Source organism: Mauremys reevesii, linkage group 1, assembly GCF_016161935.1.
Source record: "Mauremys reevesii isolate NIE-2019 linkage group 1, ASM1616193v1, whole genome shotgun sequence".
Classification (NCBI taxonomy): domain Eukaryota; kingdom Metazoa; phylum Chordata; order Testudines; family Geoemydidae; genus Mauremys; species Mauremys reevesii.
The window spans coordinates 21,784,213-21,899,589 of NC_052623.1; the positions used below are offsets into that span (position 1 = coordinate 21,784,213).

Here is a 115,377-nt window from a genome sequence, read left to right on the forward strand (position 1 = left end):
GAGGAAGTACATGTTGACTTCAGAGAATCAGAGCAACTTCCACTTAACCGAACATTTCTTTCTTCCCATTAATTTGTATTCTCTTTAAGACAGTCTGCATAGATTACCTCTTACAGAGCTCTGCGTCTGGTGTAAGGTAAAGGATTCAGTTGCTGAACAGGTTGAAGGAATCACCATTATGATGAATACCAAAATTTAATGACTGAAAAACAAACCATGAGGGAAAAAGCCAAATATGCATCTTTATTGATTCACAAAATCAACTGCCATCAACTCCCTCACACCAGCAGTTACAATATAAGAGACATTTTTCCTGGCAAGGTTCAGCTGATTAGGATCTACTTTCCAACCTCAATGTGTACGTGCTTTTAATTCAGGGCAGGAGACTCTCTCTTTACAATAGCCATTTCTTAAAAGCAAATGTGTCACAGTGATGGTAACACCGAGCAGTTCTATCATACTCAATCTTCAAAGCACTGTACAGACATGTAATTAAGCCTCACAGCACTCCTGACTCCCAGTCTTGTGCTTGGGTCACACCCCCTTATTAACATCTTGCATTAAAAAATATCAGCTCTCAACAATGCTTATTCATTATAGTCCTAACTTTTGTTCCTCCCATGAGGATTTTAACCCTTTAGTTAAGTAAGATTCATTAATGCACCGGAAGTGCTTTGAAGATTTAAAGTGCTATATAAATAATACTAAGAAATGGTAGGGTCTAAAATCTCCCAAGAAAAGTCTCGCGCCCGAACTCCCTCCATTAAATTTACCACAGCATTATTTGGTACAAAAATTCTCTCCATCTTTCCCCAATATCATCACAAGCAGTCATATGCAGACACATTATACATACAAACACTCCAGTGCAGACTGATCCATGTGAGTCAGCCAAGGAGCTACAAAAGACAGGAGTGAGGAAACCTCGGGAAAGGAATAACGTCTTTGATATTGTCCACTCCCAAGATGCACTGCAGGTAGCGCTCAAACCCCATTCCGAAGCCTCCATGAGGGGCCGATCCAAACTGCCGGAGATCTAGATACCTGCAATTTTAATAGTTACATTCACAACATGGTTATGCTCAGATAATGAAAGCGGTTCTTTCCATTTTGAGTTTTTCCTTCATCTTAATTACTTTGCTTGACCCAGACTCTTGCAACATCAAAAGTATCTGTAGTTAGAGATGGAAGACCTCTAATTAGCTCATTTAGTCCTTCCCCTGCTGATGCTGAATTTTGCCCTGCAGGGATTCTATAATTTTCCGTCAAGTCCAGTTTTAAATGTGCTAAGTGATGGGGTTTTCAAAATGTGCCCTGGCACACTATTCCGTTGCCTAATAGGGCTTGGCATTAAAGGTATGTCTTCACCGTAGAGTTAACTCGGGCACTTCCTCAGGTGTTGCCCCTCGTTCCCCTCCTCTCCCATCCACACACATAACCCTCTCACATCTGGGGTTGGTGGCGTTTTAAACCCAGGCTAGCTGGCCCAGCACGGGGTACAGGTTAGAGTTTTCACTCAGGCTATTAAAACACCCACTTTGCAGTGAGGATGCAGGCTAAAGCACCGAAGTGCTGGCAGATGTCCAATGCCTTCCCACAATTCCCCACTATGTGCCCGGAAGGACAGACAGGTTCTTCCACAATTCACTAGGAAAGAATCATCCAGCGGCTCAGCGTACTACAGCACAACAACCCTGGAACATATCCCCAGAAGCCGCAGCAACACACACGCACACACACACACTAGAGCAGCTTGGGTTTGGGTACGGCTTTGCAATGTGGCTGCTCACACCTGCACTAGGCTAACCTACGCATTCAAACCTGGGTGATAACCTAGAGCCCATTAAAGTTAACGGAAAGCTCCCATTGCCTTCAATGGGCTTTGGATCAGACACGTAACCCATTTCTGATGACTGCTACAGGAGTAGCTCTTGACCCATCAGCGCATCATCAGTGGTGGAGTTGAGACATTTTCAATACTGCACTGGCAAGAGAAAAAGCAGCTTGTGGCAGATGCATGGAAAATTGCCTTTATGCTGGAAAATGCTCCTTGAGGAGCTCTTTATTCAACAAGCTGCACACCGCACATTTTCCACCACGAAATAGCCACGGACTAGCCCAGCATGCTGCCTCTTGCAGTGGCTCACACATGACGCTTAAGAGGCAAGCGAACCCCTCCCCCTGCACCTGGATGATTGCGCAATGTAATTCCATGAAGGGAAACATTTTTCCATGACCCCAGCTGGCAATCAGTTTATGCCCTGCAGCTGGAGAGTTGATAGCCCGTGTAACCTTTGAATCTTGTTAAACTATGTACTGCAATAACATCCCAGGGTGGTGAATTCCAGGAGTTCATTATATACCAAGTTAAAAAAGCATTTCCTTTCATCCATTTCAAACATGTGTCCTTTTATCTCTGTCACGTGCCCTGTTGCTATATTACAGGGCAAGGCAAAAAGGAGCACCCTCTTCGCTACCATTCACGGTAGGATGTATTTCTACCTTTTCTGTCTCCTTTCCAAACAACATAATCCACCCCTTTTAATCCCCTCATTACACTGAAATCTCCTTGCCCTCTGCTGGTTAAAGAAGCGAGCCTGAAAGAACAGAGGTGTCTGGGCACCCCATGCACCTAAACATTCAAGGTGGAGAAATGTTTTGTAAAACTGAAAGAAGTTCTAGTGACATTACAACAATCCCCAAGAAATCTTGCTTTGTTGACTGATCCAACCCTCCCATGAGGGACGAGAGCAGAAAGAAAAAGATTTTGCTCACATCTGGGGAGAAACTGATTTTCTTCCCATTGGAAAAGGCCTTGGATCATTGGGTTGATCAATGCTGACCTCAAACAACCTCAGTTTTGCATCTCAAAGTTCTTCTCAGTTTCCTATGCTGTTCAGGACCAGACAGGGTGAAATACATATCCAGGAGACCAGACTAGATAATCAGAGTGGTGGCCCACTTTTGGCCTTATGTATCTGTAATTGAATATTTCAGTTAATATCCAGGCTCTATTGCTATGTATTGATGGTAGGTATAATGTCTGCTTCTGTTCCACACAGGACATGCTGTGTTGGAGAGGCAGTCGGGTCAAAACTTAAGCTCTGTGAACCGAAGACAAAGGCTTGAATCTGCACTCCCTGGAGTCAATGGAAAAAACTCTCCTTGATTTCAGTAGGTCAGTTCTGACACTGACTTGCGTGCAATTATGGGCAGGTAATTTCCCCTCTCTGGGCACCCCCATCCATGAAACAGGGAAGACACGATTTCTCCACCTCAGAAGGGGATTGAGAGTTTAACATTTGCATTGTGGCTCAAAGAGAAGATGCGGCCTATCAATGCTGCTATTATCCATTGGTTGGAAATGCTAGAACAGATGAAGCTCACCCGCTGCCAGTGAGCACTGCTGTATCTCAGGTCACCTTTGCTGCCCCACTCTCCACTGTATAATAAAGAAGAGTGAGGAGGCAGTGGGTCACAAAGAGAGAAAGCAGCTAAAATGCCATGGCCCTAGGTAGTTTTTACTTCTAATGGCATTACGTTCTTTCCTCCTTCTGTTGCCACAGAGGGTCACCTCTACCCTACTCAGCATATCGACAGAAAGATCATACTTGCCACTGAAGCTCAGAGGAGAATATTACATGGAGGGGCCCAGCTTGGCTAGCCCTCCTCCAATCAAAAAGGGAATGAATTCTAATGGGACAGAACAACCTCCACCTCCAAAGAGCAGATCACATGTACCCATCTACTCTATCACTATCCCACTGAGCGAATGCTGGGAAATTCAGATCCCTAGGCAGAGATGCCAAAAGGACAAGCGTGAAGCTACTTTCAACATTTAAGTCCACGATGAAAGTCAGAATGAGGAAGTGAGTCCAACATCTAGAGAACATCTGGGCTGCTATGTGCAGTGTGGGTGGGCATGGTACAAGAACTAGCAGCTCGGGGACAATGTGTCCCTATTATTATGGTAGCATTGTGCTAGGTGCTGTACAAATACATAGTGAGAGAGAGTCCTTGCCCCAACAAGTTTACAATCTAAACAGGCAAAACTGACAAGGGTGAGAGGGGAAACAAAGACACGACAGAGCCAGAAAACTCAGATCTCCTGATTCCCCCTGGAGTCGAGTGTCCTAGAAACTGGACCACTCTGTCCTCTGATGCTTATACCCAAATCTGATAACCAGTAGCATTAAAATGAGGCGACTGCGTTCCTTGCTCGTTACAGTTTGACAGAAAGGACAGCGGAAAGAAATCTCAACTAACTGCACAAACTAACGCTGAACGACCCTCTCCAATATCAGTCAAAGGAAAACCTACAACACACACGCAATGTATCCAACTGAAAGAGATCAAGATGGGTTCAGGAATTTTACTGTATTTTCTTATCAAAGCCCACTCATCAGCTGAATAAACGATGGGACTGGGAACACTGTCTGTTTCAGATCACTGATTCTCTCCTTCCACCCTCCTCTCCCAGTGGTACAATGGGTGCATTAGAGGCTAGCCACTCCTTAAATAACACACTGAGGAGTGGTCAGATTATGATTTCCGAGGTCCCACAATGATCAGTGAGAGGAAGAGGCAAACAAAGATACTCTGTTCTATGCAGGATCTCAGAAAAGAAGCATTTTAAAGCATTTCCTGTGCAAACGTTAGTCAATATTTTATTTTAAAAATCATATAGACATTTCAATTACCCTCCAAGGAGCTATTGTGTCGAATTTGGAGACTAAATTCAAATCATTAAAATGTAAAAAGAGCAAGTTCTGTCCTGCTGTAATTGTAAGTCTCAGTGCAACTGCAACCCAGGGATTTGCCACTGATCCCGCCGTAATACTGATGGATAATTAGGAGCGGATACAACGAAGCAGATCAGCTCACTAACTACCCGCTCGTTGGGCGGATGCTAGAGATCAGGGTTTAGGAGCACTTTTGTGCACTCCTATCCAGGCATTTCCAGTGCACCAGGCCCTGCGGAATCCAGGTACCAAACCAGAAGCTACCCCTCTGCTGAGCCGTGAGTGTTACGACAGTGTTAACTGCTCCCTATGCTGTGTCCGGAGGGCACATCTTGCCTGATGGGAGATACGGTTGGTGGGAGGGTGGATTGTGGGCACAGAATAGAAAGTGCCTCCAGAACATGATGAAAACCCCATGCACCCACACAGACAGGCTGTTGACAATGACTCTTTGTGCTTCCCCCATGAAAGTTAAAAAGATATGGCACAGCCTTCCTGCTAATGGTGGTAGCCTCCCTGCCATTACAAAAATAGCCTGCCACAATCTCCCCGCATGGATCTTCATAGAGCTAGTGTTTCAAATCCAGCCAACCAGCAGGACCCTATTCATGCCCAATCAGGTCGAATGCTGCAGGGCTTAAGCTGACCTCCTATAGGGAATAGTAAGAAGTTACCCTCCACTCTCCAGGCGCACTACAGCTTTGTGCAATTAAACTAGGTGCCACATTCCTAGGAAGCATCCGGCACTTCTGAGAGCAGGAGATCAGCCTAACTGGATCAATCATCTGATGTGCTATGACAACTCTTGTATCCCTATGATTTGCCTCAATCACCATTCTCAGCTCCACGGGTGCAACAAGGAAGCAGAGACTGGCTGCAGCTGTTGGACTTGAGCACCCTCCACGTCCTGAGCCCGTGGCAGCTTTCTGACAACATGTGCCGTGCAGATGAGCTGCTCTCTGCCTCCATTCTGACCTACGGACGTGGAGGATTCTCCCTCACTCGCCATCTTTAAGTCATGAGCGGATGTCTCCAAAAGATGTATCCCACACGGGCCCTGGAGGGGCTAATGAGGGCCTGAGAGGCCAATTAACAATACCAGGTTGCACCTGGACGAGGAGCCAGGCTTAACGGATCATGAGCCCAGCTGGTTAGTATAGAGAGAGATGGTCTGTAGCAGAAAGGGGCTGACGCTCAGCAGTGGCGGTCATTTTTCCAGACTCAGTCTCAGGCCTTATGGCAATAAGAAAGGGTCTCTCTGAATGCAGAAGTGATTTAATCAATCGAATTATATTTCTAATGACAGAGTTCAGACTGATGGGGAAACATGCAGCCTTAGCCTGAATCCCAGTGCATATTGGGGTGAAGAGGGACTGAAATGGTGGGACAAAGCAGCTGAACGCACTGTAAGAAAAAGGAAGGATGGACATAGAAATACCGTGAGTAAACGGGAATGCTAAAGCCTAGTGCAGAAAAATTTCAACAAATGGCGGCAAAATCTTTGGATCAATGAGAAAAGAGGTGGAAGATATTTTGAACTGTGCCCTGGAGTTGAGGATAAAGACATATTTCAGGGCCTGGATAGGAAGAATGAAGTGATTTTGATTAGAGTACTGACAGGTCACTGTGATTTAAACAAAAATCTTTTGAAAAAATAAACCCAGAGATGGACTATGTGCATGCTGTAGGGTAGAAGAAAGAAACTGATCACCATTTCTGGGTATGTCAGGGCTTTGATAAAGAAAAGGGAAAAGCTTGTTGAAGAATTTAAATGGCTTAAGGCAGGCGTGGGCAAACATTTTGGCCCGAGGGCCACATCTGGGTGGGGAAATAGTATGCAGGGCCATGAATGTAGGGCTGGAGCAGGAGGTTGGGGTGCAGGAGGAGTGCGGGGTGCGACGGAGCTCAGGGTTGGGGATGCAGGGTGTGGGAGGGGGCTCAGGGCAAGGGATTGGGGTGCAGGAGGGGGTGCGGTGTGCAGGAAGGGGCTCAGGGCCGGGGGTTGGGGTACAGGAGGGGTACGGTGTGCAGGAAGGGACTCGGGCAGGGGGTTGGGGTGCAGGAGGAGTGTGGGGTGCGACGGAGCTCAGGGTTGGGGGTGCGGAGTGTGGGAGGGGGCTCAGGGCAAGGGGTTGGGGTGCAGGAGGGGGTGGGGTGTGCAGGAAGGGGCTCAGGGCAAGGGGTTGGGGTGCAGGAGGGGTGTGGGGTGCGACGGGGCTCAGGGTTGGGGGTGTGGAGTGCGGGAGGGGGCTCAGGGCAGGGGGTGGAGGGTGCAGGAGGGGTTCAGGGTACAGGCTCTGGCCCAGCGCTGCTTACCTTGAGCGGCTCTGGGGTGGCAGCGGCACGTAGTGGGGCTAAGGCAGGCTCCCTGCCTGCCCTGCCCCCGTGCCGCTCCCGGAAGTGGCCAGCATGTCTGGCAATGGCCCCTGGGGGTGTAGTGGGGCAGGTGGCTCCACCGTGTGCTACCTTCGCCTGTGGGTACCACCCCGAAATCTCCCATTGGCCGCAGTTCCTCATTCCTGGCCAATGGGGGCTGCGGGGGGCGGTGCCTGCAAGCGAGGGCAGTGCACAGAGCCCTCTGCCCCCCACCGCAGGGACATGGTGCTGGTTGCTTCCAGGCGTGTCGCAGAGCCAGGGCAGGCAGGGCGCCTGCCTTAGCCCTACTGCGCCACGGGGCTGGCAATCCCATGGGCCGGACTGAAAGCCCTGACGAGCCCGAACTGGCCCGCAGGCTATAGTTTGCCCTCCCCGGCTTTAGATAACAGAAGTCAGATTATGTTACTTGGAGAAATATCACGAAAATGGGGTCCCTAACAGAAAGGCACCTGATGGACACAGGGCAGAGTGAAAGGATATAAATGGCTGAGTATTTAGCAATTATAGTTGGTGGCTACAGACTATTCAGTTAAGTCTGCTTCACCATGGAGAGAGAGAGAGAGTATGTCTACAGTCACTCTCTGGCAATAGAGGCAGTGAGGAGTAAGCCCTGGGAGTCTAGCTAGATGAGGGGAACGCTGGGAAGGAAAGCTGGATTGCAGGGGAAGGGAGCACCCCTGGGCAGCAGGCCCGAAGAGAAGGGCAGGTCTGGGTAAGAACATTGGAAGAGGGGGCAAGGCTAGGAAAGCTGGCAATGGAAGAAGGCCCAGACTAAGGGAAAGGATCAATAGAGGGGCCTGCAGGAAGGAGCTAGAACTCTGAGACTGTTTCTGAAGGGAGAGAGCAGCTGGGGAGAAAGACTTTTTAAAGCAGGCCTGGGAGAAGACAGGCTCCAGGGCAGAAGTCCTGAGTGGCAGTGGTTTGGGAGGAGCTGGGCCTCCAGAGAAAGCAGCTCTCTATGACAGAGTGAGGATGAACTCTGCAAAGCACGGGGGGGGGGGGGGGGGGCGCGAAGAGTTTACTGACGATTGATTTGGGGAAGGATAGAAAGTTTTTGTCCCTTTGAATTGGGACATAATTACCCCAGAAGGGATGGACTAAATCATGATCCAGCTGAAGGGCGGAAGGATGGTGAAAGAGATGACTGCACCACTGGAGCGACCATCAGGAGGCAGCACTCAGTGAACAGAACCACTATGCTATGCCTGGCCACTAGGAGGGGCTCTTGCGGTGAGTGAACTCCTCCATGATACGCCATAGTTCCAACAGAACTTACGGACTTGACATCGAAATTACTGGGTGAAATTCTATGTCTGGTGCTAAGCAGCAAGTCAGACTAGCTCATCATAATGGTCCTTCTGGCCTACAAATCCATGAAAGATGGGAAGAAGTTTCATTTGCCCTGCCTACACATTGCTGATGTAGAGGCTTATGGTACCTTGTGCTGTGCTATTCCCAAGAAGTTTCAGGATGCAGGAGGGAATCCTGCATTCATTACAGCCTCTTAATCCAAGTTATCAGTTTAAAAAGCATTCTCCTCCCTAATGGCTATTCTAGCTACTCAAGCACTTTCTGATAAACTCTCCTACGTTTGGAACACTTTGCAACATCACTCCTCTACCAGATGATTAACAGATACATCCTAAGCATTATTATGATAATACAAATAATTCATAATTTTTCAAAAGGGACACAGAGTCTGGACAGTCACTTTAATAGGAGAAAACTCAGGGAGTCTATTTTTCCCTTATTAAATTTAAGGACTGTTCTATTCTATTTCTTTAGGGGGGGCGATTGTAACTACTTCAACTACTCTGTTGGGAAGGTGTTTTGGCTTCATTTACTGCCAATTGCAAGTGGAGTTGTTCATGCTGCCACTAAAGATCAAAAATTGCTTGTGGTTTTTGTGCCCCATTTCTCTCATGCAACAGCACGTGGGATTTTTCAGTAACTTTCTGGGTTTTGCATACAGTTTAAGGATTTAATATTAAAAATTGTTGATGAGCAGCAAGTTAATCCATTTTGTGCAATAATGAAAGGAATGAAAGATGCAACTCCGGGTGCAACTAAACAAGTGGGAGGATAAACTTTAAGTAGCGTAGTTAAACTGTGTTTAGATGAGATGTCCCCTTCATTGTGACTGGCTGCAGCTCACTGAGGGCCCCAATGAAAAGGCTTCTTCCGTAATAGTAGTAAGAGAACAGATACTGTTTGTAGACCAAGCTATATATAGTCTTACCATTGGTAGGCATCTGCGAGTCCTAATCTGTGGAATAAACAAACTCTTGTCAGTAAATCGGCAGAGCAGATCTGTATCAGCTGTGTGATCTGTTAACAGTTTAGTGTATGGAAATACACAGAGTAAGAAAAGGGAGGATATTACTAATTAATACAAAAAGGGGAAGAGAGGAAAGAAGCATAATCAATAGCAGAGGTTTCTGAAATACAAAGTAGTACTTTTTGAGTGGTGTTGAACAGATTTTCAAGGCTCTTCTTAAATGGATGGTACCAATTCTAATGCAGTAAGACCCCAATGCTGCAAAGACTTGCGCACACACTTAACTTTACACATATGAATCGTCCTGTTGACGTCAACTGGGATACTCATGTGAATGAAGTTAAGCATGCGTGCAAGTCTTTGCAGGATTGGGGCCATAGTTTCTTTACACAGTTGTATTATAAAATCCAACTCTCTCTTAGTTACAATAGCTCTTCGGGGCTAAACATGAGTTAAGACCAATGAAAATTCCTTTACTAAGCAGATCAGGCCAGCAGATCTGACCCTGAATACTCAAAAGGAAGAGATCCCAGAGTAAGAAGATACCATTTTTATATAGTTGCTCTTCAGAGCAGAGCTGGACTTTAAGCCCATTGAAGACATACATTTCATTGATTTATACACCTCTGTTGTATGGGCTCTTACTCCTCGGCTTTCCAAATTAAACAGCTCTGGTTTTACTCTCTCCTGAAATGGAAGACCCCACCCAGACCCTGTACAGAATGCCAGTGCCCTTCTTAGGTTCGTTATGCTGAACTGGGCTTCACTGTACTTCATTAACTAGACATGTTATAGCTAAATAGGTGACTGCTCTAAGTATTAAATGCATTTGCCAAGTGTAATTAATGTTACACTGGGATTTCATCGCCCTCCAAAAATGCCTCCTGTATGTACGTGTCTGTCCCAAAGGGGCAGGGCTGAGGTCTGCAAAGGGTCCACTGAAACGTAGAGAGGATCCGAGTTTAACCCCGTGAAGAGGATTTCCCCCCTGCAGAATCACAGGACTGCAGCCTCAATGGCAGCTTTGATAATTATAATTGGAGACAGTGCTGCTTCAGGCTGACTTCAAAGCACCTTGAAATCACACAGACTGCTACAGGCCAGGGGAGTGGGGTGAGATGGAGTCAAAGAGCAGAAATCTGTGATAAACTAACATGGGTTTCACTTCCCAATTAGCTTATCAACGTCTCTCAGCGCACAACACCACTTTCTGAAATGACAGCACTGAGGCTGCATCTACACTAGCAAAGCTTATAGCTGTAATTCACTGCAGTGTGGTTCCTTAGGGTTAGACAACACTATGACAAAGAGACCCACGCCCTGTCTACACTACAGCTTCCAGCTTAGCTACCACTGGTGGTGAATTACCATGTTGGTGAGTGGGGACAAAGCCTAAGGAGGGAGTCCAGGTGCCAGACACAATTACTACAGCTGTCGATTAATCGCAGTTAACTCATGAGATTAACTCAAAAAGAGTAATTACGATTAATCACAGTTTTAATTGCACCATTAAACAATAGAATACCAATTGAAATTTATTAAATATTTTGGATGTTTTTCTACATTTTCATATATATTGTATTCTGTGTTGTAATTGAAATGAAAGTGTATATTATTTTTTATTACAAATATTTGCACTGTAAAAATGATAAACAAAAGAAATAGAACTGTATTTTTCAATTCACCTCACAAGTACTGACTGCAGTGCAATTTCTTTGTTGTCAAAGTGCAATTTACAAATATAGATTTTTTCTTATGTAACTGCACTCAAAAACAAAACAATGTAAAACTTCAGAGCCTACAAGTCCACTCAGTCCCACTTCTTGTTTAGTCAATCGCTAAGACAAACAAATTTGTTTACATTTACAAGAGATAAAGAAGTCCCACTTCTTATTTATAATGTCACCAGAAAGTGAGAACAGGAATTTGCATGGCACTTTTGTAGCAAGCATTGCAAGGTATTCATGTGCCAGATATGCTAAACATTCGTATGCCCCTTCATGCTTCGGCCACCATTCCAGAGGATGTGCTTGCATGCTGATGATGCTTGTTAAAAAAATAATGCTTTAATTAAATATGTGACTGAATTCCTTGCGGGAGAATTGTATGTCCCCTGCTCTGTTTTACCTGCATTCTGCCATATATTTCATGTTATAGCAGTCTCAGATGATGACCAAGTACATGTGGTTCATTTTAAGAACACTTTCACTGCAGATTTCACAGAATGCAAAGAAGGTACCAATGTGAGATTTCTAAAGATAGCTACAGCACTCAACTCAAGGTTTAAGAATCTGAAGTGCCTTCCAAAATCTTAGAGGGATGAGGTGTGAAGCATGCTTTCAGAAGTCTTAAAAGACAACAGTCCGATGCGGAAACCACAGAACCCAAACCACCAAAAAAGAAAAATCAATCTTCTGCTGGTGGCATCTCACTCAGATAATGAAAATGAACATGCGTCGGTCCACACTGCTTTGGATTGTTATCAAGCAGAACCCATCATCAGCATGAACACATGTCCCCTGGAATGGTGGCTGAAGCATGAAGGGACATATGAATCTTAGCGCATCTGGCACGTAAATATCTTGTGACACCAGCTACAACAGTGCCATGAGAATGCCTGTTCTCACTTTCAGGTGACATTGTAAACAAGAAGCGGGCAGCATTCTCTCCTGCAAATGTAAATAAACTTGTTTGTCTGACCGATTGGCTGAACAAGAAGTAAGACTGAGTGGACTTGCAGGCTCTAAAATTTTACATTGTTTTATTTTTAAATGCAGGTTGTTGTTTTTTTACCTAATTCTACATTTGTAAGTTCAACTTTCATGATAAAGAGATTGCACTACAGTACTTGTATTAGGTGAATTGAAAAATGCTATATCTTTTGGGTTTTTTTTTTACAGTGCAAATACTTGTAATCAAAACTAAATATAAAGTGAGCACTGTACACTTTGTATTCTGTGTTGTAATTTAAATCAATATATTTCAAAATGTAGAAAACATCCAAAATATTGAAATAAATGGTATTCAATTATTGTTTAACAGCGCGATTAATATTTTTAATCGCTTGACAGCCCTAACAATTACCAATAGCTTCCTTGGAGCCCATGTGATAGGCAAGGTCCTCTCTGAGTAGCATGCAACATTTTTCTGTGGTGAGATGATACAAAGAGGCACTTGGTATATTTACCCCAGAAGCAAGTCATCATTTGGGGATACAACCATATTTTGCTTAGTAGATAAATAGTTGATTAACAGATTCTTCAAAGCCAATAAACATAACGGATCATCTACTGTCTGTACATCTACTCCTTCCCCCACCAAACTCCAGTGGCCTCTGACACACTCCCTTGCCAGACTGTTCCTCCGCTACTGCTAGTAATCAGCCATAGGGTTTCTCCATACCTCTCTAAGCGTGATTGCAGAAAATGCAGTCGCTCCTCTCTCAGGCTGCCGCCACATAACTCCCCTATTCCTGGTACCAGAAGATCAACGGCTGCAACCTTAGGGGAAAGAGAACCATAAACTGAGTCATGCCATTTAACTGTGCAGTCCGACAGTAATCCCAGGGCAGCTGGGAGGATAAATTCATTCCTGTTTGTGAGGTGCTCCGGTACTATGGAGATGGACCCTATGCAAGTACATAGATAGTGATCTAACTCACTGGCAGCTGGACATCATAGTGACTAGCACAAGGTAACAGATGCTATAGTTTATATGGTGTACAACAGATCAGGATCTAAGGTATGTCTACACTGGAGCTCTGGTGTAATTTCCAGATCAAGACGACAAAGCCGCACTAATTCTGATCAAGTTAGCATGCTAAAAAATAAAAGGGTAGCTATGGCGGTGCAAGCAGCTAGCCACCCTGAGTATGATCCTGTCTGAAACCATGTAGTCGGGGTGGCTACACTTCTATGGGTGCTAATTTGATTAAAGCCAGAGTAGGTATGTCTCCTCGAGCTGGAAGTTACACCTTCCACAGAAGACATATTCTGGCTGGTCACTGGAAGAAGGGATTGAACCCAGAACCTCTGGATAGAAAAGCAGGAGCCTCTACTGCCTGAGTTAAAAAACCCAGCTCTGTTAGCCAAAGACAGTAGCAGACTCATGAACTCCTGTGCTCCAGTTACTAGAGGGGGACAAAGAAGCACACTGAGGAAACATGGGCTTCTGCAGGGGTCCTCACAGACCCTTTCCCAAATGTTGCTCCCTCTTGCCAGGTGGGGAGGGCTCTCCCATCCAGTCACTACAACTGCGACTCAAGCTTCCGCTGTTGAGTCTAGGATACCACTTATGTAAATATATACACACTCCAGAAGAGCTTCTCCAGCCGTGATTGTTTATAGCAGCAGCAAATGTTTCATTGTGTTACCTTGGACTTGCGGAATGCATTTTGCAGAGGGGCAGGGTCACTAAATGCAGCAGCCATCTGCCAGCGAGGGTAAAAAATACCAGACTGATACCAAAATCAAATCAAAGTAGGCCCCTTTCATTCTGACACAAAAGTGTCTGCACCGAAATAACAACCCATGTGAAATGAAACCAATTCAGTTATTTTGGTGTAAGTTTGTGTGTGGCCACGCCCCAAGGGGTACAAAGAACCCAAGAGCAAGCTGTTGGGAGGCAGGCAAATGCAGATATGCCTGGACTGTTGAAGGCACAGAGGAATTCCTCCAGACACAGTGCCTGGAGCCACACAGCACAGGGACCCGATGCTGAAAGCAGACTCCTTTTGGGTACATATCTCCTGTCCCCATCTTCTGGTAGGAGGATAAAATACCCACAGGATGGGCTGGGAAGGCAGGAGAACAATGCCATGGAATACTGTGGGCACTGGTTGTCATTAAAGAGGCTTCTCTTAAAAAAACTTGTTACCTTATTTTATGTTTGAACTTCCCTTAAAAAGAAACTGACTACAGCAAACCTAACTGGCTGCCTTCCAAAGACCTAGGCCTTCCATTCTTCTCTTGACCGACTGGATTCTCTCCTGTTTTGGATCTCTCTCTAAAGGAAGGAAAGGGTCTGGACTGAGTCTTAACTGTTGCAGTTGATTGATGTATCTTATCCCCTGTTTCTGACTGGAGACCAGAACGATGATACCATTGCTAGGTAGGATGAGGGAGGACAGGGCGCGTGACCAAAAAGTATGGAGATGCACACACACGGACTTACTGTGTGTTGAGGTCCATCTTCATTGTCCCGCATGTAGAAAGGTTTGAGATCATACGGGTAGTTAACCACAAACACAGGAACCTCGCCGCAGTGCTTCACCAGGTATTTCTCATGTTCAGTTTGGAGATCGTTGCCCCACTGTAAAGACAACAACATGGAGAGCAAGGGAAGTTGGACCCTGCAGCAGTGCAGTGCGTGTACTTTAGAAGACACAGTAAGACCCCACACAGTGGAGATGCACCATTTTCAAAGGCTGGATACTAGGAAGGGCTCTGCCTTTCACAGGGTCTCTAGAATGTCGAAAGATCTAGTAGGCAAACTGCACTAACATAAGTTCCACAGATTTTTAAGGCCAGATAGGATCAAGTTGATCATCCTGTCTGACCTCCTGCATAACATGGGCCACAGAATCCCACCCAGGAATCCCTGGATCTCTCCCAGTAACTTGTGCTTGAACTAGAGCAGATTGTTATGTTGTTTAACTGAACAGACAACCTGGACAAAGGATCCCCCCGCCTCCAACAAACCTGGTCAATTTTTAGCAACCAGCTAAAGTGAATTTATCCAAGCACTGTTTGTACCCCTCCTGTTCCCTGTCTCTTCCCTCCCTTCCCAGACGCACCCCGGTGCATGCCACACCACCTCTGCAGCATCTCGCTTAGGAAAACCCAATGTCCCCTGGAAGAGACCATCAGGTGTACCCGCACCCATTGCAGCAGGAGCGTGAGCCATGCATGATTTGTTGGGGGGAACTGCTCGTCTGACTGACAGCTGTATCCGGAGAGAGGATTTACAACTCTGTATTAAACTCTGAACCTATTTTTGTAAGAATAATTTATCTGTTGATCTTGGGCTATCTGCTCTGAAGGTGGGCCCAGCCAGACTTATCCTCAAAGCAGTGGACTAAGGACTGTTAAGACTAATGACTATGTATGTGGGATTAGAAGTGGTCAAGTGAGGACTCTGCCTACTGTGGCATCTGTTAGAAACAGGGATGAAGGAGGAGTTTTAGGAACACTGTAATTTGTAAACTGCTTTCTCCTTGGCTACAATAGACTTTTAGAAGAACAAAGGACTCCCATTACCTATCTAGGCAATACAGTGCTTTGACTCAGTTTTACTTCATTATTCCTAGTTAAACCCTTGGTACGACCTAAATTCCTCTTGCCTATTAGATGGTTATGATGTGTTCCTGAAGTATACACAATGCACTAGTCACTGTCCATGCACACAGGCAGGAACAGCTCCTTCTGCAAAGGGCTTACAATCTACTGGTATTGTGCCACCTCTCTCCCTTAAGCCATTGCTTAGCTTCACTACGCACACTTCACTCTTGTAACAACTTGTTTCCTAAATTATTCCATGCTTCATCTTCCAAGCTACGGTGGTTACACTGGATTATGGCTGGTTTGCAACCGTGCAATGACACAAAAGGACTGTGTGAACTAACAACTCTATTGCAACATCAGAAAGAGAGAAGTGAGGCTTCCCTGGGATTTAGAAATGGAGAGCATTCTGCACACTCACCCCACAGAAGCAGGAAGCAGGAACCAGGCCTTGGCTCTCTCACAGCCAGGGTACCCACTCACCTTTGGTTGGAAAGTGAATGTCTGAGGAGCTCGCTTTAAAATTTCCACTGCTTCAGTATAGGGAATTCTGTAACAGAAAAAACTAAGCATTTGACACTGCAAATGAAAGTACCAAGAGGGTCCCTTCCTAAGCACTGCACGGGAAAACAAAAGGGACACTGCAGCCATGCCACCTTGGGTTGTGATCTCAGATTTCTCAAGCTACAAGGTCAACTCTGTTCTGTACCTTTGATGGAAACCTCTTTCCTAAAGGAACCTTAGAATATCACAGAAAGAGCTCCTGGTAACTTAATAGATTACAGGTTTCTCGCTGAGTTAGTCACTGAACCTAGGTGCTGCTTATTGCTTTACCACACATGATGCCTTAACAACGAGTACCTGCAGAGATCAAAAAATCACACGATACTCTTATCAAGAGGAGGGTGGGGATGGGGGGTGGGTTAGTCCCAGTGGCCCAGGCAAATTCCAGTTTGGAGGATTATGTTCTGCCTACCTTCATTTCATAAGATGCTGCTTTTATATTGTTACAACACACTGTTAAACAGACTTCATGTTCCACCCTAGAGGTGGCTGCATATCATCTAGGACTGAAGTGATTCCGTTGAAATCTAGTTTGTAAAAGTACATAGGAGCTCTTCAGAATGAAAGGAACTCCCATCAGCCTACCACCAACCATGTGCTCAACACAATACTCTACAAGAGGACAGATCATGCCATGAAGCGCTTGCATTAATAGAAGAGTTAGGATTGTCACACTGTAAAATGCCAGACTTATTTTCATTGACATGTCTGTGTCCACAGAAAGGCAATTCTGGCACCAGATTCGCCACCACTGTAAATCAATAGAGCAATTGGCAGAGCAAACTGGGATAACAGAGTGAAGAATCTGTCCCAGTGTCTTCTTTGCAACCTGCAAAAATGTGATTGGAAATCAAAATCAAACTAAGGGTACGCTGGATCGGTGGGTGGTGTTCGATGTATATTGGGAATTGATTTATCGCGTCTCGTCTGGACACAATAAATTGATCTGCAAATCGACGCCTGTACTCCACCTCGGCAGGAGGAGTAAGCGGAGCTGACAGGGGAGCCACAGCAGTTGACTCGACGCTGTGAGGACGGCCAGGTAAGTCGAACTAAGATACTTCGACTTTAGCTATGCGAATAACGTAGCTGAAGTTGCGTATCTTAGTTCGAACCCCCCCAGCTAGTATAGCCCAGGCCTAAGGAAGCTGCATGATGGATTTTCCACATACCAGGCTGTAACAACGTAAACAAGCCATCCCTGGGAAAACTAAGATAGCCTGGTATCAGAGGGGTAGCCGTGTTAGTCTGGTTCTGTAGAAGCAGGTGCCACAGGATTCTTTGCTGCTTCTAAGATAGCCTGGTAACAATAATCAAATCTCTGTGTATCACCAGCTAAATCCAGTTTTAGACCAACCTCCCTAAAGAGGACCCGCAAGGATTCAATAATACACTAAAGCTTTCTGAAATAAATAGTCAGTGAGGAATATGCTGTTCATGTGCTTGGGTTATGGGATTCCACAATAACTTGGCTGGAAACTCACCTACTTTTGCTACCTGAAGCTTTTGAAAGTGGCCCATAGCTCAAATGTGACTCATGGCTCGCTCTCTCTCTCACACACACACACACACACACTGCACTTCTCAGCAACATTTTGTGGTGCTTGTGCAGATGAAAATAACATTGAAAGTTATAAATCACAAATCCATTGTCATCAAGCATGGATGTGGCAGGCTAGCTTAAATGCAACACCTGGGAGAGTTGTGGGTGGGCATCCTGGTCTGGCTTGGCAGAATGAATGGACAGCCACCAGAAGTCAAGCGCTCAGATGAGAGTGGAGCAAAAAGGAGATGCTTGGAGGCCCAGAATGGGGACTGAAGTCCTCTCTTATCTAAAAGCAGTCAAGGGCTACAGAGCTAATACAGGACAGCAGGGATTTTGAGGAAAGAGGAGCATCTCACAGTCTAAAGGGGCATGGCTAAAGCCTGTGAATAATTATTTATTTTGCAGTAGCGCCCAGAGTGTGGGTAGGCATGGCACAGACATACACCGTCAGGAAGACAGTCCCTGTGCCAAAGCGTCTGGGAAGACAAAAACAAAGGGAAGGAGAAACAGATGCAACACACAAGCAAAGTGGTTAGGGAGACGGTAACCATTCCTGGGGCAAAGAGCACAGTTTAACTACAGGTAGGGAACTGCAATTAGTGCCTTTAAAAGACATTGTGCAGAATTAATAATCAGTGGCATGACAAGGGGATGGGGGAAAATAACTATCAAGGAGCTCAACCAACAGCAGCATGTCGTATGTCAGCAATCAAAAATAGTACTCACGTTATGAATTTGTTCTTCAGCATCTGTTCTAACCTGCCCTTGGTTAAAACAAAAGACAAAAAAAAATAAAAATGTAAACCTACTCTTAATGGGTAACACAAGAGAGCTCTGTTAAATTCAGGCCTATACAATGCCAAGAGTGTTTGCAAGATATAGGCGGGTTGCAGTTTTTTCTGTCATGTTTATTACCTTTTGGGCAGGAGATATGTATTTATGAAAAAGCTCAACATCTTGAGGACATTTAGAGAGCACGATGCTTGTCACCGTCTTGAAAAGATCCTCCATAACCTAACAGGGAAAACACAGAACAGCACAAAAATTGAGACCACCTACATATTCTAGGCTATACCGGTACATAAAACGAGTTACATGCAGGTCAAGAGTGTCTTTGTCCCCCTCTAGTGGCTGGACTACATAAGAGCTATCAGCTTGTTCCTGCTTCCAACTAAAGGGCTTAAATCTTTTAGCTCAAGAGGCCGAGGCATGGGCTTTGAGAGCCACTCCCTGCTGATGACCTGATATTCTTAAGTATTTGCAATGAAAAATACATATTTAAAACATTCAAACAGCAACCCAGGTCAGCAGCAAAGAAATGTTGTTACCTCCTGAATTTGTTGGTCTCGGGCTAGTTCATATGGGGTGTTTGCCCTTTAATGAACAGTTCTTTTTCTGCTTTATGATGATGATTTGTAATAAGGTAGCATTTAGAGGACCCATCCAACATCAGGACCCCACTGTGCAAGGCACTGTACAATCATATAGTAAGAGACAGTTTCTGCCCTGAAGAGCTTACAAGCCAAACAGACAGAGGGTAGGAGAAAAGAAACATTATTCCAATTTTACAGACAAGGAGGTGAGGCACAGACAGACTAAGAGACATATCCACAAAGGTATTTCAATAGGAGCTGGGTGCCTAAATACATTTCAGGAACTGGGCTGAAGAGATTTGCCCAGCATGACACAGGGCACTGGTCTACACTACGAGTTTAGGTTGAATTTAGCAGCGTTAGATCGATTTAACCCTCCACCCATCCACATGACGAAGCCATTTTTGTCGACTTAAAGGGCTTTTAAAATCGATTTCTGTACTCCTCCCCGACAAGGAGATTATCACAGAAATCAACCCTGCTGGGTCGAATTTGGGGTAGTGTGGGCGCAATTCGACAGTATTGGCCTCCGGGAGCTATCCCAGAGTGCTCCATTGTGACCACTCTGGACAGCACTCTCAACTCAGATGCACTGGCCAGGTAGCCAGGAAAAGCCCCATGAACTTTTGAATTTCATTTTCTGTTTGGCCAGCACGGCGAGCTGATCAGCACAGATGACCATGCAGAGCTCATCAGTACAGGTGACCATGGAGTCCCAGAATCGCAAAAGAGCTCCAGCATGGACTGAACGGGAGGTACTGCATCTGATCGCTGTATTGGGAGACGAATCCGTGCTATCTGAACTCCGTTCCAAAAGACGAAATGCCAGAATATTTGAAAAAATCTCCAAGGGCATGAGGGACAGAAGTTATAACAGGGACCTGCAGCAGTGCCGCGTGAAACTTAAGAAGTTCAGGGAAGCCTACCAAAGAACCAGAGAGGCAAACGGCCACTCTGAGTCAGAGCCCCAGACATGCCATTCTAGCGGGTGCCCCTACAATTACCCCACCCCTGTGCTTCCCTCCTCCTCCCGGGCTACCTTGGCAATTATCCCCCCATTTGTGTGACAAATTCATAAAGAATGCATGAATTTGAAACAACAATGACTTTACTGCCTCTGCAAGTGGAGATCAAAGGGGGGAGGGGAGGGCGGTTAGCTTTCAGGAAAGTAGAGTGAACCAAGGGGGCGGGTTTTCATCAAGGAGAAACAAACAGAACTTTCACACCGTAGCCTGGCCAGTCATGAAACTGGTTTTCAAAGCTTCTCTGAGGCATAGCGCTCCCTATTGTGCTCTTCTAACCACCCTGGTGTCTAGCTGCACGTAATCAGCGGCCAGGTGATTTGCCTCAACCTCCCACCCCACCGTAAACATCTCCCCCTTACTCTCACAGATATTGTGGAGCACACAGCAAGCAGTAATAACAATGGGAATATTGGTTTTGCTGAGGTCTAACCGAGTCAGTAAACTGCACCAGCGAGCTTTTAAACGTCCAAAGGTGCATTCTACCACCATTCTGCACTTGCTCAGCCTACAGGTGAACTGTTCCTTACTACTGTCCAGGCTTCATGAGCCATGGGAGCCAGGGGTAAGCTGGGGTAGGTGCAACCGCACGGTGCTGCCAACTGGAAAAGCAGCCTGAGGCAGAAGCCTCCAGCTGGCATGATACTCCAGGCAGGACTGAATCTCCATTGGATAAAACTTAAAGAAGAGAATGACTCAGAGTCATTCCCATTTTTGTCCAGGCACCCCCGACAGACCTCACCAAGGCCAGCCAGGAGCACCCATGTCTGCCCAGGCACCCCCAACCAACCTAACCGAGGTCGGCCAGGAGCACCCACGGGACAATGATGAGGCAAGGCAAGGCAAGGCAAGGCAAGGGGATGCTGCTGTGTAGCACTGCAGTACCACATCTGCCAGCAGCACCCAGGAGACATACGGTGAGAGTGAGCTGAGCAGACTCCATGCTTGCTGTGGTATGGCATCTGCACTGGTAACCCAGGAAAAAGGTGAGAAATGATTTTTTGCCCCATCAGGCATTGGGAGCTCAACCCAGAATTCCAATGGGTGGCGGAGACTATGGGAATTGTGGGATAGCCACCACAGTGCAACGCTCCGAAAGTCAACACTAGCCTCGGTATGTGGATGCACACCGTCGACTTAATGCACTTAGCAGGGACACACACAATGGACTGTATCAGATTGATTTCTAAAATATCAACATATTAAATTGACCTAATTTTGTAGTGTAGACATACCCAGGGAGTCTGTGGTAGAGTGGGGAACTGAACTCAGAGCTCCTGAGTTCCAGCCCAGTGCACCAACCACAAGCATATCCTTCCTTTGGGGTTTTGTTCTTCTGTGGTACATGTAGAGGAGAATGCGATACCGATGGAGTGTGAACATTTGCTATGCCTCCTGCTTTATCTTTCTAATTCACGGCAGCAACCAAACTCCGCAGGCCTGTGTCAGGGATGGAATGGTGCAGTCGGGCTGCAGCTCAGCTGAAGCTGGGACTAAAGCTTTGCACCTCCCAGTAAAAGGGAGGTTTTAACACATTCTGAGGCATTCTCTCAGATCACAAGTGGTGATTGTGCCCTCAGTAGCAGAGTCCAGATGTGGCCTGAATCTATTATTTACTCCAGATTACTAGTAGCCATTGGCTAGCCCAACAGTGACTAACTGAACATTTGAGGTGCAGCAATTCCCAGTCAGTAGAACCTGAGGAAGCATGGGCTTGTGGGATGTATACAGGCTTGCAGCAGAGCCGAGGTGTGTGTGGTATACACAGGTGTTTCAGGGAGGATGAACACACAGCTCCAAAAATCTCTTCTAGGGCCTCTCCACACTGGGGAAATTCCCTCCCAAAATCCTAACGGGATTTAAAACCAGTTCAGCTAAAGCAGGTTTAAACGTGGATTGGAATCACAGTATAGACCAGCTTTTAGGCACTCTGTCCAAGTTCTCCAGCTAGTCGCAACTGGAGAAGGTATTCTTCACCTCCTGTCACAAACTGAAGAAGTGTTGCTGTGGATTATGAAATAGTTGTTGCAAGAGGTGACTGTATTTGTCTCAGTGGGTAAATGGATTCCTACACACTACTCTCCGTTACATCTGTACAACTCCATGGAAGGTAATGGGGATGCCTGGATATAAACAACAGAATTTGTCCTCCAGTTTAGAAAGTGTTTGCAAATCCAAATGGCTGAAAGGCCCTACCACATGTAAATGAAGACCTTTACCATTACACCTACACTGGATACATAAAGCCAACATTCCTGCAGTTGAACTGATTGAGCAGCAAGTGACCCAGCAGTTAACTTTGTACCCTCTTTAAACTAGCTAGAAAAAGGCTTATGCAAATGAAATTAGGAAAATTCATTGATAATTACAACAGCCCAGTTTCAAACAGGCAGTGAGGAAGGGATTCTACATTAAGCTTCCTCTTTCTAGGAAATGAAAGCACCATCTGGTATATGAAACCAAAACTTTATTTTGTTTAAGTAGGACTATTTTTTGTTTTTGCTTTGTGCTAAAGTAAAAATTAGGTTCCCACAGCAACCAACATACACAGCTTTCTTCTTGCAGGAAAAAAAGTGGGTGGTCTGGAAAAAACAAGCTGAGAAATATTTCCAAGCTTGAGACTGAGGTTTTATTTTGGCAAAACCAAAACCATGTGGTTCACCCTTTTTCTCTCCCTGACTGCGGTTACTCTTATTTATATATGCACTGCCAAGGTACTTTATAAGGCAAAATCAAGATGAAAGATCTCTTCCCCAAAGGGGCATGTCTTCACTGCAAAGTGAAGGTGTGATTGTACCACAGGTAGGGCTACCTGTGCTAGCTTTAATCCAGTTAGCACAGGTAACAACAGGAGTCAAGAAGTGGTAGCATGAGCTAGCAACCCAAGCCACAAGCCCGTCGGTGACCCTGAGAGCATACGTACGTAGGTTGCTAGCCCGTAGTGAATCCCGTGCCACCATGTACACACAACTGTTGTTACCCTGCTACCTAGATTCAAGCCAGCATGCCTATCCGTGCTGCAATAAAACCTTCCTTTGCAGTGAAGATGTACCAACAAGGTTACAATTTTAACTGGACAAGATGGAGGGATGGGAAACAGGAGATCACAAAAGCAAGTGGAGGAGTATAGCCAATGCCTTGTTAATTTCATTTCTGTTAGTAGTTTGGTGATGGGATGGAGTGGAGGGGCCAGGTTTATAGGCCTCCTGGAAGAAGTGTGACCTGCAAAGGAAATTTTTTTGGTCTGTTCTCTTTAGGAGAGGGAGCCGCGAGGTGGTGGTGGTGGTGTAATTTTCCCATCCTCCACCCCCAATTTTTTTCCTGCTTTTTTCTTTTTAAACGTTAAAAGTCTCAGCAGGCCTTCCCTGATTTTGCTGGAGGACTTCTTGAAGGTCTCCAATTAGGATTCTGAGCTCAGACCTTAACTTTGTGGTACTCTGCTTGTGACTTTCGATATCCCCAATCTAAGAATACACCTGAAGTGAAAACAGTAGATATTTCAACAAAGCAGCACTGCATTTGCAACAAAATTGGAGGTTTGAGACAACAGGGCTGCTGTGCAATGGAGGAGAATGTGTGAGCATCTCTGCTGTCAGCATAAGGCACAGTCACTGATACACTCCCGCATGGGACTATTTGTCTACACATTCACCCTGAATCGTGTCCAATGACAATGATGTAGTCTTCGGTTGATTGCAGGTTGCTACATGTTCAAGCAATGTCATGATTCACCCGAGTTTTCATGCACTGATATTCCTCTCCTCTTCATACTTGCTCTCACAAAAGGGTGAGACTCATGTCAGATACTCGCTCACCACTGTTGTGTGCATAGCTGTTGTGTAAGGAGCTAAATTTCTAGAGAGCAAGGGCTGTGCTCATGGTGTGTCACAACAGAACAGTCAGCGGTGTCAACCGGCTGTCTACATTGGTCTGTTGCAAGTGAATGATGTAACTGAACACTGTCGTAGGCAAACATATCACCCTGGAAACCAACTCTGGGATCCTAGTTGAGCGCTCTCACGATTTCTGTACAGGAAATGTTTGCCTCAAGAAACAATTGCTCCAAAGGACCAACAGAAATAATTTGTCAGTGAAACAGCTGCAAAGAGAATATTTCTCATTGTGTTGACAATGACGTATTTCCTAATGACAAACACAAAACTTACATTAAAAGCACATTATTAAGGTTGCAAAGTCAAGCAATCAAGTTAGGAAGTGCCCAAATTAAAGTTGCCCATGCAACTTTAACTCAGCCCCCTTGTGCATATGCATAATGATCTTTAATTACATCATTATATACTATTTTTTTCCACAAGACCTCTGCCTCATTAAGTGCACAGGATGAACAGTGCTCACTTAATGAGGAGCTATTTAATAGTTTGTTTTCTCCTAGGCCGCAGCCTTATTTACTACATACTATTCAAACCCTGCCCTGAAGACAGAATTATTAATTTCCTCCAGGGCTTATCTATGATGCTCACCATTATGTTATCTGAGTACTTCACAAACATTAATTATCACTACACCCCTTGTGAGGAGAGGCGTATTACCACCCCCATTTTACAGATGGGGAACTGAGGCACATAGAGCTTAAGATCAAAAGTATCCACTAATTTTGGATGCCCAATTTGAGATACCCAGGTTATGATTTTTCAGTGTGCTTAGCATAACATATCACTTTATTTGTTCAAAGCACAGCTCCCACTGACTTCAGTTGCAGCTGTGAGTGCTCTGCACTTCTACACATCAGACCCCAGGTGTCTCAAGCTGGGCCCCCAGAAAACGAAGAACACAGAATTAGGGACCACCTGTGAAAAGTGTGGTTGAAGTGGTTTGTCTAGCATCTCACGGAAACTCTGTTGCAGAGGCAGGAATTGAATCTAATTCTTCAGGGCAGCACTCAGTTGCCTTAACTACAAGACTGTCCTTTCTCTTCCTGCAATGCCCTGTCTCATTCACTATGTACCTTCCGACTTCTGTAACAAATGAGGCAAACAACAGCCTCCCCTATTATATAGCACTGATTCACTCCCAAAGCACCAGCCATCACGTGCACTGAATGAGGCAGGGGTCCTGTGGGAAAATATTATGTGATCATGTAATTAAAGACTGTATCATAATGCATATGCACAAGTGGGTTAAATTAAGGTTGCACAGGCAACCTTAATTCTGGCATTTCCTAATTAACGAGTGTTTGACTTTGCAGCCCTAATAATGTTCTTTTAATGTCGTTTTTGTGTGTGCAACTGAGTTGGATTTTATGAAAACAAACTGAAATATTCCATCATGTGGTATCATATTAACACCCACATGCGTCATCAGCAGGGTTGGAACCTTTATATGCACTGCATAGACCTCTGCCACTTGAGTTAATGGAGTAACCGACAGCAGTAGTAGGTTGTAATCTCCTATGTGGACCAGCACTAGCGGAGGATGGGGTGCTTTACCAGTGATGTTTTGCACCAGCAGGGGAACTGAGGACTCATGGACCTTGCGCTCCATGCCAGGTGCTGGTGGGCAGTGTGCTCTCACAGGCACAGACTCTTTTGCTAAGAGTCTTATGTAATCATATGACTCCCGCAGCTGGGGCTTTAAGAAAAGACACTGTGTACCACAAGACAGGGGATAAAAATCACAAGAGTTGGTAACATTGTGGGACGGCTCTGGGGACTGTGTAATGCAACACAGTACCTTTCATTTTAGGATGACAGTAAAAAACCAATCACATTCTGAGTGATACTGAACGAAAAGTGGTATGAGCTATCGGTGGTCTATGCGAAATAAGTTTTGCCATTTCAGTCTGTTTCCTAGTGGGCAGGCATCTACAGCCCCAAAGCCACCACTCCTGTGCCGGAAATAACTAGCCCTTGTTGCTTGTATTAAAGAGGTCAAGGACAGAATGGGCAAAGATCCTAAACCTCACACACACACACACACCCCCGGGTAAGAGGTCAGCCTCAATGGCAGCAGGGCAGTGCCAGGACTTAGGCCAAAATTTTCACATGCGGGAGCCTGAAGTAAGGCTTGTGTATTCATGTTTACGCCCCTAAACAAATGGCTTGATTTTCAATAGAACTGAGCATCCAAAACTCCCCACTGGTGTTGATGGGAGGTTCAGGTAGTCCACACTTAAGAAAAATCAGACTGTTTGTATTTTGGTACCAAGACATGGATTTAGAAACCTAACCTGAAACACCCACACATGCAAATTTGGCCATCAGTCGCCAGGGCTTTCAACTGGGCATCTTTTGTAAAGCACTAAACTCAGTGACAATAAACTTTCAACAGAAAAGCTGCATGGTGTACTGAGCCGTGCAAAGGTGTTGAATTTAGATCAGTTTCTCTAAAGACTTATGGAGAAACAGAAACTTAACTGAGGCCTTAGTGCAGCTGTCAGGTATTTTTTAATGGCTTGCCCAGTGATTTCAAGAAACAGGAACACTACTTCTTTAAATAAGACCATTACAAGAATAAGTATTTTGAAATCCAGAATGTGACTTGTAAAATAAACCACTGTGATAGGAAGAATTATTTCTCTCACAGTTGATGGTGGTGGTCAGAGATTGAGGGGGAGGGGGAGAACCCAGAGAAATTAGGATTTTGCAAGACATTTAACAACAACAACAAAAATTCTCAAAGTCAAAGGGGCAAAGTTCTTTCCTTCCCCCTAAATAGAGCAAAACCCATAAACCTTTCATAACTTTGAATTAGTTTTGAATTGTAGAACCTGAGAAATTCTGAAAGATTCTACAAAAAGAACAGGAGTACTTGTGGCACCTTAGAGACTAGCAAATTTTTTTGAGCATAAGCTTTCATGGGCTACAGCCCACTTCATCGGACGCATGCAGTGGAAAATACAGTAGGAAGATACACACACACACACAACATGAAACAATGGGTGTTACCGTACACACTCTAACGACAGTGAGAGTTAAGGTGAGCTACTACCAGCAGGAGAGAAAAAAACTTTTTGTAGTGGTAATCAAAATGGTCCACTTGCAGCAGTTCACAAGAAGGTGTGAGGAACACTGTGGGGCGGGGCGGGGAATAAACATCGGGAAATACTTTTACTTTGTGTAATGACCCATCCTCTTTATTCAAGCCTAATTTAACGGTGTCCATTTTGCAAATTAATTCCAATTCAGCAGTTCCAATTCAGGATCTACAAGCTATCCTGAAGGACGATCCATCACTCTCACAGATTTTGGGAGACAGGCCAGTCCTTGCTTACAGACAGCCCCTCAACTTGAAGCACATACTCACCAGCAACCAGACCACACAACAAAAACACTAACCCAGGAACCTATCCTTGCAACAAAGCCCATTGCCAACTCTGTCCACATATCTATTCAGGGGATACCATCATAGGACTTAATCACATCAGCCACACTATCAGAGGCTCGTTCACCTGCACATCTACCAATGTGATATATGCCATCACGTGCCAGCAATGTCCCTCCGCCATGTACATTGGCCAAACCGGACAGTCTCTATGTAAAAGAATAAATGGATACAAATCAGACGCCAAGAAGAGTAATATTCAAAAACCAGTCAGAGAACATTTCAATCTCCCTGGTCACTCGATTACAGACCTAAAAGTCACAATATTACAACAAAAAACTTCAAAAACAGACTCCAACGAGAGACTGCTGAATTGGAATTAATTTGCAAAATGGACACCATTAAATTAGGCTTGAATAAAGACTGGGAGTGGATGGGTCATTACACAAAGTAAAAGTATTTCCCGATGTTTATTCCCCCCCACAGTGTTCCTCAACTGCTGCAAATGGACCATTTTGATTACCACTACAAAAAATTTCTCTCTCCTCTGCTGGTAATAGCTCACCTTAACTGATCATTCTTGTTAGAGTTTGTATGGTAACACCCATTGTTTCATGTTCTCTGTGTGTATATAATCTTCCTACTGTATTTTCCACTGCATGCGTCCGATGAAGCTTATGCTCAAATAAATGTGTTAGTCTCTAAGGTGCCACAAGTCTCTCCTGTACTTTTTGTGGACACAGACTAACACGGCTGCTACTCTGAAACCTGAAAGATTCTAATTCTCTATTTCCTCTGGACTGACTCTTTCCCACAAGACCCAGGAGGTGGGGTCCTCAGAACAACTAGGACAGCAATGTGTAAACTGTGCTTTCTGAGAGCCAGAGGGTGGCATCTGTTTGTGCAAAATGGCTCTCATCTCAGCTTTAGTACACTGGTAAGACCAGCAGTGATTACACGTTTCAGCCTTCTGCTAAAATCAAGGTGGAATATTACATGCTGGGAATAGTAATCTTTGCAGGTTGTTCCTTTGTATTAAAAATGAGCGCAATCCTGAAGCATGTCGTAGAAATCTCTGTTTAGCCAATGGCTCACACAGAGCACACTGGATCAGCCCTTTTCTCAAATCCTTCCTCGTTTCCCTTCAATGGCCATTCCTCTGCCCAAAGAGAGCTTAAATGCTTAGCTGCCTTCAACACAACTCCTGATTTATCTAGAAAGATTACAGTAGGTGATAGGAGGTTCACTGAACACAGTGAATGGAGGAGAAAGCTCCAATACCTTTAAAATCACACACAAACTGGTACCGACCTGAATGATGTCCTGGAGGCTTTCAGTAAAAGACATCTCTGCTTCTACCATGTAGAACTCTGCCAGGTGCCGGCGACTTTGAGAGTTCTCGGCTCGAAAGGTTGGGCCGAAGGTGAAAACCTGTGTAAATGCACTGCAATGCAAAAAGAAACAAGATGCAGTTTAGACACAAGGTAAGAGAGCAGATTTTGGACTGGGATTAGAGATGGGTACTCTCTATCCAAGTTACACCTACAATCCCATTTTCCTCCCACAATCCCGGAGTAGCTGGGACCTTTCTGTTAAACTGATCAGCAGTGAAACAGTTATCAGCACTGTCATTTAAAATTGCCATCATTATGCTTCAGAGTTAACACACTGAAATAAGTGAGGCAATTCCCACCTCTTTGCTACTGAGTCAGCCTCATTTAGATAACATATAACATTTGGATGGGTTTTGCCATCCACATTAGTGATAGACACGTTGTTCTTAGTAAATGAGAGCTAACACTGCAGAAACAGATCAGGGTCTCAGAGACATGCTGGCACATCACAATGCTCAGGACAGACAAAGCTCCAGCTGTCAGACACTATTGTTCCACCACATTATTCACACCTGCTCTTCAGCAGGTTTAACTGACATGGTAGTGGTAAAAATGCCTCAAGCTACTGCAGTCTGGTATACCCGGGGGCTCCCATCACTGATGCAGCTGAACAGGTGCTAGTGGCGACAGGAAATATTTTGTAGTATAGTTGTAACCTTCTCTTACACATTGTGGCTCTCTACCCCCCTCTAATGGCTGGTCCACAAAGCTTTATAGATCTGCAACAGCCTTTGAGATAAATAGACCTGGATCTTTCATTTCAGGCAGTAGAGATGACTCCTTTTAGATCCATAGGTCCCACGTTCAATCCCCACTTCCAGTGACCCATCTGGGGCATCATGTGACTTAGATGTGCTCAAAGCTTGTCTCCTAATTGTTTGATATTTGCCCAACAGCATTCCATGGAATCTATTTAATCTATCCTCTCTTATGCCACACTCATTAGCATGGAAACCGAGGGCCTTCCAGATCACCATCTTCCTCCACAAAAATCTTCCTACCGAAATTCAACCCCTTTCAGTTTAACTTATTTTTATTTTGGCAAGGTTACATTCAAAGCAGCAAGTTTTCCATTGTGACCTGAAGACTGCCAGATTCATGGAAATTATAAATCAGGAAAGAGAGTCCTGTGGCACCTTATAGACTAACAGACGTTTTGGAGCATGAGCTTTCGTGGGTGAATACCCACTTCGTCGGATGCATGTATCCGACGAAGTGGGTATTCACCCACGAAAGCTCATGCTCCAAAACGTCTGTTGGTCTATAAGGTGCCACAGGACTCTGTGCTGCTTTTACAGATCCAAACTAACACGGCTCCCCCTCTGATAATTCAGGAGAGAGCTTCACAGCAATAGGCCAGCGGCTTAAACAGCCTTGTCACCCCTACCCCCACACTTCAGTAGAAAATAGCTGTGATCGCGGACAGTGGCCTGGGTCTAGATTAGCTGTGCCATTCAGTTTATTCTTTATCTGCCACTATCTTTAACGGTAGGCAGCATATGGGAAAACTTGAACTCTCCTAGTAGAGATTAAGAGTTGCTTGATATTCACGCCAAGCTGTGAAGTGCAGGAGTTGTGCATGTAATCCGAGACGAACTCAGTAAGGGTATATACACTGACAGAGGATGTGCAGCTGATAAAAATCTGATCACAAAAGTTTCTGTTCATGTTAATTCTGATAAACAGAAGGTTAAAAAAAAACAAAAAACAAAAAAAACTGAAACCATAAAAAATTAAAAGGGCTCAAAAGCGTGTCCAAATAAAGGAACATGCATGTTATTGATCAGTCAGCTCTTCCTTCCGATCTCCATATTGCAAAAGTTTATATGTTACTATTTGGAGGAAAGAGCCCTTCTACTGTCCAGTGATTACCAGGAATGAGACAAATGATAATGCTGTTGGAAAGATCATTTTTCTAGCTCATCACTTATAAAACAAGAGACAACAGACGTATACAGACAGCTGGAGGAGCACAAGGAAACAGGACAATATTGGTCAGCATGATAGACAGTACACCAGTGGCCTAACATATCACAGCAAAGGAGAATTTTAAGGAGGCATTTGAAGGAGAATAGGGAAGTAGCTTTGAGCATGTTTATGGGGAGCTCCTCCCAAGCATGAGACACTGATCCACGACTGGGGTTCTTAAACACTACCATACAGTCAATAACATTCCCAGTTCTCTTAAGACCAGTAGAGTATGTTTACACTGGCATGGCCATCGCTGGCCCAGGTCAGCCTATTCTGGATCGTGGGGCTCAGGCTGCAGAGATATCAAATTGGAGCATAGACTCAGACTTTAAAGTCAGAAGGGGCCATAGTGATCCTCTAGTCTGACCTCCTGCAAATTGCAGGCTACAGAACCTCACCCACCCACTCCTAACCTCTGGCTGAGTTAATTAAATCCTCAAATCATGATTTAAAGACTCATAGACTTTAAGGTCAGAAGGGACCATTATGATCATCTAGTCTGACCTCCTGCACAGTTACAGAGAATCCACCATTTACACTAGTTTAAACCTGCAAGTGACCCATGCCCCATGCGGCACAGGAAGGCGAACCCTCCTGCCTCGCAGCATCTCTGCCAATCTGACATGGAGGAAAATTCCTTCCAGGCTGTAAATATGGTGATCAGTTAGATCTTGAACACATGGGCAAGACCCACCAGCCAGACACCCTGCGAAAGAGCCCTCCCCATATAGTACCCCTCACCGGCCACTGGAAATATTTGCGGCTAGCAGTTGCAGATTGGATACATGCCACTGTAGTCAGTCTTCTCATACAATCCCCCCTCCATAAACTTATCAAGCTCAGTCTTGAAGCCAATTAGGTTTTTGCCACCACAGATCCCCTTGGAAGGCTGGTCCAGAAATTTGTTCCTCTGATGGTTAGAAACCTTCACCTAATTTCAAGGCTAAATTTATTGATGGCCAGTTTATATCGGTTTATTCTTGTGTCCACACTGGTGCTTAACTTAAATAACTCCTCTTCCTCCCTGGTATTTATTCCTCTGGTGCATTTATAGAGAGCAATCATATCTCCCCTCAGCCTTCTTTTGGTTAGGCTAAACAAACCAAGCTCTTTGAGTCTCCTCTCATTAGGTAGTTTTCCATTCCTTGGATCACCCTACTAGCCCTTCTCTGTACCTGTTCCAGTTCGAATTCATCTTTCTTAAACATGGGAGACCAGAACTGCACACAATATTCCAGATGAGGTCTTACTAGTGCTTTGTATATTGGTATTAAGACTTCTCTGTCTCTACTGGAAATACTTTGCCTGATGCATCCTAGGAGTGCATTAGTCTTTTTCACATCCGCATCATATTGGCAGCTCATAGTCATCCTGTGATCAACCAATACACCCAGGACTTTCTCCTCCTCTGTCACTTCCTACTGATAAATCCTCAGCTTATAGCAAACGTTCTTCTTGTTAGTCGCTAAGCGCATGACTTTGCACTGTTAAATTTCACCTCATTTCTATTACTCAGTTTTCAAGGTCGTCCAGATCTTCTTGTATGGTATTCCGGCTCTCCTCAATATTGGCAATACCTCCCAACTTTGTGTTATCCATAAATTTTATTAGCACACTCCCACTTTTTGTGCCAAGCTCATTATAAAAATGTTAAGAAAGATTGGTCCCAAGACCGATCCCTGAGGAACTCCACTAGTACCCTCCCTCCAGCCTGACAGTTCACCTTTCAGCATGACCCATGCTTGTCTTCCCCCGCTTCCCTTCCCCCACCCCCCCAGTTCCTTATACCTCCTTGTCAAGTGCTGGAAAAGGGCCGTTTTCATTACCACTACAAACAGTTATTTTTCTCTCCTGCTGACAACAGCTCACCTTAACTGATCACTCTCCTTATAACGTATGAGAGAGAGAGAGAGAGTGTGTGTGTCTTCCTTCTGTATTTTCCACTACATGCATCTGATGAAGTGAGCTGTAGCCCACAAAAGCTTATGCTACAATAAATTTGTTAGTCTCTAAGGTGCCACAAGTACTCCTATTCTTTTTAAAGATGTACTTGTGTCACTGAACTACGCAAATATACCTCTGAGCCATTTTACATAGTCAGTTTAATAACCATCACACAGCACGTTAGGGACAAGGCTGGGAATTAGGACCCAGGAGTCCTGACTCAGGGCTAGCTTCTAGACCACACATACACACATTTATTACTGCTTATTTGTTTTGCTACAGTGCTCCCAAAGTTGCAGGTGCATTGCCAACACGAAGAGAATCACTGCAACGGGTCTTCAGGGCAGATTTGAGCCAGAAGGCAACCTGTGCTGAGTGGGAATAAATCCTTTTCTGAAACAAGAGTAAGTGGACACAGAATGTGACTTACAAAGATAGTGTTCTCTTTGCTGACCCTCCGCCCCCCTGGTTTGTTCCCAGATGAAAGGCCCTTTCTTAAAAGTCAGTCAAAAACCTAAAAAGTGTTTCAATCCAAGGATGGAAGCAAGGCATGACGTCAATAGAGAGTAGGAGCAGCAGATAAGTATGAGAACGCTCCGGAGGCTGAGCTCCCTCAGCATGCTGTCCTCTCTGGAGGAAGGGGAAGCCGAAGAGGAGTGCAAAAAAATGCTCATTCTTACACAGTTCCATTGTATTTCACCTGACCTTGCTCATTTTGTGAGGCTTTTATCACCGGGGGCCAACCTGCTCCCCAGGCATTTTCCATAAATGGAGGATTTTGTCCCAATGTCCAAGGCCAAGACTCCCTCTCCCTCAACTGCTGGACACCAGCTGGCTGCCACTCTAAACTCAGGGGAGGCGGCTCTTAAGCAACGCTGCGGATCATGACAGGCTGTGGGACCTTTCAGGATACAAAGCACTATACGCTGTTGCTTGTTCAAGCAGGCAGAGCCAATGCACACAGGGCCAGGCTGCCAGAGAAGCTGAACACTCACCAATCCTAAGAAAGTCAGTGGGAGGAAAGGAGATAGAACTGGGCTGCTGGCTGGAGCCGGCGCACATTCTTTATCTGAAACTCCTTTCAAGATGAAAAATTGCTTTTTTTTTTTTTAAAACAAACATTTTTTATTAATATTTGTTTTAAAAAACTTGAGAAAAAGCAAAACATTTGATTTTGCCCCAACTTCTTCCCCCTCCCCACACTGCCTTCATTTGAAAAATAGACATGGGGGGGGGGCGGGGGAAGAGATACGAGGACGGATGACAAAAAGTCCATTTTTTTTAGTTTAAAAAAAAACAATGTATTTTTTCAGGCTTGGGGGATTTTTGTTGAAAAAAAATCAGAAAAATTCATTTGAAATAATTTCCATAAAATATAGTATTTTTGATCAGCTCTACCAATAACTACAGATGTGGAAAGATACATCTCAACCATTCGCTCGTGCAATGCAAGGGTGGCTTGAGGCTTTAGCAGATGGCTGCTGTTTCAATACTTGATGTGACAAGGTGGAGTTATACTTCCTTCTGTACACAGCCAAAAACAAGCTGCTGTCTGAGATGGTTAGACAAGCAGGGACTCAGAAGTGCCCAACTTCTGCCACCAGCCAGTCAGATCAGGCAGCAGCCACCAGCACTGTGACTGGCAAGGGGCAAATGGAGCCCTGCGCCCACTGCAGGATGAAGAGCGGGCCCGGAACAATAGCACAACCATACCTAGAGGTCTGGCTCTCTCCAGTTTCAATTTCATCAGCTCTGCTCTTGGTGCAAGGAATTGGGGATAAAGATATTGAAGCGGGTACCAAACAAAATTAGTATAGGGTCACTCAGGTCAGCTTGACACAGATCCAGGCATATTCATATAATCTAATCAATAAATAAATACTAATCATATACTTTGCATTTCTACAGACACCTGCCATTCCAGGCCCTCTAAGCACTTGACATACATTAATGAATTAAGCCTAACAACACACCTGTGCATTGTCCTTATTTTACAGATGAGGAAACCACAGCGCACAGAGGTAAAGTGAATTGCTTCAAGCCATAAGGCCAGCTTATGGTTGGACCACAAATAGAACTGAGATCTGGTAAGCACTACTCCTCTGCATTTACTACATGACGTGTTATTTTCAGTGGAGTTTTGTTTTTCCCTGGTTTTGATTTTCATCAAATCACTTTATTAAAAAAAATTAAAAAATAAATAAATCAATAAAGCCTCCACATTAGCAATGGCAGCTCAAATCTTTCTGATGAAAGACAGCACACCAGTTTTTAGGCATTAGTTCAAATAACCGTTCCCATGTCTTAGCTAACTGGGACATTTCACAGAGGAATGACACAAAATGTTCCCCAAATTTAGATAAAATACGTAGCAAAGATCTCATTCAAAACCTGATCATGAGAGGGGCAAAGAACATGACTTTAATGAAAGCTGTTGTGTCGCATCTCTACCCTCTGTGCTGGAAGGAGTGCACACCCTCCTCAAACTGCTGTGGAGTGGCTTTAAAGAGTTTTTTAAAGCGTCAAATTTTCAAACTATGTGTAGTCCCTGTACTCTACTGATTGCATGCACACAAACAGTGCTCAAAAATTACACACACAGCTGCACCGATATACGAATGGAGACACAGTTGAGGCCCCTTTAAAAGTTTGGATCCAAGTATTTAAATCCAGCAGGCTTCAAAACCTACAACATGGAAAACAAATGAATGACAATACTAAAAACCTGGAAAAAAAAGTGGTTATGGCAACATTCGCCAGGTAGTGTTGCTATCACTTCCACTTTCTTTTTCTTAGGGTGCAAGCACTGTTCATCTTTAAAGAAATGCTTCTTGTTTGTTCTGTGATGCAATTGGTTTTGTTTTAGGGGAGGTGTGGAAAGCAGCAAGAGAGTGTGCTTTTTTGACTTAAGTTTACTACACCTGTACCCCGATATAACGCGACCCGATATAAGACGAATTGGGATATAACACGGCAAAGCAGCGCTCGGGGGGAGGGGGACAGGGCTGCGCACTGCGATGGATCAAAGCAAGTTCGCTATAACACGGTTTCACCTATAACGTGGTAAGATTTTTTGGCTCCCGAGGACAGCATTATATCGGGGTAGAGGTGTACAGTCAGTTCCTGAGATACAGCTGGCTCCCTACGAACCAGGCATTGGTGTTTGGGCTGAGTTTTGAAAGATGGGACCACTTCTGTTCCAGGACTGGTATATATACACATGCATGTGAAGCTGCCCTGCAAGGCTCTGAGCTGTGGATGAAGTTCTCTGGCTTGTGTCACACAGAAGGCCAGACTTTGCGGTGCCTTCTGGTCTTAAAATCTATTAATCTGCTACTGCTTAGCAGACGGGTGACAACAAGGAATCAGAGAAAGTGGGTGTTGGGAAAAGGCCTGGGTAGAATTGTGGAAGTCAACGAATGGCTACGCAGGTGGTGTCGGAGAGAAGGCTTTGGATTCTTCAACCATGGGATGGTGTTCCAAGAAGGAGGAATGCTAGGCAGAGACAGGCTCCACCTAACGAAGAGAGGGAAGAGCAATGTGGCCTGCATTGTGCAGGAGGTCAGACTAGATGACCATAATGGTCCCTTCTGACCTTAAGTCTACGAATCTTCACAAGCAGGCTGGCTAACCTAGTGAGGAGGGCTTTAAACTAGGCTCACCGGGGGAAAGAGACCAAAGCCCTGAGGTAAGTGGGGAAATGGGACACTGGGAGAAAGCATGAGCAGGAGAGTGCAAGAGGGGAGGACTCCTGTCTCAGACTGAGAAAGCGGGACGATCAGTGAGTTATCTTAAATGCCTATACACAAATGCAAGAAGCCTGGGAAACAAGCAGAGAGAACTGGAAGTCCGGCACAGTCAAGGAACTATGATGTGATTGGAATAACAGAGACTTGGTGGGATAACTCACATGACTGGAGTACTGTCATGGATGGATATAAACTGTTCAGGAAGGACAGGCAGGGCAGAAAAGGTGGGGGAGTTGCATTGTACATAAGAGAGAAGTATGACTGCTCAGAGCTCCAGTATGAAACTGCAGAAAAACCTGAGAGTCTCTGGATTAGGTTTAGAAGTGTGAGCAACAAGGGGTGATGTCGTGGTGGGAGTCTGCTATAGATTGCAGGCCCTGGTTCTCATGGGACACTTTAATCACCCTGGTATCTGCTGGGAGAGCAATACAGCGGGGCACAGACAATCCAGGAAGTTTTTGGAAAGTGTAGGGGACAATTTCCTGGTGCAAGTGCTGGAGGAACCAACTAGAGGCAGAGCTCTTCTAGACCTGCTACTCACAAACCGGGAAGAATTAGTAGGGGAAGCAAAAGTGGATGGGAACCTGGGAGGCAGTGACCATGAGATGGTCGAGTTCAGGATCCTGACACAAGGAAGAAAGGAGAGGAGCATAATACGGACCCTGGATTTCAGAAAAGCAGACTTCGACTCCCTCAGAGAGTTGATGGGCAGGATCCCCTGGGAGAATAACATGAGCGGGAAAGGAGTCCAGGAGAGCTGGTTGTATTTTAAAAAATCCTTATTGAGGTTGCAGGAAAAAAACATCCCGATGTGTAGGAAGAATAGTAAATATGGCAGGCAACCAGCTTGGCTTAACAGTGAAATCCTTGCTGATCTTAAACACAAAAAAGAAGCTTACAAGAAGTGGAAGATTGGATGAATGACCAGGGAGGAGTATAAAAATATTGCTCACGCATGCAGGAGTGAAATCAGGAAGGCCAAATCACACTTGGAGTTGCAGCTGGCAAGAGATGTTAAGAGTAACAAGAAGGGTTTCTTCAGGTATGTTAGCAACAAGAAGAAAGTCAAGGAAAGTGTGGGCCCCTTACTGAATGAGGGAAGCAACCTAGTGACAGAGGATGTGGAAAAAGCTAATGTACTCAATGATTTTTTTTGCCTCTGTCTTCACAAACAAGGTCAGCTCCCAGACTGCTGCACTGGGCAGCACAGTATGGGGAGGAGGTGATCAGCCCTCTGTGGAGAAAGAAGTGGTTCAGGACTATTTAGAAAAACTGGCCGAGCACAAGTCCATGGGGCCGGATGCGCTGCATCCAAGGGTGCTAAAGGAGTTGGTGCATGTGATTGCAGAGCCATTGGCCATTATCTTTGAAAACTCATGCTGACCAGAGGAGGTCCCGGATGACTGGAAAAAGGCTACTGTAGTGCCCATCTTTAAAAAAGAGGAGGAGGAGGATCTGGGGAACTACAGGCCAGTCAGCCTCACCTCAGTTCCTGGAAAAATCATGGAGCAGATCCTCAAGGAATCAATTCTGAAGCACTTAGAGGAGAGGAAAGTGATCAGGAACAGTCAGCATGGATTCACCAAGGGCAAGTCATACCTGACTAACCAAATTGCCTTCTATGAGGAGATAACTGGGTCTGTGGATGAGGGGAAAGCAGTGGATGTGCTATTTCTTGACTTTAGCAAAGCTTTTGATACAGTCTCACAGCATTCTTGCCGGCAAGTTAAAGAAGTATGGGCTGGATGAATGGACTATAAGGTGGACAGAAAGCTAGCTAGATCGTCGGGCTCAATGGGTAGTGATCAATGGCTCCATGTCTAGCTGGCAGCCGGTTTCAAGTGGAGTGCCCCAAGGGTCGGTCCTAGGGCCGGTTTTGTTCAATATCTTCATTAATGATCTGGAGGATGGCGTGGACTGCACTCTCAGCAAGTTTGCAGATGACACTAAACTGGGAGGAGGGGTAGATACGCTGGAGGGTAGGGATAGGATACAGAGGGACCTAGAGGACTGGGCCAAAAGAAACCTGATGAGGTTCAACAAGGACAAGTGCAGAATCCTGCACTTAGGACAGAAGAATCCCATTCACTGTTACAGACTAGGGACCGAATGGCTAGGAAGCAGTTCTGCAGAAAAGGACCTAGGGGTTACAGTGGATGAGAAGCTGGATATGAGTCAACAGTGTGCCCTTGTTACCAAGAAGGCTAACAGCATTTTGGGCTGTATAAGTAGAGGCATTGCCAGCAGATCAAGGGACGTGATCATTCCCCTCTATTCGACATTGGCGAGGCTTCATCTGGAGTACTGAGTCCAGTTTTGGGCCCCACACTACAAGAAGGATGTGGAAAAATTGGAAAGAGTCCAGCGGAGGGCAACAAAAATGATTAGGGGGCTGACGCACATGACTTATGAGGAGAGGCTGAGGGAAATGGGATTGTTTAGTCTGCAGAAGAGAAGAATGAGGGGGGATTTAATAGCTGCTTTCAACTACCTGAAAGGGGGTACCAAAGAGGATCGATCTAGACTATTCTCAGTGGTACCATATGACAGAACAAGGAGTAATGGTCTCAAGTTGCAGTGGGGGAGGTTTAGGTTGGATATTAGGAAAAACTTTTTCACTAGGAAGGTGGTGAAGCACTGGAATGGGTTACCTAGGGAGGTGGTGGAATCTCCTTCCTTAGAGGTTTTTAAGGTCAGGCTTGACAAAGCCCTGGCTAGGATGATTTAGTTGGGAATTGGTCCTGCTTTGAGCAGGGGGTTGGACTAGATGACCTCCTGAGGTCCCTTCCAACCCTGATATTCTATGAATTCTTCCCTTTACAAAGCTCTTGATTCAGAATAAATACATGTGACTGACCTTTGACATGACATACTTTGAACTTCCATTGAGAGCATCTTTCATCAGAGGAATTTACAATCTATCAATCTAGTTACTGCTTGTAATGCGTGTTAAAACCAAGAGGTACAATTATGATTTAATCTGACTCCCTGCATAGCATAACACAACCCAGATAATTTCACCCAGTTAATCATAGAATCACAGGACTGGAAGGGACCTTGAGCAGTCATCTAGTCCAGTCCCCTGAACTCATGGCAGGACTAAGTATTATGTAGACCATCCCTGACAGCTGTTTGTCTAACCTGCTCTTAAAAATCTCCAACGATGGAGATTCCACAACCTCCCTAGGCAATTTATTCCAATGCTTAACCACTCTGACAGTTAGGAAGTTTTTCCTAATGTCCAACCTAAACTGCCCCCAACTGTTTCAACCCCAGGAGCCCTATTCTTGGCTCAGAGCAAACTATACCCGTTTCTTCTTTTCCTTTGCCTCCTCCTCAGTTTACTTAATTTGCCGCTGTTAGCCTGAACTTTAAAACAACTTCACACTGTTAATTGGTTGCTTTCCACCCCAGCCCCCCCATCTCTCACACTTTTGTTTTTTCTGAAGTTTTAAACAGATCTTAAGATGGTTAAAGAAAACTTAGTTTGATAACATCCTGTCTGGCAAGAAATAACTAATCATTGGTTGTGAAACCCTCATTTCTGTATGTTTTATCTTTATTGCCCCTACTTTTCAGAACGCACTAGCTGTCACCTACAGCCGCCAACTAAAACCTCTCCAGCGCATCATCAAGGATCTACAATCTATCCTAGAGTACGATCCCTCACTCTCACAGAACTTGGGAGACAGCCCAGTCCTTGCTTACAGACAGCCCCCCAACCTGAAGCAAATATTCACCAGCAACTACACACCACACAACAAAAACACTAACCCAGGAACCAACCCCTGCAACAAACCCTGTTGCCAACTCTGTCCGCATATCTATTCAAGGGACACCATCATAGGACCTAACTACATCAGCCACACCATCAGGGGCTCGTTCACCTGCACATCTACCACTGTGATATATGCCAGCATGTGCCAGCAATGTCCCTCTGCCATGTACACTGGCCAAACTGGACAGTCTTTACGCAAAAGAATAAATTGACACAAATCAGACATCAAGAATTGTAACATTCAAAAACCAGTAGGAGAGCACTTCAATCTCCCTGGGCACTCAATAACAGACTTAAAAGTGGCCATTCTTCAACAAAAAAACTTCAGGAACAAACTTCAATGAAAAACTGATGAACTGGAATTGATTTGCAAATGTGACATCATCAAATTAGGCCTGAATAAAGACTGGGAGTGGCTGGGTCACTACAAAAAGTAATTTTCTCTCTGTTGTTACTCACATCTTCTTTCAGAGTAGCAGCCGTGTTAGTCTGTATCCGCAAAAAGAACAGGAGTACTTGTGGCACCTTAGAGACTAACAAATTTATTTGAGCATGAGCTTTCATGGGCTACAGCCCACTTCATCAGACACATCTTCTTGTCAACTGCTGGGAATGGGTCACATCCACCCTGATTGATTTGGCCTTGTTAGCACTGACCTCCCCCCCCAAACTTGGTTCAGCAACTCCCATCTTTTCATGTGCTGTATATTTATACCTGCCTACTGTATTTTTCACTCCATCATCTCATGAAGTGAGTTTTAGCCCACAAAAGCTTATGCCCAAATAAATTTGTTAGTCTCTTAAGGAGCCACAAGGGCAAGTGGGGAGAAGGGAAATTGGAATCAGGCTTGCTAAGGTGGGGGAACAGGGACACAGGCAAGGCTTTGCAGTGTCAGAGCTGGGAAGGGGGATACACGGTAAACGCTCCGCGGGGTCAGAGCTGGGAACGGAACTGGGGAACAGGCTCTATCGGCGCATAGAGATAAGCCTGACTGGTGTGAAGGGCTTGCTTGGAAACGAACCCCAGTAAACATCACATTGTCTGCGCTTCGGCCTTATGGTCTTTTGCTGCTTGCTGTTTGTGTGACAAGAACCAGGGAAGTGGAAGGGGAAAGGGAAAGCCCTCTAACAATGGAGATTCCACAACCTCCAGAGCTTAACTACCCTGTCAGGCAGGAAGTTTTTCCTAATGTCCAACCTAAACCACCCTTGCTGCAATTTAAGCCCATTGCTTCTTGTCCTACCCTCAGAGGTTAAGAACAATTTTTCTCCCGCCTCCTTGTAACAACCTTTTATGTACTTGAAAACTTTTATCATGTCCCCTTCTCAGTCTTCTCTTCTCCAGACTAAACAAACCCAATTTTTTCAAGCTTCCCTCACAGGTCATGTTTTCTAAACCTTTAATCATTTTTGTTGCTCTTTTCTGGACTTTCTCCAATTTGTCCACCTCTTTCCTGAAATGTGGCGCCTAGAACTGGACACAATACTCCAGCTGAGGCCTAATCAGCACAAAGTAGCGCGGAAGAATTGCCTCTCGTGTCTTGCTTACAACACTCCTGCTAAAGATCGCAGAATGATGCTGGCTTTTTTCACAACAGTGTTACACTGTTGACTGATATTTAGCTTGTGGTCCACTATGACCCCAGATCCCATTCCGCAGTACTCCCTCCTAGGCAGTCATTTCCCGTTTTGTGTGTGTGCAACTGATTATTCCTTCCTAAGTGGAGTACTTTGCATTTGTCCTTATTGAATTTCATCTTATTTACTTCAGATCATCCCTGCATCAAGCCCAATAGCGTGTCCCTAAACTAGAGGACATCTTGCCATGCCACCCTTCCACCTAGCCTCTCTCTTGTACTGACCCCAGTTTACAGATGAGTAGAGAGAGGTCAAACAGCTTGTCCAGGTGAGTTGCGAACCTCTGAGCAGAAGTCCCAATTCCCAGGTCCCCTGCTTTAAACACTAAAATCGCACTCCCACCAAATAAAAAAAAGTAATTAAAAATCACTAGAGTAATTACAAACAAGACTGTAGTGTGCAGTAATTGAATTAAAACAGACATGTCATGGCTGCTTTTTATAGCTCCAATTAAGTGTCTGTACCAGTCTAATTAATGGAAGTTAGTTTGCCATCTAATTACAAGAGTCTGTATTATGAGCATGATCCAGACAAATGTTGCACAAGACACTTCATGAAGAGTTTTGTTTTAAAAGGATCCAAGATAAATTAGCCAATTACACCTTACACTTGGTAACTCTTAACAGCAGGGATGCTGAATAGGTACTATACATCATTCATGCATCTGCATCCAAAAGTATTTAAGATTGTATAAGGTAGAGCAATGACGTGCCTGAAGAGAATACAGGAATCATAGAATCTCAGGGTTGGAAGGGACCTCAGGAGGTCATCTAGTCCAACCCCCTGCTCAAAGCAGGACCAAACCCAGCTAAATCATCCCAGCCAGGGCGAAGGAGAGTCCACTACCTCCCTAGGTAACCCATTCCAGTTCTTCACCACCCTACTAGTGAAAAAGATTTTCCTAATGTCCAACCTAAACCTCCCCCTCTGCAACTTGAGACCATTACTCCTTGTTCTGTCATCTTCTACCACTGAGAACAGTCTAGATCCATCCTCTTTGGAACCCCCTTTCAGGTAGTTGAAAGCAGCTATCAAATCCCCCCTCATTCTTCTCTTCTGCAGACTAAACAATCTCAGTTCCCTCAGCCTCTCCTCATAAGTCATGTGCTCCAGCCCCCTCATCATTTTTGTTGCCCTCCGCTGGACTCTCCAATTTGTCCACATCCTTCTTGTAGTGTGGGGCCCAAACTGGACACACAGTACCAAAAAATGGCCTCACCAATGCTGAGTAGAGGGAATGATGATCTCATCTGCTTTTCACCACCACCCCTAGGTCCTTTTCTGCAGAACTGCTGCCCAGCCATTCGGCCTAGTCTGTAGCAGTGCATGATTCTTCTCTCCCTAAGGTGCGGACTCTGCACTTGTCCTTGTTGAACCTCATCATATTTCTTTTGGCCCAATCCTCTAATTTGTCTAGGTCCCTCTGTATCCTATCCCTACCCTCCAGCGTATCAACCACTCCCCAGTTTAGTGTCATCTGCAAACTTGCTAAGGGTGCAGTCCACACCATCCTCAGATCGTTAATTAAAGATATTGAATAAACCCCCCCAGCACCGACCCTTGGGCACTCCCTCATGATACTGGCTGCCAAACTAGACAATGGAACCATTGATCACGTTGAGCCCCCGACCATCTAGCCTTTTTTCTTATCACCCGTCCATTCATCCAGCCCATACTTCTTTAAGCTGGCAAGAATACTGTGGAGACTGTATGAAAAGCTTTGCTGAAGTCCAGAAATAGCACATCCACTGCTTTCCCCTCATCCACAGAGCTGGTTATCTCATCATAGAAGGTAATTAGGTTAGTCAGCATGACTTGCCCTTGGTGAATCCCCATTGACTGTTTTCTGATCACTTCCTCTCCTTTAAGTTCAGGATTGATGATTCGAGGAAGATAATGACCAATGGCTCTGCAATCTCATCGCCAACTCTTTTAGCACTCGATGCAGCGCAGCAGCCCCATGGACTTGTGTGCTCCAGCTTTCCTAAAAAGCCCTAGCCTACTTCTCTTCTTTCTCCACAAGAGAGAAAGGGAATCTCCTTTCACGGGCTGCATAATTAAGAAGCCATTTAAGCATCAAATTTCATCATTCTTTAAGGCAGCATTTCCGAGCCTTCTGAAAGCTAAGCCTTCTTCAGGAAAATGAAACCAATGGGGTCATCTTTCAGCCCTGCTCTGTGTTTTTAAAGCCTACCCCAAAATGAGTGGTCAGTCCCAGCAAATTGTGTAGATCCTTCTAGTGTGATACTACTTCTTTCTTCCATGTTCGGATGAGCAGTGAAATATTGACATTTCAAGTATCACTGACATCTGAGCAGCCAGCAAAAAGAATAGGGCAGTTCACACCTCGGGGCTATTTTTTCAGGCTCTCAGCAAACTTAGGCAGACAATGTTGCATTGTTACACATCAGTCAAGATTTTTAGATTCTCTGTGCAACTAGAACAGCCAGAGTCTTAACCTTAAAGCTGAGACTCTGGAGAATAACTGAGATGTCGATCTGCACCTGTCACCGCAGCTAATACTTCACACCCTCTCGGGGGGGCATACCTAGCATTCTGGGAAAGGGTGCCCTAAGGCGAGCTGCAAATAAAATCTCAGCAGTCCCGTGTGCTTTAGTAATGTCTCTGTTTTTAGGATTACAAAGGGACACAATTTGTGACAAATGTTAGTCAGGTTGCTTAATTATGATGACTATTGTGGCACCACCAAGAAGCCTGTCATTGACCAGCACCCCATTGTGATATGTGCTGTACGAACACAGACTACTATAGTGATGAGGGACAGACACGAACCTGAATAGATGAATGAGTGAAAACACAACATCCATGCCTCAGAGAAATTAACTAGCAGGAACTACATAGGAAATTAGGCAAAAGTTGCGGCAAACTATAGCGGGCCGCATACAGTTAAGGTCTAGACCAGCCTTCTGTTTAAATACAATCAATAGCCAATTTGAAAATGTTGCTTATAAAGGTTACTTTGCTTTTGCACTGAAAAACAGGCCATTCCTGTGTGATCAGACTGAGTGAGTAGGGTGTGGTGAACATCGTCTCAGTCTTTCTCCGGGAGTAAAAGCAGTTCCTGCAGAGTCTTCTTTTTTAAACCAAGTTTCTAGATACTATGGCAGCAAAAGCTAAATACGGTTCCAGCTCTATGCAAGACCTCGTGGGTCACTAAAGAATTTTCAATGAGGCACAGGGAAGAAAGAGAAGTATCTAACACTGTTCCCAACAAACTGTCTGCTCATCCTTATGGCTCTATGCTTGGGAAGAGCAGCTGAGGAACCTCTGCTTTTACCCACTCAACCCAAACACACACTCTTCCATCTTCTCAATAAGCTCTCTTCAATGCTCTTCGTAAGCCCTGCTTTTCTGTTTCTTACTGCTCCCGTTGGATGGTATCTGAACCCAGAGCTATTTCCTGTCTTCCATCCCTGCTACTAATAGACTTCTGAATGTATCTGCCCACTCCTGTTTCCAAAGCAAGCCAGGGCAGGACCTGGCTACGTGGGGAAGATGGAACAGGGTTTTCCCCAAAAATCCTTAGGAACCAGGACAAAGCTCTTGGTTTAAAGGTCAATATATGTCCCCACCCTCAGCTATGGTCATGAACTTTGGGTAATGACCGAAAGGATGAAATTGCGGGTACAAGCGGCAGAAATGAGGTTTCTCTGCAGGGTGGGTGGGCTTACTCTCCAAGATAGGGTGAGGGGCTTGGCTATTCGGGAGAACCTTGGAGTAGTGCTGCTACTCCTCTGGATTGAGAGGAGCTAGTTGAGGTGGTTTGGGCACCTGATAAAGATGCCCACTGGAAGGCCTCCTTTGGAACTCTACTGAGCATGTCCCACTGGGAGGAGGCCCCGAGGCTGACCCAGCACATGCTGGAGGGATTATATGTCCCTGCTGGCCTGGGAATGCTGGGGAACCCCCCAGAAGGAGCTGACACCTGTTGCGGAGGAAAGGGGGGTCTGGTCCTCCCTACTCTCCATGCTGCCGCCGCCGTGACACTCACCAGGAAAAGCGGCATAAAGAAAAAAGAAGTAAGAAGAAGCAGCTTCTGTACCAGATGACTGGAAGGAAGCTAATGTCAGGCCAATTTATAAAAAGGGCTCGATAAGAGATGCTGGCAATTACAGGCTGGTGAGCCTAACTTCATTACCGGGTTAACTGGTTGAAACTATAATGAGGAACAGAATTATCCAACACATAAATGGACATGGTTTGTTGGGGAAGTGTCAACACGGTTTTTGTAAAGGGAAATCATGCCTCACCAATCTATTAGAATTCTTTGAGGGAGTCAACAAATACGTGATAAGGGTGTTCCAGTTGATACAGCGTACTTGGATTTTCAGAAAGCCGCCGAGAAATTCCATCACCAAAGACTCTTAAGGAAAGTAAGCAGCCATGGGATAAGAGGAAAGGTCCTCTCATGAATCAGTAACTGGTTGAAAGATAGGAAACAAAGGTTAGGAATAAACATTCACAATGGAGAGAGATGAACAGCAGGCTCCCCCAAGGATCTGTACTGGGATCTGTGCTGTTCAACATATTCATTAATATTAACAGTCTGGAAAAGGGGATGAAAAGTAAAGTGGAAAAATTTGCAGATGATAACTATCTTGAATAATTTTGTAAGTCCAAAGCAGACTGCTAGGAGTTACAAAGGGATCTCACAAAACTAGGTGACTAGGCAACAAAATGACAGATGAAATTCAGCACTGATAAGTGCAAAATAATGCACAATGGAAAAAATAATCCCAACTCTATAAATACTATGATGGGTTATACATTAGCCGTTATCACGCAATAAAAAGATCTTGGAGTCACTGTGGACAGTCCTCTGAAAACTTTCACTCAATGCGCAGCAGCAATCAAAAAGGCTAACAGTAAGTTAGGAACTATTAGGAAAAATATAGATAATGAGACTGAAAATATCAGAATGCCAGTATACAAATCCATGGTGAGCCCACACCTTGAATACTGTGTCCAGTTCTGGTCATCCCACCTCAAAAAAGGATATAGTGGAACTGGAAAAGATTCAGAGAAGGACAACAAAGATGATCAAGGGTATGGAACGGCTTCCCTACATGGAGACACTAAAAAGATTAGGGTTTCTCAGCTGAGAAAAGAGAATGAAGGGGCATATGATAAAGGTCTATAAAATCATGAATTATATGGAAAAAATGAATAGAGAAGTGTTGTTTTCCCTTACACACAATACAAAAACCAGGGGTCATCCAATGAAATTAACAGGCAGCAAGAGGAAGTAATTTCTCACACAATGCACAATTAACCTGTGGAACTCATTGCCATGGGATGTTGTGATGGCCAAAAGTATAACTGGGTTGAAAAAAGAACTAGATAAGCTAGATGGAGGATAAGTCTATCAATGGCTATTAGTCAAGATGGTCAGGGATTCCACCCCATGCTTGGAGCAACTCTAAACCTCTGACTACCAGAAGCAGAAGATGAGTGGGTCACTCCTTAATTGCCCTATTCGGTACACCAACCCCAAAGCTCTGGCATAGGCCACTGACGCAGACAGGATACTGGGCAAGATGGACCATGGTCTGACCCATATGGCAGCTCTTATGTTACAGTTAATTTCTCAATGAAACTATGATGTACACCTCTACCCTGATATAACGCGACCTGATATAACACGAATTCAGATATAAAGCAGTGCTCCGGGGAGGCGGGGCTGCACACTCCGGCGGATCAAAGCAAGTTCGATATAACGCGGTTTCACCTACAACACGGTAAGATTTTTTGGCTCCCGAGGACAGCATTATATCGGGGTAGAGGTATATCTCCATGACTGATGTTTTTGAGCCCACAGGGACTTCTCACTTGGTCTGTTTTTGAAGATTGAGCTATTTAATAGCATTTCAGTTATAAACCTCAGAAATATGTTGTGCCTAAAAAAAAAAATAAAAAATAATAAGAGGAGCAGGTTCACAGAACAGCTATAGATCATCAAGGATAAATATAGCTCATATAAATTTAGTTGGCATTTGGTCTATTTAAAATGCCTGGAAAAACAACATGTTATTGCAGAATAAAGCATGAAGTTATAAACATACTGTACTACAGTATGTGAGACAAGGCCCCACATTTTTTTCCTTTTTAGATAATGCAGAACATCTGAATGATGCCACTGGAGTAATATTTAGAAGAAAAGACCCAGTATTTGTTCAATTAGTTTTCTGTCTAGTCCCAGAGTAGGCTATGTGCTATTCTGAGAAAAGAGACTAATTTAATGGAGATGTTATTAAGTTAAAATACCATTTCATCCTTATTTGATTTATAGGAATATGTCCTCCAACAGAGGTCATTGGGCATGGATGTAATTTCATCACACACACAAATAAAATCCCACCTTTTCTGAGAGGTGCAGAAAGACACTTCCCCCTTACAAATAACCAGCCTTCTCTCAACTCTCTCATCAGCTCCCCATCCTGCAGACAACTGCCCTGGAGGATACAATAGCCTTAGGCTGTCAGTAAGCTCCACTTCTGTCAGAACAGTAGGAGCAGCTAGTCAGAGAGCATCTCAAGGACACCCTGCCAAGTGAAAACTTAGCGTGAGCACCTCAGCTGACCGGAGCCACTTCGGTGGGCTGTTAGAACCCAAGCCAGAGCGAAGTAAAACTTCCACAGCAAATTATATCCTCAATCTCTAAGGGTGAAATCTTGGCCCTATTGCAGTGATGGGGAGTTCTGCAATTGATTTCACCGAGATCAGGATTTCACTCTTAGTGTTCAATGGATATACGATACTATACAAGTTTTACTTCTCTCTGGCCTGGACTCTATCAGAGGAAGATTGTTTACTGACAGTCAATTAGCTTTGCAACAGCAGCATGAAGTAAGTTATTATACCCAGTTCTTCAATGGGCAAACTGAGGGAAGAGTGCTTCTTGCCCAGGGTCACACAGCAAATACGCACTAGAGACCACATTAGCACCTAAGTCTCCCCATCCTGTTCTCTAACTCAGAGATTTGAAACACCTGACTTGTGGGCTACATCCAGTCTGTGTGATATATTTCTGAGGATGCCATTGAACATTCAATTCTTCAGAACCAAAGCATTTATTAAAAAATAAAGGTTTCTCTCCCCCATGGTTACGAAGATAACCTTCCTAATGTGCACTGCGTGGTAAGCTGACACACTGCTGTCTTTCTGAGGCCTGCTAAATGCTCAGTTTTTACACCAATTTTGTTCAATCAGGAGAAGCACAGACTTAATCAATGCAACGTAGCTATAGTGAGGGCTTGTCTTCGCTTACGCTACTCCAGCTATGTGAATAATGTAGCTGGGGTCAACATAGCTTAGATTGACTTACCCTGGTGTCGAGACACTCTCCAGTCGACTTCACTACTCAAGCTCCCCAAGAAGAGTAAGATGGGTCAACTGGAGAGCACTCTGCTGTCGATTTAGTGGGTCTTCAATAGACCTGCTAAACTGACACCTGCTCCATCGATTGCAGCAGCGTCTCAGTAGTGAAGATAAGTCCTGAGAGAAACACCTTTGTGTCAACAGAATGACACGAACAGGTAGGGAGAGGGACCCATTGGTTTAATCTAACAATTAACTTAAATCATTGTGAAAGCTTAGTGTAGACAGACCCAAGTATGCAGAGAGACTGAAACAGTGGCACTGGTAGGTGTGAATTCTCACATCCCCTAAATTTCAGGGGGTGTTAACACTGAAGGCTAATGACAACACTGCAATATCATCAACTATTCAATTGCTGATTACTTTCACAGCTGGAAAAGGGGAGGTGTTGGAAGCGAAAGTATGGTAAGCATGGGGAGTTCTGCAGGGAAGGAGATGCAGAGGGAAGAAGAGAGGAAGCAAACAAATACAGGGAAAAGGGATAGAAACACAGAAAGGAGGATGGAGAAGGAAGAGAAACAAAGAACAGGAACAGCACTGGCCTAAAGGGAAGCAGATTTCCCCATTGAGTGATGCTGGATGTGATCATAAGGTCCTGGACAAATAACAGATAATGATAATAACTAAGTTATTACACAAAAGTCATGTCCCAGCCTGGATCTCTGTGCCAACCTCTCACTGACCTTCTTCCTGGAGGGGTGGAGGAATCTATGCATCTTAAATTTACACCCCAACTCGTTCTCCAGAATTCAAATGGAATTCAGCTTTCTCCAAACAGCGATTTGGACTCTCCAGCACTGACCACAAAATGTTGCCCAACTGGGTGTTTGGCAAGCACATGGAAGATGGAACATGTGAAACAAAGCCTACTGGACAGAAGCTCTGACCAAGTTTTATGAGACTCCATTAGATCAAGAGAAAAGACTTCCATACCCAGCCATCACTTCCAGATGGAGTTGTCCAGAGACCGTCAGGAAGGCAGGAACATTGAAGAAATGGGAGTTTTCCCCAGGTTCCTGTACTTCATTTGATGTCTGTAAGTCAAGAACACACAACATGCCAGACTATTAATCGACAATTAAGGATCATGGCTCCTAATTTATCACTCATGCCCCTCCTCTGAAAATTACAGGTGCTTCAATCCAAATGAAAAAAAAAAAAAAACAGGACAAGGTCCCATGCTTCCAGGAGTAAAACCATACACCAGGGGCTTGTCTACACCAGGAGCATTGTCTAATTGGTTTTAAAAGTAGTTCAAGGTAAGTCCATTTCAAAATCAGTTTGGGGCCTTTTCTAACTTGGCAATTACCTCCTATTTCAGCATAGCTGCACCACACAAACCCCTATGTAGACAGGGAAAGCCATGATTTGCATGAGAACCCGGGGCTAATCTCCAGTCTAGACAGGGCCTCAGGGTGATTTAAAATGGTATCACCTGTTGTCATGTAAGTGGTCTACAGAACATCTATAGGGGGAGGGGGAGAGAAACCAACTCCAAAGTTGGAAATATACCAAAAAGAGATTCTTAATTGTCTCTTGAGGAGCATTTAGACCAGAGGTGGGCAAACTTTTTGGCCCGAGGGCCACATCTGAGTATGGAAATTGTATGGCGGGCCATGAATGCTCACGAAATTGGGGGTTGGGGTGCGGGAAGGAGTGAAGGCTCCAGCTGGGGGTGCAGGGTCTGGGGATGAGGGGTTGGAAGTACAGGAGGGTGCTCTGGGTTGGGACCGAGGGGTTTGGAGGGGGATCAGGGCTGGGAAAGGAGGTTGGGGCACGGGAGGGGGTCAGGGGTGCAGGCTCTGGACAGCACTTACCTCAAGCAGCTCCCAGAAGCAACTGCATGTCCCCCACTACGGCTCCTATGTGGAGGCATGGCCAGGCAGTTCTGCGCACTGCCCCATCCACAGGTGCCGTCCCTGCAGCTCCCATTGGCCACAGTTCCCGGCCAGTGGAAGCTGCGGGGGCTGCATTTGGGCCAGGGGCAGTGTGCAGAGCCCTTGGCTGCCCCTACGCGTAGGAACTGGAGAGCGAACATGCTGCTGCTTCCAGAAGCTGCGCAGAGCGGGGTAAGCCCCTAAAACTGCTCCCCAGTGGGAGCTCAAGGGCTGGATGAGGCCCTTGGGCAGTAGTTTGCACACCCCTGATTTAGACAGTAGTGGCATGTCAATGTATTTAAGTCTTTAACTTGTTATAAATTGCATATATGGGAGAGTGGAGAGGGACACATGATTTATGGGTGCCTGCCTAGGTTCCCTGTAAGCTGTGTGGCTGTGCAGCCGAGCAGCAGGCTATGTAGGGCCATGCAGGTCCCCTGGCCCGGCCTGGCCCAGCCCCTCCAGAGCAGCTGGGGAGAAGCGCCCCTCCCCCGGCCCAGCCTAGCTGGAGCTGCCGTGGCTGGGGAAAGGTGCCCCTCCCCCCACCCAACCCAGCCAGATCGAGGAGCCCTTCCCCCAGCCCAGCCCTGCCAGAGCTGCCAGGGAAAGGAGCCCTACCCCCGGCCCAGCCCAGCTGGATCTGCATGGCGGGGAGAGGCACTCCTTCCCCCCAGCCCAGACGCTGCTGTGGGAAGAGCAAGCTGGGGGAGTCCTCTCTCTCCACCATAGCCCTGGGAAAGCCTGCACTCCAGAGCCCCTCATCCCCGGCCCCACCCCAGAGCCCACACTCTCCCCACACCCCAACCCTCTGCCCTAGCCCTGAGCATCACCCACATCCCAATCCCCTCATCCCTGGCCCCACCCCACAGCACGCATCCCCAGCTGGAGCTCTCACCCCAGCCCTCTGCCCCAGCTCTGAACCCTCTCCCACACCCTAACCCCTCGGCCCTACCCCGCCACCTGAATTTTGTTGTGCACCAATATGGAGGTGATGTGTGACACATCACCTCTATATTGGTGCACATAAAATTAATTCTGCACATGGGTGGGAAAAAGTAGAGGGAACACTGGCCTGCCTGTTTATATAAACCATGAAGCATGGTTTATAACAAATACACATTCCTATTCCCAATCCCCCACCCCTGCAACAGAATGAACTGCATTATAAACAATTTTCTGTAAGACAACAGTGTGTTCAGCTATTAGAAAAGTACCCAGAAAACTATGCCCCTCCCAATCCTGCACGTGTCTAAATACTCACATGAACAGTCCCATCAAAATCAACAGGACTAGTCAGATGAGTCAATTTATGCATGTGCTTAAGCGTTTACAGGATTGGTGCATTATAAGCACATGACTAGGCCAAATTTTGGTAGAGGCCTGGTTCCTGCTGACTTCAATGGTAGAATACATATCAAGTGCAGGATATGGCCCTTAATACTTTGTTGCATACCTAAGGTTATTAGATGGCTCTGAAATAGTTTACTAATGTGGTAATTGAAAGCAAAAAGACAGACAAGGAAAAAAAGCCATCGAGTGCAGCAGAAAGGAGCTAGGGAGGAAGGTCTTGTGGATAATGCACTGCACTGGGACTCAGGAGAACTGGGTCTAGCTCCCTGGCTGTGCCAAAGATGCCTGGCATGACCTTGGATGAGTCAATCTCTCTGTGCCTCAGTCTCTCATTTGTTCAATGGGAAGGAGCATTTCCTTTATCTTGTAAGACCAAGTTCTTCAGGACACAGACGATCTCTTACTAGGTGTACACTGCTAGGTGGGGCCTTGATTGTTGCTGGTGCCTCCAAAGCATTACTGTAATGCAAATAGCAATAATAAAGAAGTTTACTTTGTAACAGAGGTGGGGGATGCACATTTATATGCCACTGTGGGGCCCTTGGAGAAAGCTAAAAATATTCAGTTCTTCCTCAGTTATACAGGCCTGTAGGACTAGAAGTGGGTTAGCAACAGTCTGAATTTTGCTTGAAGTGTATGTAAATGTAATTTAAGTGTAAGTTATTGCAAGAGAGCATAATTTACACTGTGAGGCAATCAAAAGGCAGGGTTACAGTAGGAAGGGCAACAGAGTATAACAAGGTGCAATGTAAAGCACAGGGAGGGAGTGCCTCTACTCAACCCATTTTACAGACGGGGAAACGGAGACACAAAGAGGTGGAAGCCTGAATTTTCAGTGGTAACCTAATTTCAGGAGATCAGACTGGAACACTTAGGGCCTGAATTTCAGAGGAGCTGAGAACACGCAGCTAACTGCAGCTGTAAATGTTCAGAACCTCAGGGGGTGGGGAGTGGAAATCAGTTCCTAAGTTTTTAAGAAACGGAGGCATCCAAAATAAAGGCTTTGAATTACTTGAAAAGCTGTACAGGACAACAAATCCAGACTCTCCAATCCAGTCCTGAACTTTAAGCACAAGTTCATTCTTTTCCACAGAGATCATGGAAAATAAAATCTTTAAGAATTTCTACCATTAGAATATCTTTGGTTTCACACATCACTGCCATAAAGGCTCAATTTTAAGTCTGATAAGAAAGTGGGGGGAGGGTATTTTCCATCTAAGGCAGGTGCCTGAAGTTTATTAAAAAATGTTTTTAATCAGTGCTATTTTCCTTTCACAGGGAAATGAACTTGATTCTATCAGAAAAGCGCTACAGTAATGAGAAAAAAGAAAATAGAATATTCTATCGAGTCTTCATTGTTATTCTGTGATTGGAATATGGAGCTTATACAGGCACAGAGCCACAAATGACCTTTTCTTCCAGCTCTTGCATATCTTTTCAGGTCATTGGACAATGTGCACATAAAGAAACATCCTGGAAGATTTAGCTGGGCATAGACAACAATTTTATTGGAGGAGGGCTTAGAGTTAAAAAGAAAAGAAAAGCTGTTGGATATTGCTTTAATGAGTAGTTTTGTACCATGATTACATATGTCCACTTTCAATAAAAGGAGAAATTATAATTGTTTCAAACTCAGTATTTCTTTTATTAATGTAATCCCTAATTTTATTTTTTGGGGGAGGGGTGTCTGCGCTCACGTAAAAAATTCAAGGTTTCCTATTAAAGATTCTTAGTTAAGATCTTCTCCCTCTTCCCCCTTCCTCAAGTTTACTCACTAGATTTCTTCACCTTTTTTTTCTCCTTCCTGTTGAAGGCAGATGGTTTCTTCTCCTATTGCTGAAGTTTATTTCATTCTAAAGTACAATATTCCTTCTCCAATGTATCTTTAGGATGAGGCACAGAAGCTCCAAGTGCTTGTGGTCATTAATGATTCTCGAGCTCTTTTCACACAATATGGGTGCTCTGGCTAAATTCCCTCTTGGTTGGTTACATTCTGTTCTACTTCAAATTTCTCCAGTAGCTGGGCATGGTGCTCTACACTTCCTGGACTAAACTGCTTTGTACTGTCGCTGTGCACCATGCAACAACTCGCAAGTTTCACCCTAGCAGCGACCGCACTTCGGTGAAAAAGTGAAGTAAGCCCTATTGAAGTAGTTTGAGATCAGTTTGTGAAATAACCGGTGATCCTTAGGCACTGAAGTTGCTGTGTAAACATAAGGTATCCCCCTGCACTGAGGCAGGATCAAGTATACCTAGACTATCCCTGTCAGGTATTTGTCTTTAAAACCCCCATTGACAGGGATTCCACAGCCTCCCTAGGTAACCTGTTCCAGTGCTTAACTAGACTTATAGTTAGAAAGATTTTCTTCATATCTAATCTAAATCTCTCTTTGCTGAAAACTAACCCAAGTGCTTCTTGTCCTTCCCTCGAGGGACATGGTAAACCATTGATCACTATCCTCTTTATAAAAAAGTTTGTACATATTTGAAGACTTATGTCCCCTCACCACCTTCTCTAAACATTTCCATCTCTTTCCCCCTTTATGCATAGGTCATATTTACTAATTCTCTTATTTTTGTTGCTTTCCTCTGACTCTCCAATTTGTCCACATCTTTTTTACAATACTCCAGCAGAGGCCTCACCAGTGCCAAGTAGAGCAGGACAATTACCTCTTGGGTCTTATATACGACGCTCCTCTTAAAACACCCCATTTGCTCTTTTTGCAACAGCATCACATTTTTGACTCATGTTCTATCTGTGATCCACTATAACCCACACATCCTTTTCTGCAGTACTGCTGCCAAGCCAGTTATTCCCCATTTCAAAATTTTTGGATTTGATTTTTCCTTTAAGTATAGTACTTTGCACTTGCCTTTACTGAATTTCATTTTATGGAATTCACACCAAATTCTCCAATTTATCAAGATCATTTTGAATTCTAATGCTGTCTTCCAGAGTGTTTGCAACACCTTCCAGCTTGGTATCACCTGCAAATTTTATAAGTGTACTCTCTACTCCACGACCCAAGTAGTTAATGAAAATACTGAGCAGTACCAAACCCAGGAGAGACCCTGCAGAGCCCCACTTAATATGTTCTCCCAGCTTGACAGAGAACCACTGATAACTACTCTGAGTACGGTTTTTCAATGAGTTGTGCACCCACCTGATAGTAATTTCATCCAGGCTATATTTCACTAGTTTGCTTATGAGAATGCCATGGGGAACTGTGTTAAAAGCCCTACTAAATGAGCTGACATATTACAAATAGATTGATTTTAAAATAAAATATTCAGAAGTGTTCCTCCGTCACATCATACCTGCCAACACCTGAGTTCAGCTGTTTTCCTTTCCTTTTTTTAAAAAAAGTCACTTATCAGCTCTGACAAAGGAAATACAAAAACCTGAACTCAGAACCTAGGGTGACCAGATGTCCTAATTTTATAAGGACAGTCCCGATGTTGGGGTCTTTTTCTTATATAGGCTCCTATTACCCCCCATCCCAATTTTTCACACTTGCTGTCCGGTCACCCTATCAGAACCGGACAGCTAAGTGCAAGAGGAACAGATTCTGAACTCAGGGGAGACAGCATGGTCTGCAGGAATGTGCAAAGGGGAGGAAGACAGGACACCTGGGTGTTAAAAGCTGGGCACCTAAATAAATGGTCTGCTTTTCAAAGGACCTGAGCAACCACAGTTTCCAGTGCCTTCAAAGAGTGCTCTGGAGGCACATTTCTGAAAACAAGAGTCAGATCACTTATCTGGGCGTAGGATGTGGGTTCAGATGACTAAGATATCCAGCTCTCAAAATTTAGGCCCCTGCATCTATTCCCAGCTTTGCCAAGGACCTGTCACGTGATCTGTCACTGCCTCATTTCCCAGCTTGTAAAATAGAAGGACCTCACGGGGCGTTGCTAGGTTGAGCTCATTCAGGGGTCTAGTACCTTTGAGCTTCTTCAAGCTGCCATTTTTCTTACTAGCTTGGAACCTGTTTTGGTTTTGTTTTTTTTAAAGCTCTGCTGTTCACCTCCAAGACACATGGTCAGCTACCTATATTCTTAGATCAGAGGACAGTTTACCTCCATATAGGCCGTCTTTCGTTATGCCATATTTAAACAGCCAGATTCTCAGCAGGTGTAAAGCTGCACTGCTCCACTGAAATCAACAGAGCTATGATAATTCACACCATTGAGGATCTGCACCTCATTTCTAGACGGTTGCCATTCCAGCAAAACCAGGCCCGTGATATTTTCTTCAGGCAAACCAACTATTTTACGCTCAGATACAAAATATAAAAAAAACCACTGCCTTCTTTTAAAAACCTCTCCCCCAAACTGGCACTCAGATACTTTGGCGATGGGTAGAGTATAAGAATTCAAACAGGTGAATGCTGTAGATCACCCATAAGTTATCAATTTTCCTAACAGAACAAAAACTTCAATTCAATTATGCCCCTTGCTCTTTTATGATACCTAAGGATAAGTAAAGAGAAAAGCCCAACTAAGGACCAACTTAACCTGGGATATTGCAAAAATTTGAATATCACAATATTAGGCTTTCACCACAATTCTGAAAGCAAGAATCCTGCTGAGCATGGGGCTGACAGTCGGAGACCTGCCACTGTCAGCCGCAGGCTCCTGCTCTCAGCCCCGGATGGCCAACAGCGAAAAATCGTGGAAAAGTAATAATGGACTTTATAACTGCAAATAAGAAGATCCATTATTACTTTTCTGCAATTTTCCATGTCTTGTCACAACCAAAAAAATTTTTTTTTATACACAATCATTCCACAATTCAAGTAGGGCCTTATATATAATCCTTTTCAGTAGGATATGAGATACACCGCTACCTCGATATTACGCCACCCGATATAACACTTTCCTTTCTCTTCCTCCACAAATTTAGCCACAATTAAGGGAGGGAAGGGGGAAGATGCAGCAATAGCAGCAGATTGGAGGGAGAAGAGTATGGGGAGCAGATTACAGAGGCCAAAAATATAGTTTTGGCGGGTTTAAATACATACAACCATCTCAGAAAGGAACAAAACTTCCAAGACATGATTGCCTGCGGCTAGCAACTGATAGGCTGTAGTCTACTGACAATTCCGGCTGAATGGTGCTTCTTCAAGCCCTTCCCGTGTAGGTGCTGGCTACACCCACGACCTCCTCTGACAGACTTGTCTTGACACAGTTGCTTGGCTGTTGGGAGGAGCGATTCAGCATCCGTCATCTCCAATCTTTAATCACTTAAGCCTCTAAAAACGGTTTGCTTCCCCCCACCCCAAGAGCTGTTTATTTCTCTCCACCCTCTCTCTAGCACTGTGCCCATTTCTGTTTGGTTTTTTGCTCACATTTTGAAAGAGCTCTTTGATCCCTTTAGTATTTCTGTAAAGCTTTGGGAGTTATCGTGAAGCATTCTGGGCCCAATCCACCTTCCACCACGGTCAATGGAAAGAATTTCATTTTCCTCAACAGGCGCAGGATTGGACCCTCTGAGCATCTCAGCGAGGAGGTATTTTAGGAGTAGAATTAATATAACTTAGCACTTCACCTCTCCAAAGCTTTGCAAACATTCACTGCCCCCCTCACATCCTCCACAGGAGCTGGGTATTACATCCATTTTAGGGCTTGTCTGCATTACAGAACCTCGGCTGGTATAGCTACACCAGTAGAGCCCCCTACTGGAGATGTAGCATACCCAGACAGAGTTCTGGCTGCAAAGCTACACCTCTCTAAGGGTATGGCTACACTTACGGTTTGCAGCGCTGGTAGTTTGCAGCGCTGGTCATCCAGCTGTGTAGGAGCAGCGCTGGTGTGTGGCCACACTCACAGCTACCAGCGCTGGTGTGTGGCCGCATTTGCAGCATTAGCAGCGCTGTTGGGAATGATGCATTATGGGCAGCTATCCCAGCATTCAAGTGGCCGCAACGTGCTTTTCAAAAGAGGGGGGTGGAGTGGGGTCTAGTGTGACAGGGAGCGGGGGGAGAGAGAGAGTGGATTTTTGGAGCCAACACTGTGTGTTTAGCTTCCTGCCTTGAAAAATCAGAACATTTTTCCAACCCCTTAGTCTTAACTCTTAATTGCAAACAGCCTGCAGCCAACACGACTCCCCGCTGTTTCATTCGCTCCCTGCCTGCCTCTCATTTGATTGTTTACAGCCAGGTACAGATTGATCACAGCAAACAGGAGCTTTGTTTGTTTTTTAGATAAGCAGCAACGAGCTCCGCGGAGCTCGTTCACAACAAAACAAAGAGAGGCTGCATAACAAAACAAAGAGAGTAATTTATAAAAGCATTCTGGGATACATCCTTATACCCTGGAGGCCAATCACAGCGCTGGTGTGTGGCCACACTTGATGACCAGCGCTGGAATCCTTATTCCCCATGCCGAGTGAGGTGTACGGCCAGCGCTGCAGCCAGGGAGTTGCAGCGCTGGAAGTGCCCTGCAGGTGTGGCCACTTACTAATTGCAGCGCTGGTGGAGGCTTTCCAGCGCTGCAACTCGCCAGTGTAGCCATACCCTAAAGGAGATTAGCTACACCAGTGGTTCTCAAACTTTTGTACTGGTGACCCCTTTCACACCGCAAGCCTCTGAGTGTGACCCCCCCCCTTAAATTAAAAACACCATTATAAATGCTGGAGGCAAAGCGGGGTTTGGGGTGGAGGCTGGCAGTTCACAACCCCCCCATGTAATAACTTCATGACCCCCTGAGGGGTCCTGACTCTTCTAGGGGCACAGTAATGCTGGCAGGATGGACTGATTTAAATAACTGATTTTAATCATGACATAAATCAACTAGTAGGAAACATTAATTCCAATCATCAATTTTAATTTTGGTTTGCATTTGTACTTTTTAGTTATTTTTCCAAAGAAAAGTTGAGTCTCATTCATCGGTAACCATTAGAACATGCTGATTTGCAACTAAATATAGACTTTACACTAAATTTAGTGCTTTTCTTTTTTGGCTAACCATGAAGACACACTATAATTATACGTATTTACCTAAGCAATTACATAACGTAACTTACATTTACAGTATTAAAAATGCTGAGTAATGCATTTCTTATTTACTAGATTAATTTTACTTGTGATTTGTGTCAAGTTCTACATGGATGGAAATTCAAATTCATTTAAAAATGCACAACAGCGGCATTTTTTACTAGTTAAATACAGGTATCAAATGCGGATACATAAGAAAAAAGTTTACCAGAAAATTTGTAACAAAACACGTTTTGCATTTAAAACTAAATGATTTATTAAACAAAGGAAGTATTATCTGTAGTTAGCGAATTGAACGGATTGTTTCTGGTCACTATGTCCTTCAAGATTTTAGAACTATTAGATCTCATCCTCACACCTAATTTTTATTCATAAATGAGTTTTCTTAATTCTGAATGAACAGGCCATTGAACGGAGTGAACTGAATAAACTGAAATGAAGACATTTTCTCTGCACCCGCAGAGGAGAATACTATTGTCAAAAGCTCATCTAAAACATCAACAAACTCTGGCTCCAGGTCTTATCCAGTGCCTTTTACTATTTCAGTGGTCTGAATTTCATTACAATTTGGTAGTAAACATGTATTTTTTAATTTTATTTAAATAATTTTAACAGATTATAATAATTTAGGCCATAACATATGTTGTCAATTTCTAATATTTAAAAAAAACAACTGTATTTAATTTAAATTAAAAAATCTGATTTAAATTAAAAGAAAATAATTTTTTATTTACCCTCAGACCTATGGATATATTACTCTGACTCGAGGCTATTTGCTTTAAGACCAATAAAACACTTGATTCTACAATGTACTCCTTACAATTCTAACGGTAGAAGAGGACAGAGAAAAAGAATCGAAAGGACTACAGGAGTCATTCCTCCAGTCTGGAAATGAGAGGCTATTAAAGCTTGACAAGAGGCAGAATTTTAATCCCTGCCTAAATTGCTCATCTATCACCTTTTTAGGGTATGTCTTCACTGCATAGCTAACCACGGCTCTAGCTCAAACCCCACTATTATCCACACAGAAAACCCTCTCACTGGGCTTTGGAGGTGCTTTAAGTCAGGGCTCATTTACCCAGCTGGGTTTGTGGGTCAGCATCCCAGATCCACTTTAATTAGGGTGGGAAGCTTGCAACTTTCCAGGGAGGCTGCAGTCCAAATCAGTGGAATGATGAGTCCTCCAATGCCATCCTGCAATTCCTCACCAAAGGACAGGCAAGTTCTCGTGCAATTGACTGGAAAAGAATCCCAGGCTGTTTCAACACAGAGAACTATGAGATATGCCCCTAGGCACACACAAGCAAGTGCAGAAATGGAGTGGACACAGTAACAGGGGTAGGGCTTTGCTGTGGGAATGCTCAGACCTGGGCTAGGCTAACCCAGAGACTCAGGCCCAGGTGCCAGTCATGCAGGTTAACTCTGCAGTGGAGACACATCCCTATAGTGAAAGCTGAGAGAGTCGGCTATTTAAAATACAAACAGAGCCTGTGAGGCAAGGCCTAACTGACTGAGTTGTATCCTACTGCATAACAGTATCCCATTTGTTCACTGGCTTGGCTGAGGTAATCTCTCTAAGGTACTGATTAGATGTATAGGTATAGAGGGGTTAGGTACAGACTACCAGCTTGTGGATCAAGCAGAAATTTTGGTTGTGAGGAATGGGACAGACCAATATTAGCTTGGCATGAGCTCCAACTTTTGCTGAAAACCCTCCGACATCCCAGCATGAGGCAACCATAAAAGGTTGTTACAAGGAGGAGGGAGAAAAATTGTTCTCCTTAACCTCTGAGGATAGGACAAGAAGCAATGGGCTTAAATTGCAGCAAAGGTGGTTTAGGTTGGACATTAGGAAAAACTTCCTACCTGTCAAGGTGGTTAACCACTAGAATACATTGCCTAGGGATGTTGTGGAATCTCCGTCATTGGAGATTTTTAAGAGCAGGTGAGACAATGGTCTAGACAATACTTAGTCTTGTCATGAGAGCAGGGGACTGGACTACATGACCTCTTGAGGTCCCTTCCAGTCCTACAAGTCTTTGATAACCAAAGAGCCTCGCCTCTGGAATCAGTTCCCAAACATGACAGCTCCACTACTGGCTGGAAGGGAAACATTTGTCAGACACTCACTGCATCTACATTAAGCTACTTTTGCTGAGGTTAATCTATTGGGGAAAATTGTGACTATGTTCCCTGTGATGTCAATAGGGTTTGTTTTGGATGTACTGAAGGAAAGGTAAGGAGTTAATGTCTAGATCTAAAGTTACAGAGGCATATTTATTATAGGTTTCATCCCATCCCATGTTAAGTAAGGACATCCTCATATTGCTAGAAGAATGGGGAAGCGGTTATGTGGTGGCTACTTCTTGACAGGACAATACACACTGACAGCACGTAATCTCTGGCCAAGTTCTTGAGATGACCAGTACTTGGATAGTTTATGTGGTTCATAATGAGCTAAAGCTGATTTGGATGCAGGAAGAAAATGTAGCAATATATACTAATTGTGGGTGGAGGTTGCCTGACATAATTCCTTTAAAAACTGTGCTACCGTAATTGGTCCAGGTAAACTCCCAAGTTATCCCAATCCTCAATCACGTGGGATGTGAATTATCCCAAGATCACTAGTGTCCCATGACATTATAGTTTTGCTTTTCTGCAATGCCACATTTCAGATACATCACTCCAAGTCATTTGGATAAATGGGGTTGAACTGACATTTAAATCAATCAGTATTATTAAATTATTGCTATTGTAATAGCGCCTAAACAGTGCTCCAGTCAGGAACCAGGCCCAACTGTACTAGGCCTGGCATGAACATATAGGATACAATGTGATCCCTACCCTGGAGAGTTTACAATCTAAGGTCTTGGAACCTACCAACTGACCCACCCTGAGGGACCCCAGTGACTGTGTAGTCACATTAATATAAATGGAGCTCAGCACAAGGGTTAGAGTCTGGCTGAATGGGACAGCTTGCCAGGAGGCGGTCTAATTTCATACACCCAAATTGTGTCTCCTATGTTCTCTGTTTTCCTGAATTTGCCCCGACTGTCTTCAGAGCCACCAGCTACTTATCTGCAGTAAATTGCATAGTAATTAAGTTGAGGGGGCGTCTCTGCAGTTCATGACACGTACAACTTCTCTGTATCTTCTCAGCTTCCCCTCTCCTTTTGTTTTTGTCTTCAAATTTTTACGAATTCCTTAAATAAAATAATTTTCCAAACAAGACAGAAAAGGATCCACACACGCAGCACAAGTATGAGAACATCCCACCAAAACTATGTACAAACTAATCAGTGTACACCAACCCAAACAAAACAATACGGAAGCTGCACATAGAATCATAGGACTGGAAGGGACCTCAAGAGGTCATCTAGTTCAGTCCCCTGCACCCATGGCAGGACTAAGTATTATATAGACCATCCCTGACAGGTGTTTGTCTAACCTGCTCTTAAAAATCTCCAATGATGGAGATTCCACAACTTCCCTAAGCAATTTATTGCAGTTCTTAACCACCCTGACAGTTAGGAAGTTTGTCCCTAATGTCCAACCTAAACCTCCCATGCTGAAATTTAAGGCCATTGCTTCTTGTCCTATCCTCAGAGGTTAAGAACAAGAATTTTAATCTCTCCTCCTTGTAACAACCTTTTATGTACTTGAAAACTGTTATGTCCCCTCTCAGTCTTCTCTTTTCCAGACTAAACATGTAAACAAATCCAAATCCAATGGGATTAAAAAGGTCTAAAAACCCGAGGACTATATGCCTTTAAATTCCTCAGATCTTCTTTCTAAAGCAGGGAGTTATTGTTCCATCTCTCTAAAAATCTCCTCTAAAAATGTATCTATTCTCCCTTAGCCTTTCTCCCTACCATCTCTGAGGGAATGCATGACCCTGGTCAGCTACCAGACGACATAAATTGGAGGATTAAACCTCCCAGTTAGAGGAAAATAGATATGAAAGATGGTGAATTGGGAGGTAAAAGCACCCTCCAGTAGAGTCCAGAGGTCACAGCTCCAGTACCTTCTACCTTTTCCCAGGAACAGGAGAGCTAAAGGATATGATTTTTGTCAGTTTCAGTGTTGCCTAAGGGAGTTAAGCAACAGCAGAGAAATTGAGCAGAATCTAGTCAGTTTTACTTGCCTACTGCTTGAAGACTATGAGCAACAGCAGATGCACTAGAGGTGATGAAAGGGGCAGGCAGCAACTTTACATTGGTTTATATCCCAGTCACATGTGGAACAAACTTCAAAATCAAAAGCTACCAACTTTCTTTTAATTAAAGATTATATTCTGCAAATGGCTCATCTGTCTATGCTCTTATATAGGAGCCCATCATCATGGTATCTGAGCAGTAGCCAAGATTTAGACTTTGTCTACACTGGCACTTTTGTCAGCAGAATGTGTGTCAGGAGTGTGAAAAAACCCACACCCCTGACCGACAAATGTCAGGGACAAAAGCACAGGCGTGGGCAGTGCTATGTCAGTGGGAGAGCGTCTCCCGCTGACGCAGCTACTGCCGCTCAGAGGGTGGCTTAATTATGCCAGTAGCAGAGCTCTCTCCTGCTGGCATAGAGCAGCTACCCAAGAGACCTTACAGCAGTGCAGCTCTGCCGCTGTACGGTCCGTAGTGTAGACATACCCTAAAAATCTTGCTCTCTCCCAAAGCGAGCAGCAGGCACATGGTTTGTTTACGAAGTTATTATTGAACACAGACGAGTGGGAGTGTGCATCGGAGGCAGAGTGGTGGGAAAGCCTGGGTGAAAGGTTGGATTCTGTGTTTCACTTTAAACACAGTAAGCAATGAAACAGCTGACCAAGCAGAAGGTGCTGGGTAGAGAGAGAGGTGGCACCTCTGGTACCTAGGACCAATTCCATGTAGGGCTTTGAAAAAAATCAGGACAGAGATCTTGAGCTGGGATCCTCTGTTCAATGGGGAGCCAGTGCAGAAAGCAGAGAATGAGGGGAAACGTCCCCTTCTCCAGTGGTGATCAGAGCTTCGGAGCCCCACATTTGTAGCACCATGCTTCCATATACACTATTTAATAGGATAATACTTGGCACTCACACCGCACCTTTCAAACACAAATCCCACAGTGCTTTACAGATGGGGAAACCAAGGGACAAGTTTAAATGACATGCCCATGGCCTCAGTCAACTAAAATCCAGTTTTCATGAGTTTCCCATACCCCATCTACTAGATCACAGCTACCCATCCCCACCCCAATCAACATTTGCACCAGTGCTTTTGTGACTTAAGCCATTCACACTGCAGTCCTACATAATTTAATTCTGTAAAGCTTAGGGGTCGTGTGATGGGGTGTGTACCCCACACAGGTCCTGAAGGGGCTAACGTGGGACTGAGAAGCCAATTATGTTATCTGGGTGCACCTGGAGGGAGAGCCTGGCTTAACTTATCATGAAGCCCAAGAGTACGCTGGTCAGCATAAAGCCAGGAAGTTGAGTGCAGAAGAGGGCTGCAGTGAGGGCGTGTGCAGTCATTCTCTGGGAGCAGTGAGGTGATGAGCTGGAAACCCAGGGTGGAGGAGAACCCCTGGAATCCTAGCTGCAGAATAAAAGGTCAACCCAGAGAAGTTGTGGGGAAGAACGCCTGAGAATGTAGGGTCGGAAGAAGCCTAAGGAAACAGCAGGAAGGAATGACAATGTGCAGACCAGGGCTGCTGGTTACAGGGTTCCTGGGCTGGAAGCCAGTGTAGAGGGAGGACCTGGGTTTCCCTACCAGCCACCAAAAAAGTGGCACAAGAGACTTGGAACCAAAGACCATCTGAGGCAGAGTCTGGACAGCTAGTCCAGTGGGATTTTGTTACCCTAGCAGGGGATGACTATATAGTGACCTGGCTGGAGGGCCGAGTCATGAAAAGGAAGCACCCTGAGTCCTGGGCCGGGGGTGGAGAGGAAGAGACACGGTGCAAGCAAGTGATAGAAAGGAGCACCAGACAGGGCAAGAGATAATTCCCAGACCCAACCACAAGGAGGTGCACTTGCAGTGAGCAGAACCCTTTAACAGGTAGATATAGTTCATGCAGAAGACTAAACAGGATTGAAAATTGTATAATGTGTTTAGTGTTAAGCATCACTTGTTTCCACATCTTAATTTGCATGCAACAGCCAGGAGCACACTGTGGTAGCACTAAGGTATTTCAATTAGCCAGGAACAGATTGCTGGGCTGTACTAGCAAGAGTAAGCAGAAAGCTGGGGTACATAAGTTGCTGTGCACTGGTCTGTGAGGGTGTTGTCAGTGGGGCAGGGCAGGTTTTTCAATCCTGAAGAACCAGTACTGGAGGTTTCTGACCAGCAGATTAATGAGATACAAGGAGCTGTAGACATGCCACTGCAGCAGTGACACGCTACCTCAACAATTTTTTGCTTAGAGATGATTCATCAGCAAAGCTGTGGCCAATAAGTGTAAGTAGATGCAATCATTTTGTGGCCAGAGAATATATTTTCTTTTGTGAAAGGCAAAGGGGCTTATGGGACTGCACAAGATTTTTGGGGGGGGGGGGGGGGGCGGGGAGTGTTACTGCAAATTTAGGGAATACTGCAATTTAGTTAGGGTTGCTCTGAAATGCACACAGGAGTTTTTGATGAGGAATGAGAATTATTTCTACAAGTGCTGAAGTCAACAGAACCACAATTTAAAACACTGAACTTTATTTTGCAACACTGAAGAAAAGGGCCAATAATTACAGCATGGGCAGTTTTTAGGAAGGGACAAAAAGAAATGAGGGAGGCGGCAAGAAATAAGAAGCTGCTGGGGAAAAAATAGGAGTCATTTTGTGGTTTATAGCAGGAGCCGATTAACATGAAGTCTAGTTAGTTTCAGCTGTGCCTGACCCAGAGGCCTCTGCCCATATTTTTATTTTACAAACACATTTTCCTGGTTATTAAGATGTTTGACCCCCTCTCCCCATTTCTCTTTAAATTTTTCCACACAACTCAGGATAGAGAAATTGATCAATACATAAGGTGCTGGGGAAAGTACAGAATAAAAGTGAAAGGAATTAGAACAGCTGTTTAATCTATTTCAGTTAGAATCATCACTAAGTATCACAAGGAACAGTTGTAGGTTACAAAAATAAATCTCAGAGAAGTACATAAAAAAAACAATATACAAAACCGATTGTCCCTTTAACACCCAGTAATTACAAAGTTGTTTTGTAAGTACAACTTACCCTGACATGAAAGAGCTCCCCCGCACCTTCGCAGTCATTTGACGTAATTATAGGAGTATGAACGTGCACGTAGCCATTATCCTGAAACAAAAGAGAACATTGAAAGTTGCCAGTCCAAGGATATTACGTGTCCACTCCAAGGAAGAGTCCAACATGTGCAAGTCAGGATTCATCTATCAGGCCAGGACCAAAGACAACATGTGTAACATTTTAGAATAGCTTCCATGTTATGTGAGAGAGACCCTGGTATGTGCTAAACACTAATTGGATTTCTGGAGCGTGCAAATTTAGTGCCTGATTCTTCACTTGTTCGCACTATAGAAAAAAACCCTGCAGAGGACTCTATAACCACAACAATTCTACCATGTGAAGAGAGCGCTCCATTACCTACTAGTCCACAGTGCCAAAAATCTCTGTAGGAAACAAGTATTTACATCTGAAACCCTGAGAGAGAAATAAAGGCCACTCAGGCAAATGAGACTATGGAAAGAGCACATTTAGACTGTAAGCAGAAGGGACCACGCTTCCTGTACAGCTCCTAGCACAACGCAGCCCAACCGTGGTTGGGTCTCTTGACACAACAATAATATAAATAAATGTCAACTCCACAATATTTATGTATGCAAAACCCTATGAGTGCACCTATGCAGGGCTCTAGGGGCCTTTCAAAATATAAACACAAACACAGCAACCTCCCTGAAACAGGGAGCAGAATACCCACCCCTCCAGCCATAAATCCCATCCCTCAGCACATCCCTCCTCCCACACAAAGCCTGGGAAAATAAATGGGATTTGCAGCCTAACCCCAATTGGCTGACATTTAGGGTATCTGAACCAAAGAATTTGCGGAAGGCAGGGGCACGTGAATTTGAAAAGTTCAGGGCTGGTGTACAATACATTTTACAGGAAGACATTTAAAGTAACAGGTAGGGAGTAGAGTTTCTAAAGTCCAATGTAACTTATGGCAGCTACCACCATTAAGCTGGCAGTAGAGTGCATTTCACATTAGCAGACTTCCTGCCTGGCGTAGGAAGTGCCTGAGAAGTAGGGCTCATCAGAGGGGTTCCCAGAACCACAGTCCCCCTCCTTAAGAGACTTAGCACAGTTTCCATTATCAAACCACAAAAAATATTACAGTAGCATTAGTGGCTCTGTCATGAACCCACAGCAGCAGGCAAGTTCAGAGCTCAGAGGAGATATTCATGCTGCATACTCTTCACTGGGTATGTCTACACTGCAATTAGACACCTGTGGCTGGCCCACGCCAGCTGATTTGGGCTCGTGGGACTCGGGCTGCGGGGCTGTTTAATTAAAGTGCAAACATTCCAGCTCAGGCAGCAGTCTGAGCTCTGGGACCCTCCCCCATCGCAGCCTGAGCCTGGACATTTACACCACAGCCCCATTAAACAGCCCCACAGCCTGAGCCCCATGAACCCAAGTCAGCTTGCACATGCCAGCTGTGGGTGTCCAATTGCAGTGTAGATATACCCACTGTGTCTAGGAGCATAGGGTCCTTAAGGCTAGGAGGGGTATCTCACAGGTACTGAACTACCCAAGGGTAAAGTTAAAGGTGGGTTTCTAGCCTTAGACGTCCAAAGCAAAAATTCTAGCATTAATGAGGCTCTGTCAGGTGAAAAAGCCCTTGGGATAAGAGCATTTTTAAAAAATGAAAAAAGGCTTGGCCTACTACATGATAGAGTTAAAGATCTACTGTTTATATTTTAGCATTATGCTCTTTTTAGCTTTCAGTTTTGCACAATAAAAACAGACCAGTTAGTTTCATTTTCCAGTTCTTGTGCACAGTGCTGCAATGTTAAATTGCAAGTACAGTACTACATGGGAAGATTTGGATTTTTTTTAAGTCATTTCCACTGGATCACAATGAAATAAAATAAATAAGACATGTTCTTGTTGGTCTTAGCATTTGCAAAAGCTTATTTTTGCAAACATCTACGTCTGTGGCCAACTTTGACCTTGCATTCATTGTCCCTTCAAAAATGCATTCAAGTATCAGTAAGCATCTAGCTTCAAAATATATATATATATGACATTAAGCAAAAGAACTCCACATGAAAAATATCACAGTATTGAAAACAACTACAGGCAAGGTATTTGCTTTAGTAGCAGTAAGATATACACATCTTATCAGAATTTCATGCTTGTTGGTAATTCTAACAGCATTTTCCTATTGCTCTTTAAAACCTCCTTCAGGGTAAGAGGTTCTTCAACATCCATCTATGTCTTTTGCAACCAAACAACTGTAGGTATTGCCATCTCGTGGGCAAAAACTAGTACTGACTTTTCTTAATGAAGTGATGATGTAGCCCTGTTGGTCCCAGGATATGAGACAAGGTAGGTGAGGTAATATTTTATTGGACCAACTTTTGCTGGTGGAAGAGGAGCTCTGTATAGCTCAAAAGCTTGTACCGTCCACCAACAGAAGTCAGTCCAATCAAAGACATAACCTCACCTACCTGGTCTTTTTCTTAACCAAGTCTTTTTACCTATAAGTAAGGCTACGAATGTGTCACGGAAGTCATGGATGTCACGGAATCCGTGAATTCCTTTGACATTTTCTGCCTGGGGCTGGAGCTCCCAGTCAGCCACCCCCACCCTGCAGTTCCCAGGCCCCACTCTAGTAGGGGGACCCGGCAGCTTCCCAGCCGCAGCAGGGGGTCCCCCTGCAGCTGCCCAGCCGGAGCGGATGGCTGGGGGACCCTGCAGCTCCCAGCTGTGGCAGGGGACCACCCTGAGCTACCAGCTGCCCGGGGCAGCCAACGGGACTCCATAGCAGCCCAGTCCCCATGGGCAGAGGGACCCCGGAGCTCCAATTCCCCATGGTGATGGGGGACCTGAGAGTACCAGCAAGAGTGGGTGCTGAACCCGTCTCCCCATTTTGTCAAGGATATTTTTAGTGAAAGTCAGGGACAGGTCGCAGGCTTCAGTGAATTTTTGTTTATTGCCTGTGACCTGTCCCCGACTTTCACTAAAAATACCTGTGACAAAAAAGCAGCTGGTACAGTACAGAAATTAACAGTAGCTTTAACTGGCACGATATTTCTCTCTTAAAGCAACCCTAAAATCCACATGATATTGCAGAGTCCTCTCTTGAGAAGGCTAAGCTTGGCTTAGTCTAAATATCAGATTTGAAATACCAAGGCTCTCTGGAACTAGAACTTCAAATTACAGGAGGTCTGACTCATCCTTTTATGACAGTAAACTGCCTAATAATCCACAAGTCTAGTTTTGGAGGGAGAGTGCTTGGCATGTAGTTTTAACTCGAGTCATAGAGTTTAAAGCCAGAAGGGATAACCAGAGTCTCACGTAGCCCACAGGCCACGCGCACACTAACCCAACAACTGAAACGAGACCAAAGTATTACAGCCCACAGGAGACTAGACCATAATGTGCTGTAGGCCGAGAACAGGAGGGGTCAAGGTCCACAAGTGCCTGAGGCACCCACAATGGGAGGGAAATGATTAAGTGAGATATAGCCATTTAATCCTGGCAAGTGACCCACATCTTGGAAAGGAAGGTGAAACCTCCCCCCACCCTCCTGGGATCATTGCCAATCTGAGCTGGGGAAGATTCCTTCCTGACCCCACATATGGTGATGAGTTAGACCTGAGCATGTGAGCAAGAACCAGCCAGCCAAGCACCTGAGAGAACGTTCGGTGCCCCCTCAGAGCCCTGGCCCTCCACATCCAGTCTCCCATCTCCAGCTCGGGCCAACCCTGCTTGAGAGGAAGGAGAAACAAAACAAAACGCATTGGGGGGGGAGGGAGAGGGAGAGAATCCCTTCCTGAATCCCCCTCGTTGGCTCCAAGGAAACACACTGTATGGATCCTAGAGGGAGGCTCATTTTAAGACAGGGCTTTACAGGCAGAGGTAGCGAGATCTAATGGGAGAACTCAAGGGCTCCACAGGACTCCTCACCCTTTTTTCCCGCTAACAAAGTAGGAGTTGTGGTCTGAGTTTAGGATTGGGAGCCAGAAGCTGACAAATTCTAACCCCAACATTGCCACTGTTTGTACATCCTAGGTCACATCATTAATGGCCATGCTTCCAATGAAGCAACCACCAAATTTGGGTGCCTCAGTTTCTGGGTGTCCAAGCTGGGAGAACATGGGCTTTATTTTCAGAGGTGCTGAGCATCCACAACTACAACAGCAAAGTAGGTTAGGAAATGAAGAACAGTGTATCCAACTGAAACGGCACTGACAGCTAAGGTGGAACAATCCACTACTAAAAAGGGAAAATTAGTTCTTTATTAACACCGTGTTTAGAAATCCGACTATTAGCTTTGAATGCTGCTGTTCCACGGACGACTCCCAGCTCAAAGGGATCATAATGAAGTAACATGGTAGAGCTGTAAAAGGGAACGGTATCTCAGAGACTGAAATGGCTGCTCTTTACTCTGTATTAGCTGCTCTTTGCATGGACCTACTGATTGATTTCCTGCATCTTATTCCAGTTTTCTACACTCAGGATAGATATATAAAAGCAGCAGAGTCCTGTGGCACTTTATAGACTAACAGACATTAGTCTGTTAGTCTAAACGTCTGTTAGTCTATAAGGTGCACAGGACTCTTTGCTGCTTTTACAGATCCAGACTAACACGGCTACCCCTCTGATACTTGAGGATAGATATAGAGACAAAAGTTCCTACATACAACGCAAGGCAATAATAACTGGAAGCCACTGATATCTGTTAGGAGTTAAGTTTTTAAATGGCCTGAGTTCTCCTTCACATGTCAATTTCTATCTGTCCTGATACAGTTATTGGATGTGTCTACTGTGACACTGCACCCCATATTCATCATAGTGGTATGATGATGATATTTTATGACATAATTATGTCATGTGGGGGGTCATTGGAAAAGTTATGATTTGCTGAATAGGATTATCATATTTTTATGCATGTATCATTTTTGTATTTGAAGTTAGGAATATTGACTGGGTATCTGTATTTCCAATGTGGTTACACCTGGGTGACACCCATTATGCAAGATGCTTCCAGTCTAGACAGCTGGTTGTAAAGGACCTCTTAAGGTAATGGGCCATTAAGGGAAACAACAGGCCCTAGGAGAAGTTTATCCCCCAGATGTGGTGAGCCTTCCTGTGAACTTTTCAGCCATCTTTTGAGTAATGGCTGCTATGACTCAGCAAGGCATGCAAGGGCATGTGACCAGATCACATGACAATGAACTCCAAATTGGTACCTGTATTTTTCCACAAACTGGAACTGGAAACTTAGCTGAGAACAGACGATTCCCACCATATGGAAAAATGATATAAGGTGAGGAGTGACATCTCAGGGCCTCATTCCCCACCCCAGAGAACACCTGAGGAACAAAGACTGAACTGGGGGAAGTGCTGGTCCCAGGCTAAAGGGATTTCTAGCCTGTGTATGAAAACTTGGTGGACTGCTTGTATCATCAGGCAGAGTGAGAAATTGCTAATTCGAATCCTATCTATCTAGTATATTAGGCTCAGTCTGCGTTTTTGTTTACTTGCTAGGTAATCTGCTTTGATCTGTTTGCTATCACTTAAAATCTTTCTGGAGTTAATAAACTTGTTTTATGTTTTATCTTAACCAGTGTGTCTAAGTAAAATGTCTGGGAAAATCTCAGTTTGGTTAACACTGGCTTGTGGAAAAAAAATAGGAGTACTTGTGGCACCTTAAAGACTAACAAATTTATTTAAGCATGAGCTTTCGTGAGCTACAGCCCACTTCTTCGGATGCATAGAATGGAACACACAGACAGGGGATATTTATACATACTTATTTATACATGGCTTGTGCATATCTTTCCCACACTGAGGGGAAAGCAAACTATATTAATGAGCTTACATTGTACAGATCCCTGTACAGTGCAAGATGGTATGATTCTGGGTTTATACTCCAGCAAGGGTGCAAGGCTGGGGAGCTGGGAAATGGACTGTTGTCTCCTGTTTGTCCTTGAGTGGCTTAGGTAAAGCACTCAGGTAGCTCATTTGGGTGTGTGGCGCCACCTGCTGTCGTGTTGGGTGATAACAGAGCCGGGGTCGGCGATGTTCAGAAGCGTGTGTGCCAAGTCTTCATTTATTCACTCTAATTTAAGGTTTCACGTGCCAGTAATACATTTTAATGTTTTTAGAAGGTCTCTTTCTATAAGTCTGTAATGTATAACTAAACTATTGTTGTATGTAAAGTAAACAAGGTTTTTTAAATGTTTAAGAAGCTTCATTTAAAATTAAATTAAAATGCAGAGTCCCCCAGACCGGTGGCCAGGACCCGGGCAGTGTGAGTGCCACTGAAAATCAGCTCATGTGCCACCTTTGCCACGCGTGCCATAGGTTGCCTACCCCTGTAATAGAGCCTGGAGATTTAAAATAAAAATGTATTTTATTTAAAAAATAGAGAAAATTCTCAAAATCAAAACATTTCATTTGACCTGAAATGATTTTCATGACCTCAGGAGTCAAAGTATGTGGGGGAGAAAGGGAGAGAATAGTGGTAACGCTTCCGGCCTCTGCCCACAAAACACAGAATCTGGGATACAAAAGGTATGTCTACACTGCGGCTGGGAGGTGTAGGGATTAAGTGAGTGTAAGTACGTCACACAGGGGTGTGGATTTTTCACACCACTAAGAGACGCAGCTATACTGATGTAAGTTCCCAGTGCACACCGGTCCTAAGTCAGTGCCAGCACTAGGAATAGAACCTCAGAGACCCGATTTCATGTCTCCCACTGTCACCCATTACATAACTGCAATGGGAAGGCGGGAGTGTTATGTGGCACCATCATTTGTGTATGTGAAAAAACAGTAACAAGATCAAGTGAAGAAGCAGAGCACCTTGAAAAATGAGTGGATCGCGGCAGTAGCTTCACTGCGTACCCTCAGGAGGGAGCTCAGTGTGTTGGTCCTGCATCGTAAGTGAGGGAACTGCCGGCTGTATTCCAGAGGCTGCCTCTCTCTTGGTTTAAAAGGGAACGTCTAAAGAAAGGACAGGAAAAAAACAACCTTGAAAACCTGCAGTTAGAATACTTTTACCGATATCCATGAAATATCATCACTGCCTATTAAAGTTCAATAAGTGATACAAGTTAGAGGTAAAAATATTACTCTTTGTTAGTTTTTTTTCCAGAGTACTTTGTGGATTTTACAAAGACAACCAGAAAGAGAATGAAGCACAAGGGACAGATGTTGATCACTTTTGGAAAATGCTCAGATACCACAGAAATGGTGTCCATATAAGCACCTATATAGAATTAGAATTTCAACAGGACTCAGTACCAAAGTAAGTGGCTAAATTTTCAAAAGAGCCCAGCATGGTGGGTGCCAATCACTTTCTGACATCTTGCTGTAAGTTTCACGGTGGCAACAGAGAACTTTTGGCGATCTGGTTCCAATTGTGGGCGCTGAGCAGCTGGGAAATCTGGCTCGCAATTCTTTAGCAAATCCAGTCCTTAGTATCAAGTTAGTTTCACGGTTTCCTCCCTATGCCCAGTCTACTAGTCAGTTTTTCCCTTAATGAAAAGGCCCCTGTCCACATCAGTGGGAGAGTAGAAGACACCTTAAAAACATTAAAAATAGAGACGACTTTAGAAAAAATAGCAGGAAATACAATTTGAAATGTGCTCTGTCAGAAATGGCAATATTTTGAAATTAGTCATGTTCCAAAAGGTATCCTGTGAGCTTGACTGTTAAGTGCAATAACATACCAGAGTATCACAGGGTCCTACCACACGAATATTTTCAGCTTTCAATTCCACATTTTGCATCCTATGAAGACTTTTTACCAGTTTCCCTTGCACTTCCACTGCACTTCCAAAAGTCAGATCTCTGGAAAAAACATCAACAACAATGTATCACTATGGGCCTGACATAAAACCCATTGAATTCAAGGGAGTCGTGCTGACTTATTTGGGTTAATTTAGATCAAGCCCTATGCTTACAGTACCTATTATCACAAATAGGCAGCTTGTTACAATTTGATTGCTATATTTTATTCACATGGCACTCAATATATCCCCTATGGAAAGCATCTGGTGGGTGGGTGGGTATATGTGTGAACCCAGGATTCCAAGAATCTGGAAATTTTAAATTATTTGATGCATAAACCACCAAGCTGTCCACCTTACAAGAAATAAATTGCACAGGATCGTCTTCTGTAGCTGAAAATTCATGAAGCCTAAATGTTTATTTTTATTAGAAGCAAGTTCTCCATGACTGAGCCAAGATGACCCCCAATAAGGAAAGGCCTCACGGTTTGCCACCCCCTCTGTGCTCTCTTGTGCTACGCCTGCAAAAGTGATGCCTCAGTTAGAAACACTGACTGCATCTGGCAATAAAGGCAGGAAAAGTCTAAGGAGCCTACAGAAGAGAGCTGGTTGAGAAAAGGCTAACATGGCAACCCTAGCTTCTGGTAAGGTACAGCTTGACTTACACAGGAAGAATAAGCCACCAGGGAAGCCAACCCATGGAAAAAGGACCACGAAACCTGGCCCCAATGAATCAATAGGAATTTTGCCACTGACTTCAGTGGAGACAAAATTTCAATTTAAAAGTGCCCCCTACTTCCTACTCAGGGGCGGCTCCAGGCCCCAGCATGCCAAGCGCGTGCTTGGGGCGGCATGCCGCAGGGGGCGCGCTGATGGTCGCCGGGAGGGCGGCAGGCAGGCAGCCTTCGGCAGCATGTCTGCGGAGGGTCCGCTGGTCCCGCGGCTCTGGTGGACCCTCTGCAGGCACGATTGCGGGAGGTCCACCGGAGCCGCGGGACCGGCGACCGGCAGAGCACCCCACGCGGCATGCCGCCGTGCTTGGGGCGGCAAAATGTCTAGAGCCACCCCTGTTCCTACTCCCTTCAGGACCAGCTAACCCAGCTCCTTAAATGACAGCTATTGAACGACACCAAGTGCAACACCCTCAGCAACTGCTGAATGTACCACCCCTGCAGCACTCACATCCCTGCTGGCACAGGAGGTGAGACACCAGGCCTGGGAATCAATGCCCTTAATCTAAGATAGGGTGGAGCTGAGCCCTACAACCACATCATCAACCCTTTCCAAACAAGAATCTGCACAGAAATTTCTTTAAATATGTAAACTCTGCAAACCTATGTTCCAGGCTTGGGTCAGCTACAACCTGGAGGCTTTCCAAAGAACTGCCATCATTTATGTGCAGGAACAGAACTTGTTTCTGGGACCGGACAGAACGAACCCATCCCTGGAGGAGGAAGAAAATAAAAGTTGGTGACTGCCTGGTTTGAACTCAATATGCAAGACCCAACTGACACTGAGCAAGTCATTTCGAGCCTGATCCAACTCCCATTGGAGTCAATGGAAAGATTCCCTTAGGGCCCAATCCTGATTCCAATGAAATCAGTGGTAGCTTTAGTATAGACTTCAAAGCAAGTAGGAGTAGATCCTGAGGCAGAGGCACCAACATTTCGCCTCAGCATAACAGGGATCCATCTGAATCTTCATGGAGCTGGGAAGATTAAAGTCAGTGACAGACTTTGAAGATGAAAAGCATTCCACAAATGCTATATCATTATTATGTCCCTTGTAAACACTCCTTATTGCAACAACAGAGACAATTAGAACACCATTCCTTCAAAGGGGAGCGTCATGGTAATTCTCACGTATTGTTCTTCTTCACTGCTATGTACAACTATCTGCGGGAAGCTTGAAACTGAAATCTGTTTCCTAACTGGCTATTTATTCATACCTACCACGCCTATGTACTGCCTTAATAAAGAGGCCAATGTCAAGGAGATTAGGTCCAGAACATAGGCTTTGTTTAAGGGAAAACAAAACCAATTAATATTACTATTAATTATTTGTATTATCATAGCACCTAGTCATGGACTAGAACCCATTGTGCTAAGCACTCTACAAATGCAGAATTAACAGAAATGTTTCACTGTTTTGGGTGGTTTTCAAATTAAAAAAATTTTTCTAGCTGGACTTAAATTTAAAATTAAAAAATTGACAAAACCTTTGTTAGCGCAGAGTTAAAGTTGCCTGGTGATAACGTGCACCCTTCCAGAATGTCCAGTTCAGCAAAACTCACATTTGTGAAAACAAGGAAATACAGAGTTAAGGTAAATGCTCATGAAACTTTTATTCTTTCCCCTGGAGCTGGCAATAGTCACTAAGAATTATCTTCATGCACTCCAGCTGCATTCAGTGTGTGAAGTGTGGCTGTACTGTGGCGAAGGAATAAGATAGAGCAGCTTAGAAGAACTGTAATTGTGATACAAGGTGATCTGGCAGACTCCGGCCCTCTGGGGGTGTGCGTGAGCTCCTCTTTCTGAGGCCCGTATGTGTGAGCAAAGGAAAAAAATGCATATGAACTTTGGGAGATCTAGTATACCTCATTTCATCACAGTGTTGTATAAGCTGTGTCATTAGAAGAGCCCAGGGATCATCAGCAGTGCAGGGGAGATAGGTGTGGCATGGAAGTTTAATTAAGGGGAAGCAAAAGTAGAATGTTTGATGGTATTGTGTGTCTAGGGTTCAAGGTCTTGTAAATGTAGATGTGGTGTTCAATTTGTGGAGCAGGCTAAGTATAGGGAGCTCCTGTTCCACATAGGACAAAGGCAGAATGTGAGTATGTGTTATGGGCTCATTGGGGCATCACTCAAAGCCCCTCCCACTATTGCCCCACTGCTATTTTTAGTGCACTAGAGATATCTGAACTAGTATGGGTATGTCTCCTCCCAGCTGGAATTTACATCTTCAGTTCAAAGAGGGTAGGCAGCTGCAGAGCCCATCCAGCTACTCTGGAGAAGCCTCTGCAAGAAGATGATCTTCAGAAAGGGCTGAATTAGAGGAGTGATAATAAGAACTCCACAGAAATGACTAAGTGAATTAACAACATAAACCCCCACCCACCTGGACTTTAATATCACCAGCCACCTCCTGGGCCTCTAGCGCCTCGCAGACCCTCAGTCTTGTAGCCTGCTTGTGCTTGGGACAAGGAGCAGAGGAACAACGGCGAAGAGCCAGGAGCAGACACCGGACCCCAAACATTGCTAAAGGCCTTTTGCACCTGCCCCCCTGCTAACACCCAAGACCCCTCTCAGACTCAGCTACCTTGTCCTCATATGATATGCCCCTCCTGCCTCCAGATGCCACTCCTACTATTGTCTTCACATGCACCCTATCACGTCCTCCAACCCCCCTACAGCCACCCCTCCCTGCAATGTAAAGAGACTCCACTCAGACTCAGCTGGCTTGTTCTCAGATACCCCACCAGCCCCCCGCCCTACCTCCAGAGCACCCCCCCCGGCCCAGCTGCCCTCAGAGCCCCCCCCGGCCCAGCTGCCCCCTGCCCTACCCCCAGACCCCCCCCCGGCCCAACTACCCCCTGTTCTACCCCCAGACTCCCCCCCGGCCCAGCTGCCCCCTGCCCTATCTCCAGAGGGCTCCTAGGCCCTGCTCCTCCTGTCTCGAGGTGTCCCTGCACCGCGGCCCCAGGAGGCCAGTGCCCGCCCAGGCCGCAGCCGCCGCTCTGCCCGGAGGAGGGAGCGGGGGATGAAGGCCCCGGTTAAAGCGGCCCAGTCCCGGACCGATCGACCCACGTGAGACCAAACCAAGCAGGGGGAGGGGGGGCGGCGGCGGCATCCCCACCGCGTCACGCACACTCACGTGACCCCTCGTAGCCAAGGTCGCCGCAAGAGGAGCCGATCAGGAGCCGGGGCGATGTCCGGAAGTACCTGCTGTAGGCGCAAGGTGCTCTGGGAATTGTAGTTCGCGGCTCAGAGGCCGGGTGGCGGGTGGCGCTAGGGCCGGGCGGGGTCGGGTTACGTATTGCTGAGAGGAGCCGCATTAGACAAACCAGCTACTTTATATGCAAATTATAGGTAATATGGTGAGGTAAACTAATGACGCGGGGGTCGGGTTTGTGGCAATGACGGCGCGACGGGCCCGCAGAGGGGCGGGGCTCAGGACTCCTGGGTCCCAGCCCGGGCGGGGGCGGGACGAGAGTCCCTGTTGGAGCAGGACAGGAGTCAGGTCTCCTGTGTCTTATTCCCAGCCGTGGCAGGGAGGTACCAGCGAGTGGTTAGAGTGGGTAGGACGAGGCGTCAGGACTCCTGGGCGCTATTCGTGCCCAGCCACTAATCCTTGTGTGATCTTGGGGCAAGAAGACCCCGTCTCTGTGCCTTGGCCGTTCTAGACCCTGGAGGCTTTGGCTCTACCCTTGTACGCTGCTCTGAGACCTGCGGGATGAAAGGCGGCTCTCAAGGGGCCAAGTGCTGTTAAGAGGCAGGAGTGGGACACAGAGGGTTAAATTAACAAACGCCTCTTGTGTCCCAGCTGCTTGTTCAGCCTAGTTTGTACTTCCCTCTACAGAAACTTCCTCCTCAGAGTCTTGCAAAGAAGTTCTCGTTCTGGGGGGAGTCCCAGTGCGACATTGGTCTTCTTGGCCTCGCTTTTCCTGTGTTCTTCCCCTTCTGAGCTGCAGTGGCTTTGGGGCTGGGTGCTGCTGAGCTGGCCCTCTAGCAGAGAAAGCACATGCCTCCTTGCACAGACCCTCCAGGTGAGAAAAGAGTTGGTGAGCAGAGGTCCCAGCACTGGGAAAGAAGCCCCCTTGGGCTCTGAGAAAAGGGAGGAGAAAAGCTTTTAATCTGCGCAGCTTTGATAGTGTGCTGTTTCTCTTGTGGTGCCTTCACTCACACTAAGTGCCTCTTCTCCCTCAAGCTTCTTAGGCTGCTTTACAGCCCCTCCTCTTAATTTGCCCCCAAATAGCTGATGCCCCCACATGCTGCAGAAAGCCCGGGTGAACTCAGGGCTTTGAGTTTCTCTTGAAAGACCAACCAGAGGAAATAGGAATCTGGGGCAGGGGAATCAGTCTGGGGAAGGTGTAGTATTCCGGTATAGCCAGTCCTGTGATCTGGCCCAACCAACCTCCTTAAGAGGTCAGTTTTCCAACGCCACTGAATTTGCTGGGAGAGATACAGGTAATGAACAATTTTTTTTGAACAAATTGACTCATTAAACAGTAATAAGTCACCTGGACCAGATGGTATTCACCCAACATGAATGAAGGAACTCAAATATGAAATTGCAGAACTACTAACTGTGGTATGTGACATCATTTAAATTAGCTTCTGTGCTAGATGACTGGAGGATAGCTAAAGTGACACCAATTTTTTAAAAAGGCTCTAGAGGTGATCCTGGCAATTGGTTGAAACTATAGTAAAGAACAGAATTATCAGACACATAGATGAACATGATTTGTTGGGGAAGAGTCAACATGGTTTTTGTAAAGGGAAATCATGCCTCACCAATCTACTAGAATTCTTTGAGGTGGTCAACAAGCATGTGGACAAAAGTGATCCAGTGGATATAGTGTACTTAGACTTTCAGAAAGCCTTTGACAGGGTCCCTCACCAAAGGCTTTTAAGCAAACTAAGTAGTCATGGGATAAGAAGAAATGCCGCCAAAGACCTGGAGTGACTGAAGGCCCCCCCACCCCGCCATCGAAATGCTGTCGAAAATCCAGACTGCCGCCAGGCCAGGGCTCACGGGGCCCCTGTGGGGCCTGGGGCAAATTGCCCCACTTGCTTCCCCACTCTGGGCAGCCCTGGAACATCCTTCTGTTCCTGCTGGAAATGAATGAGAGACAGTTCTGCACTGACACTTTTTGATGCATCCAACCCAGAGCAACATGTGGGTTAGGAATGGACAAAATCCAGATAGCAGGGACCCTTTCTCTGGGATGAGGGAGGGTCACTTCAGCTCTCTCAGCCCTCTTCTGCACTTGGGCCCCTTTACCAGTGTGACGTTATTGATATAATCTGGGACCATATAGAACATGGTTGCAACCAAGGTCCTATAGTGGCACCAAATCTTATGTAAAGGGGGTCATATAAGATGTCTAAGACCAGGTTATAGGTTGCTGGTTATGATTATGCTGTCTATATGTATGTATCATTTTGTAGTTGAAGTTATGAGTATTAGCTCTGTAGTGTCTGTATTTCAACTTTGTGCTGTGATTCTGGGAGACATCCCAGACAAGTCGGTGTTAGCTCTGCCTAGCCTGCTTGATGGCCCATTAAGGACCATCAGCTACACAATTGACCCATAATTTTCCACAGTAAGAACAAAGAAGTGTTCTTACACCTGGAAGAGCCTATATAAGGCGAATGGCTCATCTCCATCTTGTCTTCAATCCTGCTTCTTACCTCTGGAGGGACTTTGCTACAATCTGAAGCTCTGAACAAAGGACTGAATGACCCATCCCAGCTGGTGATGTTCTCCAGAGACTTGATTTGAACCTGCAGTTTACTCCATCACTGCTACAAGCCTGAATCAATAACTTTGCCATTACTGTATGTAATTGATTCCATTTAACCAGTTCTAGCTCTCATCTCTATCTTTTCCCCTTTATGAATAAACCTGTAGATTTTAGATTGTAAAGGATTGGCAACAGCGTGATTTGTGGGTAAGAGCTGATGTGTATATTGACCTGGGTCTGGGGCTTGATTCTTTGGGATCAAGAGAACCTTTTTCTTTTATTGGGGTGTTGGTTTTCATAACCATTCATTCCCAGGACGAGTGGCACTGGTGTTGATACTGGGAGACTGGAGTGTCTAAGGAAATTGCTTGTGTGACTTGTGGTTAGCCAGTGGGGTGAAACCGAAGTCCTTTTTGTCTGGCTGGTTTGGTTTGCCTTAGAGGTGGAAAAACCCCAGCCTAGGGCTGTAACTGCCCTGTTTGAGCAATTGGTCCTGAATTGGCACTCTCAGTTGGGTCCCTCCAGAACCGCATCGTCACAACCAGGTTTTACTCTCTCTGTCACAGAGAAGCCCAGAGTGAATCCTGCATGGGGCATTTTCCCTAATTAATGTCAGGTGACTTCCCTCCTTTCATTAAAAGTTTCTTTTCTACACGCAGACTCTGCTTAAAAGAGGGGATGTGTTGCCTGAAGGGATGTTTGTAAATCTGCCCCTAATTCCCTGAGAATTAAAAGATAGCTCCCTTTTATGGACACCCAGCCAGCCAATTAGCTATAAAATCCCTCTTAGCTGTTCTCTACTTGCTTTACCTGTAAAGAGTTAAAAAAAATAGTCATAAGTAAAAGGAAGGGAGTGGGCACCTGACCAAAAGAGCCAATGAGAGGGCTAGAACTTTTTAAAATTGGGAAAAACCTCCCTTTTGTCTGTCTGTTGTTGTTGTACCAAGAAACTACTCAATTTGAAACCCCAGATATATAAGTAGATCAGGCAATGTCTAGAAAGACACAATTAGGTTTATCTCTTTTATTTCTGTAAGCCTCGTGGACTCCTCTGTGCTAACCCTAAAATGCTTTTGTTTTGCTTGTAACCATTAGGCTGGACCTCAAGAAAACCATTCTTGATGCTTAATTATTATATTTGCTCTTTTTAAATCTAGCAATGGCCTAAGTTCCAGATGTATTTTCTTTCTTTTTGTTTTTAGTAAAATTTACCTTTTTTAAGAACAGGATTTGGGTATTTTGTGTCCTAAGAGGTTTGTGCATGTGTTGTTTAATTAGCTGGTGGCAACAGCTGATTTCCTTTGTTTTCATTCTGAGCTCTTCCGGGGCGGGGTGGCTGAAAGGGCTTGATGGTACCCCACAGGGAGGAATTCCCAAGTGCGCCTTCCTGGGTCCAATGGGTTTTTTTTGCACTTCGGTGGTGGCAGCATCTACCCATCCAAGGTCAGAGCGGAGCTGTAACTTGGGAGTTTAATACCAGCCCGGAGTGGCCAGTATTAATTTTTAGAATCCTTGCAGGCCCCCACCTTCTGTACTCAAAGTGCCAGAGTGGGGAATCAGCTTTGACAGCCTCAGATTGCGAATGCCACTGCCCTCTGAAACTTTTAGAGAAACTGATCTGCGGGAAAAGAAATTGCAGATCTGGGATTGTACCAGTCGCTCATTTCAGTAGAACCATTGACTTTGGGAACCTCTAATGTGCCAGTGAGGATCCAGCTGTTGTATGGAGACATGGATAGATGGTCAGATACTCCAATTGCAACACATATCCAGGAAAATAAATAAGAGTGACTCTCATTAATAGCTGGCACTTAAACCCAACTTACCTAGGTGTCTGAAAGTGTCTGATAATGATGAGTTAATTATATGTACTAATTAATCTGGTGTTAATCTTTAACCTCAGCTCTTTGGTAGCCTCCTGTGCTTTCTGTTGCTGTGTGCAGGGGATTTGTGTGACGGTCGGTACTCCTGTGTTCACCCTTTTCACAGGATTATGATAATTTTGTAGAAAGTATGCCTTGTGAGGTATCATCTGAAAACTCATAATTTGCTGATCATTATTATATTGGTAAAAATGTTTGGCAACGCTATATGTAAAGTTATGAGAGTCCACTGTATGGTATTACTAAGACATGTTTCAGGTCAGGGGATCAGCCACAAACCAGTTCCCTAGAGACAAAAGACAAGCCAACCCCTCCTCCAGGTGTCAACAAAATCAAATGGCCCATCACCGGGGTAAGTGGCCATTCTTTGGCAGGAAAGAGGATGTGGGCAAAAAGCTATATCTTGACAAAGAAATAGCTGGGGGTTCCCATCCACGCAGATTTCTGTCTCCTGAACCTCAGCTGGAAATCAGGAGTGGCAGAAGCTTCCCAAAAGTGGATGGGGGGGGCCTCACCGGTGACCAAACTGTGGCCCTGCCCCCCGTGCTGCCCCTTCCTCCCAGGGTCCCACCCCTTGCACCGTCCCTTCTCTCCGAGCTCTGATCCTCACACTGCTTCTTCCCAAACCCCTACCCTTGAGCCGTCCATGCCCCTGAGCCCCCACCCTCACACTGCCCCTTCCGTGAGGCCCCACCCCTGTGCTGCCTCTACCCCCAACCCCCCCCTGCTTGCTCCTCTCTGCCTCCTCCCACCAGCCACTTGCCCTTACAGCCAGTAAAAAGTAGGAAGGCTGCAGGAGATGCTTCTTGAAGAAGAGAAAGAACCATAAGGAGAAAGAGCAGATGGCCCAAATTATTCCTCCCTTTCTGTCTGCTCACAGCACCCATGACACCAGAAGAACAAAGGAAACAGCACTGGACTGGGAGGAGAGATCCTGACTGAAAGAAGTTTGGCCAGTAAGCTCTGATCTACTCTACAGAATTCCTTTGGTTGAACTACATCCCTCAGGGGTATGAATAATCCACACCCCTGAGCGATGTTGTTACACGACCTATGTGTAGACAGCGCTAGGTAGGCAGGAGAACATTTCTCACTGAGGAGGAGTTATTAAGCTAACAGGGGGAGCTCTCTCTCGTTCCTGAGGGCATCGTCACCAGAAGTGCTGCACCAGCAGTGGCGCCAATGCAAGTTTGTCGTGCAGGACTGCCCTAAGACTGCTGAAACGTGATGAGAGAGACCTTTGCTTTGAATTTACTCTAATTTGTTAAGTTAGGCATTAGTTGCATTTTACTTTTATTTTTCTTGTAACTAATTCTGACTTTTATGCCTTATTATTATATTCCCTTAAAATCTATCCTTTTGTAGTTAATAAACTTGTTTCATTATTTTATCTAAACAAAAATGTTTGGAAAACTCCGTTTGTATTAACAGGATTTGTGCATATCATTTTCTATTAATAAAATGATGGATTTTATATGACCTTGTATTGTCCAGGAGAGAGCTGGGCAGTACAAGACATAGATTTCTGGGAGAAAGTATGCGACTGGGAATTTGCTAGTGTTTCTCTGCTGTGCAGGGGCGGCTCTAGACATTTCGCCACCCCAAGCATGGCAGCATGCCGCGGGGGGCGCTCTGCTGGTCGCCGGTCCCGCGGCTCCGGTGGACCTCCCGCAGGCGTGCCTGCGGAGGGTCCGCTGGTCCCACGGCTCCACCAAAGGCACACCTGCAGGAGGTCCACTGGAGCCGCGGGACGCCTGCGGGAGATCCACTGGAGCCGCGGGACCAGCGGACCCTCCGCAGGCATGCCGCCAAAGGCAGCCTGCCTGCCGCCCTCCCGGCGACCGGCAGAGAGCCCCTCGCGGCATGCTGTCCCAAGCACACGCTTGGCGTGCTGGGGCCTGGAGCCGCCCTGCTGCTGTGTAATTCATGAGTGATTGGACATGGTGCTCATACATTATAACTGTGAGTAACTTACATGCTGGAGACTGTGTATGAGGAGATGTAACTGTCACCATAGGCACCAACTCCATGGGTGCTCTGGGGCTGGAGCACCCATGGGGAAAAATTGGTGGGTGCTCTGCACCCACCAGCAGCTCCCCACCCCGCCCCGTCCCAGCTCACCTCTGCCTCCACCTCCTTCTCTAAGCGCGCCACCACATCCTGTTTCTCTCCCCTCCCTCCCAGTGCTTGGGGAGCTGAGGGGACACAACTGTTCATCAGTCCAGACTGTATTGGATAATGTCAACCCTCATCAACAGAAAAGATCCAATTGCTAAATATATGCTGGGGAAAAAGCTGGTAGTAGCAGAGGCTGTCACAGAACCCAGCATCACACTCAATTACAAGTGAGTTTGAAGATGATATAAAGATGTATGTGGATGCTATCAACCCATAGAGACCAGTGTCAGAAAAGAGACTACTCCAGTTACAAAAAGAAACCTTGACACACAGGCAACGTCAGGACGTTCTACATTACATTAGTGGCGGCTGGCCCAAGTATCTAAAGGACACTAAGGGAGTGACAAGAGACTACTTTGCGGTGCGTGGACAATTAAGCAAGTCAAATGGACTCATGGTTAAAGACAATGGCATCATAATTCCAAATGAAATGAGAGGAGAAATCTTAAGCCTCATCTATGAAGGACATTAACGATTAACTAAATGCCATGAGTGGACCAACTAGCCAATGTGGTGGCAGTGCATCAGCAAGAACATAAAGAATAAAGTGTCTGTATGTGACTATTGCAGAATTAATAGACCAACACAGCACAAAGAACCTTTAATAACAACACTTCTACCAGGCAGTCCTTGGAAGAGACTAGCTGCAGATTCATGCATATTCAGAAGACATCATTACCTGGTCGTCATGGACTCTTTTTCCAGGTATATAGAAATAACTTAAAAGATATAACCTGTCACAGTGTTATCAAGAAACTGAAGTGCACTTTTGCTCACTTCAGTATTCCAGAACAACTAATAAAGGACAATGGACCACAAACACGGCAACAGAATTTAAGTCATTCCAAACAAAATATTATTTTGATCGTATTACTAGCAGCCTACATTACCCATTACCAGCGAATGGAGAGGCTGAGAGAGCTGTACAGATAGCTGAGAAATTCTTACAGTGGGAAAATCCATTCCTTGCTCTTCTGAGTTACAGATCAACACCACCAGCAGCTACTGGATATAGTTCAGCGCAACTCCTGTTGGGAAGACAACTCAGAACTTCTGTTCCAACTTCGGGAAAGAATCTGTCTCCAAGGTGGCCAGACATAAAGAGAGTAGCCAAATAGGATAAAAAGGCTAAAAAAAGCTTATGAACACTTTTACTAAAGATGTTACTCAGAGAATTGCCGGGTTTAGAACCCTGGTGACTGTGTTCATGTCAATTGGATGGAGAAAAGGAACAGACAGCCCCAGCTGTCGTAAAGAAAAACAATTCAGCACCCAGATCGTGTGTGATGGAGACTGAGAGTGGAGAGTTCAGCAGAAACTCCCAACATCTACAGTTTGTTCTTCAGAAAACAATCAACAGAGAAAACTCTACAGATAGCAGATGCAGAACAAGAAGACGACTCGAATTCTGAACAAACCACGGCCAGTTGTTGCATCTAATGGACAGCCAGATGACCACTTTGTCATGCGCTTGGGTCATGTAATTAGAAAGCCAATACAATTCAGAGACACTTAACAAACTGATACATACTGAACATGAAATATAGTGCAATTGTGTAAATATTGTATATAATAGGAATGTAGAACTTAAAGGGAGAGATGTAATGGGATGCTCATCTGTATTATCTTGCTCAGCCACTAGGGAGCACTGTGTGTAAAATACTTTATTTAAACAACCCTCAGCCATACCTAGCAGAGCTTTGAAGTATCTTATGATGAACACATCTGGTGTGCATAAGCAAGCTCTGTAGCCTATCTACATCTGGTACAGGAGCATGACATAGCGGGCTAAGGAGACAATGAAGAAATTGCTGTGCAGTGATGCCAGGTTAGAGAGAGAGAGAGATCCCAGCACTGAAATGGGGGTGATGGGATTGCTGGGGAGGGGAACTGAGAGGGCCCCTCAAAGGCCTGGTGATGATGGAAATGGGAACTTACTGTAATGAGAAGGAGGTGTGTGGGGTGAGGGCTGCTGGCTTGCCAGGGCGGAGACGGGGTTGTGTTGTCTCTTGCCCCTTTGTCCTGTGCTGAGAGGGGAGGCAGGTCTTGCAGAGGGAGAAGCACACGCTCGGCTCACTCCTGGGGAGACTTGACATTGGTTCTTTCTTTTTTTGCAGGTATCCTGTCATCTAATGTCAAAGCTTCTCGGGGTGAGAGAGCTAGCGTGGCTCCCCTTGTGCGCAGCATGAAGGAAGATCCTGACACAGTAGCTGAGCTCAGGTCTGTCCCCACACAGGGAGTGAGCAAAAGGCGAGGCTGGATTTTCCTCCCTGGGTTCTGAAGCTGGGATGGGGCTGTTGGCTGTTATAACGGATGTGCCTAAGGGCAAATAGTCCCAACTCTGCCAGCCCTGCCCTGCTGTGATGGCTCCCTGTGCTGTCCAGTGCACAGTGGACTGGGGGCTCTGGTCCTCTCTGGGCTCTCACTACAGGGGAGTGGGGGTATAAACCAGCAACTAGGGGATGGGGCCTCATCTCTCTGGCTATCAGCAGTTATTGCCTGCCTGTCCCCACAGCTTCCATGTCTCCAGTAGGAAGGACTGGGTTCTTCCCTCTTTCATAAGAACATAAGAATGGTCATACTGGGTCAGACCAAAGGTCCATCTAGCCCAGTATCCTGTATTTCGACAGTGGCCAATACCAGGTGCTTCAGAGGGAATGAACAGAACAGGTAATCATCAAGTGATCCATCTCCTGTTGCCCATTCCCAGCTTCTAGCAAATAGAGGCTAGGGACACCATCCCTGCCCATCCTGGCTAATAGCCATTGATGGACCTATCCTCCATGAATTTCTCTAGTTCTTTTTTGAACCCTGTTATAGTCTTGACCTTCACAACATCCTCTGACAAAGAGTTCGACAGGTTGACTGTGCGTTGTGTAAAGAAATACTTCCTTTTGTTTGTTTTAAATCTGCTGCCTATTAATTTCATTTGGTGATCCCTAGTTCTTGTGTTATGAGAAGGAGTAAATAACACTTCATTATTTACTTTCTCCACACCACTCATGAATTTATAGGCCTCTATCATATCCCCCCTTAGTCATCTCTTTTCCAAGCTGAAAAGTCCCAGTTTTATTAATCTCTCCCCAAAAGGAAGTTGTTGCATACCCCTAATCATTTTTGTTGCCCTTTTCTGTACATTTTCTAATTCCAATATATCTTTTTTTGAAATGGGGGGACCACATCTGCGCACAATATTCAAGATGTGGGCATACCATGGATTTATATAGAGGCAAGATGATATTTTCTGTCTGATTATCTATCCCTTTCCTAATGATTCCCAACATTCTGTCTGCTTTTTTGACTGCCGCTGCACATTGAGTGAATGTTTTCAGAGAACTATCCACAATGACTCCAAGACCTCTTTCTTGAGTGGTAACAACTAATTTAGACCCCATCATTTTATATGTATAATTGGCATTATGATTTCCCATGTGCATTACTTTTCATTTATCAACACTGAATTTTATTAGCCATTTTGTTGCTCAGTCCCCCAGTTTTGTGAGATCCTTTTGTAGCTCTTCGCATTCTGCTTTGGACTTAACTATCTTGAATAGTTTTGTATTGTCTGCAAATTTTGCCACCTCACTGTTTACCCCCTTTTCCAGATCAGTTATGAATATGTTGAATGCTACTGGTTCCAGTACAGACCTGTGGGGGGCACCGTTATTTACCTCTCTCCATTCTGAAAACTGACCATTTATTCCTACCCTTTGTTTCCTATCTTTTAACCTGTTACTGATCCATGAGAGGACCTTCCCTCTTATCCCATGACAGTTTACTTTGCTTAAGAACCTAAGGTGAGGGACCTTGTAAAAGGCTTTTTGGAAATCTAAGTACACTATATCCACTGGATCACCCTTGTCCACATGCTTGTTGACCCCCTCAAAGAATTCTGGTAGATTGGTGAGGCATGATTTCCCTTACAAAAAACATGTTGACTGTTCCCCAGCAAATCGTGTTCATTATGTGTCTGATAATTCTGTTCTTAACTATAGTTTCAACCAGTTTGCCCAATACTGAAGTTAAGCTTACTGGCCTGTAATTGCCAGGATTGCCTCTGGAACCTTTTTTAAAAATTAGTGTCACATTAACTATCCTCCTCTCATCTGTTACAGAAGCTGATTTAAATGACAGGTTACATACCAATTAGTAGTTCTGCAATTTCACATTTGAGTTCCTTCAGAACTCTTGGGTGAATACCATCTGGTCCTGGTGACTTACTACTGTTTAGTTTATCAATTTGTTCCAAAACCTCCTTTAATGACACCTCTCTCTGGGACAGTCCATCAGATTTGTCACCTAAAAAGAATGGCTCAGGTTTGGGAATTTCCCTCACATCCTCAGCTGTGAAGACCGATGCAAAGAATTCATTTAGTTTCTCCACAATGGCCTTTTTCCTAAGTGCTCCTTTACCATCTTGATTGTCCAGTGGCCTCACTGGTTGTTTAGTAGGCTTACTGCTTCTGAGGTACTTTAAATTGTTTTGTTATTACTTTTTGAGTCTTTGACTAGCTGTTCTTCAAATTATTTTTTGGCCTTTCTAATTATATTTTTACATTTCCTTTGCCAGAGTTTATGCTCCTTTCTATTTTCCTCAATAGAATTTAACTTCCGCTTTTTAAACAATGCTTTTTGCCTCCTACTTGCTTCTTTTACTTTGTTGTTTAGCCACGGTGGCACTTCTTTGGTCCTCTCACTATGTTTTTTAATTTGGGGTATACACTGAAGTTGAGCCTCTATTATGGTGTCTTTAAAACGTTTCCATGGAGCTTTCAGGGATTTCACTTTTGGCACTGTACCTTTTAATCTGTTTAACTAACTTCCTCATTTTTGTGTAGTTCCCCTTTCTGAAATTACATGCTACCATGGACGATTGTTGTGGTATTCTCCCCCATACCCCAGATGTTAAATTTCATTATACTATGGTCACTGTTACCAAGCGGTTAACCTATACTGCCCTCTTGGACCAGATCCTGTGTCCCATTTAGGACTAAATCAAGAATCCTCTTGTGGGTTCCAGGACTAGCTGCTCCAAGAAGCAGTCATTTAAGGTGTCAAGAAACTTTATCTCTGCATCCTGTCCTGAGCTGCCAATCTGGGCATAGTTGATATCCCCCATTATTATTGAGTTTTTGCTTTTTTATAGCCTCTCAAATCTCCAAGAGCATTTCACAGTCATTGTCACCATCCTGGTCAGGTGGTTGGTAGTATATCCCTACTGCTATATTCTTATTATTCAAGCATGGAATTACTATCCAGAGAGATTTTATGGTACAGTTTGGTTCATTTAAGATTTTTACTTCATTTGACTCTATGCTTTCTTTCACATACAGTGCCATGCTCTCACCAGCATAACGTGTTATGTCCTTCCGATATATTTAGTATCCTGCTACTACTGTGTCCCACTGATTATCCTCATACCACCAAATTTCTGAGATTCCTACTGTATTAAAGGATAATATTGATATAAGGCACTCAAGTTCACCCATCTTATTATTTAGACTTCTATATATGTATATACATTTGTATATAAGTACTTAAAATATTATCATTTTTTAGCTGTGTGCCATTATGTGATGTAATTGAATGGGACTCTTTTTCATTTGACTGTTTCTCATCAGATCCTGCCCTGCCCTTTCTCTGCCCTGACACCCACCCTCAGAGGAGGTCAGACAAATGGGCCCTCTCTGTCTGATTTGAAGCTATGCTGCCCCCAGCTGCCTCTCAGCCCCCTTTGCCTGTGGGGTCCTTGCTGGTGAAGGGCTGATGCCTGGCATACTTCAAGCCCACAGTCCCAGCAAACAGGACTTTCACCCCTGCCCTCCTGCAGCCCAGTGTGCTCAAAGATCACTTCTTCTGTCACGGGCTCCATGGTTGGAGAGGGCCTGGAGACATCAGCCCGAGGAGAGAGAGGGCTGGAGCAACAGTCACAGTATGCCAGGTGCTTTGCTGCCCGTTCTGCTGTGACTGCGCTCTGGGACACTGGCTGCTGCTGGGACTCTGGGTCTGTCTTGCTCTAGGAAGTTGATTCTACTGCAAAGGAGAAGCTGACCCCATTGCTGCCTAGAGACTGATGATATGGCCCAGTCCTGAGGCTGGCTGCGGCATTGGCTGAGGGCTACCCAATCCCCTGAGTATTAGGCAACTTTCTGAGTTTTTGTGGTCAGGACTTTGCGGAGAACTTCCACTTTCGAGAGCTGGAGTGAGACAGTATTGTTAGCTTTGATCTCCCCATCAACTTCCCCCTCTTGAACAGCAATGGCCCCCGGGGGGCTCCCTGGGGTCGCCAGGAACTGCTGGGCCGGGGCTCTAATAGTGGCGATAGCACTGAGAACTCACAGAGCTCATTGCACAGACCCTCCAGGTAAGCAGAGACCCCAGTGCTGGGGGAAAAAAGCCCTTTTGGACTCTCAGGATGGGGAACACAAAAGCTTTCCCCCTGCCCAGCTTAGAGCTCAGAGATTCTCTTACAGGATCAACACAAGGGACTAGCAGATGGAGGTGAGAGGGGAGGGTGCAAGGATGGGGAAAGGCTGCAGCAGAGGTGAGTGGAGATGGGTTCCTGACATGCTCCTCTCTCCTCTCAGAGCATTTCCTGCTGCAGGAGAAGTCTGAGTGTCACTACACCAACGGCATGCAGCAGGTGAGGTATCTGAAAAGACTGATCTGGGGCCAGCAGGAGATCTGTTACTATGACAGTGACTTGGGCTTCTCGGTGGCCCGCACAGAACTGGGTCGGCCGATCGCGGAGTATTGGAACCGGCTGGAGTGGCTGAGCTACTTGTGGGCTTCAGTGGAGAAGTTCTGCAGTTATAACTACAGGAGATTTAAGAACATCACTGAGGGTAGGCGAGGTGAGCTGAAGGAGAAGGAGACCAAATTGGAACTGGGAACTTTGGGTCAACCCCCGCATCTGGTGCTGTTATATTTGCCTCCCTCTGCACACTCCCTACCAGGCAGCAATTGAGCGTCAGTGGGGCTGGGTTTGAACTTGCAGGGGCAGAGGGGGAGTCGGAGGACGGGACTGGAGAAGACAGAATCTTTAATAACAAAGGGTTGCTCTCAGCTTGAATCAGGCCCCAAATCCCAGTTTTGATACTGATACTGAAGGAAATAATTTGGGTGAGCCCCACAGACAGGCCAGGATCCCAGAGCTCTACACATGGTCCTCCCCATCCTACCAGCTCCCTCTGGCAGTGGGCTCCCCATGGGACTGGGACTAAGGGCAGCGGGTGAAACCCCCCGTCCCCTACCAAAGCTCTCTGCAGGAGGCACTGAGGTACTATGGGGATCCCTCACCTGGGAGACGGTGATGAGGGTGGGACTAGTGTGGCTGGAAGGGGTGTCATACAGAGTACAGTCATGGCTGTGCATTTCAGGGGCAGGGCTGCTGAAGGAGATGCAGACAGGTGGGTTTCCAGGAGAAATCCAGATGGCGTAGACTTGAGCTGCCCCCCTTTGGTCCCATTCCCACCCATGTCCCAGCAAGGAGCAGTTTCTGATAGGACAGAGAAGGAGAAGGTGTGTATTCTGTGTCTGGGCCCCTTCACCAAGGTTTTTCTCTCTCACACAGTTAAGCCCAGAGTGAAAATTTCCACCCTAAAAGCAGAGTCTTCCCACCGCCCCAGCTTGCTGGTTTGCTCTGCAACAGGGTTTTATCCTTCCGAGATAGCGACCAAGTGGTTCAAAAATGGGCAGGAGGAGACAGCTGGAGTTGTATCCAGGGAGCTGCTACATAATGGAGACTGGACCTTCCAGATCCAGGTGACGCTGGAAACAAAACCCAGGTGGGGAGATGTCTACACCTGCCAAGTGGAGCACATCAGTCTGCAAACACCCATCACCAAGCAGTGGGGTAAGAGACTGACATTGGGGCAACCCCGAGGATGCCTTGGGGTCACTCCTAGCTCTATGGAGATGACCAGAGGCTGGCCATGAAGCAGACTGTGATGGGATGTGTGCCCCATATGTGCTGTGAGAGGGTTAATATGGGCCCAAGAGGCCAATTAACCCACCTGCTTGTACCTGTTCAGGTAGGCCAGGCCTAATTGGAGATAAAACCCAGCTGGGTTCTCCTTCCCCTCTTCCTTTCCCTCCATAAAGAGCTGGGTGAGCCCAGTTGAGAGAGGCTGGGCTGGGCTCACTCTAGGGAGCAGTCTGAAAGAAGGCTGAGCAGAGCAGGTGAACTGGAAGCAGGGACACTGTTGGGCTGCAGCCTGCCTGAACCCCTGAGCAGGGGTGCTAGAACCAGGGGCGCTGTAGGAGCAGCAGTACCCCTAACTTGAGTGGTTTCTATCATGTACAGGGGTTACAATTTGGTTCAATGGTTTTCAGCACCCCCACTATAAAAATTGTTCCAGCGCCACTGCCCCTGAGTGAGGGGAGGAGTGTGCCAGCCCCTCAAAATGGGGGTTGTTGGAGGCATAGGAACCTGGGATGCGGCATGGGGAAAAGACTGTAGCACTCAATGCATGCCTGGGAGGAAGAGGTGGCCTGCTGAGCCCAGCTAGGATGAAGGTTTGTTTCCATGTTTGTTAGACTTTTGTAAAAGACACTGAGGCCCTGGAAGGGACTGGACTCTGTATAGTGGTCTGGCTGGAGGGCCAAGTCACTCCTACAACTGGAGAAGGCCAAAGGAAGGTGGGGGAACGGAGGCAACAGGTGCTGCAGCGTAACAGCCATCCAGACTGGGGCACAGTGCCCCACATACCTACTTCCTCAGTAAGACAACAAAGATACTGTAAGGGAAATCAGAGTCCAGGCTGAGCCCTAGTCCTCTGTGCTCCTCTTTTGACAGTGGTACAGCCTGACTCTGCCAAGAGCAAGATGTTCATTGGAATTGGGGGCTTTGTACTGGGGTTGATCTTCATGGTGCTGGGACTCCTCATCTACCAGAAGAATAAGAAAGGTGAGTTGCTGGTGAATGAAGGAGGTGAAATGTGTCCCCAGTAAGATGGCCTGATAGTCTTTAGGATTTCACTATAATTTAGATTTAACAAGACAGTTAACTTGAATTTCAAGGACATTTTGGATTTTTAGGGCCTATGCCAACACCTATTGAAGTCAATTACAGTTTTAAATGACTTCTACAGACATTGGATTGGGCCTTCAGTGACTAGAGACCTTTCCAGGAACAATTTGGGCCATCCTTGGGCCTTGAGAGAACAGTCTCCGACCTGGTATAGCTCTGAAACGGACCATCTGAATTCTGGACTGTGGTGGTGGTTACTTACGGCAAATTCTCCACTTCTGCCCCACAGACTTTTGCAACATCGGTTTGTTGCAGACTGTTTGTAAACTCTGGATATGGATAAATTCATATTTATGTACAAAAGAATTAAGTAACCTCTCCTTTAAAATCAAAAGAAACCAAACCCAACCATGAAACCTATGAACTCTTGACCCCAAAGTTTTGGTTGGTTGTTCTTCTTGCCAACTTCTCTCTCATCTCTGTACACTAACATAAATTTAAGTTCTTTCACTTTAAAATGAACTAGAACGACCGGTTTAAAATCCTGGTGGTAAAGTCTCTCTCACACAAGCACTCACAAGCTTTCTCCAGCCTAAGCCTGTCCAATGACTCTCTCTTTTCTTAAATAAGCAAACTTAGCAGGTTCTTCATTCTTGGTCTATTTCTGGGGTCCTTGGCCCGGGGCTGTGACCACCAAGTGTCGAGGTGTTATGACTAGAGCTGGTTGGTTGTTTTTGGATGAAACAGTTTCATTGACAAATGCTGATTCACTGGACCAAAATGTTTTGTCATACCTATTATAGAGTCTGTGAAACTTTTGTCAAAACACGGGCAAATTTAAATCGGAAACTTAGAGGTTCCAGGATCTACAGCCCTGACAGGGAGCCTCTGAGCCCCCAGACACCCAACTGGAGACTGGCAGGTTCCCTGCAACACAGCAGCCAGCTTGCAAGTGCCCAGCTGGAGCCAGGATTCTGGGGGATGACTGGCTCTCTGCAGCACAGCAGCAGCAGCCACCACCCTGGGATCCCCATCTGCAGGCAGGATTCTTGCTACTGCTAGGCTCCCAGCTCCAGAGCAGGGAGGCTACCAGCAGTGAAATTGGCATTCTTGTCAGTTTCACGGCTGCTATTTCACATTTTGTCTCAGAAATACCACATTTTGCTGTTTTCAGGAGCGGCTCCAGGCCCCAGCATGCCAAGCGCGTGCTTGGGGCGGCATGCTGCGGGGGGCACTCTGCCGGTCGCCAGGAGGGCAGCAGGCAGGGCTCCAGTGGACCTCCCACAGGCGTGCCTGCAGAGGGTCTGTTGGTCCCGTGGCTCCACCGGAGCCGCAGGACCGGCGACATGCCGCCGTGCTTAGGGCAGCAAAATGTCTAGAGCCGCCCCTGGCTGTTTGGTAATGAAATTTTCAGGGATCTCCAGTTCCAGTAAATTTGCTTTCCTTCCAGATCAGAATGAAATTAACTTTGTAAATATTTAAATCCCTGAATTTCAGCCAGCTCTAGTTATGACCTCCCTGCCTGTCCCAAATTATTTACTAGGAGGGTGTCCTGGCGAGTTGGGACCAGGACCTGTGGGTTTTGGTACCAGTATGGAGAAGGTTGAGAACCACTGCCTTAGAAAAATAGTTCCCAAACACCAGTTTCTCCTTATATTAAGAGGAATGGGAGAGCAGGGACTGGAGACTTGGCCCTGCCAGAACCAGCTCTCCAGTCTGCCTAAGGCATTGAGCACATTTCTTTTGGTTCTTCAAGGCTCCAAATTAGCCAACTCAAGGTAACATCAGTCTTCACTCTGCAACCTGTTAAATCCTCTCTCCCCCATCAGAGCTCTCTAGGGTGAGCAGATGTCCTGATTTTATAGGGACAGTCCTGATATTCGGGGCTTTGTCTTATATAGGTGCCTATTACCCCCCACCCCCATCCCAATTTTTCGCACTTGCTATCTGGTCACCCGACCTCGGATGAATGTGCTGTTGGGATGGAAAGAGGAGCAGAGAGGATGTTGGTTGAGTTGGCATCGCTTCAGCTGCCCTTATTTGGGGCCCTCTATTGTCTCCTCTTATCTCCAGATCCTTTATACACTCAGGCTCTAAGGCCATGTCTGCACTACAAAATTATGTTGACCTAAGTTACATTGGCATACAGCCACCACAGTTATGAAATCACTTATGCGTGTGCACAGCTGGATCCTTGTGTTGGTGGTGCATGTCCTCACCAGGAGTGCTTGTATCAATTGTATTGTCAGTGTGGGGGATTGTGGGACAGCTCCTGGAGGCCAGTAACAGTCAACATAAGCAACATAGTGTCTACATTGACATCGACTGTGACTGTGCCGCTCAGGGAGCTGGGTGTTACTAAATCGGTGCAGCGAAGCCCTTATGTCAGCGGGAGCCAAATTTAAGTGAAGATTCTTCCACAGCTAGGTCGACAGAAGGCAGCTTACATCAACCTAACCTTGTAGTATAGAACAGGCCAAACAATATTGCAAGGCTGGGGGTGGCGTGAGAATCAGGAGGATTTTGCTCCCTCCATTGAGGGTGAAGTAGGAGCCTACCCCAGCAGCAGAATGTCCTGATTCCTGCTAGAGTATTTCCTATCCCTGAAGCTGCCAGGTAGAGTCACTGGGGAATGCCTTGGAGCCTGCAAGAGAAAATTCCCACTTGTTCTCCAGTGGTTATTTCTCCCTTCTCTTTCCACGCAGGGTACCTGTGCTTGGACACTGCAGACTCTCAGGCTGCTGAGAGTGACAGGGGCAGCTCTACAAACCTACTGCTCTGTGCCTAAATCCTTCCAAGTTCGGCGAAGGGACATCTCTAAATCTTCCCTTAAATTTCTGCATTCACACATGTGCCATTACTCTCTCCCTTCCCCTCGCTAGCTGTTCTTCGTGTGTTCTTGCTCAGGTCAATACTGTGCTGCCTCTGGCAGAGGGAATCACCACTTTCCCTCAATCCTAGCAGGTTCCCCTCCTGCTGCCCCGCCCCAGATTTAACGGCTCTGCAATTAAAGAACAAAGTCTTGTAGATCTGAGATTGTCCCCCAGGGGCCGATTTCATGCAAGCTGTTGACTTGGGGTATCTCCGGTGGAAGAGGAGGGAAGGATCCAGCTGTCATATGGAGCTGAGGATGGATGTCCAGCTACTCCAAGTGCAGCACATACCCAGATAGAAAAGTGGGGAATAAATAATAATGTTTCTAACTAATGCTTTGCACTTAGAGAAATTTTATCTAAGGGTCTGCAAGGATTTTGATAACTGATAGTTAATTAAAAGTTCTAATTTAACCTGGGGTTAATCCTTAATTTCATGTGTTTGGTAACTTTCTGAAACAGATCTGAAGAAGTGAGGTTTTCTACCCACAAAAGCTTATGCCCAAATAAATCTGTTAGTCTTTAAGGTGCCACCAGACTTCTTGTTGTTTTTGTGGATACATACTAACATGGCTACCCCCTGATACTTGAAACAGATCTATGATTCTGTATATCATGACACCCCACCCTTTGGCTAATGGAGATTGTACTGTACTCAGCTGATGAGCAGAACATGAAAACCTATGTAGAACAACAAATTAAAGAGATAAAGCCTTCCCCGGGTAACTAACAACCCATGAGATTATAAACATGGAGAGAATGTTTACACTCTAATTTGCCTTTCACTGTCATTGCTGGTTTGTTCTTGCTGCTCCTTTTACTCCTGGCAGCAGCCTCAGCCAGCATAAACACTGAAACTAGGTTGCTCAGTCTCAGTTTCTGTCTCTAACTAGGTTCACTGTGTGGTTCTCATGCACTAATCTGCTGTTGTACTTGCCTTAGGGTTTTATCCTGACACCCATCATAGATTTCATAGAATTTTATGCCAAAAAGGACCATTAGTTCTTCCAATATGATCTCCTGTATACATTTTATATATATCCCCCTATATTGAGCCCAAAGACTTTAGTTGGACCAAAGTATTTCAGTCCCCATGAGAATAGACTATTGTATGCCTGTGACACGTTGGATCACAGAAACCCCCTTGGGGACTGCCACCTGATGTGCTGAGACTACCTCTGAGCCCGTTTTCCCTGGCAGCTTGGGACTTCAGTGCCCTGCCTGGTTTGAGCCAGACACACTAGCCTGCTACAAACACAGACCCAGGTCTGAACCATGTCCCCCAAAAGCTGCAGGCTTAACTGAAAACAGCTTAAGAAGTGTTCCTGTCTTCAGCACTCAGATACCCAACTTCGAATGGGGTCCAAACCCCAAATAAATCCATTTTACCTTGTGTAAAACTTATACAGGGTAAACTCATAAATTGTTCACCCTCTATAACACTGATAGAGAGGTATGCACAGCTGTCTCCCGCCCCCCCCCCCCCCTTATTAATACATACTCTGGGTTAATTAATAAGTAAAAAGTGATTTTATTAAATACAAAAAGTAGGATTTAAGTGGTTCCAAGTAATAATAGACAGAACAGAGTGAATTACCAAGCAAAATAAAATAAAACACGCAAGTCTAAGCCTAATACAGTAAGAAAGTGATTACAGATGAAATCTCTCTCAGAGATGTTCCAATAAGCTTCTTTTACAGACTAGCCTCCTTCTAGTCTGGGTCCTGCAATCACTCGCACCCCTGTGGTTACTGTCCTTTGTTCCAGTTTCTTTCAAGTATCCTTTGGAGGTGGAGAGGCTACCTCTTGAGCCAGCTGAAGACAAAATGGAGGGGTCTTCCAGGGCTTTATATAGTTTCTGTCTTGTGTGTGGAATCCCCTCTACAAGATGGAGTTTTGGTGTCAGCTGGGCAAGTCACATGTCAATGCATGACTTAGTTCTCTACAGGAATGTTCCCAGGAAAGCTCAGATGTGGATTGGCGTCTATCAAAGTCTATTGTCAGATTAAGTGTTTCGTGACTGGGCACTTACTGAGAATAGTCTTTTCTCAAGAAGCTGACCAAATGCTTCACTGAGGCTACTTAAAATCAAACAAGTACACAGCCAATATTCATAACTTCGAATACAAAAATGATACATGCATACAAATAGTATGAATATATTCAGTAGATCATAACCTTTGCAAAGATACGTTACATGTCCTATGTCGCATAAAATATATTCCATTCATGTCATATTTATATTCATAAGCATATTTCTATAAAGCATTATGGGGTACAACATCACAATGCCATTGGGAAAAAACAGGAGAGACCGTGGTGCCGAACTCACAGTGATAAACCAAAACCTGGATTTTAGGCCTCAGTGACTTGGCAGTGTCACAGAAATGAACCAACACAGGATAAAACCCAATGACGCTTTGAAAAGTAGCATCCCCAAGGTTAAACCTACAAGGAGTCCAGTGGCACCTTAAAGACTAACAGATTTATTAGGGCATACGCTTTCGTGGGTAAAAAACACACTTCTTCAGATTCATGGTGTGAAAATTACAAAAACAGACAAAAATATATATTGGCACGTGAAGAGAAGGGAGTTACCTTACAAGTGGAGAACCAATGTTGAAGGCCAATTTAGTCATGGTGGATGTGGTCCACTCCCAATAATTGATGAGGAGGTGTCAATACCAAGAGAGGGAAAATTGCTTTTGTAGTGAGCCAGCCACCCCCAGTCCCTATTCAAGCCCAATTTCATAGAATATCAGGGTTAGAAGGGACCTCAAGAGGTCATCTAGTCCAATCCCCTGACAGATTTTTACCCCAGTTCCCTAAATGGCCCCCTAAATGATTGAGCTCACAACCTTGGGTTTAGTAGGTCAATGCTCAAACCACTGAGCTATGGTATTAAGTTTGTAAATTAATTGTAGCTCTGCAGTTTCTCTTTGAAGTCTGTTTTTGAAGGTTTTTTTTGTTGAAGAATGTCTACTTTTAAATCTGTTATTGAGTTTCCAGGGCGATTGAAGTGTTCTCCTACCTGCTTTTGTATGTTACCATTCCTGATGTCTGATTTGTGTCCATTTATCCTTTTGCATAGAGACTGTCCGGTTTGACCAATGTACATGGCAGAGGGGCATTGCTGGCGCATGATGGCATATATCACATTAGTAGATGTGTAGATGAATGAACCTCTGCTGGTATGGCTGGTGTGGTTGGGTCCTATGACGGTGTTGCTAGAGTAGATATGGGGACAGAAAAGGCAACGGAGTTTGTTACAGGAATTGGTTCCTGGGTTAGTGTTTCTGTGATGTGGCATGTAGTTGCTGGTGAGTATTTGCTTCAGGTTGGGGGCTGTCTGTAAGTGAGGACTGGCCTGCCTCCCAAGGCCTGTGAGAGTGGGGGATTGTTTTCCAGGATAGTTTGTAGATTGTTGATGATGCGCTGGAGAGGTTTTAGCTGGGGGCTGTATGTGATGGCCAGTGATGTTCTGTTATTTTCTTTGTTGGGCCTGTCTTGTAGTAGGTGACTTCTGGGTACCCGTCTTGCTCTGTCAATCTGAAAAACAGAGCAAGATGGGTACCCAGAAGTCACCTACTACAGGACAGGCCCAGCAAGGAAAATAACAGAACACCACTGGCCATCACCATAAATTTGGGCTTGAATAGGGACTGGGAGTGATTGACTCACTACAAAAGCAATTTTCCCTCTCTTTGTATTGACACCTTCTCATCAATTATTGGGAATGGACTACATCCACCCTGACTAAATTGGCCTTCAACATTGGTTCTCCCCTTGTAAGATAACTCCCTTCTCTTCATATGCCAATATATATTTATGCCTGTTTCCGTAATTTTCACTCCATGCATCTGAAGAAGTGGGGGTTTTTACCCATGAAAGTATATGCCCTAATAAATCTGTTAGTCTTTAAGGTGCCACCAGACTCCTGGTTGTTTTTGTGGATACAGACTAACATGGCTACTCCTCTGATACAAGGTTAAACCTAGTGTAGAGTGGAATGGATAAGTGACAGAGTCATGGTCGGACCCTTGATCACATGTAGGACTTAAATTGCTGTATAGCACTTTGGGACTGATCCTGCAAAACTTTCCTGGTGGGCGGGCTACTTAGCATGAGTAGATCCATTGAAGTCAAGTTAACGGGACTACTTGTTGCAAGACTGGGCCCTGAGATCTGCCACCGTAATAAGTAGTCTTTAAATGCTGATGGGCAGAAACAAACCAGTGTTTGCACAGTTCATTAGATTGTCCAGTGAAACAAGCTGCTGTGGGAGATGGTGAGATCACCTTAACTGGAAATATTCAAGGGACGACTGGGCATTCATCAGCCTGGGATACCTAGGGATAATTAATCCATCCTGCCATGATGCACGCAGTCGCAGAGGGAGCAGGTGACCCACCAACGACGTCTTTCAAAATGAACAAGTGGATGAATCTATGAACTCTTCAATCCCCCAGGGTCTCTTTGTACAGCCCACACAGCCAGTGGAGGAAGTTGATAACTATATCCAGCAAGCCTGTTTCTAATTAACAAATAATGATCTACAAATTGCTGTAATTATTGCCTTGGATTCCAGAGAAGAGAACCGTGACAACAAGATGAGCATAGTTTTCTTACCAGTGAAATATTTTCCTTGTCTTATCTTGAGTGCCCCGCTGCTGCAAGGCTTGGGGACTTTGCTTAGTTTTCCTTTTGAGAAGTGTGATAAAACTACTCTTGCTGCCTGGGAAGGGAAGTATTGTTTAAAAGGCATGGAAGGGCTTTTCTTGCTCTTTTAATTTCTCTTATCTTCTGCTTTAAATCTGGACAGGTTTTTGGGAGTGCCACAAAAATAAAATCTGTACATTAAATACCCCCGTGCTAAGCATAACCTAAGTACAGAGACCATATAAATAAATGGGCAAAATGAACCACCAGGGATTGAGTTGTACAATGAGCAATAAAATCTAGTGCTTGAAAGGAGGGGCCAAAATCTTCCTTCCCACTCTTGCTAAGCTGGAAGAAAGGACAGGAAAGTTGAATTTATTCTTTGTATTGCAGCAGTGCCTGTAAGCCCCAGTCATGGACTAGGACTCCATTGTGTTAGGTGCTGTACAAACACAGAACAAAAAGATGGGTGGTTGCCGTCACTTTTTTGGAGTGTGTGTGGGGTGGGGGGAGAAGGGTGAGTCAAATCACTTTCTCCTGCAGTCTGAGCGCTGCCAAAATCTACGGCTAGTTGGACCCCTCTGTTTATTTCTTATTACAAACGGGCATGGGTGGCAGGTTTGTAGAAATTTTGGTGGTGCCCAGAACCCACCCCCCAACTCTGCCCCCGACCTGCCTATGGCTTTGGGAGGGGGGTTTGGTGGGGGGAGGAGGTCTGGGGTGCAGGTCCTGGGCTGGGGATTAGGGTGCAGGGGTGCAGGGTGCAGGCTCTGGGATGGAGTTTGGGTGCTGGGTACAGGCTCCGGGCTGGGGCAGGGGGTGGGTGTGCAGGAGGGGGTGAGGGGTGCAGGCTCTGGGATGGAATTTGGGGGTGGGAGGGGGTGCAAAGGGAGGGGGTGCAGCCTTGCGTGGCCCTTGATAGCCTGCTGTGCAGCTGTGCAGCTTAGCGGGAACTTAGATACCAAGTCTCAGAGTCCAGCTCAGTTGATTTGCGATCATGGGGCTTGGGTTGCAGGGCTAAAAATTGCAGTGTAGACATTCAGACTCAGGCTGGAGACCAGTCTCAAAGATTCACCCCCTTGTGGAGCCTCTTGGGCTCCAGCCCAAACCCGAATGTCTATGCTGTAATTTTATAGTCCCAGAGCCTGAACCTGTGAGCCTGAGTCAGCTGACCTGGGCTAGCCATGGCCATACTATGGGTCTTTTATTGCAGTGTAGACATATTGATAGACTCATAGATTTTGAGGCCAGAAGGGACCATCATAATCATCTAGTCTGACCTCCTGCACATTGCAGGCCACAAAACCTCACCCACTCACTCCTGTAATAGACCCATAACCTCTGGCTGAGTTACTGAAGTCCTCAAATCTTGAGCTAAAGACTTCAAGTTACAGAGAATCCACCATTTACTCTAGTTTAAACCAGCAGGCGACCTGTACCCATGCTGCCAAGGAAGGTGAACCCCCACCCCGCCCAGGGTCTCTGCCAATCTGACCTGGGGAAGATTCCCTCCTGACCCCAAAACTCATGTAAAATTAGAGTTAAAAAATAAATGGTCATAAATCAAAAGAGTTTCAATTTTAAGCTTCTGCTCTTTTTTTTAAATTTCCTTCTGTAGTAGGAAGAGAGCCTGAGACATAAGCCCTTGTGTCAGAGGCCTCAGGCCTGAACTAAAGTAGTGGTCAAAGCTTTGCTGATATGAAGCAAAGTCAGGTTGTGAGCAAGAGGCAGGCCCTGCTCACAGAATTTGGCAAGCACAGAGCGGCTATTGCATAAACACCTATTCCTAAGAGGTGTTGGGCACAGAGCACTCATGTAAGCACATTCCAGAAGGGCAGTACCAGAACACCCTGATACCAGCACATTCCCCAGAGATAACAGGAACACACTGACCCATCCTAAAGATACGGTCAGGATGACAGCATGATGGATAGAGATGTTTTAATCAAACCAACATGTACAAGGCAATGGGTGGTGCCCTGATATGCCAGAGGCAATACGTGTCTTGTTTGTATTGGTGTATAAAGATGTATCTCAGAGGGAGTGTCTTTGGCCAGTCTAGGGGGCAGTGGAAAGTCCTGCCACTGACTGAGCTGCGTCCATCGTCACGGGCATACATGTCTTAGTATCCTCGCAGAGTCTGCCAGGTACTATTACCGTGTTTCGTCGACAATAAACCTGGCCAGATGCCTTCGCTGAAAACCGAGTCTGTGGATTTATTGGGCAATTTAATTGAGGTCTGCTATCTGCACAGAGCTGGGATAGCACACTGAATGAACACACACACACACTGCCAACATCTCACCACACCTTCCACTAAAACATTTGACATTTGATTTGAAACTGTTTGAACCCATAACCGAACCATCAATTTTTTTTTGATGGCTTGAACTAGAACTGAACCAGAAGACACTGAATGCAATTGAACCCACACCTAAGCTAAGCAACTCCCTGCTTCAGACTGCTCTCCAGCTCTGGGATTAAGAGGTGTTTTCTTGCAGCTGTTCCTCTCCCCCGCTCCCAAACAGATGCCGCCTAATGAATGAGAATTGGTTTGCAGATAGAGGCCCTGTTGCCAGAAATGATTGGTCGTGTTCAATATTTTATTTTCCCAGATGAAAAAAATATCTTTGAAATATCCTTTGGGAGATCTGCGAATCTAACTGAGTGATTCATAGAGATCAAGAACAAACCGAGGGTCTGTAACCAACATATTAAATCAGGGAAGTTTTAAAACATTTCATATTCAGTTTCCTCTCTCCAAGCATGTTCCAGCAGAGGGGTAAAATCACAGCCCGAAACAACCTCCAGAAACAAAGGGAACCAACAGAATCACTTTCTAAAGCCCTAATAACAATAAGGAGGGAGTCAAGTCCTCTTAACCCTTATGGCAAGATATTACTCTCAGGGGAGAGAGAAGAGCCCAGTTAATAGTATTCCTTTGTGGGAGGAGTCAATGGCAAAACATCTCTTGATTTCAACAGGGACCAGGATTTCACCTCTTCAAGCATTAACTCACAATTCCTCTGTGCTCAGGTGAGGTAGGCAGTTAAGAACCATTTGTGATGTTGCACTCCATATGTTTTATGGAAATATGCTTATGAGTGTGAATATGATGTAACCGGAATATACTTTATGCAAAAGGTATCTTGTAAAGTATCATAACAAAGGTTATAAACTACCGAATATATTCCTCCTATTTATATGCATGTATCATTCTTGTATCGGAATCTAAAAGTATGAAGTATAACTCTGAGGTCCTATTGTAATTATGCAAGGTGTGGGCCATTAATGGTGGTTTAGAATCTTGATGGCTCCCATTGACTAGAACAATTGGTTGCAAATGGTTTATTTACCTGCAAGCCTTCCTGTGTATGTGTGGGCCAACCCAGGAAGAATGGAAACTTGGGGTCTTACAGTGACATGTGTCCATGTCCATCCTAATACTTGTACTTTTGCATTGATGAGGTGGGGCTGGGGACAAGCACAGACAAAAGATTCCCGCCTTGTGCCGAAGCAATAAAAGGGGGTGGAGCAGGACAAAAGAGGCTGCCAGTCATGAGAAAACCCCTGCTTACCACCTGAGATGTCTTCTGGATCTAACAAAGACTGTACCGGGGAAAGGATGGGGCCCAGACTAGGAAGGAGTCTAGGCTGTGAAAGAAGCTTATTGGAACATCTCTGAGGGTGAGATTTTACCTGTAATCAGTTTCTTAATGTATTAGATTTAGACTTGCACGTTTTTGCTTTATTTTGCTTGGTGACTTACTTTGTTCTGTTGGTTATTACTTGAAACCACTTAAATCCTACTTTTTATACTCAGTGAAATCACTTTTGTTTATTAATAAACCCAGAGTAAGTGATTAATACCTGGGGGAGCAAACAGCTGTGCATATCTTTCTATCAGTGCTATTGAGGGTGGACAATTTATGAATTTACCCTGTATAAGCTTTATAAAGAGTAAAATGGACCTATTTGGGGTTTGGATCCCATTGGGAATTGGGTGTCTGGGTGCTGGAGACAGGTAACCTGCTGAGCTGTTTTCAGTTATGTCTGTAGCTTTGGGGGCATGGACCAGACCTGGGTCTGTGTTTGCAGCAGGCTAATGTGTCTGGCTCAACAAGGCAGGGTCCTGGAGTCCCCATCTGGCAGGGAAAACAGGCTCAGAGGTAATTTCAGCACATCAGGTGACAGTCCCAAGGGGATCTCTGTGACTGAACTCGTAACACCATTATCCCCCCATTATCCCTCTCTGCTTGTGCCTGCACCCAAACACTGGTCCTGATTCATGCTCTGCTCTTGCTGAACCCCTGCCTTTGCCCCTGTTCCCACCGTGCTCCTGCTCCGTGTTTGAACCTTGCCTCTCCTCCAGTCCCTGCCCTTACCTTGCTTCTGCCATCAGTTACCAGTCCTGGCTCTGACCCCAGCCTCTGACTCTGGCATGACCCCTTGACTCTGGTAATTGGCAGTAGACTCTGGTTCTGGCCCTCAGCTTTGTTCCCCAGTCTGGACACCTGCTCTGCCCACTAGACCTGACTCCTGCTCTGACTACTAGGCCAGACTGCCTACATCGCAGTCCACAGCAGCTTTCCCTACAGGCTGGCCACTTTGAGCTCCCCACCTGCTACTGCTTCCCAGCAAGAATCGGGGACCAGGGATGTAGACAAGGCCAACCAGGGAACAAAAAGGAGGTTCCTCGTTTTGCCTAGGAGTCCGGACTTAGCCCTTCCTTTCCAGCCCAGCACCCTGTATTAGCTTCCTCACAACCCAGGAGACTGGCCTGCCCTGCTGGCATAAGATGTCTCAGCACAAGACAAGATGTCTCCTAAAAACTAGAGGAATCCCCCTTTGCCACAGACACCCAGTCTGTTTAGTGGGTGATCAGCTCGAAGGTGTGAAGGCAGAGATCCTCTCTCACTGCTGGTAGTTTATTCAACTCCAGCTGGTCACAGCACAATGTGTTTTGCTTCCCAACTTCAGTCCCTGGCTCTCACATTAAACCCTTTCCTTTATCCACACCCGGTCACCTTCTCTCAATTTCCTGTTTTACACACTTCTACACTTGAGCCAGTAGGTGCCAGCAGATCTCCCACCAATACTACACCCGCTAATAACTCCAAACTCTGATTTCAAATTCGTACCATTTAAGGTACAAATACCACCAAGGAAATAGTAATTCATGGCTTTGACATCTTGTTAAATGTTAAATGTTGCCTTAGGGATTTGGGATGGCTATTTATTTCTGTTACGGGTTATATACGACAAGAACGTGAGCTCCAATTTTGCATTTTGTCTGTTTTAGCTTTGCTTTCACTCTTGACAGGGGCTCCATGTGAAGGCAGTAGACTTACTCCCCATTCTGACCCTTATTTACAGTAATGGAAGCTAATTCTGAATGTAACCAAGGCAGTGACAACTACTTTCCATCTAAACAATTGTCTCGCCAATTGACCCATCTTGATCCATGTCCAAGGACACATACTGCCATTCCAAACAGTTGTCACATACTTAACAGGAAAGTTCAACCAGAGCCTGACATACTGGCCTCAACTAGAACATGTGAAAATGAAGATCTCTTCCTGTACTGCCTCGATACAAAAGCTATCTGGAAGCTCCTGGGGAGCAGACCTTTCGGTACATCTGTATTGGCCCTGGAGTTTGCTCTGTGGTTTGGGGGTGTAGTCGCCACACTCAGCTTGTTGACACGGAGGTGAATTCAGGCACTCAAATTATTCATGGTTGCTTGAATTATACACCAACCTCCAGTTTGTATGTGCCAGCAGCTCTGCCAGATCTTCAATGAGATGCCAATGCTATTAAGTCTGCTTGGAGAGCTGCAACAGATGGAACCAACCTATTATATCTCCAGTTGGCCAATGCCCCATTCTCAGACAGGAAACCACACACAGCGCCAACTTGACAATCTGCTCTTATTCAGGGGAGGAATCCCAATATGCAGACCAGGGTGACACACAACAGCTGACGTCTTGACAGCCCTTTGCTACGGCAGCCCATGCACTCTTGGACAAGAGCGTTACTAGTCCTTTACCGTGCACAGATCATCAGCACCACCGGAAGCTGAAAACTGTGTTCTTACAGAGTAGAATCATTGGTAGGAAATAGTCCAATACACCATGTAAATTGAGGAGTCCATTGCTGCACTTGCCTCCTTGTAGACTGTAGGTCTATTTCCTTGATTGTAGATCCTGGGCCAGGCTCAACAGGCTACTCTCTGGCTCATAGAGAGTTGCCAGAGCTATGCCCAGGATTGGCCCGTCTTTCTCTCTATGCTGTGACCGTGGGGCAACGTTGCAGACAATAACTCCTGTGCTGGAAGAGTGCCCAGCCAGACATCTACAATCCCTAGCCTCCCTTGATACAGAGGCTGTCCTCTGGTTATGGAACTTGGACATGGAACTCTGATGTCTGCATACAAGAAGAAGTTTATATACAAACATAATAACTGACTCAAAACTGCCTGCTTGTTCTCAGAGCTAGTCTATGTAGCCATGCCCCGGTTACCGTCATCTTCCCTGTTCCATTTTTTTCTCTTTATTATACCTATTTGATGCATTCTTGTCTTAAATTAGTCCCCAAGGCCTTGACTCAAGAGACCGCCTAAAGCTCTGGGATGAAGACTGTGATTGACAGCTTCACTCCTCTGGCCCAATAGAACAATACAAGAAAGGTCGACTGTGGGGGAGACAGAACTTTCTTGAGGGCTGGTCTGTAGAATGAACTTCCCCCCAGGATCATAGCAGGCCTCACCAACTTCTGCTCCAGGAGCAAGGCACATTTCTTTGACCTGCCTTCTGCAAAATAAATACAGAACAACATGTATATTTAAAAATCACCAACAACCAAACAACCCCCCCCCAAAAAACCCTAATTCAAATCAAAACCACTACTACCCCCAAATCAGAACAAGACACTGCACTGCACACACTTCTCTTCCATGGCTCAGTGCACTACTGCAAGGTGCTCAGAGACTATGCTGGTAAGTGTGGTGTAAGAACCTATAGAGAAACAGAATAGAATATTTAAGCACGTGAGCAGTCACATTCAACTCAGTAGCAATGCTCATAGGCCTAAGCATTTGCAGGATCAGAGCTTTAGATTGCAAATTCTTTCCTGCAATGGCAGTGTCTCACTGTGTACAGATCTACATTATCTAGCAGTAGGGGGCCCTGATCCTGGCTGAGGACTATAGTAGTAGATGGCTCTCGGGGAATTTCTGCAGTAATCAGGAATCAGTGCCTAAATATTACAGTAAGTACCTTAGATAGACAGGCAGATGTATAGATTTTAGTGCCTGCAGTAATTACCATTTCACAGTGTTATATGGACTAGGTAATTGAGAGGAGTTAGATAAGTGGTCAGACAGGGGCTTTTAAAAATATTATTTAATTACAAATGATTCCTTTATCAGGAATGCCTTTAACAGGTGCAGATCACATGGATGAAAAGGTTAGGGTTTTGAAACATGAGTCAATTAACAAGTTGATTCCTGCATCTGGAATGCTATTAAAGTGGGCTCAGCTAAGCCCTGATCTTGGCACGAGCTCTGTATGGGCAGAGGGGCCTGCCCATGCAGAGGTATTTTCGGGCTCAGGTTCCCACTCTGGACAGATTCTCCATGTAGGTGATGTGATCTATACTCTTATAGAGGTCTGTGTGGTGGTGATAATGAAACAGAAGGGGAAAAAAATCCCAAGACACTATGGAAAAGAAATGTGATGCATATTTGCCCAGAGTTTCATAGAAGACTATGGGGCAATATTTTGTAGGGAAGGTTTTCATTATAAAATTCAAAAACCTAAATCCCCAACAAAATTTTTAGGGCCGCAGCGCTTGGATAAGATCCTGTGTTTTGTTTGTAGGGGGGAAAAGAGAGCACAGTAGAAATTTGAAATCATTTTACAATTTTGCAATATTTTACCATTTTACTCTACTGCAAGGCTGAAGGATGGGTTTCATTTTTCTTACGGGTCACCATTTTTTCCTTGTAGTATTTGTGGTGTAGCTATGTAATGTTTATGCCTTTCTTTCCTGTGTACTATAACTTTAAATCTCAAGGGGATCAGCTGTCCATTTTGTGTTCAGTTCAGTACAGACTGTACAGCTCAGCTCCTCAAAGGCAGTGGTTTTCAACCAGGGGTACATGTACTCTTGGGGTATGCAGAGGTCTTCCAGGGGGTACATCAACTCATCTAGATATTTGCCTAGTTTTAAACAGGCTACATAAAAAGCACTGGCAAAGTCAGTACAAACTAAAATTTCATACCGACAATAACTTGTTTATACTGCTCTATATACTATACACTGAAATGTCAGTACAATATTTATATTCCAGTTGATTTATTTTATAATATGATAAAAACGAGAGTCAGCAATTTTTCAGTAATAGTGTGGCTGTGACACTTCTGTATTTTTATGTCTGATTTTGTAAGCAAGTAGTTTTTAAGTAGGTGAAACTTGTGGGTATGCAAGACAAATCAGACTCCTGAAAGGGGTACAGTAGTCTGGAAAGGTTGAGACCTGCTGCTCAAAGGTATTTAGGCTCCTAACTTCTGTTTAAGTCAATGGAAATTAGGAGCCTAAATCCTCTGATTTGGGCTTTAGAGCTTGATACTGTGCTCACGGAAGTCAAAACACCCATTGGCATTAATGGTGCAGGATCAGAGCTTTAGTGAGGAGATGCACTACAATGAGACATTTTCCTCTCAGCTGACCTGCTCTAGCTCCTCAAACCCACAGCCAAGATCCTCTGCCATTTGGGATGTGGAGGTGAGAATGAGTTATTCTTAAATCACTATACTGCCTCCTGTAGGGATGCAGAACTGTCTGCTCTGCAGCCTGCCTGAATAGCACACTATCAGTCCCGCTTAGTGCTTTATACTGCCACCCATCATCATAGTATCCAGGGGGCAGATTTTCAAAAGTATTTAGGCACCTGAAGTTGCAGATAGGCACCTAGTAGGATTTTCAAAAATACCTAAGCAGGGTAGGTGCTAACTCCCACTGAGATCATGGAGAACGCTTTGTCCCCAGCTTCCATCTTGGGCTTTGTGGTTTGTATTCTCCCAGAGGCGCACAGCTGTTGTATTGGTTCATAGGCCACAATTTGGTCTTTGAAGTAGCTGGGGCTTGATCCATTAATTGCTCTGAAGATTAGGACTAAAGCCTTAAATTGGCATTGATAGCTGACTCGCCGCCAGGGTCTTGAGCATGGAGAAGGCAGGCAGCTGCAGTCTCCACCATCTGCAGCCCATGCATTTTCTTCACAGATGTAAGCAGGGCCTGAATGAGCTCTCCCTTGACATCTAGTAATGAGCTGGGGAGGAAGACTTCAGGCACTGACCTTGTTTGCATAGACATACCCACGATACCTATGTGTGCAGCATGATGGGGCTGCTTTGCCCAAATGATCACTTCTGGCTGCTGTTGGATTGCATGTCACTTTATTATTGTGGTGCAGGGGTAACAAAGTATGTTACCATTGTTGTGTGACTAAAGGGTAGCAGAACTGCGTTTGGCATGCCCTGATTGAAGGACTATTCCCCTCTATTCAACACTGGTGAGGCCACATCTGGAGTATTGTGTCCAGTTTTGGGCCCCCCACTACAGAAGGGATGTGGAAAAATTGGAGAGAGTCCAGTGGAGGACAACGAAAATGATTAGGGGGCTGAGCACATGACTTACGAGGAGAGGCTGAGGGAACTGGGCTTATATAGTCTGCAGCAGAGAAGAGTGAGGGGGGGATTTGATAGCAGCCTTCAACTACCTGAAGGGGAGTTCCAAAGAGGATGGAACTCGGCTGTTCTCAGTGGTGGCAGATGACAGAACAAGAAACAATGGTCTCAAGTTGCAGTGAGGATGGTCTAGGTTGGATATTAGGAAACACTATTTCACTAGGAGGGTGGTGAAGCACTGGAATGGGCTACCTGGGGAGGTGATGGAATCTCCATCCTTAGAGGTTTTTAAGGTCAGGCTTGACAAAGCCCCGGCTGGGATGATTTAGTTGATGTTGGTCCTTTGAGCGTTGAGCAGGGGGTTGGACTAGATGACCTCCTGAGGTCTCTTCCAACCCTAATCTTCTACAATGGGGGGGAGGGACAGCTCAGTGGTTTGAGCATTGGCCTGCTAAACCCAGGGCTGTGAGTTCAATCCTTGAGGGGGATACCTAGGGATCTGGGACAAGAATCAGTACTTGCTCCTGCTAGCAAAAGCAGGGGGCTGGACATGATGACCTTTCAAGGTCCCTTCCAGTTGCTCTAGGAGATAGGTATATCTCCAATTATTATTTTTTTATTCTATGATTCTATGACTTTCCTGCAGCTGAACGGCACTTGCTAAGCACGGGGCAGGAGTGCCAAAGCCAGTGGAGATGAGAGAGAGTGGGGATAGGATTTGTATGTGGTGTGCGTGCATACTGCCTAAAGGCCTTCCTCTCAGGGGCAGCTCTAGCAATTGCCCCGCCCCAAGCAGGGTGGCGCGCCACAGGGGGCGCTCTCATGGTCGCCAGTCCCGTGGCTCCGGTGGACCTCCTGCAGACGTGCCTGCGGAGGGTCCGCTGCTCCCGCGGCTCCGGTGGAGCATCCGCAGGCACACCTGCGGGAGGTCCACCAGAGCCGCCTGCCGCCCGAAGCGCGCGCCTGGCGCGCTGGGGTCTAGAGCCGGCCCTGCTTCCTCTTTTCTCTGTGTAATGACAGAGCTGATTAAGACTCAATGGAGGGTCCTTTGTTGCAGATCAATAGAGTTGAAATAACTGATAACCAGGCCCAAGCATTAAACCTGCTTTGGGACAGTGCCTCTGGTGAAAAAGGCGCCCAGCCTGTGCTAGTAGTGAGCCTCCCACTGTAACAGCTGAACTCACCGAGAGCTGTGGAACCTTTAGACATTCCAGAGCGTGCAGTGGAGCAGAGTGGCTGATGGTAGAGCGGCCAAAAAAGCAAGCAAGGTGGTGAACTCATGTGAATGCACCTCTGAACTCTGAGTCTTCACTGACCAAGGACAACTGTGAGTGGGGTGCAGTGGAGGGATGGGGGAAGGGCTGGTTAAAGGAACTTTTGTTGGACTTAAGAACCTGAAGCAAAAGACACTGCCCAGCTTACTCTGGGGTGGGTATTTTGCTCATGGTCTTATGCTTGTGGAACCATGCTTACGGTGTTTTCCCAAGTTAATGCTGGGTTACTGTCCCCTTTTTATTAAATGTTTCTTTTCTACACACACACTCAGTGCTTGCACACTCAGAGGGGACGTGTGTACAGGTACCCAGGGGGTGGTGTGTAATTTGCCCAAGTTACTGGGTGGGGCTTGATTCAGTTTTGTGTTGTACTGTTAAAAAGGAACCCCTAGATACTGAATCCAATCCTTGTTGCTGCAAGCTCCATCTGGCAGAAGGGTTACACATTCATCTTCAGAGACAGTGAACAGCAGTAATCCAGCCTGATAGTGACAAATACTTAGATCACTGTGCCCAGGTCTTCATCCAGGAGGAAGGGACTAAGTTTCCTCTTGAGCTGAAGTGCAAGAGGGCATTTTTAGGCAGTGACGTTACTGTCTATCCCTATATTTCTCCTTTAGGCCATTCAATGTCAGTTTCACTGTCATAGCATGGTGCATGTGCCTTGGTGCCTTCAGCTGTGGTACTGCAAAGGGTTCAGAGAAATCCCACCAAAGCCTGAGTCTCAGGCCAAATGCCTGCAGTCAGGCAGCTACATGTCTGTGGTAGCAAGTGAGCCTTTAAATCTGGAAGCTTCTGCACCAGCAGTGACTTGATTTTATGCAATGTCTCTCATGCTACAGTATCACTAAGCATGTCACTAAATCCTTGCACATCAAAGGAACAAAGTAAACCAAGGAAAAATGCAAAAGCTCTATTACAATTCAGTTTTAGTTAAAGGTGGCTTGACAGGTCTGGGGACTGCAGTCTTAGCTCACAGCAAAACTCACCTAGACCAAGGAGGAGCAGTGTGCAAATTTCTCTCGCTGCTGGGCAGCATACCTGCCCAGCAAGTATTAGGAAGGATTAGGCCCTGGATAGCTAACCAACTATTCACATTTAATACTGACTCTACCACCAATTTGCAAAGTGGCCTTAAGCAAGGTATTTAACCTGTTTGTATCTCAGCTTTCCTGTCTGTAAAATGGGGATAATATAGCTTACTGTAATGGGGTAGGGGCACAAAAGGTACGTAGCCTGTTGTTGTGTGTCTAGAGAAAGTGAATGAAGCTAAAAGAAATAACTGAAGCCAGGAGAGAAGATGGTCCTGGGGAATATTGTCCAGGAGGGTGAGGTATAGGAAAACCCAGAACATGTTCCTTTAAGGACCTGGGACCAGCAGCCTGGAGAATGGGTGGGGGCAAGGGTCCCTATCTCCCAGCCAGTGGAGACAGGTGCTTGGAGTTATTAGACCCACCTGGGGAGGTCACTAGAGTGATTAGTTGACTGGGTGAGTGACTAAAAAAGGAGCTCCTGCTCGTGTTCCTGAGAGCCAGAACTCAGGCAGGATGCTGCCCCAAGAAACAGGGCTGTGAAAACCCTGAACCTGAGCACAGAGTCTACCGGCCAGGACTGGAAACAGTCCCAAAAAGGTGGACTGTGATCCCTACAGCTGAAGGGTGAGTGGAAAGAGGCCATTTGGGAGTGGAGTGATATTTAATAATTTAGATCCCAGGAGAAGGGGGATATTGTTTCAAAGATCTTGGTTGTGACTGGATTAGGACTAGATTACCCGGATGTAGGAATAGAGCACACTGATTAAATTTGCAGATGATACAAATTTAGGGGGCATTGCCAACACTTTGGAAGACAGAGCTAAAATTCAGAGGGATCTTGATAAATTGGAGAACTGGGCTATAGACAACAAAATGAAATTCAGCAAAGACAAATGTAAGGTGCTACACTTAGGGAAGAAAAACCAAATGCACAAATACAGAATGGGGGATAACCGGCTTGGTAGCAGCACTGCTGAGAAGGATCTGGGAGTTGTGGTGGATCACAACCTCAACATGAGTCAGCAATGCAATGCTGTTGCAAAAAAAGCAAATGCATTTTTAGATTGCATTAACGGAGGCATAGCATGCAAGTCACAAGAGGTGATTATACCGCTCTACTTGGCGCTGGTTAGGACTCAGCTGAAGTACTGTGTCCAGTTTGGTCACCAATGTATAGAACGGCTGTAGAGAAACCGGAAAGGATCCAGAGGCGAGTGACAAAGATGGTCAAAGGGATGGAATACAAACCATAAGAGCAATGGCTGAAGGAACTGGGTATGTTTTAGTTTGGAAAAGAGGAAATTGAGGAGGGAACATGATAGCGGTCTTCAAATACTTGAAAGGCTGCCATAAAAAAGATGGAGGAAAGCTGTTTTCTCTTGCCACAGAGGGCAGACAAGAGGCAATGGGTTCAAACTACAGCATGGCAGATTTAAATTAAATCTCAGGGAAAACTTCCTCACTGTAAGAACAGTAGGACAATGGAACAGTGTCAAGGAGCTTCCACAACTTCCCTATGCTGGAGGTTTCCAAAAGGAGGCTGGATAGCTATCCGTCTTGAATGATTTAGACACAACAAATCCTGCATCTTGGAAGGAGGTTAGACTAGATGACCCTTGCAGTCCCTTCTAATCCTATGATTCTATTTCCAGGAACCTTTGGGGAAACTGAGGTAGGGGATTCCAGCGGCATGCTATAGCACAAGGGGGTGTGCTCGAGGAATGCAAACCCACCTACATTTATCTACCTTCCAGGGAGTTCTGAGGATTAATTGGGTAAGGTAGTGCTTTGCAAATATAAAGAACTAAGTACTAGTAAACTGCCCTCAG

The 115,377-nt window shown here is 45.3% G+C and overlaps 2 protein-coding genes and 1 long non-coding RNA gene across 10 annotated transcripts in view; 2 read left to right on the forward strand and 1 right to left on the reverse strand.

The window, feature by feature from the left end:
* Positions 1–222: 222 nt before the first annotated feature.
* On the reverse strand, positions 223–78,001 carry NARS2 (asparaginyl-tRNA synthetase 2, mitochondrial). Of its 3 annotated transcripts, none has more exons than XM_039530996.1 (14): positions 77,636–78,001; positions 75,853–75,962; positions 74,459–74,579; positions 73,632–73,730; positions 66,750–66,830; positions 50,266–50,366; positions 28,772–28,904; positions 18,700–18,798; positions 18,511–18,548; positions 16,158–16,224; positions 14,569–14,706; positions 12,799–12,896; positions 9,358–9,384; positions 223–1,044 (listed from the first exon to the last, which is right to left on the reverse strand). In XM_039530996.1, the coding sequence occupies exons 1-14, from the start codon at positions 77,771–77,773 to the stop codon at positions 900–902; spliced, it is 1,395 nt and encodes a 464-aa protein (XP_039386930.1). In that variant the 5' UTR covers positions 77,774–78,001; the 3' UTR covers positions 223–899. The 3 variants fall into 3 exon arrangements, with proteins under 3 accessions (XP_039386930.1, XP_039386927.1, XP_039386918.1); XM_039530993.1 differs by having other exon boundaries at positions 73,590–73,730; positions 77,660–78,000; XM_039530984.1 differs by having other exon boundaries at positions 73,590–73,730; positions 77,636–78,000.
* A 544-nt stretch (positions 78,002–78,545) lies between these two features.
* On the forward strand, positions 78,546–98,062 carry LOC120401274 (rano class II histocompatibility antigen, A beta chain-like). 6 transcript variants are annotated; one of them, XM_039531041.1, is made up of 7 exons: positions 78,546–78,606; positions 79,097–79,283; positions 87,163–87,265; positions 91,633–91,890; positions 92,619–92,900; positions 93,843–93,953; positions 96,722–98,062. In XM_039531041.1, exons 4-7 carry the CDS (start codon positions 91,680–91,682, stop codon positions 96,802–96,804), a joined length of 687 nt encoding a protein of 228 aa, XP_039386975.1. In that variant the 5' UTR covers positions 78,546–78,606; positions 79,097–79,283; positions 87,163–87,265; positions 91,633–91,679; the 3' UTR covers positions 96,805–98,062. The 6 variants fall into 6 exon arrangements, with proteins under 6 accessions (XP_039386975.1, XP_039386965.1, XP_039386984.1 ...); XM_039531031.1 differs by lacking the exon at positions 87,163–87,265 and having other exon boundaries at positions 91,633–91,899; positions 96,722–98,061; XM_039531050.1 differs by lacking the exons at positions 79,097–79,283; positions 87,163–87,265 and having other exon boundaries at positions 78,599–78,619.
* A 15,989-nt stretch (positions 98,063–114,051) lies between these two features.
* The window catches only part of LOC120399416, a 7,494-nt gene continuing 6,168 nt past the window's right edge, over positions 114,052–115,377 (forward strand). Inside the window, exons 1-2 of the long non-coding RNA XR_005595143.1 lie at positions 114,052–114,172; positions 115,201–115,323. This is a non-coding gene — a long non-coding RNA (uncharacterized LOC120399416). The remainder of the gene's footprint in view (positions 114,173–115,200; positions 115,324–115,377) is intronic.

Bases quoted from the DNA above. Each gene is read 5' to 3' on its own strand.
- NARS2 (XM_039530984.1), bottom strand. From the start codon at position 77,773: ATGTTTGGGGTCCGGTGTCTGCTCCTGGCTCTTCGCCGTTGTTCCTCT. The intron at 14,707-16,157 runs GTGAGTGGGTAC...TTGTCTTTACAG, and splicing joins CATTCACTTTCCAACCAAAG to TGGGGCAACGATCTCCAAAC. The intron at 1,045-9,357 runs GTAAGACTATAT...TTAAAATTGCAG, and splicing joins CTCGCAGATGCCTACCAATG to GTATCTAGATCTCCGGCAGT.
- LOC120401274 (XM_039531007.1), top strand. From the start codon at position 91,304: ATGGCCCCCGGGGGGCTCCCTGGGGTCGCCAGGAACTGCTGGGCCGGG. The intron at 92,901-93,842 runs GTAAGAGACTGA...CTCTTTTGACAG, and splicing joins ACCCATCACCAAGCAGTGGG to TGGTACAGCCTGACTCTGCC. The intron at 93,954-96,721 runs GTGAGTTGCTGG...CTTTCCACGCAG, and splicing joins CTACCAGAAGAATAAGAAAG to GGTACCTGTGCTTGGACACT.